Source organism: Pan paniscus, chromosome 20, assembly GCF_029289425.2.
Source record: "Pan paniscus chromosome 20, NHGRI_mPanPan1-v2.0_pri, whole genome shotgun sequence".
Lineage (NCBI taxonomy): Eukaryota > Metazoa > Chordata > Mammalia > Primates > Hominidae > Pan > Pan paniscus.
Genome location: NC_073269.2, coordinates 57,833,303 through 57,955,240, shown reverse-complemented (window position 1 = coordinate 57,955,240; position 121,938 = coordinate 57,833,303). Strand labels below are relative to the sequence as shown.

At 41.9% G+C, this 121,938-nt stretch overlaps 3 protein-coding genes across 7 annotated transcripts; 2 read left to right on the top strand and 1 right to left on the bottom strand.

Moving 5' to 3' along the window:
- The first annotated feature begins 8,240 nt into the window (after window positions 1-8,240).
- On the top strand, window positions 8,241-98,622 carry ZNF649 (zinc finger protein 649). Of its 2 annotated transcripts, XM_063600556.1 has the most exons (12): window positions 8,250-8,455; window positions 9,124-9,236; window positions 13,086-13,287; window positions 16,400-16,526; window positions 16,812-16,907; window positions 21,486-25,488; window positions 32,507-32,705; window positions 32,983-33,061; window positions 70,072-70,197; window positions 70,473-70,565; window positions 73,260-73,484; window positions 97,426-98,622. In XM_063600556.1, exons 3-6 carry the CDS (start codon window positions 13,273-13,275, stop codon window positions 22,763-22,765), a joined length of 1,518 nt encoding a protein of 505 aa, XP_063456626.1. In that variant the 5' UTR covers window positions 8,250-8,455; window positions 9,124-9,236; window positions 13,086-13,272; the 3' UTR covers window positions 22,766-25,488; window positions 32,507-32,705; window positions 32,983-33,061; window positions 70,072-70,197; window positions 70,473-70,565; window positions 73,260-73,484; window positions 97,426-98,622. The 2 variants fall into 2 exon arrangements, with proteins under 2 accessions (XP_063456625.1, XP_063456626.1); XM_063600555.1 differs by lacking the exon at window positions 9,124-9,236 and having other exon boundaries at window positions 8,241-8,455.
- Window positions 32,657-98,622, top strand: ZNF577 (zinc finger protein 577). Of its 4 annotated transcripts, none has more exons than XM_063600557.1 (9): window positions 32,657-32,705; window positions 32,983-33,061; window positions 34,871-34,997; window positions 36,006-36,101; window positions 52,411-52,485; window positions 70,072-70,197; window positions 70,473-70,565; window positions 73,260-73,484; window positions 97,426-98,622. In XM_063600557.1, the coding sequence occupies exons 2-5, from the start codon at window positions 33,002-33,004 to the stop codon at window positions 52,461-52,463; spliced, it is 336 nt and encodes a 111-aa protein (XP_063456627.1). In that variant the 5' UTR covers window positions 32,657-32,705; window positions 32,983-33,001; the 3' UTR covers window positions 52,464-52,485; window positions 70,072-70,197; window positions 70,473-70,565; window positions 73,260-73,484; window positions 97,426-98,622. The 4 variants fall into 4 exon arrangements, with proteins under 4 accessions (XP_063456627.1, XP_054959550.2, XP_063456630.1 ...); XM_055103575.2 differs by having other exon boundaries at window positions 39,667-52,485; XM_063600560.1 differs by lacking the exons at window positions 70,072-70,197; window positions 70,473-70,565; window positions 73,260-73,484; window positions 97,426-98,622 and adding an exon at window positions 65,061-65,136.
- Window positions 87,043-116,513, bottom strand: FPR3 (formyl peptide receptor 3). Its single transcript, XM_003813669.6, has 2 exons — window positions 115,999-116,513; window positions 87,043-89,631 (listed from the first exon to the last, which is right to left on the bottom strand). The coding sequence occupies exon 2, from the start codon at window positions 89,619-89,621 to the stop codon at window positions 88,560-88,562; it is 1,062 nt and encodes a 353-aa protein (XP_003813717.1). The 5' UTR covers window positions 89,622-89,631; window positions 115,999-116,513; the 3' UTR covers window positions 87,043-88,559.
- Window positions 116,514-121,938: the final 5,425 nt, after the last annotated feature.

Below are 121,938 nucleotides of genomic sequence, written 5' to 3'. Positions count from 1 at the left end.
GTTTGCCCACATTCTGCATTCATGATAAACAGTTTGCTGTTTGATCATATAGCCTGCAGTGGAATGCTGAATTGGTCACGACCCTCAGGCTTTCGACTCCCCACAGAACCGCAGTGGTTCATTGTTTCAGTAAAAAACTCAATACAATACTGTTTATCTTTATCTCCGTAGTGTTTGCTAGTATTTGTAAATGGGTCTGGAAGATGTTGTGCCACTCTTGGGTAAAACTTTATCTCATCAATTCTAAGACAGACATTTTTCCAACATATTACCACTGCTAAAATTTAAGTGTGGCATACTTATTTATATATGTGGCTTAACATATTTAAATGGAGAACTTGGTGTGTAAAAGTGTGGTGTGCCATACAACCAAAGGTATCTCAGATTGGATGAAATATAGTAGAAGCCGTCATCTTTATACAGGGTTTTGTTTCTTGTAAACCAACGAAATACTTGGGGATTGAGGAAGATGAGTCTTCACGGGTTTTATGCCACTTCTGAATTCTAAATAGTTTGAGAGATAGTCCCTGATATCAGAGAGATGGAAATTAAATAATTTTTGCAGTCCTGGTTTTATTGCATGAATAGATAATGTGGATTGATCCTATAGTCAAATAAAATAAGCCTCTCTTTCCTTCATAGCCACAAGGTGTGCAAGATGTGTTTCCCTTTGAAACAACATAAGCCAAATGTGAGACATGTTTTTATTAATCCCTCTCTAGAATGTAGCAGCAAAGTCTCCTAAATGGTTTTCTTAAATTGAGAATAAATTATAAAATACACTGAACTTGATATTAATTTTACAAAAATATGTTTCCTTTTCAAGTACAATGTTTTTCCCTAAAATAGGTGACTGCAATTATAGCAGTTACTCAGGGTAAGATGTTGAACAGTCTCACGTGACTCCACAAGTTATACTTACCTAAGACTCCAAGAAAGACAAAGGCTACAGTACAGCATGGAAAATAAAATCCAATGAAATAAAATACATGTAAATATGATGGTGTTCTGAGACACACAGGCACAGATTCCAGGGATCTTTTTCAGTCACACAGGATACTATTTGTCTCCAGATCACCAACCACCAAATATAGGTGAGGTACCTGTTTCAGGCGAACCAAGGCACAAGATTGCTGAGAAGTCTTTTATATACACAAGTTGCAGCCAAAATCAGGCTTTTAAAACAGAGTTAGATCATCCACCTATTTTCAAAAGACAGGCCAGGTGCAGTGGCTCACACCTGTAATCCCAGCACTCTTGGAGGCCGAGGCAAGTGGATCACTTGTGGTCAGGAGTTCGAGACCAGCCTGGCCAACATGGTGAAACCCTGTCTTTAATAAAAATACAAAAATTAGCAGGATGTGGTGATGCACACCTGTAATCCCAGCTACTTGGGAGGCTGAGGCAGGAAAATCACTTGAACCCAGGAGGCAGAGGTTGCAGTGAGCTGACATTGCACCACTACACTCCAGCCTAGGTGACAGCAAGACTGTCTCAAAAAAAAAAAAAAAAAAAAAAGATATTGTAGGCAAGCTGGTATATGCATCTTAAGGGGAGTTTTGGGATTTTTTTTTCTTTTCTTTGAGTTGGAGTCTCACTTTGTTGCCCACGCTGGAGTGCATTGGTGCAGTCTCCACTCACTGCAACCTCTGTCTCCCAGGTTCAAGCAATTCTCCTGCCTCAGCCTCCCAAGTAGCTGGGATTACAGGTGCCACTTCATATCCTACACAAATCAATGTTTCGTGTATTAGACTATAAAAGTCAGCAGACTATTTTGGTGCAAGACCAGATAGTAAGTATTCAGGCTTTGCAGGCTACATATGATCTCTGTTGTATATTCTATTTATTTTACTCTTTAAAAGTATTAAAAGCCAATCTTAGCTCAAGGGCAAAGCAGGCTGTGGACTGGATATGGCTCATGAGCAGCAGTTTGCTAACCCCTGGAACCCTGAATTGAACAGCAAAACTTTAAAGTGTTAGAAGGAAATATAAGATAATGTTTTTATGATCTTGATGTGGGGAAGGATTTCTCTAAAAAGATTTAGCATAAACTATAGTAGAAAATATTAAGGCCAAGCATAGTGGGTCACGAGATTGCAGTGAGCCAAGATCGTCCCATTGCACTCCAGGCAACAAGGTGAGACTCCCCATCTCAGGGGGGGAAAAAAAAGAGAGAAAATGGGGAGTTGTCTGTTTTGAGTTCGCAACATGTACAGAGCACTCTTGACATAACTAACTCCATTTTGCAAAAAGACTTCATCTTACATTTCAAAAGAATTCAGGGGTCCCACAGTGATGTTAGATAGCAACTTTTTTTTTTTTTTGAGATGGAGTCTTACTCTGTCTTCCAGGCTAGAGTGCAGTGGCGCGATCTCAGCTCACTGCAACCTCTGCCTCCCAGGTTCAAGTGATTCTCCTGCCTCAGCCTCCTGCGTAGCTGGGACTACAGGCACGCGCCACCATGCCCAGCTAATTTTTGTATTTTTTAAAAATATACTTTAAGTTCTAGGGCACATGTTCATAACGTGCAGGTTCGTTACATAGGTATACATGTGCCATGTTGGTTTGCTGCACCCATGAGCTCGTCATTTACATTAGGTATTTCTCCCAATGCTATCCCTCCCCTAGTCCCCCACCCCCGACAGGCCCCAACGTGTGATGTTCCCCTCCCTGTGTCCGTGTGTTCTCATTGTTCAACTCCCACTTATGAGTGAGAACATGCGGTGTTTGGTTTTCTATCCTTGTGATACTTTGCTGAGAATGATGGTCTCCAGTCTAATTTTTGTATTTTTAGTAGAGACGGTGATTCACCATATTGGCCAGGCTGGTCTCAAACTCCTGACCTCGTGATCTGCCTGCCTCAGCCTCCCAAATTGTTGGGATTACAGGCATGAACCACTGCACCCAGCCTTGGATAGCAACTTTTATTGAAGTGGCAGTGCACAGCAGCAGCAGAGGTACTACTCCTTGTGGAGCAGTATGCCCAGAGTAGCAGCTCAGAGGCAGCCCTTCAGTCATATTTCTACCCACTTTTAATTATATGCAAAGTAAGGGGTGGATTATGCATAAATTTCTAGAAAAAGGTGGTAACTTTCAGGTCATCAGCTTGTTGTCATGGAAAGCAGCAATAACTCCCAGGTGTTACCATGGAAATGGTAAACGTGACATGGCATACTGGTGGGTAAGTCTTATGAAAAGCTGCTTCTGCCCTGTTGCTGTTTTAGCTAGTCCTTAATTTTGTCTGGTGTTGGAGCCTGGTCTCTTGAGTCAAGTCCCACCTCCTACCTTGATAGTGGCTTTTGTATCCAGTTTTTTCATAGAACACAATTTCAAGTTTCTACGCTTGGTGTTTTCCAAACAGCCTGAAGCAAAAAACAATCTTTAATATGAGTATACATATTGATCCTCACAACTGAAGGGGGCCAGCCCCTCCACACCTGTGGGTGTTTCTCGTCAGGTGGGATGAGAGACTGAGAAAAGAAATAAGACACAGAGACAAAGTATAGAGAAAGAATAGTGGGCCCAGGGACTGGCGCTCAGCATACGGAGGACCCACGCAGGCACTGGTCTCTGAGTTCCCTCAGTATTTATTGATCACTATCTCTACCATCTCAATGAGGGGGATGTGGCAGGACAATAGGGTAATGGTGGGGAGAGGGTCAGCAGGAAAACAAGTGAGCAAAGATCTCTGTGATAAATAAGTTTAAGGAAAGGTGCTGTGCCTCGATGTGCACATAGGCCAGATTTACGTCTGACTTTTCACTAAAATTTTAGTGCAGTAAAGAGCAGTATTGCCGCCAGTATGTCTCACCTCCAGCCATAAGGCAGTTTTCTCGTATCTCAGTAAATAGAACGTATGTTCGAGTTTTACACCGAGACATTCCATTCCCAGGGACAAACAGGAGACAGATGCCTTCCTCTTATCTCAACTGCAAAGAGGCCTCCCTCTTTCACTAATCCTCCTCAGCACAGAACCTTTACGGGTGTTGGGCTGGGGGACAGTCAGGTCTTTCCCTTCCCATGAGGCCATATCTCAGGCTATCACATGGGGAGAAACCTTGGACAATACCTGGCTTTCCTGGGCAGAGGTCCCTGCAGCCTTCTGCAGTGCATTGAGTCCCTGGGTACTAGAGATTAGAGAATGGTGATGACTTTTACCAAACATACTGCCTTCAAGCACTTTTTTAACAAAGCACATCCTGCACAGCCCTAAATCCATTAAACCTTAAGTCAACTGTGGGGAAAAGCAAGAGAGATCAGATTGTTACTGTGTCTGTGTAGAAAGAAGTAGACATAGGAGACTCCATTTTGTTCTGTACTAAGAAAAATTCTTCTGCCATGAGATTCTGTTAATCTATGACCTTACCCCCAACCCCGTGCTCTCGGAAACATGTGCTGTGTCAACTCAGGGTTAAATGGATTACAGGCGGTGCAAGATGTGCTTTGTTAAACAGATGCTTGAAGGCAGCATGCTCCTTAAGAGTCATCACCACTCCCTAATCTCAAGTACCCAGGGACACAAACACTGCGGAAGGCCGCAGGGACCTCTGCCTAGGAAAGCCAGGTATTGTCCAAGGTTTCTCCCCATGTGATAGTCTGAAATATGGCCTCGTGGGAAGGGAAAGACCTGACCGTCCCCCAGCCTGACACCCGTAAAGGGTCTGTGCTGAGGAGGATTTGTATAAGAGGAAGGCATGCCTCTTGCAGTTGAGACAAGAGGAAGGCGTCTGTCTCCTGCTGGTCCCTGGGCAATGGAATGTCCTGGTATAAAACCCGATTGTACGTTCCATCTACTGAGATAGGGAAAAACCGCCTTAGGGCTGGAGGTGGGACATGCAGGCAGCAATACTGCTCTGTAAGGCATTGAGATGTTTATGTGTATGTATATCTAAAGCACAGCACTTGATTCTTTACCTTGTCTATGATGCAAAGACCTTTGTTCACGTGTTTGTCTGCTGACCTTCTCTCCACTATTATCCTATGACCCTGCCACATCCCCCTCTCAGAGAAACACCCACGAATGATCAATAAATACTAAGGGAACTCAGAGGCTGGTGGGATCCTCCATATGCTGAACGCTGGTTCCCTGGGTCCCCTTATTTCTTTCTCTATACTTTGTCTCTGTGTCTTTTCTTTTCCAAGACTCTCGTTCCATCTTACAAGAAACACCCACAGGTGTGGAGGGGCAACCCACCCCTTCATCAACACAGCACATGTCTCTGTGGGCACAGGGTTGGGTCTCAGGTTACAGATTAACAGCATCTCAAGGCAGAATTTCTCTTAGTACAGAACAAAATGGAGTTTCTTATGTCTACTTCTTTCTACATAGACACAGTAACAGTCTGATCTCTCTTTCTTTTCCCCAAACAACTTTTAAAGTCAGTAGCTGAGATGCAGGGACTTGTCATGAGCCTTGTCTACCCAAGCTAAGTGGCCTATTTTTTCCCCCTTTCTCAAGGCATATTCTCTGTTGTAGGGACACCTGAAATTCCTTTAAGATGGCCATGCTCAGTGGGCTGCCTCTTGACAGTTTCCTAGTAGTCAGTCAATAAAGGGTGCAGTCACCTCTCTGCAGCTCACTGAGGTGGACATACTTGGCACTGTGCTGGCCTTGTATCGGGGGACCTGCCCCAATAATCACATAGGTTCTTTTCTATTTTCCTAAGTGTTGACTGGCTTGAGAAATAAAAGGACAGAGTACAAAAGAGAGAAATTTTAAAGCTGGGCATCTGGGGGAGACATCACACATTGGTAGGATCCGTGATGCCCCACAAGCCACAAAAACCAGCAAGTTTTTATTAGGGAGTTTCAAAAGGGGAGGGAGGATACGAATAGGTGTGGGTGTCAGACATCAAGTACTTCACAGGGTAATAGAATATCACAAGGCAAGTGGAGACAGGGCGAGATCACAGGACCACAGGACCGAAGTGAAATTAAAATTGCTAATTAAGTTTTGGTCACCATTGTCATTGATAACATCTTATCGGGAGACAGGGTTTTGAGATCAACCGGTCTGACCAAAGTTTATTAGGCGGGAATTTCCTCTTCCTAATAAGCCTGGGAGCGCTATGGGAGACTGGAGTTTATTTCATCTCTGCAGTCTCGACCATAAGAGACAGGTATGCCCCGGGGGGGCCCGTTCAGTGACCTACCCCTAGGTGCGCATTCTGTTTCTCAGGGACGTTCCATGCTGAGAAAAGGAATTCAGTGATATTTCTCCCATTTGCTTTTGAAAGAAGACAAACATGGCTCTGTTCCGCCCGGCTCACCGGCGGTCAGAGTTTAAGGTTCTCTCTCTTATTCCCTGAACAATTGCTGTTATCCTGTTCTTTTTTCAGGGTGCCCACATTTCATATTGCTCAAACACACATGCTGTACAATTTGTGTAGTTAACGCAATTATTACAGGGTCCTGAGACGATATACATCCTTCTCGGCTGACAGGATTAAGAGATTAAAGCAAAGACAGGCATAGGAAATCACAAGGATATTGATTGGGGAAGTGATAAGTGTCCATGAAATCTTTACGATTTATGTTTACAGATTGCAGTAAAGACAGGCATAAGAAATTACAAAAGTATTAATTTGGGGAACTAATAAATGTCCATAAAATCTTCACAATCCATGTTCTTCTGCCATGGCTTCAGCCGGTCCCTCCGTTTGGGGTCCCTGACTTCCCGCAACAGCCTTGGTTGCATTTGAGCCTCTGAATATCTGTGTGGTTTGTGCAGTGAAGGGGTGGCCTGCCCCTCCACATCTGTGGGTGTTTCTCGTCAGGTGGGACGAGAGACTGAGAAAAGAAAGAGATACAGAGACAAAGTATAGAGAAAGAAAAGTGGGCCCAGGGGACTGGCGCTCAGCATACAGAGGACCCGCGCCGGCACCGGTCTCTGAGTTCCCTCAGTATTTATTGATCATTATCTCTACCATCTTGGAGAGGGGGATGTGGCAGGACAATAGGATAATAGTGGGGAGAGTGTCAGCAGGAAAACATGTGAACAAATGTCTCTGTGTCATAAACAAGCTTAAGAAGAAGGTGCTGTGCTTTGATACGCACATACATAAACGTCTCGGTGCATTAAAGAGCAGTATTGCCGCCAGCTTGTCTCACCTCCAGCCCTAAGGCAATTTTCTCCTATCTCAGTAGATGGAACATACAATCGGGTTTTATACCGAGACATTCCATTGCCCAGGGACGAGCAGGAGACAGATGCCTTCCTCTTTTACTAATCCTCCTCAGCACAGACCCTTTACGGGTGTCGGGCTGAGGGATGGTCAGGTCTTTCCCTTCCCACGAGGCCATATTTCAGACTATCACATGGGGAGAAACCTTGGATAATACCTGGCTTTCCGAGGCAGAGGTCCCTGTGGCCTTCCACAGTGTATTGTGTCCCTGGGTACTTGAGATTAGAGAGTGGTGATGACTTTTAACAAGCATACTGCCTTCAAGCATTTGTTTAACAAAGCACATCCTGCATAGCCCTAAATCCATTAAACCTTGAGTCAACACAGCACAAGTCTCTGTGAGAACAGGGTTGGGGGTAGGGTTACAGATTAACAGCATCTCAAGGCAGAAGAATTTTTCTTAGTACGGAACAAAGTGGAGTCTCTTATGTCTACTTCTTTCTACATAGACACAGTAACAGTCTGATCTCTCTTTCTTTTCCCCACAGTGCACTGTTGTTAGTGCTCCAACCTCACAGGGCAGGGGTTGAGGTGTCAGGAGAGGGAACACATCAGTGCCATTTCACTGTCTCCTGTGTCAAAGCAAAATTAAAATGCAGACCAGACTTCAAAAACTAGTGAGCAAACAAAACCCAGTAGGCCTTAAAAACAGCCTTAACCTTGCTTAACCTGCAAACATAAGCAACAATTCACTTGAGTCATTTCTGGTAAATGCTTGTGTTAGGGAAGGACAAAACTCAATCTCAACCGATCAAAAGTAGGCAACTCACATGCTATTATGTCATTAGGGACTTTCCAAGGCAAATTTAAAAAAATGCATTTTTATAATTGTAACTAATCAAATAATTTCTTTGTTTTACTCCTTCACTCACCCTGTGAATACTTGTGTCTAATGCTTTAAGCATAGAAGCGCGAGACTTCTTTTGGTTTGATGCTTCCTAATTCATGAATTGCTGTTTGTTCAGATAAACTCTAGAAAATGCTCCTGTGCCTCAGATTTTTGCTTTCAGGAGAGTCATCCCGGTTTAATGACACAAGAACAACTGTTTCCCTTCTGTACGGCAGATCTACCAAGATGGCCGCGCCCAGAGAGCCGTGGCTCAGGGCGCGGACATGTTACCTCCTCGAAGAGAAGCCCATGTCCCATCGTCCTAGCGCGGCAGAATTGACTCGCGCCCTCGTCCGCCGCCATAGGCCGGTGCCAGTGCCGGGGTTTAAGGGCCAGGAAAGGAAGCATTCAGGGAATTTAGGTGTAGCCAGAAGAAAATCAGGTGAGTGTTTGGGTCTCTCCGTGGAGTAGGTTAAAGGGGTAGGGAGCTTCTGAGGAGCCTGTGGGGAGAGCTGGCGGCCTGGGCGGTGGAGCCTTCGGGTTGGGGTGCCTTTGCGGTCCGGCGTGGGAGAGTTCTTGTGGTCGGGCGTTAAACGTCTGTCGAGTTCAGCGACTGAGACTCGGCGTCAGAGTTTGGGGTCTCTGAGGGTCACTCTGTTAGTAGGCCTCTGGATCACTGGATGGAGAACTCTAGGGGGACGCTGCCCAGCACGCCGGCTTTATCACCGACGCCATTATTATCACTCCAAACGCTGCAGTTTAAAGTCGGTGATGAAGCCGGGGTGCTGGGCAGCGTACGAGGGTGTGTGGTGTAGGTTTTGGGGTGAATCGGGGATGTGTGTTAAGTGTTTCGGGGAGGCCCAGGCATGTGGGGCTCAGAGGCTTGTAAAATCTGGTATTTTACAAGCCCAGGCCCCTGGCTGGGGTTGAGTTGTGAAACTATAACCGCCCACCCTTGCCGGCTGCCTAGACAGAGCCGACTTGTTAAGACAGGGAAATTGCAATGGAGAAAGAGGAATTCATGCAGAGCCGGCTGTGCGGGGAGACCGGAGTTTTATTATTACTCAAGTCAGTGATAAAAGAAAAATTGAAGCCGAATTAAATTTACAGGAGTTTCATCGAGCAATGAACGATTCGCGAATTGGGCAGCCCCCAGAATCACAGCAGATTAACAGAGACTCCAGGGGTGCCTCGTGGTCAGAACAAATTTATAGACAAAAAAGGTAAAGTGACATACAGGAATCGGAAGCGAGGTCCAGAAACAGTGAGATTGGTTACCATTCGGGGTTTGCCTTATTTGAACGCAGTTGGAACATTCAGCATTCTATGAGTATGGCCGCTGGGATTGGCCACCACTCAGCTATTGTTACAGGTGCATACAATTAAGTTCGGTTTTCAATTTTGTCTGTTAAGCTAGGTTGCAGTTTATCCACAAGGACTCAAATATAGACGTATGGAGTCGTTCTCAGGCAATATTTAGTTTGCTTAAGCATCAGTCTCCTTGAGCATTTGGGGATCAAAGTTTCCTCCCATCCCCCAGACGGAATCTAGCTCTGTTGTCCAGTCTGGAGTGCAGTGGTGCGGTCTCAGCTCACTGCAACCTCCGCCTCCTGGGTTCTAGCGACTGTCCTGCCTCAGCCTCCCGAGTGGCTGGGATTACAGGCGCCCGCCACCACGCCCGGCTAATTTTTGTATTTTTAGTAGAGACAGGCTTTCACCATGTTGGCCAGGCTGGTCTTGAACTCCTGACCTCAGGTGATCTGCCCGCCTCGGCCTTCCAAAGTGCTGGGATTATAGGCATGAGCCATCGCGCCTAGCTATGATTGTTATGATTTATAAGAAATGTATAATTGATCTTTGTCCTGTTTCCTGGCACATGTCTCCCAAAAGCCTTGGAACCTCTTCAGTAAACAGTGCCTTTTTGTGTGGCATTGAGATGGCTGGTGACTGGGGGCTTCTGGCTGGCCTTAGGATGGGGGAGGCTGGTTGCCAGGGCAACTAACCATGTCATTTGAGGGTTGGAAATTTTAGCTCTGCCCGGCGACAGGGAAGTTGAAGGTTGAGTTGATCACCAGTGGTTAGTGTTTTAATCAAGTATGCCCACATAATGAAACCAGCGTAAAAACTCAAAAGGACTGGTGAACTTCTGGGGAACTTACAGATTCTTGAGCATGTGGAGGTGCCTGAGGGGTGGTGAACTGAGTCTCTAATAAGCTTCCTTGGAGGGCATGGAAGTCCCACGCCCCTTGCTACAAACCTTGCTCTGTGGTATCCCTTCCATCTGGCTCTTCATCTGTATCCTTTGTAATATCCTTTATTCCTTTTCCCATTTGCCCTGAGAATACTCACCTTTGGTGCTTGCAGCTGGAGCATTTACCCCGAGATAACTTTGCCATGAACGATCTCACTTTTATTATTTTCACATCGCTCTAGTAGGTCAACTTGGGAAACAAAAGACATCATTCTATTTATAGCATTCTGTTTTTAGTAGTGGTATTTCCATTTACAAAATGTAGTAGTTCTCCATCACTGAAAATGTCAAATCCTAGAAAACGTAGCATTCCTACATGTGATGTTAACATCATTCTCAAACAGTTCTTGGCTGAAGACTCACTGGATGGATCCGATTTTACCAAATCGAGAATTCTGATGATTCCAAATCGAGAATTCTGATGATTCCAAATAGAGAATTCTGATGATTCAGATGATTCTGATGTTAGTTCTGTTTAGAAATAACTCCTAGAACAGCTTTTGTATTTTATTTTCACATTGAAAATCAGATTTACTGCAGCCTCAAAGAGCATGTTTATGTAAAATGAAATAAGCGCTGGCAGCGAGCTGCACTTCGTTTTTCTAGACAGGAAAAGAGTTGAAATAAACCAGTAAATGTTAAGTGCTTTCCTGAGTTCTGTGAGCCATCCAGCAAATTAATCGAACCTGAGGAGGAGGCCGTGTGAATCCTGATTTATAGCTGGTCCATCAGAGGTACAGGTGACAACCTGCTGCTTGCAACTTGCGTCTGAAGTTGGGGGCAGGCTTGAACTGAGCCCTTAATCTGTGGTGTCTGACACTATGTCTAGATACACAGTCTCAGACTGAATTAAATTATAGGATGCTGTCTTAGCCTTGTTGGTGCTGCTATAACAAGATAGCTGAGACTGGATAATTTATAAACAACAGAAATTTATTTGTTATAGTTCTGGAGACTGAGAAGTCTAAGATCGAAGCACCGGCAGGTTTGGTGTCTGGTGAGGGCCTGATTTCTGCTTTCAATATGGTGTTTTGTCGCTATTTCTCTGGAGGTGAAGAATGCGGTGCCCTCACATGGCAGAAGGCAGAAGAGCAAAAAGGGCCGATCTGTGTGTGAAGCCTCTTTTATTTTTATTATTATTTCTTCTTTCTTTAGGTTTTTTTTTTTTTTTTTTGATACAGAGTCTCACTTTGTCACCCAGCCTGCAGTGCAGTGGCACCATCCTAGCTCACTGCAGTCTCAACCTCTCAACCTCCCAGGCTCAAGCAGTCCTCCTGCCGCAGCCATCTGAGTAGCTGGGAATACAGGCATGTGCCACCATGCTTGAATAATTTTTGTACGTTTTATAGAGATGGGGTTTCACCATGTTGCCAAGTCCTGAGCTCAAGTGATCTGCCCACCTTGGCCTCCCAAAGTACTGGGATTACAGGTGTGAGCCAACACGCTTGGCCTTTATTTTTTTTATTTTTAAGAGACAGGGTCTTGCTCTGTTGCCCAGGCTAGAGTGCAGTGGTGCAATCACAACTCACTGCAGCCTCAAACTCCTGGCCTCAAGCGATCCTCCCACCTCAGCCTCCCAAAGTGCTGGGATTACATGCATGAGCCACTGTGCCTGGCCAAAGCCTCTTTTATAAGGGCCTTAATGCCACTCACAAGGGAGGAGCCCTTATGACCTAATCACTTCCTAAAAGCCCACCTCTTGATACCATTGCATTGGAGATTAAGTTTCAACATGAATTTTGGAGGACACAAACATTCAAACCATAGCAGCTGGCATTTGGGAGCTTAGATTTTTGGAGGCAGTCCCACTATTTCCTAATAAGAGTGGCTCACTGTGCCTAAGCTGTTTTTTTCAAACAATGTGATTTATCCTGAACACCTGCTTTCCTCTAGGATTCTGGAGTTTTGGTGAATGTTAGGCAGTGAGCACCTTCATGATCAGCCCCCAATAAAAACCATGGCACACAATCTCTCTCTAATAAACTTCCTTGGTCTATAGCATTTCACGTGTGTTGTCATGACTTGTGGCTTGGGGAATTAAGTGTATCCTGTGTGACTCCAAAGAGACTGAACTTGAAACTTATGTCTGGTTTCCTCCAGACTTTGCCACATGTACCTTTTACCTTTGCTGGTTTTGCTGTGTATGTTTTCACAGTAATAAGTGGTTGCCATGAATATGATTATAGACTGAGTGTTGTGAGTTCACCTAGTGAATCACTGCATCTGGGAGTGGTCTTGAGGGGCTCCGGCACAGCTGCCCACATTCATTCACCTGTCTCCCCTTTTCTAACAGACTCTCAGGTGTCCTTGGCTTGTGGCAGCATCACTCCAGTCTCTGCCTCCATCTTCACATGGCCTTCTCTTTTACCTGTGTGTTTCTTCTCTGTGTGTCTCACGATTGTTGGGAAAAAGGCCTATGGGGTGCTGGCATAAACTGGCCATAAAAATATGGGACAATAAGTTTTGGAAAGTCACAGGAGGCCTCTGAGGAGGAAAGCCTCCTTATTACCATCACGTTCTCATGACCAGAGCGTGACCTGCTCTCTTATTTATAAACACTGTGCTTAAGGAGAAAGACACTCTTTTGAAGCATTGGAAAGTGGCCAGATATGCCGGCTCCTGGTTAAACCCACTCCCATATGACTCCCCACATTCAGAGTGTTATTTTATTGCCCTGGGATGTAAAGACTTGGGGACACCTGACAAAGGGATGCTTAGATATATTGCTTGGCCTTGACTGCAGGAGAGTTTACAGCAGCAGAGACAGCATCTGGGCCCGGAGGGAATGTGTCACCAAATGAACTTGATTTTTACTGCATAGGTCCTGGCTCCCCAGAAGCAAGAGAGTTCAAGTGAAGGAAGGAGGAGGTTCCTGGATGTGGATGTCATCATTTCTGGGAACACTCTTAAATGGAGACTCAGATTTCTTAGCCAAAATTTAGGGAGGATCCAGAAGAAACCAAAGACGAAGCATCCCAGTTCTTGGGTATTTCCTGAAACAGAAGAAAATGACAAAGGCCCAGGTAACTTTTGGATTGTTTTATTCTTAACTCGATTCCCTGATGGATTTGTGGAAGTCTGAAGAAATCAGTTCATTTACATTAAAAGTATAAATTGGAAAAAATGAGCTCTGGGGAGAAACAGACTTAGACTGTACCTTTAATCCAGGGCAAAGTGGGATCACGAATACTTTGTTCACATAGTTCACATGTGACCAGTGTTGGAATATAATGTGTGACTCTGCCAGACCCTGTTGGCTACATTAAGTGTCAACTTGTGTCCAAAATCTTTGGCCACCATCACACCCAGAGAATCATGGTAAGTTACATGATGTGCACTGATTCTGAGGAGAATGCGGGTCCGTTCCTCAGGGGATGTCAGTATTTCATGGCACTTAAATCTTGGGAAATTAGTTTGATGCTTTTTGCTAGAGGTGACAAGATAGACTTTTTGTCCTTAACAGCATTTTTCCAAAAGATACACAAGCAAGTTTTGTGTGACGGTTTCTACATGATTATTCTGAGTCCTCTATGGGACTATACCAAGAAGGGTTTAATGAACACAGTTTTTCCAGAGCTCACAGCACTGCGGCCTATATACCCAACCTTGTTGCAGTCTGTGTTTATCTGTGAGTAAACCTAATTGCCTAAAAAATGCAAGGTTTGCTTTCAAAGGAGCTCCATGAACAGGTCACTAAACTGGCGTTTAAGTACAGATTTGACCAAAGGGAGTTGAAAGTTCTCTTTGGCAATGGCTTGGGTTGTTGAGATCCACAGGGTTTGCTTTAGAATGTCATGTTGTCTCAGAAAATACAGAGCCCTTCCCTGTGTTCAAATCCAGTTATTAACCTCTCACCTCTTTTAATGCCTTAACTTAAAAAATTATGCAAATGACTCATTATGGTTTTACATGTATATATATTTGGTCTCTGTCTCTGGTTCTTGGCACAGAGCTCCTAAAACCTTTGGAATTTCCTGAGTGATAGGAGTGTATTTTGTTCTTTATAACCAGCGCCTTTCAACCACACCTGAGTTTATGGTAATGAGGTGGCTCAGAATGGGCTCCTAGACAACCTCAGGATGGGGCTGGTTGCCAGAAAGACCAAGCCTTGATTACAGAGTTGGGACTTTCAGTCCCACCCCCAACCTCCAGATTCTGTGACCAATGGTTGATGATTTATTTTTTTTATTTTTTATTTTTTAATGAGACGGAGTCTTGCTCTGTCGCCAGGCTGGAGTGCAGTGGTGCAATCTCGGCTCACTGCATCCTCCACCTCCTGGGTTCAAGCAATTCTCCTGCCTCAGCCTCCTGAGTAGCTGGGACCACAGGTACAAACCACCACACCCAGCTAATTTTTTTTTTTTTTTAGTGGAGACAGGGTTTCAATATCTTGGCCAGGATGGTCTCGATCTCTTGACCTCATGATCTGCCCACCTCGGCCTCCCAAAGTGTTGGGATTACAGGTGTGAGCCACCGCACCCAGCCATGGTTGATGATTTAATCATGCCCACGTCGTAGAAGCTCCATAAAAACCCCCATGGGGTTTGGAGATCACATGTGGAAGTGGGGGGTGGGGGAAGGGTGCACTGGAATTCCATGGGATCAGAGGCTCCTGTGCTTGGCACCCTTTGGACCTTGACTTCTGTACCTCTTTACCTGGCTGTCATTTGTATCCTATATAATAAACTGTAATTGTGTGACATTTTCCTGAGTTCTGTGAGTCATTCTAGCAAATTATCGAACCTGAGCAGGGAGGTTGTGGCAACCTCCAGTTGTGGTCAAGTTGGACAGAAGTGTGATAACGTGGGGACCCCAGAGTGGCACATGATGTGAGGGCAGTCTTGTGGGACCGAGCCCTGAAACCTGCAGAGTCTGATGATAACCCTCAGCAGTTAGTGTTAGCATAGCATCGAACTCTAGGATACCCAGCTGGCATCAGAGAAAGTGTTGCTGGAAAAGACACTGTGTATTTGGTGTCAGAAAGAACCACAGATTCATAGTTTTTTTTTTTTTTTTTTGAGACAGTCTTACTTTGTTGCCCAGGCTGGAGTGCAGTGGCGTGATCTTCGCTCACTGCAACCTCTGCATCCTGGGTTCAAGCGATTCTCATGCTTCATCTAGGTGCCACCATGCCCACCTAATTTTTGTATTTTTAGTAGAGACCATGTTTCGCCATGTTGGCCAGGCTGGTCTCAAACTCCTGACCTCGGGTGATCCGCCCACCTTTGCCTCCCAAAGTGCTGGGTTTACAGGCGTGAGACATCATGCCCGGCCTCATGGACAGATTTTCAATGTGAAAGACTCAAGTTAAATAGTACACATAGTGTGAAAACAAAGTTCCCCCTCTGTATACTTTTTTTCCTAATTCCCTAGTATGTCACTAACAAATGCTTGTCTTCCTGTTCTAGGGATTTACCTGTGAGGACATCTATGTCTGCATGCATGTGTATGTGTGTGTATACATGCGTTGTATACATATACATGTATCTATGCATGTCAATGCTTACATGTATGATGGCTTATTTTTTATGGCCACTGCATAGTTTATTTGTTGTTTTGCTAACTATCATGGTATAGTTTACATGAAGGGGGTCATGCTAGATTATTCTGCACGTACTATATGACTGTAGCATATAGTGTAGGGTTGCAAGTAGGTGCTGAAAAACACTGGAGACGTTCTCATGTTAGCAAGAGGATTTAATGGCTGCATATTACAGAAACTTATGATTTGTTGGATTAATGGATGGCTGCATGGTTATTATAAAATATAGAATATTTTACTATGACTTTGCTTCTTTCACAGTATATTTAAAAAAGTAGGAATACAGTTTATTTGTGAACATGAATTTGTACTGCAAGGGTCCACTTATATCCAAACTTGAATCAAAAATATAGTATTCTCAGGTTGTGAAACTCACTTATACAGAGTAACATAAGCAGATTCCACCAGGCCAACTGTAGGTCATGAGTATGCACAATTTCGGTATATGTGGGGCATCCTGAAACCATTCCATTGAGTATACCAAGGGACAACTGTGCAGGTGCAGCTTATGTGGTGAAAATGGGCCGAACAACTTCATATTTCTTCCATGTCAATAAAAGAGAAACATATTAAGCAGGACTGTGTTATTACAGGAATCACTGACCCTGGAGGATGTGGCTGTGGACTTCACCTGGGAGGAGTGGCAGTTCCTGAGCCCTGCTCAGAAGGACCTGTACCGGGATGTGATGTTGGAGAACTACAGCAACCTGGTGGCAGTGGGTGAGGACAGCTGCCCTGTGTCACTCAGAGGGTGCCCAGTCAGTGGCCTTTGCTTTCTCAGCTTCTGGAAGCTTTGGTATGTCTGCTGTGCTCCCACATGGCAGATCCTCAGGCCCGTCTCTGGTCCCACAGGAAGAGGCATAATCTTCCTTCATCTTAGAAAAAAAGCCTTTAATTTGCTAACATGCAAATTATGCAATCCCTAACATGTAACCTTTCTCCTATCATCAGAGCCACGTGGTGCAATTCAGTGAGCCTAAGTCTTCTCCCGTTTCCCACAAACAGGGTATCAAGCCGGCAAACCTGATGCCCTCACCAAGTTGGAACAAGGAGAACCACTATGGACACTAGAAGATGAAATCCACAGTCCAGCCCACCCAGGTAAGTGAGAGAGAACCAGCAAGAGGGGAAGGCAGTGGAAGTCACATTCTGGTCATTTAGAGAAGGCATGACAGTTGTGAAAGTGTCTAGGGAGACAGAAACAGCTGCCACATCTTCTTCTCCCCTAGGATACAAGAGCTCTTTTTCTTATAGGAATTCAGAGAAACATACATACCCCTTTATCTCTTCTTGGAACTGATCCGTATTCATTTCTTCTTAGATGTTGAGTTGCTTCCCCTAAGTTCTTCTTGCTTGGATTTTCACATCTTCCCAGTCTTCTTCATCACTTGTCAGAGGATCATTTTGTGTTTCTGAGGCAAAAACGACAAACTGTTTTTTCCTCTGTCACATAGTCACTCAACACAGCATTTATGCCACTGGATATATAGGGGTTGTTTTCTCACACCCCAGGCAATTCTCCAGCAGACATCAGCTGGGTATCGTCTATTTCAAATCAGCTCTGACCCTATCTACCTGATACAGCATCAGATCCCACCGGTTAAGGGTTCAGTCCAAGACTGTGTCCCACTTCAGATGCCAGTGGCAAGTCCCAGGTTGTCACTTCAGCTTCTGACCAACCAGCTGTAAAGTAGGGGTTCCCAAGACCCTCTCCTCAAGTTTGATTAATTTGCTAGAACAGCATTTATATGTATATGCGTGTGTATATGTGTATATGTGTGTGTATGTGTGTGTATACATTTATATATATACTTTATATATTTATATGTATATATACGTTTATATAAGAGAGAGAGGGAGAAAGAGCGCCATAAGCATTGTCTAGAGTTACTGATTCATCAAGTGAGATAAGAACTGAGGCATAGGAGGCCGGGCATGGTGGCTCACACCTGTAATCCCAGCACTTTGGGAGGCTGAGGCGGGCGGATCACAAAGTCAGGAGTTTGATACCAGCTTTGCCAACATGGTGAAACCCCATCTCTACTAAAAATACAAAAATTAGCCGGGCGTGGTGACATGTGCCTGTAGTCCCAGCTACTCAGGAGGCTGAGGCAGGAGAATTACTTGAACCCAGGAGGCAGGGGTTGCAGTGAGCTGAGATCACGCCATTTCACTCCAGCCTGGGTGACAGAGTGAGACTCTGTTTCAAAAAACAAAAAGAAACAAAAAACAAAAAAACAAAAAAACTGAGGCATAGGTATGTGATTATGGTTTGTTTTTCACATTCTGACACTATGTATTTTTCACCTTGAATTTTCTTTTCATGAAATGGTTTTTGATACACTACAATATAATAATATCTTCCATGTCTAAATTCCCATTCTACTTTGCATCCCAATCACACACAAGCCACTCCCATAGATACCACATCAGTGTGATTTGGTGGTGCTTGAGGTTCCTTTGCTACTCTGGAGTCAAGGGCCTGGTTTTCATTCTTCTTCATGTAAGATTGAAATACATCTTTGTCATTCATGCATTTCTTCATCGAAGGACAGATTAGCCAGGCTGAAGAGAGGTCATACTTTTCCATCTATTAAGCATTTCTTAAAGGCTAGATCTTTATTAAAGGAGTTTTCATGACACTGTCCATACCAAGGCCTCTTGCTCTGTGAGGCTGGTTTTGTTAGAATTGAGTTGGGGGCCTGGGCGTGTCTTTACACGAAGCTCTCTCGGGGGCTGTTTTTATGAGTTGATGAACTGTAGCCATAATACACAGTAGAAGAGACTGAATTTAGTGAGAAACAGAAATGTCTTTCTTGAGCAAAGATTTTGTTAGCAAAAATAGGGCAAATTTTTATGTAATATTTACAAATTAAACTTTTGAACGTGTGAAATGTTTTTGTTACAATTCAGGGCTATACAAAGTTAAAGTGAATAGTAAATGCAGAAAGAATTGTAGGACTTTAGAAGAAATGTAACCTACAGTGGTCTAGACTAGATGGAGAATGACAGACTGATAAAATATCTTATGCAAGAGACATAGCTAGGTATTGAATTAAGATGAAGACATATGACAAGAAGTTGTAGAACTGGAAATGCAAGGCCATGTGGGGACTGTCAGAAGATTAGCCTGAAGGCCGGGTGCGGTGGCTCATGCCTGTAATCCCAGCATTTTGGGAGGCCGAGGTGGGCAGATCACCTGAGGTCAGGAGTTTGAGACCAGTCTGGCCAACGTGGTGAAACCCTGTCTCTACATAAAATACAAAAAATTAGCCAGGCGTGGTGGCACGTGCCTGTCATCCCAGCTGCTTGGGAGACTGAGGCAGGAGAATTGCTTGAACCTGGGAGACGGAGGTTGAAGTGAGCCGAGATCGTGCCACTGTACTCCAGCCTGGGTGACAGAGCAAGACTCCATCTCAAAAAAAAAAGAAAAAGAAAAAAGATTAGCTTGAAACTGGTCACATGGAGGCCACAGTTAGAAGATATTTGCTGGGAAATGGTGAAGTGGGAACTTAAAGTGGATGCGTCATGGTAATGGTAAAACTTTTATTGTTCAGCTCCTGCTGTGAATTTTCTGTGCCAGTAATTCAGGGTAGTGGTGGAGGTAAAGTTTTGTATTTTTCTAGCTCTAGGTAGAGCTTACCTTTCACCTGGTGGCAGTATTGTAGCAATCATACTGTATAGCTGATGTTCTAAGAAAAACTAAAAGTAAAGCTGCCTCAAGTCTTGATTCAGAAGTAGGGAGGTGGTCCTTGAGGGCTCCATTCACTGATGCCAACAGAGACATAAGTACAAAATTCAGAGAGTAGAGGCTGTTAGTGGCAAGGTGAGGGATTAGTATATTAGGGACAGCAAAGTGGAAAAAATATCCAATATGACATCTGTGCAAGTAGGGCATGATGAAGAAGGTGACAGTTTCCATATTTGGTGCAGTGGCAGAGCTGTGTGGAGAGGACCGCGTGTTCTGCTTGCATGTTCTGAAAGTCCATAGGGATCACCCTGTTTCTCTTTCTGTTGGAACATATGAGAATATATCATAGCCAGGTAGATACAAGGTGTTAACCAAAAAATTGAGGAGGCAAAGAGAAACTTTATATTCTAACAAAAGATGATTCGCAGATCTGAGTGGTGTGACTTTGAGGAAGTGGAAAAAACACACATCACTGAAGAGGGGAAACTCTTTTTTTTTTTTTTTGCCTTGCAGGAGGCTTTTTGCCTTGTAGGATTTGCTTTGCATACCTATTCAGTGAGAGATGGGGAGTCTTAATGAATATCTTTATGAGAATCAGCAAACATGTGCATAGCGAGCAAACATATATGTAACATATAATCCACTTTCATTTTGCAGTGGAGTTTTAACATTAAAATGAGGTGGAATCTGACTGTATGCTAGCAGGTCTTTTACAGGATATAAGAAAAGTCTGCACAGACTCCGGCAGCTGACCAAAACAGCTGGTGTTTATCAGGAGAAAGATATTGAGATCAGTCTCCTGTCCAATCATAGCTGCAGTTATGGCCTGTGGAATGCTGTTGGGGGTGAGGGGCATCAGTTAGTCAGCATCTGGTGGTCCAGGAGCTGCAATTGTTTCAATATTGCTTGTCCCAAGGCCAGTGTTTGTTTAGCTGCTACAGAAAAAGAAACAAAACAAAACAAAACAAAAAACACTCGTGGCAGTTAGAACATAGTTTATTCTTTAAATGTAGGGGGTGTGTGACTTAACCCTTACCTGTATGTCCTTAGACCTAGTTGATAGTTTGGTATCTTATTGCTACAAAGAGTCTGTTCCATCAGTCTTGTGATCTCTGTTTTAACAAAGGTTAGAGTATTGACTGCAGTTTTCCTGGAAATATGAGATTGGTGCTCTAGGAAAGTTAGCGTGATGATGGTCTACAGAATGGAGAAGGGCATATTTTAGCACCCAACAGTCTAATAGGATTAGGATGAAGTCAAAGGCTGTGTATCCAACATTCTAACTTGCCTTTCTGGGATATTTATTCTACTACTTATGTCTGCTGTTTCCCTACTCAGGATTATTCTTTTTTAAATTAAAAAAAGTTTTTGTAGAGACAGAGTCTCCCTATTGTAGCCCAGGCCGGTCTCAAGCTCCTGGGCTCAAGCGATCTTCCCACCTCAGCCTCCCAAAGTGCTGGGATTACAGGCATGAGCCACTGTGCCTGGCTGGCAAATTTTTTCTTTTTTTTGAGATGGAGTCTCGCTCTGTTGGCAGGCTAGAGTGCAGTGGAGCGATCTTGGCTTGCTACAACCTCTGTCTCCCAGGTTCAAGCGATTTTCCTGCCTCAACCTCCCGAGTAGCTGGGACTACAGGCACGTGCCACCACGCCCAGCCAATTTTTTTGTATTTTTAGTAGAGACGGGGTTTCACCATGTTGGCCAGGATGGTCTTGATCTCTTGACTTCGTGATCCACCCGCCTTGGCCTCTCAAAGTGCTGGGATTACAGGCATAAGCCACCGCACCCAGCTGGCAAATTTTATCTTATATGTATTTAACTACAATTCTTAAAAGTTTTTTTAACAGATAGGGAACATTTATACTTGGAATTCCTTCCATGTTGGTATTATAGGGGTTCCGGTAAAAAGCCAGCCAACCCCAAGGCATCTTTGAAGCAGTTTTATTCCGTGTGATGATCATGGAAGGATTTATTGTTCTCTCTCTTAGAAATTGAGAAAGCTGATGATCATCTGCAGCAGCCCTTGCAAAACCAAAAAATACTGAAGAGGACGGGACAACGCTATGAACACGGAAGAACTTTGAAATCATATTTAGGTTTAACCAACCAGAGCAGAAGATACAGCAGAAAGGAGCCTGCTGAGTTTAATGGAGATGGAGCTTTTCTCCATGGTAATCATGAACAAATGCCTATGGAAATTGAATTCCCTGAAAGTAGAAAACCCATCAGCACCAAGTCACAATTCCTTAAACATCAGCAAACACACAACATAGAGAAAGCCCATGAATGCACTGACTGTGGGAAAGCTTTCCTCAAGAAGTCTCAGCTCACTGAGCATAAGAGAATTCATACAGGAAAGAAACCCCACGTGTGTAGCTTGTGTGGGAAAGCCTTCTACAAGAAGTACAGGCTCACTGAACACGAGAGAACTCACAAAGGAGAGAAACCCCACGGGTGTAGCTTGTGTGGGAAAGCCTTCTACAAGAGGTACAGGCTCACTGAACACGAGAGAGCTCACAAAGGAGAGAAACCATACGGGTGCAGTGAATGTGGGAAAGCCTTCCCCAGGAAATCTGAGCTTACTGAACATCAAAGGATTCACACGGGAATTAAGCCCCATCAATGCAGCGAATGTGGGAGAGCTTTCTCCAGAAAATCACTACTCGTTGTACATCAGCGAACTCATACAGGAGAGAAGCCTCATACATGCAGTGAATGTGGAAAAGGCTTCATTCAGAAGGGCAATCTCAACATACATCAACGAACTCACACTGGAGAGAAACCTTATGGATGCATTGACTGTGGCAAGGCCTTCAGCCAGAAGTCTTGCCTTGTAGCACATCAGAGATATCATACAGGAAAGACTCCCTTTGTATGTCCTGAATGTGGGCAACCCTGTTCACAGAAGTCAGGACTCATTAGACATCAGAAAATTCACTCAGGAGAGAAACCCTATAAATGCAGTGACTGTGGGAAAGCCTTCCTTACAAAGACAATGCTCATTGTACATCACAGAACTCACACGGGAGAGAGACCCTATGGCTGTGATGAGTGTGAGAAAGCTTACTTCTATATGTCTTGCCTTGTTAAACATAAGAGAATACACTCAAGGGAGAAACAGGGGGATTCAGTGAAGGTGGACAATCCTTCCACAGCAAGTCACAGCTTAAGTCCTAGTGAACATGTGCAGGGGAAAAGCCCTGTTAATATGGTAACTGTGGCAATGGTGGCAGGGCAGTGTGAGTTTGCCCACATCCTGCATTCATGATAAACAGTTTGCTGTTTGATCATATAGCCTCCAGCGGAATGCTGAGTTTGTCATGTCCCATGGGCCTTTGGCTCCCTGCACTAATATGTATAGTGGGGTTTACAAGATATGAAATATATTTTACTTTTTTATATCTTATAAACCTCACTACCCCTCCCACAATATTGTTTTTCATTTACTATCTTGATCATAGAGTTTGGCTGGGGAGGGGGGCAGTTTTAGAGGCTTCCACTTGGTGTTCCTCAGAATGATATCTCTTACTCCGGGGGCCAAGGTAGGGGTTAGCTTTTGTTCTCTTTGTAGTTTAGATTGTATCTCTTGCCTTGTTCAAGTTCACAAATCTTTTTGTGTATACACATATGTACATGAAAATGATGTTCATGCTTTTTATTATTTTACCCTTCATTATTTCATTTTTTATAGTTCTCATAGCTATGTCTTTCAGTTCACTAATCTTTTTTCCACAGTGTTTAATCTGTCATTAATCCCATCCAAAGTATGTTTTCTCTCAGAAATTGTAATTTTTAACCTCTAATAATTTGACATGGGTTTTTCCCTTTTATATCTTTCATATCTTTATTTATCATGGTTTTACTTTTAACCTATTTATGCTTTCATATTTAAAGTGGGTGTTTAGTGGGCAACATACAGTTGGGCCTTCCTTTTTTATCCAGTTAACAATCTCTGTCTTTTTACTGGGGTATTTAGATCATTTACGTTTAATGTATTGATGTGTTTAGATTTAAATTACTAACTTACTATTTGTTGTTTATTCTATGTCTTCTTTGTTCTCCTTTTCTTCTTTTTCTGCTTTCCCTTAGAGTAGCTGAGTGTGTTTATATTACATATTGTCTCCTTTGTTGGCTTATTAACTGTAAATCCTTGTCATTTGATTCCTTGAGATTTTATAGCATACATCATTGTGAGGGATTGCATATTTATGTCCTCTCCAAATTTACATGTTGAAGTCCTAATCCCTAAGGGATGGCATTAGGAAGTGTGACCTTTGGAAGGTAATTACATCTTGAAAGTGGAACCCTCATGATGAGATTATGTGTCTTATGAGACAACACAGAAGAGAGTTTGTTTTCTCTTTCTCTGCTCTTTGCCATGTGAAGACAGAATGAGATGACCATGCATAAACCAGGAAATGGACTCTCACTGGACACTAGACCTGCCAACACCTTGATTGTGTTTTAGAGTCCAGTTCTAGAGACTCCTCAGCCTCTGGAATGTGAGAAATGAATGTTTGTTAAGGCAGTCAGTCAGTCTATGGTATATTTTTTCTAGTAGCCTGAACTGACTGAAAGAAAATCATGAACTTATCATTCTAACTTCAAGGACATTATATCACTTACTGTATAATAAAATAATCTTACAGTAGTATATCTCTATTTCCTGTGACCAGATCAGTGTCAGTGAAGAGATTGTCTTCTAGATGCTACTGGAATACATATTTGAGGTATGGGTAATCTTGATTTTACATGATAAATTCATTCTAGCATTCCTAACTCCATTTATCTTTGGGTACTTTATAATATATGAGGAAATTTCTGGCATTTAAACTTCATTTAGTGTAGGCAAATTTTGAGTCCAAGTTTCAGTCAACCAGCCAAGTCAACAGTTAGCACCACTCAATTTAGCTCACACACTGAAATTGCCAGTAGAATGTAATCTCCATGAATGAGAGTCTTTGTGCCTGAATTTCCAACTGTTGTATTCCCAGCACGCACAACAGTGTTTGACACATTAGGCATTTTATAAACATTCGCTGGATAAATGAGTGAATGATCAATCCCTTTAAAGGTTCTCTGAGGCTGGTTATAAAATTATAGGGAGCAGGTTTGGTGCTAGAATTCATCAGTTAATTGATCAGCTGAGTCTCAGTATTGAACAGAATCATCTCCCCTTCAGAGTTTTGATTTCAAGTAGCTCCCACCTTCCTGGATGTAAAGGCTCGTTCTGCCTTTGGCTTTTCCAGGGTGAGAGAGCCCTGTTTTAGTGTTGGTTCCCCACTTTGTCAGCCGCTGATCAACTGTGTTCTCCATTCTCCACACCAATTATAACCAAAGCTTTAACACGCGGTTGTTTTATCCATTCTGTGACTGACTCCTTCCTCTGAGGCTACATCTGATGTAGATGTAAAGATACTTCTTAGGCAGTTCTCAAAGGCTGCTTTCTCCAGCCAGATGCATCCTCAGGAGTAATAACCCCTCCGATTGTTGCTCAGGTCCCTCCCTCTTGAAATTCCTGTAAGACTGCCGCGCCCACATGGTTTCTTTCCATTCTTCTTAGGATCAAAGTGCCTAAATGTCTGTGACCATCTCTACCCAGCCTGTAGACAGATCAGGGCAGGCTTGAGCCTTTGAGAAACTAAGCAGTTTATGTAGCGCCCCTGGCTAATGTTGCAAAGCCAAGATCTAGCAGTTCACGTGGACTGGAAAAAGGGTGAAATGGGTCGTTTTCAATTGCTGTTCATCGTCAGAGCCTACCTGTCTTAAGGCGCGAAAAGAGGGACTCCGCCTGCTCTACGGCAGTAGGGTTGAAAATGGCTGCTCCCAGCAAGCGTCCCCTGGGCGCAGACATATTGCGTCATAAAGGGACGGCTGGTGCCGTATTCCGCGTCTCTGGGAAGACGCCGTATGGCCCTCGCCGGCCACCATCCCCGAAACTTGCGAGTGTCGCGTCTGCAGTGTGTGGGGTTCCCGGGGCGGCGGGCAGAGGTGAGTGTTTAGAGACTTAGGGTCTCTGACTCGCCTCCAGCAGTGGAGACAGGTCATCGGTCTGGTCTGCGTGGGCTTCTGGGAATGTTTCAGGGGCAGGGAGAGCGCGCTTTTTTTTTTTCTGTTGTTCGCTAGCGCGTGAGGTCGGTGTTGCGGGGAGCTCTCGGGGAGTCCTCGCTCGGAGTTCGTTTCGCAGTCGTGTTGGGGTTCCCAGAGTCTGGGAGCCCATGGTCTCCGCATTGGAACCAGCGCTTGGGAGGTCTTCGTTGCACAGTAGCGCTAGGGCGTCGTGGTGGGGAAGCGAATCGTGTCAGTGTTGGAGACTGCTCTGGGCAGTTCGTGTTCATTGCTTATCACATGCGTACTTAAAAAGGGGCCTGCTGGTCCCCTTGCTTCCCTGCTACTGTATATTCTGTAGAAAATTGGTTTTCAGGTTCATTGCGACCCAAGTAATAACATCCCCATCATTTTAAATACTCCTCCAGAAAATAACTCTGGTTTAGTGTATTTCATGTTTAATGTTGGGATCAGGTGTCTAGGTATTGGTATAATTTTATTCGTCTTTAATAACATCTTGTCAACTTCGTATTCCCATATTACATGCTCTTTGAGAGTTTTTTAAATTGCTGGAGTTTCATCAAGTGGTTGCTTTAATTTGGGTAGAATTGATGTAGATCTAGATACAACACTTTCAGGAACGTGATGGATTTCTATTAACCCAATATTTTTATTTGTTTGACTATCTGTAGTGTTTTTCCATACGTATCTTGCACATTTCTGGTTATGCTTATTTCTACATAGTTAATACTTTTTGTTGTAAATCGTGACTTTTTTTTCGCATAAGACCCCTCCCCCTTTCCTTTTTTGTTCCTAATTTTACTTAGTTGACAAGAACAGAAATTAAAAATATATATGTTTATTCTGTTACTTCATTCTACTCATGTCATTACACATAACTTATAAATTGACGTCTTTTTTCTAGTTGAGCATTTTTGTCATCTGCAAATAATTTTAGCCAGGTGGCAAGTGTATGGACTGTGGAGTAAGAAGTACCTGCCTCTGCCTCTGACTTGGGTACGTTAATCTCTGAGTCAGTTTCCTTATTTGTGGAAAAAAGCTGTCATAGTTTCTTTTTCATGGAATCATTATGAAGATTAAGTGAGCAAATGTTCTTTAAGTATGTTCAAAGTGTAGTACTAGGTACGTAGTATGGTCTGAATAAATAATTACTGTGATTTATCAAGTTTTTATTTCTCTTTCCTAAGGGCTTTTGACCTTTACAATTATTTTCATTTATTTTTTTCTCTTTAAAATTTTCTTTGATTTATGTTGCTCTATTTCCCAATTTCATGTATTCCTGAGGGAAGAAACCATACTTGTCAATAATGGTTTGTTCTTTTAATATGAGACTGGATTTTATTTGCTAAAATTTTATTTAATATTTTTGCATCAAAAAAATGGAAAGATATCTTGGATTAGCTTCAGAATAATCCATAATCCATTGCTGGAGAGGGACTGAATGGTGGTATAGATAAAACAAAATTAGATGTGAGTTCATCATTCTTGAAGTCACATGATGAATATGTGGAATTTGAGTATACTGTTCTTTTGCTTGAAATTTTTCCTAGTAGAAAATTTAAAAAATTTTTTGCCTATACATTTATAAGAGAAATTGGTCTCTTAAGTTTTTTTTCAAGTGATTATACTTGAAAATCACCAGGTTAAAAAAATAGAATAATGTAGCATCCCAGAAGCCCTCACCTTCTCTCTCCTCTCCAAAGGTAATTATTATCCTAAAAACACCACAGATGTGCTTGGTTGTCATCTTTATATAAATGAAATCCTAAGGTACACATTCTTTTGTGGCTGGCTTCTTTTGCTTAATATTTTTGTTGTGAAAATCATCTAAGTTGCTGCATATAGCAGTAGCTCATTTCTTTTTCATTACTGTGTAGTATTCCATTGATGATTATACCCCATATTATCCATTCCACTATCAAGAGACATTGTTATGGCTTATGGGAGTTATGAGAATTGTTGATATGAACGTTTTTCTACATGTCTTTTGGTGCATAAAAGTTCTATTGAGGGTCGGGCGTGAGAGCTCACGCCTGTAATCCCAGCACTTTGGGAGGCTGAGGCGGGTAGATCACCTGAGATCAGGAGTTCGAGACGTCTGGCCAACATGATGAAACCCCATCTCTACTAAATACAAAAATTAGCAGGGCGTGGTAGCGGGTGTCTGTAATCCCAGCTACTCAGGAGGATGAGACAGGAGAATCACTTGAACCCAGGAGACAGAAGTTGCAGTGAGCTGGGATCATGCCATTGCACTCCAGCCTAGGCAACAAGAGTGAAACTCCATCTCAAAAAAAAGTCAATAGAGCATATACTTAGTGTGTTAAGTATAGAGGAATGGAGTATGCTAGACACAAGGAGAAACCGCAAATGCCCAATCATAATGGGAAATTCTTAACATACTTCTCTCAGTAACTGAGAGAACAGGCAGACAAAAAGCTAAAAGGGTATAGATTAACCATTGCTGGCAAACTTTCTGTAAAGGTGCAGACAGACGACAAATATTTTAGTCTCTGCCGGCGAAACGGTCTTGTCTGCATCTACTAGGTTCTGCAATTATAGAATGAAAGTAGCTGTACAGAATGTATAAACAAATGGGTGTGGCTGTGTTCTGATAAAACATTATTTACAAAAACATTCAGCTAACCCACTGTAGTCCCAACCCCTGAAAGGTTAGAATGACATACCTAATTAACAAACTTGACCAATATAAAACACTGCACTCAATAATTTTCCTCAGATGCACATAGGACATTTATAAAAAGTCACCGTATGGTTGGCCATCAGGCAAATCTAAATACATTTCAAAGGATTAAAACCATATAGAATATTTTCTCTAACTATAGTGGAATTAAGCTATAAATCAATATCAAAATGATTTATTCACCGTAGAATAGTCATGTGACTTTTTGGAACTATCAGTTCAGAACATGCTGTTTTCTTGTCAGAATGATTGGCAATTATGCCGTACGCTTCTAAATAATCTGAGTTCAAAAAATCACAGTGGAAATATTTTCAATTGCATTTTAATAAGAATTCTACATGTAAACCCTTGTTGAATTTAACCTAAGCAGTCAGTGGAGGAAATTTATAACCTTGAATGCAAGTATTAGAAAAGAAGGAAGGATGAAAATCAATGGAAAAGCACCTATCTCTATAATTCTTTTTTTTTTTATTCTATTGATTTGTGTTTGGAAATGCTGGTTTTATATAATTGTTAGAGAGGCTTCACTTTTTCTGTGATTTATGAATGTTGCATAATATTGGAGTCATCTCTGTACTGTAAAGATTAGATAGAACTCATCAGGCTCTGATGACTCTAACTTTTTTTCATGGAAATTGAGTATAATATTTACCCATAACTTAGCTTCAGTGGTTATCAATTCATATTCATCTGTCATATCAGTCATATTTATCTGTGCCTCCACTTTTGTTTTAGTCTGGAGACTTTCATAGCAAATCCAAGGCTTCATGCCTTGAAACTTGTAAGTATCCCAGTATGAATCTCTAACCAGTAAGGTCATTAAAAAAATTTATAACCACTAGACCATTTCCTTTTTGTTTTTTCTTTTACAGACAGGATCTTGCTATGTTGCCCAGGCTGGTCTTGAACTCCTGGGCTCAAGCAGTCCTTCTGCCTCGGCTTCCCAAAGTGCTAGGATTACGGGTGTGAGCCACTTCACCCATCCTAGACCATTTTCAGTTTATCCAACTTAATAATAATTTCTTTCCTTATCTTTTTGGGTGAGCGGACTCTCACTCTGTCACCGAGGCTGGACTGCAGTGGCATGATCTTGGCTCACTGCAATTCCCACTTCCCAGGTTGAAGCAGTTCTCCTGCCTCAGCCTCCCGAGTAGCTGGGCTTACAGGCATCTGCCACCACACCAGGCTAATTTTTGTATTTTTTTGTAGAGATGGGGTTTCTTCCTGTTGGCCAGGCTGGTCTTGAACTCTTGACCTCAAGTGATCTGCCCATGTCGGCCTCCCAAAGTACCGGGGTTACAGGCGTGAGCCACTGTGCCCAGCCTATTTCTTTAGTTCATTGAATAGTTAGTCCACATTCAGTTTTTTTCTGATCATCTCATCATTGTCTTTTAACATTGGATTGTTTGAATCATGATCCAAATGATGTGGCTGCATTCGATTTGCTTGTTGTATCTCTTAGATCTCTTTAATTCTATAACAGCTGCCCCCTTTTTTTTCTTTGTTTTTTTTGCCCTCATGCCTCTTCATATGTTGCAGTAGGAAGTACACAGCACCATCCCTGAAGGATTCTTACCTAAAAAAATTGAACATGGGACTAATCAAACCTCTAAGTTGAACTACTCACTTAATTAAAAGGAAAAATTGGGAGTTGGGTAGGTAGAGAACAACAAGTTAAACTATACCATGAGGCTGGGAGCAGTCGCTCATGCCTGTAATCCTAGCACTTTGGGAGGCTGAGGTGGGAGGATTGCTTGAGGCCAAGAGTTCAAGACCAGCCTGGCCAACATAGCGAGACCTTGTCTCTATAAAAAAAAAAATTTGGCCAGGCACAGTAGCTCACACCTGTAATCCCAGCACTTAGGGAGGCTGAGGCAGGTGGATCACGAGGTCAGGAGTTCAAGACCAGCCTGGCAAAGATGGTGAAACCTCGTCTTTACTACAAATACAAAAATTAGCCGGGTGTGGTGGTGGGCACCTGTAATCCCAACTACTCAGGAGGCTGAGGCAGAGAATTGCTTGAACCCGGGAGGTGGAGGTCGCAGTGAGCTGAGATCGCGCTACTGCACTCTAGCCTGGTGACAGATTGAGACTCCTTCTCAAAAAAAAAAAAAAAAAAAATTTTTTTAAAAAGCCCACACAAAATGATACCGTGACACAGCAGTCAGCCATATCCAAAGGTAGGACATCGTATGGGAGAAATCACCTGTTTCCTTCCTCCCTGCTTCATTCCTCCCAAAAGTAGATAAGGCTGAGGGCTTGTAATGGTTTGGAAGCATCTTAACTTTTATTTGAAGTGAAAGCCTTTTTTTTGCCTTTTTTTTTTTTTTGAGACAGGATCTTGCTGTGTTGCCCAGGTTGGGGTGCAGTGATGCGGTCATAAACTCAATTCAGCCTGGAACTCCTGGGCTCAAGCGATCCTCCTGCCTCACCGTCCTAAGTACCTGGGACTACATGCATGCACCACCATGCCTGGCAAATTTTTAAATTTTTTTTGTAGAGACAAGGTCTTGGTATGTTGCCCAGGCTGGTTTCGAACTCCTGGCCTCAAGGAATTCTCCTGCCTTCACCTCCAGAATCGCTGCAATTACAGGCCTGAGCCAACACAGCAGACCCTAGTTGTTTTTTTTTTTTATTGGATACTGTTGGCTGCCAATCTGACAACCAAGCCCCCTTTCTTAAGAAAATTCCTCTTTAATTTAGGTAGTGTCCTCTGGACATTTGACCTGAACCTCAGTTCAGTAGGAAATCTAGATTATTCTTACCAATCAGGGTGGTATCATTGCCCTTCTCGGTTACGTTGCCATGTTCTCCGTGTGAGTATTTGGTGCAATTCTGATGTATTACGTATGAGGGAAAGTCTGCCATGAGCTTCTAGGAGTGGTTGGATCCTGGATTTTTCAACCCTGGAGATCTCAGCTCCAACCCATTCATGCGTAATGGCCTTTTCTACCTCTTAGCTATCCATATGGATTTCTGCATTTGGGTTGGGTACCACTGTTTTTGGACTGGTCCTGTAGGGAGGCTAGACTGAAGGGCTGGGGCTGGGATGAGGCGGTGTCAGGATTGAAGGTGGAGGAGGTTTGCATCTTGACCAGTGTGTTTACCAGTGGGTCAGAAAATGGCTTGGAGATGAGCTCTCTGGGTGTAAAGGATACAGGCTTGCTAGAGAGTCTTGAGAATGACTTGCTGGGATGACAGCAAAATTCAAGTTGTTCTCACAGTGTGGGTGTTCTCAGAGTGTGAGTTTCTAGAGTGGTTCTTGGGGAGACTGATCTCTGAACTGCTGCTTCTGGGGCAAAGATGGGACCGCCTTTGCTTTCCTGTCTGTGTGGAAGGAGCAGGCTGAGCATCCACACTGAATATTGCATTAGGAGATCACAGGCTCTTGTTTGTGTAGCTGTGACTATGTGGCCACCCCGCAGTGTAAAGTGCTGGGAAGTAAAGTTCTAAAAGTGGGTAGGAAAGAGAACAAATTTGCACTGTAAGGCTGTCGTAGGAGGGAAGTATCACAAGGGAGAGACCCCAGATGTAGATTCAAGTTCCCATGCTACTAATTAGGAAGAATGTTAACCTGCACAACACACTTCGTCTCAGCAAGCCTCAGCTCACTCATGTTTAAGATGGAAATAATAATGAGTACCTTATAAAGTAGTATCGAGGGTTTAGTAAGACAGTGCTTATGGTTTGTATGATTAGTAAGACAGTGCAATAAACAAAAAATTTAGGCGCATGTGGCTGCCGGTGGTGATTTTAAGTCAGTTTCTTGAGCCACCACTTCTTTTATGTTTTTATTTTTAGAGACAGAGTCTTGCCATGTGTCCAGGCTGGTCTTGAACTCTGGAGCTCAGGTGAGATCCACCCATCTCAGCCTCTACAATAGCTGGAACTCTAGGGCACATGCCACCATGTCTGGCTTTACCACTTCCTTCATTGTCTTACCTAAAACTGATATATGTGAGAACTTGGCAGTGGACAAGACCATAGGTGGTTTTTGTTTACTTTCTCCTGTTTCACATCCACTCTATTTCTGACATAACCAAAAAAAAAGGCATTCCTCTTGCACATTCCATATCTTCCTCTGGATCACTGCCCCATGATGTAATGGCTTCCAGGGTGTTAAGGAGACAGATGAAATATTGGAACCTGATGTTAATGTGAGTCCAGATGGCAATTGGAGACTTGTGATCCTAGGAGCATGTCTTCTTATCGTTGAATTTGGTCTTGAATCCACAGGTTCTGGCCTATAGGAACAAGACATTTTCAGTAATGGAAGAAGGAGCTTCCAGGCTGGGGAAGATCATCGTTTCCAGTGGTAGCTTGACCTGAGATGATACCTGACCACCACTTCTGGGAAGACCCAGAATAGACAGAAGAGAGAGAACATCCTAGAGTTGCTAGCCCCTAAGAGTTGAACGAAATGGGCAAGGCCCAGGTGAGGTTTGTTTTACCTATTTTGTCCTTTGTTTCCCAATGGGTCTGTGGAAGCTTGTAAAAGGCAGTCTGGTTAAATGAGATAGTGTATGCTGATAAAAATCAGGATCTGTGGGAAAATAAGTTTAAGTTGGAATCTTAAAATCCTGGCAAATTAAGAAACAAGATATATGGATCAGGGGGTTTGCGAAAGTTCTTAATGTCGGAACATAGCTAAGTGACTGTTAAGACCCTGTGGGTTTTCTCTGCTTTAAACTGTGTCTCCTTTTTTTTGGCAGCTGAAATAACAGGAAACACATGAAAAATGCCACGATTGTAATGTCTGTGAGGAGAGAGCAAGGCAGTTCTTCAGGGGAGGTAAATGTGTCATTGCTGTTAGAGCTTGAGAAACTTCTTTCCTTCAGAGAGCTTTTGTGGTTGACAGTATCCTCAAAGTCAGCCTTGTAATAAAGGCATGGGATGTTTTCTATGGCTTTTTCCTATTGTTTAGTGGGGTAAGCTAAGGAGTAATGCCAAAGGAAAACTGGATTGGACAAAATTCTTCGAAAATAGCGTGCCTTGAAAATAGAGGCTTCTGGTCATCTGACTTTGCCCAGTAATAAAGCCTGGAGTATCCAGTAGAATGAATGGGCTGCTTGACTTTTGAATGATCCTCCCTGAAGAAGAATTCTCTCATCCAGATTTTTGTTATTGAGACAGCAGGAGACAACTAACAGCTCCATTCTTTGGTAACAGCTTTGAATGCAGATACTGACAATGCTTCTTTCTTACCTTCTTAACTCCAGGTTCAAAAAACAAAGCACCAGTTCTGCTTGTTTTGCTTTTTCTATGTTTAATTACTGAAATGATACATGGCTACATTTGCACGCAAGAGATTCAAGCAAACAGAAGTATTTGTATCAAAAGACAGTATCTCCTTTCACCCTTTTTCTGCCCAAACTTCAACCCAAAGGATACTAAATAAGTGTTCATAGTTTGGGTCTCTATCTAGTTCCTCCCTGTGATTGACATCTGGTAGAATATATTCATATTTATGTACATTTATGTATACATACATGTGTATACTTATACATATGTAATTGTAAATATTATTACTTTTTTTTTCCCCCCAAGTTGGAGTCTTGCTGTGTCGCCCAGAGCTGGAGTGCAGTGGTGCAATCTTGGCTCACTGCAACCTCTGCCTCCTGGGCTCAAGCAATTCTCCTGCCTCAGCCTCCTGAGTAACTGCGATTACAGGTGTGTGCCACCACACCCTGCTAATTTTTGTATTTTTAGTAGAGATGGGGGTTTCACCATGTTGGCCAGGCTGGTCTCGAACTCCTGACCTCATGAGCCCCCTGCCTCAGCCTCCCAAAGTGCTGGGATTACAGGTGTGAGCCACCATGCCCAGCCATATTATTACTTTTTTTTTTTTTTTTTCCTCTTGAGATGGAGTCTCGCTCTGTCGCCCAGGCTGCAGTGCAGTGGCGCAATCTTGGCTCACTGCAAGCTCCGCCTCCCGGGTTCATGCCATTCTCCTGCCTTAGCCTCCCAAGTAGCTGGGACTACAGGTGCCCACCACCATGCCCAGCTAATTTTTTGTATTTTTAGTGGAGATGGGGTTTCACTGTGTTAGCCAGGATAGTCTTAATCTCCTGACTTTGTGATCTGCCCACCTCGGCCTCCCAAAGTGCTGAGATTACAGGTGTGAGCCACCATGCCCAGCCGTATTATTACATTTTTAAAATATGTCTTAGATCATATATTATTTGGGAGCTTAATTTTTTGCATTTAAGAGACTGCCTTGGAGATCATTGATAATCATGTGGGTATGTATACATCTACCTCATTGATTTTAACATTTTTGCAGTATATTATAGCATGGAGGTGCTGTAATTTAACCCTGTCTGCTTTTGATAGACATTTAGATTATTGGCAAGTTTTTCATTATGAGAAACAAAGGAATAATGAACAGTCTTATTACACGTTGTTTCATATCTATGCTAGTACTGCCTTAGTACTTTTAGGGTAGGCAGAATTGGTGGAATTCCATGGTCCTTTGGTATGTGAAATAGCCATGGTGTGCATACGTTGTCATGGAGAAAAGGATCAAGACATGTCCCCGTCCCTCTTTTCCGCATCATCTATTGTTATCCACCTCAGATTGCATTGGAATTGTTATTATAGGGGTCATTGTCATTCGAAGATGTGGCTGTGGGCTTCACCAGGGAGGAGTGGCAGTTTTTGGACCAGTCTCAGAAGGTCTTGTACAGGGAAGTAATGTTGGAGAACTACAGCAACCTAGTATCAATAGGTAAGGACAGCATTGCCGTCACTTACCTTTTCTTTCTTATTTGGTGACCACTGTACGGTCCCATAAATATTTAATGGTTTAGACTAAAGCATTGTATGTTATAGATTTTTTGTTGTGGTGGTAAAATATATAACATAAAATTTACCGTCTTAACCATAAGCGTGCAGTTTGGTGGGTTAAATGCACTCGTGCTCATAGTGTTTGCAGCCACCAACACTACCTTCTGTCTTCTAAAACTGAAACTCTGTACCCACAAAACAACAACTACTCATTCCCCCACTTCTCCCCAGCTCCCGGCGACCACCATTCACTTTCTGTCTTTAGGATTTTGACTTCTCTAAGTACCTCGTATAAGTGGAATTATATAGTGTCTGTCTTTTTGTGTCTGGCTTATTTCACTTATTATGATGTTCTCAAGGTTTATCCATGTTGTAGCAAGTGCCAGAATTTCCTTTTTAAGGCTGAATAATATTCTTTTGTATGTATATACCACCTTTTGCTTATCCACTTATCTGTTAAGGAACACTGGGTTGCTTCCATGTTTTAGCGCTTGTGAATCATGTTGCTATGAATATGGGTGTACAGATAATCTCTTTGAGACCCTGCTTTCCATTCTTTGGGGTGTATACCCAGAAGTGGAATTGCTGGGTGATATGGTCATTCCATTGTTAATTTTTTGAGGAACAGTTTTCCACAATGTCAGTACCATTTTACATTCCCACCAAGAGTACACAGGGTCCCAGTTTCTCTACATCTTTGCCAACAGTTGTTATTTTCTGTTTTTGTTTGTCTGTTTGTTTTTTTGATAGTAGCCATCCTAATGGGTATGGGTGTGTCACGCAGACTGTTATTTTCCTCCCTGGCACAAAGTGGTTGTGCTCTTTTCCTGAGTGAAAGAGTTTTGCTTTATCAAAGTGCAAATGCTGTGGTTCCTGAGACATAACCCTCTCCATCTTCATCCATTCCCCAAGCACACGTGCCAAGTGTTCAGTGATCTCCCATTTACAGGGTATCAAGGCACCAAGCCAGATTCGCTCTTCAAGTTGGAGCAAGGAGAACCCCCAGGGATAGTAGAAGGAGCAGCCCACAGTCAAATCTGTCCAGGTAAGTGAGTGAAAACTAAGAAAATGGGGAGAAATGGCCTGAAAATCCCAGCTGGTCGGAGAAGGGTTGATGCTTTTAAAGTGTTCTTTAGAGGACTTTACAGTAGTTGGTGGCCCAGAAACCTAATCAGCCTTTCTGCATCTGTGTCCATCCCTAATAGAGCCGGCTCTCAGAGGATAATGTCTTCCTTTCTTCTATTTTCTGGATCTGATTTCAGTCCGTGTCATCGAAGACCTTGAATTCTTACCTGGTTCCATTCTTCCCAGCCTGCTCCTGACTTTTGCCCCTTCCTTACTTGCTTTGAAATTCCCCTCGTAACCCATCTGGATTACGTTGCCTTTTTTTTTTTGAGACGGAGTCTCGCACTGTGGCTGGGCTGGAGTGCAGTGACGTGATCTTGGCTCACTGCAACCTCCACCTCCCAGGTTTAAGTGATTCTCCTGCCTCAGCCTCCCGAGTAGCTGGGATTACAGGTGCCGGCCACCAGGCCTGGCTAATTTTTTTGTATTTTTTGTAGAGACGAGTTTTCACTACATTGGCCAGGCTGGTCTCAAACTCCTGACCTCATGAACCACCCACCTTGGCCTCCCAAAGTGCTGGGATTTCAGGCGTGAGCCACTGCGCCTGGCTGGATTGCATTACTTTTAGCACTTCTGTTGCTTAAAAGCGTATCCCGGCCCCTCTGGAAAGGCCCGATTTCCTTCACTGAAAATCACCTCACCTTAGCTCACGTCAAAGCCCCCACACCATGTCTCTTGGGGCATCTCTGTCGACTTACTCACCCACTGCTCCCCGCCTTTCCAGCTTCTGTTTTTTTTTTTTTTATCTTCTGCTGATTCTCCTGGTAGAAGTTTAATTCACTCTCAGGGCCTGAGCTCTCTGGCCCCTGCTGGAGACTCGCAAATTAACATGTCTGCTACTAATGTCTCATCTGCACTCTAACCCGCTGTGTGTCGCCAGCCACCAGGACAGCTCTCCGAATATTTCCTTCTTCCAGGATGTGAAACCAGAATCCTCCTTTCTCCGAGTTGTTTCTACCATCATGTAGTATACTCATATATACTAAAGATTTCAGCTCTGTCTTCTGACAAATAGCTTCATGCAGATATCTCCTTTTCTGTAATCTCACCTGCCTTCTTATTCTATATTTTGCCAGCACCCCGGACGAGTATTCTGTGAAATTCTTCTTCCCTCAGCTTCAGGGTTAGAAACTGTGATTCTCTTTCCTCCTGGAAAATCCTTTCCCTCCCTGTGCGTTATATTTAGGTTCTGCTGTATTGCTCATCACTCCGGTGCCTGGTCACCTTGGAGTTGCCTTGAGTCTTCTCGGTTTACTCTGTTCTATGTCTGAATGTCTCAGCTGCTCCTGTTAATTTTTATTGTTTTGAACACTCCACTCTGAAGTCCCACTTCACAGTAGGCCATGGTAGTAGAGGTTCTTATCGCCTCCATTGCTGCACGTTTGACTGACTTCTGTTTTTCTGGGAGTTCCATTTGATGTGATGGCTTCATTCCCCTCTGGGCAGGGGCCGTCAAAGCACTGGAACTTGATGAGAAGACATGAGGAGTGAGTGTTGCTTGAAGAAAGAAGAGGTCCACATATATTCAGAGATTCAAAAGAGGAGAACCCAGCCATGTAGAAAAAGTATCAGGGTTGTGGTGGGAGAGTCAGAAGATGTCCATGAAATAAGTGACAAAATTATTCCAAGGAGGAGGAAGACATATATTTTATTGAATGCTGCAGATAATGTCAAATAACATGAGGACTGACATCTGTGCATTTGATCATGTTGCATTTTTACATCCAGATACTGCCCTCTTTCACTGTCGGCTCTTGTTTTACTTCCAAGAACTAGTTTTTGACTATTTCAGGGCACATTTGGAGCTCTCTCTCTTTTTTTTTTTTTTTTTGTGACAGAGTTTTGCTTTTGTTGCCCAGGTTGGAGTGCAGTGGCCCAATCTTGGCTCACTGCAACCTCCGCCACCCAGGTTCAAGGGATTCTCCTGCCTCAGCCTCCCGAGTAGGTGAGATTACAGGCACCTGCCGCCACGCCTGGCTAATCCTTTTTTTTGTATTTTTAGTAGAGACAGGGTTTCAGCATGTTGGCCAGACTGGTCTTGAACTCCTCCCATCCACCTCTACCTCCCAAAGTGCTGGGACTACAGACGTGAGGCACTGCGCCTGGCCACCCTCTTTTCTGACTTTTATCTCCTTTGTGTCTATCCTGCACTAACTTAGTAACGGTCATATATTGTTTTGTGTGTGTGTTTTACTGGTTGGTATGAGGCTTCTTTTACCCTCATTTTATTAAATGGCACCAGCACCTACATAGGTGTTTAAACCACATACTGAGCAGTTATCCTCAATTCTTCGCTTTTCTGCTGGCAACATGTGTTCTAAGAGTGAATCCTATCTTTTCCTCCTCCATACTTATGTTCTTGTTTTTTCACATTTCTCCATCTCCATTGTAATTATTCCTGATCAAGCCATCTGAATTCTGCCATAACCTCCAGCATATTCCCTTCTATAATTTCATCTTTTCAATTCATTCTCCATAGAACAGTCATGTTTTGGAACTGTCAATTCAGAACATGTTTTCTTGGCAAAAAAATGTTTGGTGGCTTACTGCCATTGTTCTTAGCATAAATTCCAGTTTCTAACAAAGTCTTCCTCCAAAATCTTCATGTTTTTAATCCTGCCAGCCTTGCCAAACTTTTGTATTTCTACTTCACTCAAGCTCAGGATATTCCAGGTAAACCAGCTTCTCTTACATTTTTTTTTTTATCACACCTAAGTTTTTTCTGCCTCTGGGTTTTCACACTGGCTGTTCCCTTTTCTTGGAATGTTCTTTATTTTGTTCTTTGCATAACATTGCTTTTTCTTACCCTATGATGTGAGCCACTTCCTTTGTACTGTTCTTCACATTCTGTAATTTTCTTACGTCTTTGCATACCTGTTGATTCTCTGTCTTTACCTGAATGACAGGTTCATGGAGAGAGAGAATAATGATTAGCCACTGTAGTATCCCAAATACCAGTCTATTCAGTGTTTGTTGGGTGAATACATCCATCCCCTCCATCTATTTTTGATTTATTCCAGTTGCAATGTGTTTCTGTTTCTATTCTGTCTCCATTTGCAAGGTCCGATTTGGGAGGCAGCCCAAGTTGTATTGATTCATTATAGAGTATCCATTGTTGTTGCTGAAGTTGCTGTATTTTCCTTTTGCTGTTTTATAGTATCATCCTTTTTCACAGAGTGTGAGGTACATTACTCTGAGACTGAGATCTTATAAAAGCCAGCCAAAACCATGGCATTTTTGCACCTTCTGCCACCTCCACAAAAAATTATCATGGATGTTCATATTGTGCTTTTTCCTAGAAGAAATTTGGGGGGTTTACCATATGCGGTGGTACCCAGAAAACCAAAATGAGCTTAAACATTTTGAAAGATGTCAACAAAGTTATGCCCTTGGAAATAAGTTTGGTTTATGTAAGAGCATTGTTCCTTTAATATAAAGACACAATAAGTTTGGCTCGCATTGTAAAAGTTTGAAATCTTACTTAGGTTTTGTTATCCAGAGTAGAAGATATGCAGGAAAAGATTCTGATGCATTTGGTGGATATGGGAGATCATGCCTCCATATCAAGCGTGACAAAACTCTTACTGGAGTTAAATACCATAGATGTGTTAAACCCAGCAGCCCTAAATCACAGCTCAATGACCTACAAAAAATTTGTGCAGGAGGGAAACCACATGAATGCTGTGTGTGCGGGAGAGCCTTCTCCAGGAAAGCACAGCTTATTCAACATCAGAGAACTGAAAGAGGAGAGAAACCCCATGGATGTGGTGAATGTGGGAAAACATTCATGAGGAAGATTCAGCTCACTGAGCATCAGAGAACTCACACAGGAGAGAAGCCCCATGAATGTAGTGAATGTGGAAAAGCCTTCTCCAGAAAGTCACAGCTCATGGTCCATCAGAGAACCCATACAGGAGAGAAACCCTACAGATGCAGCGAATGCGGAAAAGCCTTCAGCCGGAAGTGCCGGCTCAATAGACATCAGCGATCACATACTGGAGAGAAACTCTATGGGTGCAGTGTGTGTGGGAAAGCCTTTTCTCAGAAGGCATACCTCACTGCACACCAGAGACTTCACACAGGAGATAAGCCTTATAAATGCAGTGATTGTGGAAGAACCTTCTATTTTAAGTCAGACCTGACCAGACATCAGAGGATTCATACAGGAGAGAAACCTTATGAATGTAGTGAGTGTGAAAAAGCCTTTAGAAGCAAGTCGAAGCTCATTCAGCATCAGCGTACTCACACTGGAGAGAGACCATATTCATGCAGTGAATGTGGCAAAGCCTTTGCCCACATGTCAGTCCTCATTAAACATAAGAAAACTCACATAAGAGAGACAGCCATAAATTCACTGACGGTGGAGAAACCTTCCTCAAGGAGTCATACCTCCTTATACATGAGTGAACTCATACAAGAGCAAAAGACTGTGAACACAGTACCTATGGAAATGCCTTCCTCAGGAACCCCACCATTGTTAAACAAGAGTGAGCGCCTAGTGGGCAGAAATGTAGTGATTGTGGAACAACCTTTTCCAAGAAATCAAGCCTTTGTAGTTAATCAGGAATTTGAACAGAGAATAAGCCTCACAAATGAAGTGAATGTGGCCCCATCAGTAATAAATTATATCTTGTATCTTACAGATATTGTATCAGAATAAATCTTCTGATACCAGAAAGGTGGGAAAATCTTTAGTAGGAATCCTCCAGCCATTATATCCCAGAGAGCTCATTTAGGGCTGAAACACTGTGGAGGCAGTGGTTGTGGAGGACATTTCTGTGAGAATTCAAACCTGTTAAACACCATTGAAATCATGTTGGGTAGAAATGCAGCTGTTAGGAGGAAGTCTTTACCTGGAGATGATATCTCAATTGGTATCAAAAGAATTCTTACAGGAATATTTATGAAAGATTGTGATGGTGCTTTTAGCGCTAAATTGTGCCTCGTGTGCCAAAGAAACATAGACAACTGTAGAGGCAATGGATATGGAAAACATTTTTCATAAAATATGGGAGAATTTATAGAAAAGAAAAACTCTTGAAAGTAAGAAATGATGGCAACTCACCAAATTAACTCATGTATCATACTTTTATGTCTTGAGAGTCTTGGAGGGACATGTTTAATGAAATCTTGAACCCCAGGAATGGTATTATGTAATGAAAACCTATGAATATAACAAATATGGAAGTAAAATTGTGTTAGTTTCTTATGAGTGTTGCACCAAACTAACACAAATTTAATGGCTTAAAACAACATAAAATCATTATCTTACAGTTCTGGAGGACTGAAGTCCAAATGCATCTCACGGGGCTACATCAAGCTGTTGACAGGGCTGCTTTTCTTTTTGGAGGCTCTAGGGGAGCGTCTTTCTTTGCCCTTCCAGCTTCTAGAAGCTGCCCAAATTCTGTGGTTTGGGGCCTCCTTTCAAAACCAGCAATGGCCAATCAGTCTTACATCACTCAAACACTTGAGTGTTCTGTCTCCCTCTTCCATGTTTGAGGACCCTTGTGATTACACTGTGAAAACCCAGATAAGCCAGGATAATCTCCCTATCTTATTATGATGCAAGTATGTTAAGATTTTATTCTATAATCAGAGAATCTTATGCTATGATTGTTATATGTGAGCATTATAGATGCTATTGAAATGTTAAAATCACATCAGCACTGGAAAATAACTCCTCGATGTCCAAAAAGAACATGAGATTTATGATGCTTGAAATGTTGCTAAACATAAATTTGTATCTATTCTGAAATTATATAAATTAACCTACCTGGCCAGGCACAGTGGCTCACACCTGTAATCTCAGCACTTTGGGAGGCCAAGGCAGGAAGATCACTTGAGCCCGCAAGTTTGAGACCACCCTGGGCAACATAGCGAGACTACCTCTACAAAAAAAATAAAAAAAAATAATAGCTGGACATGGTGGTGTGTGCCTATAGTCCCAGCTACTTGGGAGGCTGAGGCAAGATGATTGCTTGAGTCCAGGAGTTCTAGGCTGCAGTGACTGCAGTGAGCTATGATCGTGCCACTGCACTACAGCGTGGGTGACAGAAGAAGACTCTGATTCTAAAAAAGGGGGGAAAAAGAAACTAACATACTTTATTATGAGTACGGAATGCATATGACATAATGCACCTGGATATTGACTAACTTTTTCATAGCCAACCCAAACAGTCCCTTTTTCTTTTACAGTAAATGTCTAATGTATATAATTTCCTGCCTTAAATATCTAAAAAAGATGCACAAAATATATGAATGAACTTCATCAGACATTGAGAAGGGCTTAGGACAGCTTTCCATGAGAGAAAGGAAACAATGAAATGAGCGTTATGATTGCCCCAGGTTAGTGCCTGGAGAAAGTTTCCAGTCTGCAGGATTGGGAGGAGAAACCCAAGCAGATCCCAGCCATCTCTCTGAATTGAGACAGAGTTTAGGGTTTGAGGAATTCAAGGTGGCCCAAATTCATGAATTGGATTATTGGAGAAGAGCTGCACTCAAGAATTGAGAGTTCTGTAGAGTTTCCCCCACACGCCTTTTGAGTCATAATCAGCATATGTATGTGAGGAAACCCCCCCTAGGCTGGAGGAAGAACAGGAAGAAATGAACACGCAGAAAAATCCTTGGATTACACACAAGCATTTCCACCAGCTGGAATGGAAACGCCTCCTAACATTTGGAGAATCACAGTGGACCTTAAGTAAGGAGTATTGCCTCTGTGGGTGGCTCAGATTTGCTCTACAGTAAAGGCTGCCTCGAACTCTCCTCACAAAGCATACATGCAAGCCATGAAAAGGCCATACTTTCCAAGTAAGTTAGCAGTTTTCCAAACAGAGACTAATAAAGAAATAGAAAGCAATCTACCAGTCAGTAATTGACCATGTCTGGCATCCAATACAAACTTACCCAGGTGTGCAAAGAAGCAGGAAAATATAACCCCATAACATGAAGAAAACTCAGTAGAGACCCAGAAGTGGCACACTTATAGCAGAAAAGGATGTTAGAAATAGCTGCTATAAATGTCCCATATGAATCAAGTGGATTATAAAAACTATAATTTACTGATGGGTTCCCCCCACCTGAACAAGGGGCAGATGAAGCTCAGTCTACGCACTGGACCCAATGCCCCTAGGATGTTAATCCTCCCAGGGAGGGACCAGAAGGAGGCAATTACCAGCAATCAGCACCAGGTTCCCTGAGAGGGAGAAGCAAGCTCAGCTGAATTTGTGCAGTGTAGTCTACCTGGTGTTTAGCCCCTCTTTGCCTTTTCTGGGAACTGAGGCTTTTGAACAGGGCTGCTGAGCTTCCTAGGAAGTGTAGTTTGGCCATGGGCAGTGCTTGAGACACCTGTGCTGGGCAGTTGAGGTTTATGGGAAGTACAGTTAGGAGGCCTAACAACTTATTCTAGTTAGCGGCTGGTGTGTCTTGACTGTTTAGCCCCTGTAGGGGTTTCTGGCACACATCTGCCTTTGGCCATTTTTCTCCACATTGAAGGGGTCCAGCCCGTCCACACCTGTGGGTGTTTCTCATCGGGGGGGGGCGAGAGACTAAGAAATAAAGACACAGAGACAAAGTATAGAGAAAGAACAGTGGCCCCAGGGGACCGGTGCTCAGCATACGGAGGACCCGCACCGGCCCTGGTCTCTGAGTTCCCTCAGCATTTGTTGATCACTATCTCTACAATCTCGGAGACGGGGATGTGGCAGGACTATAGGGTAATGGTGGGTAGAGGGTCAGCAGGAAACATGAGCGAAGGACTCTGTGTCATAAATAAGTTTAAGGAAAGGTGCTGTGCCTCGATGTGCACATAGGCCAGATTTATGTTTGACTTTACACAAATATCTCAGTGCAGTAAAGAACAGTATCGCTGCCAGCACGTCTCACATCCAGCCATAAGGTGGTTTTCTCCTATCTCAGCAAATAGAATGTACGATTGGGTTTTACACCAAGACATTCCATTCCCAGGGACGAGCAAGAGACAGATGCCTTCCTCTTATCTCAACTGCAAAGAGGCCTTCCTCTTTCACTAATCCTCCTCAGCACAGACCCTTTATGGGTATCGGGCTTGGGGACGGTCAGGTCTTTCCCTTCCCACGAGGCCATATCTCAGGCTGTCTCAGTGGGGAGAAACCTTGGACAATACCCAGGCTTTCTTGGGCAGAGGTCCCTGCGGCCTTCCGCAGTGCATTGTGTCCCTGGGTACTCGAGACTGGAGAATGGTGATGACTTTTACCAAGCATACTGCCTGCAAACACATTTTAACAAAGCACATCCTGCACAGCCCTAAATCTAGTAAACCTTGAGTCAACACAGCACGTGTTTCTGCGAGCACAGGGTTGAGGCTAGGGTTACAGATTAACAGCATCTCAAGGCAGAATAATTTCTCTTAGTACAGATCAAAATAGAGTTTCTTATGTCTTCCTTTTTCTGCATAGACACAGTAGCAGTCTGATCTATCTTTCTTTCCCCCACACACGTGAGTGAATTCTATCTGGGTGTTCAAGGCAGTTGAAGACGGTAGTAGTCAGAACCTTAGCTGGTGCTTGCTGGGGCTTCTGTAGGCAACATTATGAGGGAATTGGCCTTGGGCATATTAATTCTGAGCTCATCTGGCAGTTCTGCTTTGGCTGGGGCAGACTTTGGTGGGTCAGACCCAGTCGGTTCTTGGTGAGTCTGCCCTGCTGTGTGGCTGAGGTGGGAAGCAGCCCTACAGAATCCCATTGTTGTGTGGGACATGTTTGCCCTTGTTCTTCCTGCTCTCATGGGCCAGATGGATCCCATGTTGGAGGCTGGGGAGGGGACTCAGGGCATGGGTCTTACCTAACCTTACTCTGCTGACTTTCTCCTTTTACACCCCAGATGAAACTTTTTTAGGTGTGTAGGTGTCTGTGTCCTATGGAGTGTCCGGAACTGGCCTATTAACAACTGCATCACTGTTAACAGAAAGCTTCTAGAACAGTGTCTACAATGCAGTGCTTTGAGGACTAAGTCAGCAACTTTTAAAAAGAACTTCTATTACAAGTGGGAAGATGATTTATGTATAAAGAAATTTGACACACTTAAAAACCTACAACTGCTGGTGCACAGATTTACAGATTCCATCCACTTTGTCTTGATTCCCAGTTTAGAACTTGGGTCTGTAAATACTAGAACCTGCCAGACCTCAGAGTAGAAATCCAGTGTCAGCTCTCCCACCAGAACTTGCCTGGCTCTGATCCCATGCAAGGGAGAAGACATTCCAGGTTCTCATTGCCTTTCTCTGTATCTGTATTTAGGGGTGGGGGTAGAGGACTGGAAATTCCTCATTGGTGCTGATTAGTCTGACCTCTGAGGGCTTTTTCCAACCCTAGCTTTGTTCTTTTTGTTTGTTTGTTTTTGTTTTTTGTTTATTTGAGATGGAGTTTCACTCTTTTGCCCAGGCTGGAGTGCAGTGGCGTAATCGTGGGTCACTGCAACCTCCACCTTCCGGTTTCAAGTGATTGTCCTGTCTCAGCTTCCTGAGTAGCTGGGATTACAGGCGCCTGCCACCACACCCGGCTAATTTTTTTTTTTTTTTTTTTTGTATTTTTAGTAGAGACGGGGTTTCACCATGTTGGCCAGTCTGGTCTCAAACTCCTGACCTTGTGATCCGCCCACCTCAGCCTCCCAAAGTGCTGGGATTACAGGTGTGAGCCACCGCGCCTGGCCAGCTTTGTGTTTTTAAAAAGTTGTCCTTCATTAAGGGAGGGAAGTTGAGTAATTGTCACAATTCTAAAAGCTGGGCCTCTCTCTGACATGTCTTCTTTTCTCTTGAAAAGAGATCTTTTGTCCGATGTTCAGAATCAGAAAAGACAATATCTAGATCATACCTTAGAAATGATATCCTCTTCCTAAGAACCGAAGAAAAAAACGATAAAAGCCCCGGTGAGGTTTTGCTTCTTACTTTTGCCTTTCTTTCCAATGGCTTTGCAGGCTTAAGACAAATAACTATCAAATGGAAATACATACATTTGTAATTTAAAAATTTAAGGAAAACTAAACAGAAACCATAAAATCAAGATTCAGGTAAAGGTGGAATGAGGAAATGTAGCTTCATACAGAGTGCCTTAAGTGTGAATACAGGTGAATAAATATGTAAGAATGTATGATGTACTTAAGTTGTTTCTGATTCTTTCTTTTCTTTCTTCTTTCTTTCCTTGCTTCCTTCCTTTTCTCTCTCTTTCTTTCTTCTTATCTCACTCTGTCACCCAGGTTCAGTGGCACGATCATGGCTCACTGCAACCTCTGCCTCTTGGGTTCCAGTGATTCTCTTGCCCCAGCCTCCTGAGTAGCTGGGATTAAGGTGTGTGTCACCACGCCTGGCTAATTTTTGTATTTTTAGTAGAGATGGGATTTCACCATTTTGGCCAGGTTGGTCTCAAACTCCTGACCTCAGGTGATTTGCCCACCTCAGCCTCCCAAAGTGCTGGAATTATAGGCATGAGCCACCACAACTGGCCTGTTTCTGATGTTTCTGGTGTCAATAATGTATTAATTTTCTGTTGATGCCAAAACAGATTCTCACAAACATTTAGCAGCTTGAAACAACACAAATTTATTGTCTCACAGTTCTTTAGGTCAGAAGTCTGGATTGGCTTGACTGGTTTCTTTGATCTGGGTTTCAAAGACTGAAGTCAAGGTGTGGGCCAACAGGGCTCTTATTGGAAGAATCTGGGAAGAATCCACTTCCAAGCTTATCCAGGGTATTGGCAGACTAATTCTGAGATTTGTTTCTTTGCTGGCTGTCAGCTGGGGGTGGTTCTCTTATTTATTTATTTTACTTTTTTTTATTTTTAATTTTTATTTGAGACAGGTCTTGCTCTGTCACCCAGGTTGGAGTGCAGTGGTGCAATCTTGGCTCACTGCAACCTCTGTCATAGTGGATGTTGAATCTGCCGAGCTGAAAGTGTGTCAGTTCCAGAAACATTTCTGTGCTGTTCATAGACACCTCCCATCAAGCCCAATTATAAGTGTTCAAGTCTTTGTCATTTCCCATGAACAGGCTCTTAAGCTACCAAACCAGATATCTTTAATTTTTTTTTTTTTGAGTTGGAGTCTCGCTCTGTCGCCAGGCTGGAGTGCAGTGGCGCCATCTCAGCTCACTGCAATCTCTGCCTCCCGAGTTCAAGCAATTCTCCTGCCTCAGCCTTCTGAGTAGCTGGGATTACATGCGTGTGCCACCACACCCAGCTAAGTTTTGTATTTTTAGTAGAGCTGGGGTTTTACCATGTTGGTCAGGATGGTCCCAATCTCCTGACCTCATGATCTGCCCGCCTCAGCCTCCCAAAGTGCTGGGATTACAAGTGTGAGCCACCGCACCCAGCCAATGATATTTAATTTCAAACATGGAGAAGAGTCATGGAGAATAGAGGATAAAATGTGAGGTCAGTGCATTTCAGGTGAGTGAGAACCAACAAGATGGGAGACCTGGAAAGTAAAGGAGCTGGCCATGAGGGATGGACCCCTTCCAAATGTGTTTAACAGGGCAAAGACTTGGAAGGTGACTACAGATACCTAGATCATTGATGAGGCTCTCTTTTGTTTGGCGTTTCAAAGAAAATGTGCCTTTTTCTCTCTTTATATTGACTTAGATTCTCACAATCGACACATCATCACAGCACTGCCTTTTATCCTGGGGTAAGGATATTTGGCCTGATTTTTGTATTTCCTACAGACCTCAGTGAATCATATGAGAATGTATCAAAGCAACCTAGAAGGTGGGAGTGCTCACCACAGTGGTGTTCTGTACATATGGTGTTAGAAATCTTTGGGAAGGCCGGGCATGGTGGCTCACGCGTGTAATCCCAGCACTTTGGGAGGCCAAGGTGGGTGGATCACCTGAGGTCAGAAGTTCCAGACCAGCCTGGCCAACATGGCGAAACCCTGTCTCTACTAAAAATACAAAAATTAGCTGGGCATGGTGGCGAGTGCCCTGTAATCCCAGCTACTCCAGAGGCTGAGGTTGGAGAATCGCTTGAACCCTAGAGGCGAAGGTTGCAGTAAGCTGAGATTGCGCCACTGCACTCCAGCCTGGGTGACAAGAGCGAAACTCCGTTTCAAGAAAAAAAAAATCTTTGGGAAAGTTCATTGACTGTTGCATGCAGAATTAAAGAAGAATGAATCTGAAACAGAGTGACAGCACTTACATTTATGTGAAGAGCTGAGAAGACTTCATTCTATCTTGCTTCCCACAGATGTTGGTTCCTAAGACTTAAGTTGGCCTCTTTTCTGGGTACTTATTGTTTGAGCGTGATGGATGGACTTTTTCCATTCTCTGGGCATCTCCTTCTCCTAAAGCCTTCAGAGTTGGAGGGCGTAAGGGTGCTTCATCACTGGTAATTTCTTTTCTTTGTTCCCAGTGTGACCTCTTCGATTTCATGGACTTAACAATGCTATTTATATGTTGATGACTCACAGATTTCTCTCTACAGGCTAGATATTTCCTTATCCTCCTACATTTGCCTGGGAATTGCTTGGAGATCTAATAGCTAACTCAAACTTCAAGTCATCCTTGCTTCACCGTTTCACTCATCCCACAAATCCAGTCCATTTAGCAAGTTTAGTCTTTACTTTCTCCTTCTATCTCGAGGTCCTCTACTCCTTTCTCTAACAGTTATTTTCACCCAAGCTTCGATGTCCATTATCTCTTGCCAAAATTATGATAGTTTTCTCTAATATACTCTCAGTCCTTTACTCGTTTCTATTCTCCACATAATACCCTTAATGAATTTATTTTACTATTTTCATTTATGAAAATAAATGTGGGAGTCAGGGGCAGGAGTCAGTGTTTCTAGCCCCTCACCTCCAAAATCCCTGAACATTAAAATAAACATCAGAAACATCTTGGTTCTTAAAAGACTTCAGATTTTGACAAAAGTGTTGTGGAAAGTAATTAAAGCTTCATATAAAAAGGTAAACCTTAGTTGGAGGATGGAAAGATCTAAATTATGGTCTAAAAAATGCTGTATGATGTAGCAAATCCGTACTCATTCACAGGGTGCAAGCCTAAAAATATTCATGCCATAATATTTAAGACATGGTCAGTGTTAATTACTGATAAACATACACACAGGATGTTGCTTTTAAATTGGAAATCAGGACATGTCATCCTGCTCCCGCTATCATTGGTAATGGCATCCTGTTACTGTTAGCACAAGATCCAAATTCTTTTCAGGATCCTCCTACAAGGGAGCATTCCCTGATTTCTGCCTAAATGTTTTTGTTTACTTATTAATGAAAAATGTTTTGGTATAACATACATATAATGTAATTCTACAGCTAGGTAACTTTCTAGTCAGCACACTGTGCAACCAGCACCTAGATCAAGAATCTGAGTCCTGTGCAGAATGGCATTGGGTGAATATTACACTGTTTATCTCTTTTAATTATACACTAAGTATAATTATACACTAAGTATAATTCAGGCCATTATACTTAGTGTCCCTATGTATGTTTTCATGAATATCTTTATTTATTTTTATTTTCTCCTTTTGAAAATGCTTGTCTCCAAATGGTCTAGATTTAATGAGATGTTCCAAAATGATACACAAAATTCTTGCACATTCTTTTTGCAAATTTCCCCAAAATATGATTTTACCAATTTGCTTTATTTTATCTGTACACACACACCACACACAGGTACATACGGTTTTTCTGAACTCTACCCTAAAACCCAAGTGTGTATTTCATAGGAAGAAGAGCATTCTTTTGCATAATCAGAATACTGTGATCAAAATCAGAATATTGACATTGATACAGTATTATTATCTAAAATACAGAGCTTACTCAAATTTAACCATCTTACTAATTTTTTTTATGGTAAATGGGAAAAGAAGCCTTTTTCTGGACCTCTTCTTGTTATCTCACTTACTCTGTTGTGCGTACATTAGCTTTCATAACATCCAGAAGTCAGAGCTTGCTAATTATAACCAATTCTTTTTGGAAAGAAATCATATGGATGCAGTGAATGTGCAGTGAATACTTGTAAACTACTCATGACCATGCCTCAGAGAACTCATGCAGGAAACAAATCCCAGGAATCTCATGATTTTAGGAGAGCCCTTCCCAGTGAGTTAAAGCTCATTGCTCATCAGCAAACTCAAACAGGAGTGAGACCCTACTGATGTAATCAATGTCAAAAAGCCTTCATTACAAATTCAGGGCTTGTGTATCATCAGAAAACTCATCATAGAGAAGGGAAAGTCTGTACGTGCAGCAAATGTGGAGAAGTTTTCCCTTGGAAGTCAGAACTCATTTTATGTCCAAGAAATCATTCAGGAGAGAGACCGTTCATTTGCAAAGTATGTGATAAAGGCTTTGTGGTTAGGACACATCTCACTGTACATCAGAGAGCTCACACAGGAGAGAAACCATATGCTTGCTCAGATTGTGAAAAAGCCTTCTCAAAAAAGGCTTTATTCATGATTCATCAGTGAATTCACACAGGAGAGATACCCTATTAATGCATTCAATGTCAAACAGCTTTGAAGACCAGATCTGAGCTCAGTTATCCTCAGAAAGTTCTTCATAGAAAAGGAAAATTCTATGGATGCAGTAAATGTGGGAAAGCTTTTCCTTGGAAGTCAAACCTCATTTTGCATCTCAGAACTCATTCAGGAGAGAGACCTTTCAGGTGCAAAGTCTATCATAAAGCCTTCATGGTTAGAACACAGCTAACTATACATCAGAGAACTCACACAGGAGAGAAACCATATGCTTGCTTGGATTATGAGAAAGCCTTCTTGAAAAAGGCTCAGCTTATGAAGCATCAGTGAATTCATACAGAAGAAAGACCCTATGGATGCAGTGAATGTCAAGAAGCTTTCATCTGGAAGTTGGATCTCAACAATCATAAAAAAACTCATCATGCAGTAAGGAAATCCCATGAATGCAGTGAATGTGGGAAGGTTTTATCCTCCAAAAAATACTTTGTTATACATCAGAGAACCCATACAGGTGAGAAACCCTTCAAATGCAATGTATGTGATAAAGCCTTCACATCAAAGGGAAATCTCATTGTATATCAGAGAACTCATATAGGAAATAAATCATATGAATGCTCAGACTGTGATAGGGCCTTCTCCAGTAAGGTATATCTCATGACTCATCAGCCAATTCACACAGGAGAGAGACCCTATGATGCAATGAAGGTCAACAAGCTTTCACCCAAAAGACAGGTCTCAGTAAGCATCGAAAAACTTGCCATGCAAGAATGAAATCTTATGGATACAGTGGATGTGGGAAGGTTTTGTCCTGTAAGTCAACTCTCATTATATAACAGAGAACCTATACAGGTGAGAAACTCCTCAAATGTAGCATGTGTAATAAAGCCATCATAGTTAAATCCTGTCTCACTGTACATTAGAGAATTCATACAGGAGAGAAACCATATAAATGCAGTGATTGTAAGAAAGCATTCGCTACTTTGTAAACTCTCATTGGTCACCAGAGAACTCACACAGGAAAGAGGCCCTATAGATGCAGTGAATGTCAAAGAGCTTTACTCAGAAATCGGCTATTACTAATCATCAGAAACCCCAGCAGAAAGGAAGAAAGTCCTTCATGCAGTGACTTGGAATATGAGAGAGCATTTTTGATTAGTCACATCAGCTCAGACACAATAGAAGTTCCATGAATACTATGATTGTAATGGGCCCTTTTGGAACTCTTGTGGGAGAGAAACCTTATAGATGCAATGAATATTTTAAGCCTTCTTTTTTGAAGATATCCTTCGTTTACCGTAGAGATCTCACAAGAAGAATCATTGGCCAGGCGCATTGGCCCATGCCTGTTATCTCAGCACTTTGGGAGGCTGAAGCAGGCAGATCACTTGAGGTTGGGAGTTCAAGACCAGCCTGACCAACATGATGAAACCCTGTCTCTACTAAAAATACAAAAAAAAAAAAAAAAAAAAAAAGCCAGGTGTGGTGGTGCACACCTGTAATCCTAACTACTCAGGAGGCTGAGGCAGGAGAATCTCTTGAACCTAGGAGGTGGAGGTTGCAGTAAGCCGAGATTGCACCAGTGCACTCCAGCCTGGGTGACAGAGTGAGACTCTGTCTCAAAAAAAAAAAAAAAAGAGAGTCAATTATGAGTGCAGTGATTGTCAAAAAAGTTTATTAGAAAACTAGAAGCTTTCCATTTAGTAGGCAGCACCAGTGGATGTAATGAAAATGATAAATCATTCTCAAATTATATTTGTTACACATTAGGGTATTCATTCAGGAGAAGGACCCTACAGATGGAGGGAATGCAGGAAAGCTAAGAAGAATCACACCTCATTGCAGGTAAAAATTAAAATCTGAAAGTCAAAACTCTTTGAATATCTTGTTTACGAGAGAAATCTCATAGATACAGTGAATGTGATTGTGATAAAGTCTTCCCAATTAATGTTTATCTTTCTTGTTATAGCAAACTCATACAAGAGGAAACCCCTATAATATAGTAAATGTGGTAAAGCCTTCATGTAGATACCAAAGGTCACTAATTATATCAGCAAACTCATGTGATAGATAGGTCCTTCTGAAACGGAATGTGGAAAGCTTTTGAAAGTGACATATACATCAGATACTTAAATCAGAAGGGAGAACGATAGAGTTAAACTTGGCCATTGGCCACAAAACCCATTGCATAGCAGGAAAGAATTGCAGTGATTGTCTAAAATTCTTTATTTAAAATTCAGAGCTGAATTGCCCCCTAACTCAGTTATCAGAAAGATCCTATTCTCGAAGGCAATAATATTTAGGTTCAATGCAGGTATAAAATCCTAATGGAGCCATATCTATTCTGCTTCAGCAGAGTCATACATTTACCTAAAAGCAATGGTTCTGGCCACAGGAAATAATTTCTGTGGAGGATTAGATAGCATTAAGCATCATAAGCTTTTAAATATAGGAGCAGAATTTGCTCCATACAGAGATTTTATGAATGCAATGAAAGTGGTAAAAGCATCAGTGATAAGTTATTTTTTATTTCATGGATTCACTTCTTCACATCCTACCATGTCTTAAATTGTGAAGCATCTTATGATCTGGAATGTCATAGTAATTGTCAGGGCTTTTAAAATGTGTGATGGCACTTTAGATTTGAGTAATTACCCTTGCCTGTATATATACTTTTATAATGGTTTTGCATAATTATTATAGAAAGGATTCCAGAGAATATTCTATAAATATTAGACATTTCATTGTCAAATATTCCTTTTGAATATATGAAAAATAAGAATATAATAAGGATTAGTCAAATAGTGACAAAGGATCTTAGGGGTTGTGTTGTGGACTGTACTATGTGACATGTACTTTATATATTTATAAACTTCATTGTTTACTTGGAATTACATGAAGAAACAATTTTCAGGGTTAAAGAAATTCTCAACATAAGACAAAATGTTGAATAATTCAATGTAGTGCAAATAAAATGTTTTTTTCTTATGAATCAAAATGTCTTGTAATACATATTTGACTCATTATTAAGGAGTCTAAAGGATTATACCACGTAAGTGTGAATTCCTTATTTTTGCTGTCATTTGTAGTATTTTTGCCAACTGTGATGATCCATCACAAGTAGAAGTTTACATTTTTCTAGAGCCTTATAACTCTGAAACATCCAAAGATTATAAAAGATTTACCTAAAATATTTAAAAACCAGCAACACATTAGAGTAATGGAAGAAAAAAGTGTGAGGTTATATGAGGTGAGTTTATGGCTATATATTTAAAGTTTGTGTCACACAGAAACTTGATTTGTTATGATAATATGCCATTCCTTTGGTGGTTCCTCAAAAAGTTAAATCCAGACTTACCATATGACCCAGGAATTCCATTCCTAAGTAAAATACCCATGAGAATTGAAAACAGGTACTCAACCAAATATTTGTCCATGAATGTTTATAGCACTGTTCACAATAGCCAAAATAGCATTTGGTTGAAAAAACTCAAATGCCTATCAAAGGATGAATCAATAAAATGTGCTACATGCATGTACACATGAATACATAAATGAATAGTCAGTTATACAAATGAATGAAGTACTGATGACATGTTGCATGAATGAGCCCCAAAAAACATACTGAGTGAAAGAAGCCAAATGCAAATTCCACATTTTATACTTTCATTTATATCAAATACTCTGAATAGGTAAATCTATAGAGAAATAAAGCAAATTAGTGGTTATTGGGCACTAGAGGGGAAGGGAGAATGCAATCTATCTGCGTAGTATGTATGGGGTTTTCTTTTAGAATGATGAAAATGTTTTTGAACTAGATAGAGATGGTGGTTGCATAATATTGTGAATGTGCTAAACTTCACTGAATTGTACACTCTAAAATGGTTAATATTTGAATTTTTACATGAAGAAAAATATATTTAAAAAGAAAAATATTGCATGAACTCTGGCACTTCAAATATGGACTTTTTTTTTTTTAACAAAATGAGACTTACTTGACTGAATCTTCTATAAAACTTCTAGTGAGTATTCTAGTTATTAAAAAGCAAGGTTTTTTTTACCTCCATGTGAAATAACTGACTTATTTTGGTTATCAGTGAAACCTATTGTTTTGCAAGGAATTCTGTAAAAATGTACCAGCAAAATCTTGCTTATTTTTTTCTCTAGATTTTTGCCCCTTCCCCATTTTGTTTGACAGTTGTCAAGAAATCTTTTCTTCACCATTTTATTATGAAAATCTTCAGACATAAAGATGTTTAAGGAGTACTAAACACTAATCTGGATTTGACCATTGCAACATTTTTCTGTGTGTGTTTGTGTGTGTCATATGTTCTGACAACCTCCTATTCACCCTGGTGCATGAGGGAGGGACTCCCTACCCTAAGTAGTATGGAATGGCTGAACACAACACCTGACACTGGCTAGATGAAATTGACAGCAGTTTATTAGTCACAGATACAGCCTGAGAGAAATGGTCATTACATATAGGTATTGCACTCAGGAATAGAGTGAACAAGCACGGAGATTGTGGGAAGTAGGCTTTATATAATGAGAGGGTAATGTGCCCATGGTTTCTGTGGAAGAATGCAATTGCTTTGTATAATTCCATGGGCTGAATATAGATTGAGGACCATGTTGGGTGCAGCTTGTTCAGCTGATTGGGGAGTTAGCTGGGTGGGAGCCTTTCCTGTGCAGTGGGAGCATATCTGGTGAGAGTAAGGGAATTCAAAGATAGGCCTTCAGGGCCCTGTAAAGCTCAAAGACTAAAAGCAGGCCAGACACAATGGCCCGCACCTGTAATCCCAGCACTTTGGGATTACAGGTGGATCCTTTGGAGGATCCCTTGAGCCCAGGAGTTTGAGACCAGCCTGGGCAACGTAACGAGACTCCATCTCTACAAAAAATTTTAAAATAATAATCTTAGATTTCAAAGCAGCACATGAGATAATAGGTTCTTAGAGTTTTGTGTGTGTGCGTGTGTGTGTGTATGTGTACAGATATATATGTATCTGTATATTTCTGGTGAGCAGCCTGAAAGCTACAGTCACTTGCCACTTGAGCAGTTCTCAGGCAATCACCCACCCGAAGGCTGGTGGGTGGATGAGGTTCAAAGACAGAGCTTTGAAGAACATCGGTTTCTCCTGCTTTCTGTATTGGTTCTCCAACCTACAATAAAAATCTTTGTTCTTATACATGTAGAGGCCCTTCGGCATATCCCCAATTCTACCAAGATATGAAATTGTGGTCTATGCTCTTCTAAAAATCCTGAAACATCTACTGCAAAATACACATTTCTTCTCCTTCCTTTCTTTGTTTTTTCTTTCCTTTTCTCTTTCTTTCTTTCTTTCTTTCCTTCTTTCTTTCCTTCTTTCTTTCTCTCTCTCATTTCTCCTTTTCTTTTCCTTCCTTTCTTTTCTTTTTTGATGGAGTCTCGCTTTGTCGCCAGGCTGAAGTGCGGTGGCACGATATCGGTTCACTGCAGCCTCCGCCTCCCGGGTTCAAGCGATTCTCCTGCCTCAGCCTCCTGAATAGCTGGGACTACAGGCATGCGCCATCACACCCAGATAATTTTTGTATTTTTAGTAGAGATGGGGTTTCACCATGTTGGCCAGGATAGTCTCGATCTCTTGAGCTCATGTTCCGCCTGCCTCGGCCTCCCAAAGTGCTGAGATTACACAAAGTACACATTTCTATTGACTTTCCCAGATGTTGTCTTCATGGACTCATGGTTGGAGCTAGTGTCTACATGGTACTCCTCCTATATAGACACCACCGGAGAGTGAGGCGTATTTACACCCTCAGCAACTCCTACAGATTCTCCCCTGAGGCAAAAGCCATTCAAATCATGCTGCTTCTAGGAAGTACTTTCATTTCGTTTTACTTTATCAGTTCTATCCTGCTCATTCATAATGCTGTTCTTTTCCAATCAAGCCTCTGGCTGCAATATACTACCACCTTTCATGCAGTATATTATCCCTCCCTCAGCCCCCCGATCTTGATGTTCAAGGTCCCCGAGCACCAAGTTTCTCGTCTTAAATGGTGAAAAAAAATCCAAAATTACTGATGGTCCTGTTCACAACAGTGTCTCTTCTTCAAAGAATCTGGTTATTCACTTAATAAAGCAAGGATATGTGGATGTCTAGAATATGACAGACATACACCCAAAATACGGATAATTAAAGGATTTGTATGACATTGACTTAGCGATGTAGAGGCTTTACTCTTTACTCAGAAGGCAGGCATACAACCAAATAAACACAAAACTGTCTGTTAGCATTATCCTGATGTTCTCTGTATTTTTTCTTTGAGATACTTGATGGAAGCATGGAGGTGAGGTTGGGTAGAAATAATCTGGGGACATATTCGAATTTTTAACAGTTCATTAGCACAATTATTAAATTGGTGCAGTATTATATATTGATAAACAGTAATGGCTTTGTGTATCAACTGTATAACCCATGGTAAACCATTTAATCATTAGAAGACTTAGGGTATTTACTTGTAAAGTTAATAAATTTTTATCCCAGAGATTACTGTGCAAAAAATAAATTATGTGATAAGGCATGATGTCCAGAATAGCAGAGGCAAGGCCTCTGCGTATCCATCCTTTCATTAAAACAACATAAACATCATCACAGTCAATTTTGGAAAATAACCAAAGGCTTACAATATTTTGAACAGCATTTTCTTTTCAAGAAAAAAATTTTGAACCTCATTAAAAATAGTGGGGTATGTGGAATTTTAATTTGGCCTACTTCCATATCCCTTTCCCCAGATCTGCATTACCGTTGGAAAACAGCAGCCTCAGAACCACAGTAGCCATGAAAACCATCAGCCTTCAACCACCACCCTTGTATCAGAGGAGACAAATAAGCTTGGAAATCCTCAAAAAGCCTCATCCTCAGAGCAATGTCATTATATATCTTGTCTTACAGCTCCATGATGTGGTTCCATTCTTTGTCCTAACTCATTCTCTCACCTGACTCAAAGCTCACTTTGAAGGAAAAGTGCGATACTAGGGCACTGGTCAAAAACGATCAGCTTCAATTGTTTAACTTTGTAGTAGCCTCAGCCTGCAGTACCGTTAGGGAGCAAACAAGAGCTCTGAAAAATTGTTAAACGGACATCTGAAGAACAAGATGTTAATAGGGAGCTCTTAAATACTCTGACATATTCCTGAGGATCTAGAAGGCCCAACACATACACAGGGATGTGTGCATGCCCATGAGATACCTGAGGGTACCAGTAGTTCACCTCTAGCTGATCTTGAAGCCCTTGAGAAGAAGGAAGAGAAGGCTAAAGTAGACTTACAAACTGCTTGAGCATTGAAGTAGACACACACACACACACACACACACAAACACACACACACACACAGCACCCTCAGCAAAGAGTGGAAAACTTACTGGCTCAGAGAAATGAAGGAAATCTTGATTAATCATTAGCTAACTAAGAAAAGACTTCAAGTGACTGCACACTTCAGGGAATACATAAATTACTCCAGGAATGCCACTGAACAAACTGCAACAACAATCGCAACAATAAACCCTGGGGAGAGAGGGAATCTGATTTCCAAAGTAACAACTTTATATGATCTAAAATTTCTATATTCAACAAAAATTTGTGACACACAATCAGAAAAGTATAGTCCATATTCAGGAAATGAGGTTGTCAACTGAAACTACCCCTGAGGAGGCTCATATGTCAGACTTAATATGCAAAGATTAAAAGTCAGCTATGTTAACTATGTTCAAGGAACTGAAGTAAACCATGTATAAAGAACTATGAAGTAGCAACAAAGAGAACAGGTCTCAGCAGCAGATTTGAGGTGGCAGAAGACAGAATAAGCAAATATGAAGCTAGGTCAATGGAAATTATCCAGTCTGAGGAACATGAAGAAGTGAAACAAAAAAAGTGAAAAACATAAAGTGAACAGACTCTTAGAAACATATGGTATACTTTCCAGCACACCAACATATATGTAATGAAAGTCTCAGAAAGTAAATAAAGGGGATAAGCAACAGATAGAATATTTGAAGAAATAATGGCCAAAGCTTCCCAAATTTGATGAAAATTACTCCGTCCATCTGAGAAGGTCAATAAATTCCAAATAGGCTGGGCACAGTGGCTCTCACCTGTAAACCCAGTACTTTGGGAAGCTGAGATTGGAGGATTGCTTGAGTCCAGGAGTTCAAGAGAAGCATGGGCAACATAGCGAGACCTCATCTCTAAAAAAAAAAAAAAAAAAAAAAAATTTAGCTGGGCATGATGGTGCATGCCTGTAGTCCCAGCTACTCAGGAGGCAGAGGCAGGAGGATTGCCTGAGCTCAGGAGGTCAAGGCTGCAGTGAGCCATGATCATGGCACTGCACCCCATCTGCAGTGACAAGAGTGAGATCCTGTCTCAAAAAAAAAAAAAAAAAATCCAAATAGCATGAATTCATTACCTTCTCCACAGGCTTTCATCCTGGTAAACTAAACAGAAACCTGGTCCTTCCCAGATGGGTGCAGAATGGTTATTATCAGATGAGCACTGAGAATATTTATGCCAATGATATATGAGAGACAGAACCTCTACTTTATTCGTGGATTTTCTGCTACACAGAAAACAAGCAACCCAAGAATCAATTACATACAATCCAGAATCAGTCACTGGTAGTTTTTCTCAAGGTTTTTATTATAAAAATTTTCAGACATATAGAAAAACTTAAAGAATAGTATAGCAGAGACCCTTACATACATCACAGATTCAATAAATGTTAATTTTTGCCATATTTGCTTTATCTTCCACCTATAATCTATCTTGCTCTTCTATCCAGTTTGCTTCTTTTGACAGAACTATTTGAAGGTAAATAGCAGACATCATAACCCTTCACTCCCAAATACCTCAACTTGGAGCTTATAATAATGTATTGTCCTACAAAGCACAACACCTTCACGATGTCAAACCTTTAGGGGTGTGGTATTTAGGAAAGAAGGGGGCTTACACACTGAAGAAGACTAGCAAGCTGAAAAAGAGAAACTTAGTTTCAATGAAAGTTTCAAGGAAGCCAAGAAGCCCACAAATCTGGGGATACTATAGAAGGTAGCAACAGAGCCTTCATTATCTTTAAAGATCATATGGCCAGGTTCAGAACCAGGCTCTACTACATAGACTCCCGGACAGTTACCTGTTCTTGAAGCTGAACAGCCATTATCCTCTAGATTGGTCCAGTTGACCGAAATCCTCTAATGCATCTGTAAAAAGACCAATACAACGCAGTTCACCCAAGATCCAGCAGGTAAAAGAGAAAGAGAAAAAATGTTAAATCTTAGGATAGTGCCCTTTTTGCATGAGATTACTGGCTCCTGGCTCACTTTTTACTTGGGGCTGGCCAAAACTTGTCCCTATTGGGAAGTTTGAGATAGTGGGTTCTGAGAAGTATCTGTAATTGCTGAGCTGACCACTGAAGACCCAGTGGTGTTGAGTTAGAGAAAGGGAGTAAGGAGTAGGAAGTAAGAAAACTGTCTTTGGGGTCAGGGCCCATCACCTGGCTCATGCCTGTAATCCCAGCACTTTGGGAAGCCAAAACAGGCAGATCATTTGAGCTCAGGAGTTCGAGACCAGTCTGGGCAACATGGTGAAACCTTGTCTTTACAGAAAATACAAAAATTAGCTGGGTGGGGCGGCCTGTGCCTGTCATCCCTGCTACTCTGGAGGCTGAGGCGAGAGAATTGCTTGAGCCCGAAGGCAGAGGCGGAGGTTGCAGTGAGCCAAGATTGTGCCACTGCACTCCAGCCTGGGCAATGGGAGTGAAACCCTGTCTCAAAAAAAGAAAAGAAAACTGTCTTTTAAAGAGCCATTCACCCTACCTGACAGCTAGCCGTGTAAAGACAGGGCATATACAATTATTAAAACATTCATATCATTACAAAAGTATATTAAACACAATTACACACACATGACATTTTAACGTGATGGGAACACCTATATGTGGACAACTGTGTAATACCACTCAGATCAAGCAATGGAGCATTCCAGAAGTCCTATTTATCCATTCCTCATAAACATCCCACCTATCACCTTCTATGGGCAAGATCTCTACACAGAGAAAGCCAGGAGCACTTTCCCTCAGCCAGTTTCACTTCTCTAGCTTACCTCTTTGTTAGAGGTAGACCTAGATTCTGCCCTGTCTGTTCCCTTCTTCCTCGGTGAGGGAATGTATTCTTTGCTCTATGAACCTCAAAATTCCTCCAAAATGGACAAGATTTCAACAGGGCAAAAAGACATCTTCAGTTTAGGTTTGACCTGGTGATTGGTTTTCGCTGTCTGGAGGTTCATGACAGATAGGTGGGATCACGGAAATGCTATTGAGCATGAGCCACACTCCTTGCAACTTTTGGACAGGTGTAAATGCTCGTGCTGACGTGTCTTGGAAAAGGACAGAAAAGGTGGGTTGCAATTGTTTCTTTCCTCTCAGAGGCAGCCCATTAGCCCAAAAGAATGGCCAGCACGCTGTCTGGTGGCACTTCTTTCAAGATGGCTACCTCCTGCAGACTTGATTGAAATGAGCTTTCCAAAGAGCAGGAAGCTAAAGGCTTTAGACATCAGAATCTGGGACTCCTGGTCGTTCCAGTTTCTACTGAGTCTGCGCAATAGCCCTAGAGGCAGGACAGCCAGGCCAGTGAGTGGAAGCGGATGTGCAGTGTAGGAAGCCTTATACTTTCATGGCAGCAGGTCACTGTAGAAGTTAAGGCAAAGTTTCAGTTTCTGTGAACTGCTGGAATGCGCCACTGTAGGGATTCGTGACTTGGGGATGTGGCAGGTGATGCGTGAGGGTATTCATTGGGGTTGGTTAAAGGCAGCTTCTAAAGTGTCTGGGGCGAATGTCCTAAAGACATCATTGTGTTTACAAGAATACCTTGTGGGTGGAAAAGGAATGACAGACGTAAGGGTTGTTTCCTGGGGCAGTGACAGGGCGGCTCCAGATCTTGGCATTGGGAGACCCACTAGCTTTCAGGGAATGGTCATTGAGAGCATAGGCTGCTGGCTTGGTCATCTGGGGCTTCTGTCTGTATTTTGGGTTTGAGGAGTTGAAGAGTCTGTGTTAGGGTCTGTGTGAAATAAGGTGTCTGGGGAGTTGTGAACAGGAGCAAATGTGAGGTGTGGGGATATGGGGGCATTATGGGTGTCAGTGCTAGGAGATGGCTGATGAGCTTAGTAGTTAGGACTCAGGAGAGAAGTTTGGGTGCAATATGAATTTTCAACGTATGGGAAAGTTGAAAGAATAGTAACCCACCACTTACATATTCAACAATTATTTACACTGTTTTATAAATACTTAATGTATATTTGTATGTGTGTATCTGTACTTTTTTTCCTACTGAGCTATTTGAAAGTAAGATTAATTTTTAATCTATTTCTGCTACTCATTGGCTGTGTGAACTTTGGCAAGGTACACAGACTCTTACAAATTTCAGCTTTTCCATTAGGAAAAGAAAAATGATATCTACTTGTCAAGTTTGTTTTGAAAAAGTAATAAGATGGGGTATCTGAAATGCCTGGCAAAATGACTGGCTTATAATTGGTATTTGACCAATGGTAGCTATTTTTCAAATATTTATCCTCATTTCTGATACCTTATAAAGATTGTAATTATGCCATTTCTGATTTAACTTTCTTCTAAATGTATATCCTAAATCTTATATGAATTTGAGTATAGATTTGAGAACTTTCCATAATTTTAAATGGTGATCTCTATTTTTATCACAAAATTATATGCTTATACTAAACAAAAGTAAAAATCACCTTAAACTTACTAACTACACCGTACTATACACAATGCTTTGTATCTTTAAATTTTTTATTTGTTTACTAGTTTACATATAGTAATGCTCACTGATTTGGTCTACAGTTCTATGACTTTTGACAAATAGAATCATGTTACCACCATGATTATGGTGCAAAACAGTTTTGTAATTTGGGAGTCCCCAAGACCATCTTCACTTCTGACACCAGCTGCAAGTTCAGTGTTCCCCAATATCACTTTTTATAATAATACCAACTGTAAATTTGGGGATACCCATGATTACTCTCATTTCTGACACCAACTTCAAAGTTTAAACACTACCCTCAGGTTTAATAATTTACTCACAAGACTCAGAAAAGGCATTATACCCACAGGTACAGTATATTACAGCAGGAGGCTACAGAACAAAGTCAGTAGAGGGATGAACTGCATAGGGTAGGGTCCAGTGGACACCAAGCACAGAGCTCCCAGTTGTCTTCTTTCAGAGAAATCATGCAGGCAGCACCTATTTCTTTCAGAAACAATTTGCGACAATATGCAGAATAATGCCAATAAGGGAAGTTTGCCTAAGCCTTGGTGTCCAGATATTTTACTTGGGTTCAATCACATAGACGTGATTGACTATCCACATGGGTGACCATAGTCTGCACAGGTGGAGTTCATACCGCATGGCCTAAGGGCCCCCATCATAAAACATATTGTTAGCATATCTGGCATGGCCCAAGGCAACCGGGTAAACAAAGATACTCTTCCCAAGCAGGAAATTTCAGAGGTTTAGAGGTCATCTCCCCGGAGTTGAGAGCAAGGGCCAAACCTCTCTTTGGAGAAGATTAGTGCTTTACTTCATAAGTTCCACCACCGCCCAAAAATCCCTCCTTCTGTCCATTTTAGTCAACCCTTCTCTCCCCATCCCCAGAACAGAGAACAAATCAGGCCTCTGTCTAATTTTGTCTTTTCCATAATGTTATTGAAAGAATGATACAGCACATAACATTTTGAGTCTACCTTTTTACACTTAGCATAATAAAATGGAACTTCATTCATGTTGCTGTATATGTCAGTAGTTTGTTCTTTTGTTGACGAATAGTATTCCATTGTATACGTAAACTGGAATAGGTTTATCTGCACCAGTTGATAGGCATCTGGGTTTTTCACTATTTTGAATAATTTCTCATTTCTTTTGGGTAAATGCTTAATAGTTAGGTTGCTTGTTTAACATAAAAAGTGGCCAAACTTTTTCAAAGAAGTACCATTTTTGAATGTTACTAACAGTGTATGAGGGTTCCAGTATCGTTTCCTTAACAGTGTTGTCTTTATTTGTACTGCTATAACAAAATGCTTGAGACTGGATAATTTATGAAGAACAGAAATGTAGTTGCTCACAGTTCTGTAGTGGGCAGGGAGTCTAAGATCAAGGTGCTGACATCTGGTGAAGATTTCTTGCTGTGTCCTCACATGGCAAAAGGCAGAAGGGGGTGAACCTACTCCTGTAAGTCCTTTTACAAGTGGTATGAAAGTAGAATTCTCATGAACTAAACGCCTTCCATTAAGCCTCACTTCCCAACACCATTGCACTGGGAATTAAGGTCTCAACACATGAATTTTAGGGGACACATTCAGAACATAGCAAATGTATTCTGAAGAGCAAATCTTCATCCTGCAGACAGGTTAACCCAAACACAAAGAACATAGAAAAAGGAAGTGTTATAAACCATCCATGCACAACCTGTTTTGTATGCACAACCTATTTTGTTAAACTTACCCTTTTTCCATTGGAGAAGAGTAGGTAATGACACAGAAAGACCTGTGTATAGTTTCCTTCCCCAAACTGTGGAAATAGTTCAAGTTTTTATGTAATAAAAGAGACAGAAAATGTGCACATATTTTAAAAGGGGGTAACAGCTTGGCAATTGTGTTGAATGTGTCAGTGCAGAAAACAGATTCATACAATGGAATATTAAAACAAAAAAATGGTTTAGAACTACATACATCAAAAAGATGATTTTTTTCCAGCTCATTATCTAAAGGCAATATAATCTTGACACCAAAACTAGACAGAGGCATTATTAAAATAAAAGATAATTACAGACCAAATATCCCATGAACTTAGATGTACAATTCCTTACAAAATATTAGCAAATTGGGGAAGAGATCAACTTTAAATAATGTTGTTGGGATAATTATCTAGCCAGGGAAAAAAGAAAGTTGAGTCCTACATCACAGTATTGACAAATGTCTGGGTAGGTTGTGCTCTTCAAGATACACAGGATCCCTGTGAGCTACAAATGCTTTTCTTGTGGCCTGGATTGCGGTTGCCCGTGTCTGCTCCACAGGCATCTTTACAGCAGTTCTTAAGCCCTCACCATCTCTCCCCACAAATCACACATCCAGAGAGCTCTTCCCATACCACCTCTGTTCGTCCAGATCCAGTTCTAGGTCTCCTAATCTCCATCTTTCTCAGTCGTATGGAGAAAGATTCCATATCTTGGGTATTGTGAATAATGCTTCAGTAAATGTGGGAGTACAGATATCTCTTCCACATAGTGATTTCATTTCCTTTGGGTATATTCTCAGCGTCTTCCGCGTCTTAGCTGTACAAGCTTCCTAATTCTCCGTCCCTTCTTTCCTCTAGGGACCCAGGCTTTTCAATACGGCCTCACCTTTCCTGTGGTTTAGAAGAACGAGGCAGCGTGGGCGCAGCCATTTTCTGTTTCGGTGTGTTCTGATTGGTCAGGTCGGAAGACTAGTTGAAAGTGCCGAAATCCTACTAAGCATGCCCTACGCTGACAGGAAAGAAGGTGGAAAGCACAGGATGAGAGGTCTTTAGAAGATTAGAAAGGATCAGTTAGATTTACTCCTTTTCGGCCTGGTCAGCGGAATCCGGTCGCCTAGAATGGCTGTCTCGCAGTGTGTACTGCGTCTTCCAAGATGGTGGCTTCCAACAGAATGTCAGGGCTTGGGCGCGACCATATTGCTGAGCGATCATTCCTGGTGGGACCGGGATCCGCGTCTGTAGATGGATCCTGGCCTTCCAAAGTGCTACTGAGTTTGTATAATAGCTGGAAAGCCTGGCCATCCAGCCCAGTGAGCAGAAGAGGAAATGACGTATGGAAGCTTTGCCTTCCAGGGAGTAAATTCACGGGACTCCTGTGTGAGATTACATTTGACTCTGCCTAAAGCCCTTAGGAATCCCGCAGTGCTGTGGGAATTCCGTGACTTGGGATTGGTTTCTGATGAGTACCATCTGGGGTTGCCGTTTAAGGCCGCTTCGGGGTTGTTGAGGGCTTTTGGGGCCGGCATCAGTGTTTAGAGCTGTGGATTGAGGAAGAAACTAGAGACCATTCTCTCGTTTCTCGTGAAATATCCTCTCCTCATCGTGCTCCCTGCCACAGAGAGAGAGGCCTGGGAGAGCCACCGATGGAGGGGGCCGTCAGGATGTGGTCGGCGAGGACAAGGATTGGCGGTTAGTGATCTGAGGTTTCAGGGGTCCAAGTTTGAGTATTTGGAGGGTCCGTTTTATGCTCCACTTGAAAGTAGGTGTCTGGGGAGGTGTGAGTGAGGCAACAGCAAGATGCTTGGGTGGAGAGCAACACGGACATCGACGGGAGAGGCTGGTGGGGCTGGAACATAAGGAGGCCTTAGCTGTACAGACATTTGGGTGCTGTATTTTACATTGAGGTATTATATTTCCCAATATCTTATGTCGAAGAATTTCAAGTATATAGAAAACTCGAAAGAATAGCAATATGATAACCTGTACAACCAAAATTCATGAGTTGTCAAAATCGTGTCATAAATGCTATGTGTGTGCATGTGTGTGCGTACACGAGTGTTTGTGTACACTTGAAATTAGTACTAGCTTTTTATGTCAATTCTACCCTATTTTGTGTGACTTTGGGCAAGATACCCAACTTCTGTAAGTGTCAGTTTTTCCATTATGACAAATTGAAAATATCTACCTTGCAGATGGGTTTTGAGGATTGAGTGAGGTAGTGCATTTGAAGTCCCTGACAAAGTGCTGGCATGTAATGTATTAGTCAGCTTGGGCTGCCATAACAAAATACCATAGACTGAGTGGCTTAAACAAGAGAAACTTGTTTTCTTATAGTTCTGGAAGCTGGAAGTCCGTGATCACAGTGCCAGTGTGGGATGAGTTTTGGTGAGAGATCTTTTTCTGGTTTGCAGATGGCCATCTGTTTTCATATGGCAGTAGGGGGAGAATGCAAATTCTCTTCTTGTTTTTTTTTTTGAGATGGAGTCTCGCTCTGTGGCCCAGGCTGGAGTGCAGTGGCGCGATCTCGGCTCACTGCAACCTCTGCCTCCCGGGTTCAAGTGATTCTCATTCCTTAGCCTCCCAAGTAGCAGTGATTACAGGCGTTTGCACCACACCTGGCTAATTTTCTGTATTTTTAGTAGAGACACGGTTTTGCTATATTGGCCAGGCTGGTCTCGAACTCCCGGCCTCAAGTGATCCACCGGCCTCGGCCTCCCAAAGAGTTGGCATTACAGGTATTAGCCATGGCACCCAGCCAATATCTCTTCTTTTAAGGTCACTAATTCCATATTGAAGGCCCACCCTCATGACCTCATCTAACCCTAGTTACCTTCAGTGACTCATCTGCAAATACGTATTAATAGATACTTGACAAAAGGTAGCTATTATTATGCAAATGTATACCTTTCATTTCTTACAGAGACAAGAACTCACTATGTTATACAGGCTGGTCTCAAATAAAAATTTATTTGTTTTTAGAAATAAAAAATTAGCTGGGCATGGTGGACTAATTAGCTGGACACACATGTAGTCCCAACTACTCAGGAGGCTGAGGTGGGAGGATTGCTTGAGCTTGGGAGGTTGGGGCTGCAGTCAGCCATGACAGTGCCACTGCACTCCAGCCTGGACAACAGAGCAAGACTCTGTCTCAAAGAAAAAAAAAATAGAACCACCATATAATGCAGCAATCCTACTACTGGGCACATATCGAAAGGAAATGAAATCAGCACTTTGCAGATATAGCTGCACTCCCATGTTCATTGCAGCGTTATTCACAATAGCCAAGAGAGGTAATCAACCTAGGTGTCCAACAACAATGAATGAAGAAAACGTGGCATATATACACAATGGAATACTCTTGAGCCACAAAAAAGAAGGAAATCCTGTCACTTGTGACAACATAGATGAACTTGGGATACATTATGTTAAGTGAAATAAGCCTCACAGAGAAAGACAAATATTGCATGATCTCACTTACATGTGAAATCTAAAATTATTGAATTCATAGAAATGGAGAGTAGAATGGTGGTTACCAAGGCTGGGGGAGGGAGAGGGTTGTGGAAATGTTGGTGAAAGAATAAAAAATTTCAGTTAGATAGGACATGAACTTTTATGTTTAAGAGATCTATTGTACAACATGGTGACTGTAGTAAATAACAAGGTATTGTATTATTTCTTTTTTTTTTTTTTTTTTGAGGCAGAGTTTTGCTCTTGTTGCCCAGGTTGCAGTGCAATGGTGCAATCTTTGCTGACCATAACCTCCACCTCCCGGGTTCAAGCGATTCTCCTGCCTCAGCCTCCCGGGTAGCTGGGATTACAGGCATACACCACCACGGATAATTTGGTATTTTTAGTAGTGACCGGGTTTCTCCATGTTGATCAGGCTGGTCTCAAACTCCGACCTCAGGTGATCCGCCTGCCTCTGCCTCCCAAAGTGCTGGGATTACAAGTGTGAGCCACCGTGCCCGGCCAAGTATTGTATTCTTGAAAATTGCTTAAGAGAATAGATTTTAAGTGTTCACACCCAAAAATATGGCAAGTATGTGAAGTAATACATATGTTAATTAGTTTGATTTAGCCATTCCACAGTATATACTTATTTCAAAACAACGTGTTGTACTGATAAATACATACAATTTTATTTGTTAGGTATAGGAAATGAATTAATTTTAAAAAGAAAAGTCTTTTTATTTACGCGGACTTGCTCTTTATTATTTCTACTTTAAAACACATTTTTGTTTGAATTCATAGATGCTGACTTCTTAGAATGAGGCAGCTCCTGTAAAGGAAAAAAGTATATCTCATGTCCAGAAATTCATCTTTGTTGAGGATACCCTTGATGAGACATTATCAGAATTGCAGGACAAACAGATACTAAAAGTACTGGCCATTTTCTGAAAGCTCTTGAACATGACAAAGTTCCAAGTGAGGTGTTTATTTACTTCCCAGTAGATTTTTAGAAGTTTATAACAATGTATGTAATCAAAGAGAAAAATGAATGTAAGTACACTCTGGCTGGCAGTGATGTGGTTAGACTAGGAGACAGAATAAATGATCAAGAGTAGCCAATTAGGAAGGGAGATCTATCTCCATGTTGTAGGGTCCTGAAAGGTGCTAATAATTAGACAATTGCCATATAAGTAGCAGGATCTAGAATTAAGTTGCAAACATTTTTGTGGCAGTACTGACAACCATCACAAGAGAATTTTTAAAAGTTACAAGATTTACTTTGTCCAGAAGGAGAAAGCACATAAAATCGTTGATATCAGTAAATATTTCCTGGGCATCAAGTGTGAAGAAATGTCTTTGATGGATCTTCCTCTTCCTCTTCAGTTTTTGTGTGCCAGCATATGGACCCAGTGAACAGTAATCTTTAAGGAAATGTGGGAGATATGAAAGGCACAGCTAGGAAACTTAAAATCTCTTCTTTATAAAAAGAACATAATAGTGCTTAAACAAGGTTTATTGTGCAGATTATTATGTTAATATATGTAAAATTTGTAGAATGATACATAGCACATAGTAAGAAGTCTGTGTTTTTCTTTATGAGTATCATCATTTAATTTGTAGCACAATTTCCAAAATGCAATTCTGACCGTAACTTACTTAAGTATGTTAAAAAAAAAAAAAAAAAAATGTAGTGGCTATCGAGTATCTTAAGGAAATGTGTACCCTTTGCTCCAAGACATGTTCCTGCTTTTCAAATGGGCATTTCTTCTCTTCAGCTTCTCCTGTCTTAATGAACTATTTGCATTTCTTTGAACGCAGAATGGTATTTAATACAGATACATATGTTGCCCCCTTCCAAGGAAGCCCCCATTTCTTCCACTTCTTCCTTTAGAACTCACTACTAATCATGCTACCAGCTTGTCTACCTCTTAAGAACAATTATGGCCTTACCTAATTGTGCTCACATATTAGCTTGAGCATACTTCTGTCTTAGTCCTTGCTAATCCATAATACCATGCAATACATAGGCTTTCTGCATGGGACTGTATTTGCTACTCTGTGCAAGATCAGAAACACTTGAAGGAAGGACTAACCTTTATTGTTTTTATTGTAATATGTATAATGAATTACATTAAATGCTCCTAAGGTGGGTTACAGATGGTTTTTAGGTAGTTTAAAGGTTTAAAAGACACTTTACATCGGGCAAATGAATGAAAGAGTAAACAAGTGAATGAAGAATGCACAAAGAAAAGATAGTTTTTAATGTATTCCACTCACAAAGTGCAAACCAAAACTAGGCACAGGAAAATCTTCGTTTGTGAATCTTTGTGGTAAAGATAAAGAGAATAATGTCCTACGAGTCTTATAGACTGAATTTTATTACATTAACTCCAGATTTAAAAGGATTATGTTATTATAGGGTTTATCATCATTCAATGATGTGGCTGTTGACTTCACCTGGGGGAGTGGAAGCTATTAGACCCTGTTCAGAAGAACCTCTACCAGGATGTGATGTTGGAAAATTACAACAACCTAGTGTCACTGGGTAAAGACAACTTTCCTAAATATCTCACTGTAAGCCGATTAATTGCCTTTTTTTCTATTGCCACAATTTGTGGGTACTCTGATATCCTCAATGATTTTGGACTTTGACTTTTAGAACTTTTTTTACTTTATAATCGTACAGTGACCATATGTAATTTCACTTTCCAAATGAAAGGTTTCTGTTCTGCTGAGATGTATACTGTGCATTTCCTGAAACAGAACTTTTTCTCACAAGCTCTAATGCTGCTCAGATTCTCTGTGATTACCTCTTGACAGGTTATCAAGCTACCAAGCCAGAAGCAATATTCCAGTTGGGGAAAGAAGAACAAGGAATAGTAGAGAGAGAATTCCCAAGTTGGTGCAGTCCAGGTGAGTGAAACCAATGCAATGGGAGTTAGTGGAACCAAAGTACTAGTTGGCCATTGATGGGTTGGCACCCTTGTTATTTTAATACATTTTCTCATAGTCTGTGAACCTTTAAGGGTGACTTAGAGTATGAGTGAAAAGAGGTCTTCAATATGAACAATTTCTTCTCCTCTTACTATCTGTCATAGTCCACTTGTGCTGCTATAACAAAATACTTGAGACAGGGTAATTTACAAATAATTGAAATTTATTTCTCACAGTTCTGCAGGCTGGGAAGTCCAAGATCAGGGTACCAGTATCTGGTATCTGCTGAGGGCCTTTTTGCAGCATCCTCACATGGCAGATAATAGAACGGCAAGTAAGGATGAATGTTGGGTTCTCATATGGCAGGAGAGCAAAAAGTAGCAAACGCACTCCCACAAGGCCTTTTTATCATGGCATTAATTTGCTCATGAGGTGGAGCCCTGATGACCTAAACACCTCCCATTAGGCCCCACTTCCCTGTCACTGCTGCACTGAGGATTAACTTTCTAGCAGATGAGTTTTGGGGGACACATCAGACCATAGCACTATATTTCTATATATGACTCATAGGAGATGTGCCTCTTTTTCTCCCTCTGGTTGAGATTCTTGCCTATTTGGCCCTTGCCTTTTTGCTTAGTCACTTTTCTTTTGCAGCCTATTAGATACAACCACCCTTCACCTCCTACCAATATTTATAGACCTCTTCTAGTATGCTTTCAAATATTCCTAGAATCTTTTCCAAGTTTGATGACACCTGTGTCCTTCAAGCCTATTATATATTTCTTTTATTGAATGTCTCTTACACTGTGTATCTGCAGATCACTTTCTGAATTTTTCTTGTATATGAACTTGAGATTCCATCCCTCTCCATTTCATGATAATGGTAGAATTCATTGTTTTTTGTTTGTTTTTCTCTAGAACTAATGTGGCAAGCTTATGATTGGCACCAGAAAGATTCAACTGATTCTCCTGCCTCAGCCTCCCAAGTAGGTGGGATTACAGGTGCCTGCCACCATGCCTGGCTAATTTTTGTATTTTTAGTACAGATGAGGTTTCACCATGTTGGCCAGCCTGGCCTCAAACTCCTGACCCCAGGTGATCCACCCGCCTTGGCCCCCCAAAGTGCTGAGATTACAGGCGTGAGCCACCGCATCGGGCCTAATATTTTCTATCTACAGATTTTTTTTCTTGAGTTTTAGGTGTCCATGTCACTGCCAGTACTGTGGCAGTGCAGTTTCAACAGTAGAACTAGCAAGACCATGCTAGAAAAACTAGAAAAACGGAAAAAATAAAATAGAGATCCCCACAACACACTTTTTGGCTCATGTGGATTCATTTTCTCTGTTTTCTGGCCATTAAGACTGGTTTTTCTTAGTGTCCTTGCTCTTCACCTCAGCAGCGAAATTTCTGTTAGGTTTTGAAGGGAAGGCAAGGGTTAAAGAAAGACATGGAGCGGTGGCTGTACAGCAAATGCAGGCTTTACGTCCAGCATAAGACCTACAGAAGTGAGGAAACAGCCTAATGCCAGTGCCCACTGCTTATAGGTTGGGGCAATTTATAGGCCTGGGTGAGAGGGGCCTGGGGGGACATGTTCCCAGGATGAGGCGGTTCCCGCGGAAAGTGGTGTTGCTTGCACTTTCTCCCAGCAGAATATGATAAGAGGCAGGATGTTTCTCACAGCCCGAACCCCCTGTGGAATGTTTCACTTTGATCAGGTTTTGTGAAATGGTGGGGGGCTTCCAAAATGGTGCAGTTTGGACTAACAATTTCCTAATTTGTCTTACCCTTAAGTCAAAGGCAGGAGATATAGACAGAAAAAAAATGAGGGAACTTACTCTGTGCATTGCTTGGTTTTCAACTCTATACTTTATTCTCCAATCTCTTTGCAATTATTCATTTTAAAAGTTCTCAAGTAGTTTTTATTAGTTTTTTTTCAAAAGTTTTAACTCTAACCAGTGGGAGTGATAAACTAGGGGGCTTACTCAATCATGGCTGGCACCATACATTACATCTATTTATTTTTAAGGGATAAAACATCCTTGTATTCCTGGGAACCTGATCTTGAAGTTCATTCTTTTCATATAATGCTAGATTTGATTGCTAATAATTTCTTCATGACTTTTACATCTATTTCACATGACTGTTCAGAATACACATGATCTTTCTGAAGTACAACTAATATTCTCTTGGAATGGGTTGTGGTTGTCAGTGTCTGCTCCACAACCAGTTTGGCCCAGTTCTTACCCCTCAAGGTCTCTCTCCACAATCCCACACCCAAATGTACCCAGGTGGCTTCCCCCTTACTACCTGAGCTCCTCCAGACCCAATTCTGGTTTCCTAAGACTTCTCTGGACAAACACATTCCCAGAATCCACCCTCTGCCTGCTCCCACTTCCTTGCTCCACTGCCTAGTCTTTGATCAACAGATCCCAAAACTTTTTCAAATATGGCTGCGCCTTACCTGCTGCTTTAAGGGCCTATGGGGCTAAATAGGTGCAGCCATCTTCTGCTCAGGTCTTGTCTGTGATTGGCTTAGGGCTGTTGCTAGATTTGAAGTAGACAGGTGAGAACGCTGAATGTTGTTCCTGAGAATGCACAACGCTGCTGGTAGCAGCTGGGGAGGTGGTGAAAAGGACAGTAGAAGATCAGCTGCATTGCCTCTTTCCTTCCTAGCACGATGGAATTTAGTCGCCAGAAAATGACCATCTCGCTATCTGTAAGAAGCATCTTCCAAGACTGCTGCTTCCATGTGCACGCCTGGTTTCAAAGTCTGTAGACATCTTGTGTTCCGCGAAGGTGCTACTGAGTCTGCACAAGAGCGTGACTACGGCAGTGAGTGAAGAGGCTACGGAAACCTGCTAGTCCTCAAGCGAATGTTTGTGCGACTCCAGCTGTAGGGTGAGTTTCCCGGCACTGTTGGGGTCCTTGACCGGATGCGACCAGCATGGGGTACTTGTGGAGGTTTGCGGTGTAAGAAGGCTTCAGGGAATGGTCAGTGGAATCTGAAGCTGGGGGTTAGCCACTGAGGGCTTCTGTGGTCTGGATTGGAGCATCCTCAGCGTCAAGTGGAAGTCGGTGTCTGGGGAACCAGGAAAAGCGAGCAAGCGATGCGGAGTTGGGGGCCATTATGGCTATCGGTGATGGGAGGGGCTGGGGAAGGAGGTACTTCATTGCTTCAGATGCCAGGGATTTGGGTGCTGTACTAAGTACCCAACCATATTTCCCAACATTTCATACTGAAACCTTTCAAGTACACTGAAGGAATAGCAACACGGTGGTCACCTGTGTACCCATCACCTAGATTCAGCAATTATTAAAATTGTGTCATAAATACTTGGTACATGTGTATGGGTATGTGTGTGTAATTTCTTCTTATTATTATTATGTTTAATCATTAGAGAAAGAGTCTTGCTCTGTCACCCAGGCTGGAGTGCAGAGGGGTGATCATAGCTTACTGCAGCCTCAACCTCCTGGGCTCAAGTGATCCTCTTGTCTCGGCCTCCTGAGTAACTAGAACTAGAGGCATGCTCAACCACGCCTGGCTAACATAATTTATTTCTTGATGAATCCTTTGAAATAACATTTTAGTCCTGATTCTTTATGCCGATTTTGCTATTTACTGTCTGCATGACTTTGGGCAAGGTATTGAAATGCTGTAAGTTTTACTGTTAGGAAAAAATGATGGTATCTCCTTTGCAAATTTCTTTTGAAGATTATTGGAATGGTGTGCCTGAAATGCTAGCAAAGTGCCTGGTTTATAGTAGATAATTGAGAAATGTTCTTTTATTATTATTCAAATATATACCTTTCTGTGGGAATTTTAATTATCTAATTAACTTTTCCTTTTCTGCTTTCATATAGTTCGTTTTCCTATATGAATTTATCTTTGAGTACATATTTGAAAACTTCTGAGGATTTTAAATAAAGATCTCCTTACAACAATTATTTATTACAAAAATTGTTACATGCTTGTAAATAAAAAACCAGGCAGTAATAGTAAAAGCATCTACAATTTACCATCTATACCAAACTTATCTTTTGTACTATGTTATTAAATTGAACTGCATAGTATGGATATTTCATTTTCTTAAATACATAAAGCAGATCAGGTTAAACGCATATTTAAACTTTTAAATTAAATTTAAAATTAAATTCTATTTAATTTAATATAAATTTATATATATTTATGTTTATACTTATATATAAATATTTATATAATTATATAATAAATATAAAAATTTAGTTTCTTTTTTTAACCCTCTTACACCAGGGAGAATGGCTATTTTTAAAAAAATTTTTTTATTATACTTCTAGGGTACATGTGCACAACGAATAATTTAGTTTCTAATTAAACATTTAAATGCATATTTAACCATTGGCTTTTTTTGCTTAATAAAGGTAATGTTTGATAATATGCAAATGACAAAGTCTTTCATTTCTGTCCCATCTTTGCATCAATCGTGTATTTGCCTAATCATTCCAATACTCCCACCCCGCTAAAAATTTGCATCTAGAATTGTGTATGTGATTTCCTTGATTTTTAGAAATATGCACTTATATGTGGATACCTAAAGAACTCAATATTTAGATTTTTAAGTTTTATAAATAGTATTATAATATTTGTATTTGTTCTCTGTTGCTATGTAGAAATGACTACAAATTTAGCAGTGTGAAACAACACTCATGTTTTAGCTCATAGCTCTGTAGGTCAGGCATCTGAATGCGTTTGGCTGAATGTTCTGCATAGGATCTCAAGGTCAAAATCAAACCAAGGTGTCATCTGGGCTGGGCTTTTATCTGAAGACGGGGGAAGAAGCTGGCTCCAAGCTCAGTCAGGTGGTTGGCATAAATCAGTTCCTTTGCAGTTCTGTAATAAATGCAACTTAGTCATAGTACAATATTTTTCTATATATTTTGGGATATGGTTTGCTAATATTTTATTTAGGATTTTTGTAGCTATACTTATAAATGAAAATGGGCCTATAAATATTATCATGTAACCATCATCTGAAAATAGATATTTATATTGACTCCAAAGTTTTTTGTGCCCCTTTGCAATTATTGATCCCCTTTCCCCACCTCCTGTTCCCTGACAGCCACTCACCTCATTTCTGTTACTATAGTTATTTGTAATCTAGAACGTCACACATATGGAATTATATAAGAGATAGTTTTTTGTGTCTGACTTTGTGCACTTAGCATAATGCTTTTGAGATGCATTCATGTTGTGAACAAATGTGAATTTGAAAGAGCCAATCTTTTGGGATGGATCCTGTGTGGTTACTTGGGCTTAAATTTAAAATAGAACCTACCAGCCATTTGCTGTCTAGAGGTCATACATGTACTCTAAGTCCCCTCAAAACTCACACCTTTTAATTTTGGGGCTTGGAAACTAACCAATCAGAGCTCTCCTGAAGCAACCAATCAGAGTTCACCTTCCCTGGCCAATCAGGGCTCAGCTGTATCAACCAATCAGAACTGAGCTGTGTTAACCAATAAGAACTAAGTAAGTTTAACTCTTTCTTGGCATCAACATAGGTGATAGGGAACCTGGGCAGAAACTTTTGCTTTAAAACCGGAGCCTTCCCTCTGTTCCCTGGAACACACCTTCATTTTACAGCAAAGATTGTGTTTCTGTAGTTTGCAGCTGTTTGCTGGAATAAAGTCTGTTTCCTTCACATTCCTTTTCAGATAATTTTTTCTTTTTCTTTTTCTTTTTTTTTTTTTTGAGACAGAGTCTCACTCTGTCACCCAGGCTGGGGTGCAGTGGCGCCCTCTGGGCTCACTGCAACCTCTGCCTCCTGGGTTCAGGCAGTTCTCCTGCCTCTGCCTCCCAAGTAGCTGGGATTACAGGTGTGTGCCACCATGCCCGTATAATTTTTGTATTTTTAGTAGAGACTGGGTTTCACCATGTTGCCTATGCTGGTCTTGAACTCCTGACCTCAGGTGATCCACCCGCCTCAGCCTCCCAAAGTGCTGGTATTACAGGTGTGAGCTACCGCACCCAGCCCTTTTCAGGAACTTTTGTTCACAGTGTTGTTGCATTTATTAGCAATTCCTTTTTAACTCTAACATTCCATCATACAGATATGCTATAGTGTATCCATTCACCAGTTGACAGACATCTGAGTTGCTTCCAGGTTTGGCTTTTATGAATAAAATCTCAATGAATGTTCATCTGAAAATGTTTGTGTGGAAACAACAACAGAACTGGTAATTCCATTAAAACGTAAGCAAAGGACATGAACAGACGTTTTTCAGAAGAAGACATAGAAATGGCCAACAGGTACATTAAAAAAGCCAAACATCACAAATCGTCACAGAAATGCAAATCAAAACCACAATGAGATATTATCTTACCCCCGTCAGAATATCTGTTTCAAAAAGTGTAAAACATAAGTACAATTTATTTGAATGGTAAGATTTTATGATGATTTCACACTGTTTTTACCACCTTAAGATTTAATGAAGTGTCTGACAATAAAGCCAAAAAAACCTTATTATACTAGTCAGATACTCCAGAAATACTGCATACAGAGATTTTTGAAGAGTAGAAATTAAATTACTTGGCTTCATTTTGGTTTCACTGCAAATTTCCACATGATGAGTAATCACTAGAAACAAAGGTTTTTATTGTTTTCAAGAACTAGGTATTTTTTTCTTCCATTTATTGCCGTGACATCAATGTGAGAAAAACTTTTTAAAACCACTAATGTGTAAAGTATGTGTCACTTTAAAATTGCATGACCCAAACATTACTTAAGATATTGATTTCAAGGTCGGGTGCGGTGGCTCACGCCTGTAATCCCAGCACTTTGGGAGGCCAAGGCAGGTGGGTCACCTGAGGTCAGTAGTTCAAGACCAGCCTGACCAACATGGTGAAACCCCATCTCTACTAAAAATACAAAAATTAGCTGGGCGTGGTGGCGGGCATCTGTGATTCGAGCTACTCAGGAGGCTGAGACAGGAGAATTGCTTGAACCAGGGAGGCGGAGGTTGCAGTGAGCCGAGATCGTGCCATTGCACTCCAGCCTGGGGAACAGAGCAAGACTCTGTCTCAAAAAAAAAGATACTGATTTCAGTTATGTCTGGCCATGTCAGTGAAAACACAACTTTTCTGAAATATTGGTTAAAATAAAAAATGAATTAATATTAATTTTAACTTCAGTTCATAAAAATCACTTTATTCTTCAAGCACAATTTTTGTATTGAACAGATGTATTTAAAAGTAAACTAGTAAGTGTTCCTTTTTTCCCTGTCTTTTGGAGGTGTTTCTTGTAAGACTGATGTTACTTCTTTCTTAAATATTCAGTAGAATTCACAGGTGAAACAATGCAGGCCTGAAGTTTTGTTTTTTTTTTTAATGGGTATTGATTAGAAATTCAATTTCTTTACTAGGTATTGGACTATTTAGATTTTCTAATTCTTTTTATGACAGTTTCATATGTGTGCTTTTCAAGGAATTTGTCCATTTCATCTAAATTGTCAAATATAATGTTATAAAGTGATTTGTAATATCATTTTAGTGTGTTTAGTCTCTGTAATAATGTTCCTTTTTTCATTCCTAAGATTGGTCATTTGTATTTTCTCTTTTTTCTTGATTAGTATTGCTAGAAACATATCCATTTTATTGATATCTTAACATAACTTTAATATTTCCTCTTCTATTGACCTCTATTTCATTTATTTCCACTTTTAAAGTTATTTTCTTGCATTTTCTTTAGATTTAATTTGATATTTTTCTAGCTTCTTGAAGTGTAAACTTAGATCATTGAGTTCACACACTTATTCTCTAATAAAAACACTTAAGGTAAAAATTCCCCTGTAAGGGAGGCTCAGGTTGGATGATTGCTTGAGGCCAGGGGTTCAAGAGCAGTCTGGACAACATAGCAAGACCCCACCTCTACAAAAAAATTTAAAAATTAGCCAGATATGGTGGTGAGTGCCTATAATCTCAGCCATTAAGGAGGCTGAGGCAGGAGGATTGCTTGAGCCCAAGAGGTTGAAGCTGCAGTGAGCCGTGATTCTGCCACTTCACTGCAGCTTGAGTGACAGAACAAGACCCTGTCTTAAAAAAAAAAATCCTATGCACACTGTCTTTAGCTTTAAATCACAAAATTTGAAATGTACTCCTCTTATCCTTCAGTTAAAAATATTTTCTAATCTTCATTAAGATTTATTTGGCCCATGGGTTATTTACATATATGTTGTTTAGTTTCCAAAGATTTGGGCATTTGCTAGTTATGTTATTATTGCTGGTTTTTAATTTGATAGATTATGGTCATGGAATATACTTAGTATAATTTAAAGCCTTAGATTTTTATTGAAACTTATTTTATAACCCAGCACTTGAAAAGAATTATATTGGGTATTATGTGAAATATCCTACTCTTAGGTGTAAGAAATGGTTTATAAATGTCAGTTAGGTTACTTGATTGTGCTTTTTAATTCTCTGTATCTTGAGGCCAGGAGTTTGCCTGGGCAACATAGTGTGACCTTGTTTCCACAAAATAAATAAATAAATAAAAGGAGTGTGGCTGCACATGCCTCAGCTACTCCAGAGACTGAGGTGGAGGATCACTTGAGCCCAGGGTTTTAAGGCTGCAGTGAGCTATGATTGTGCCACTGCACTCCAGCCTGGGTGACAGAGCAAGACCCTGCCCCTACTCCAGTACTATTTTTGTAGCTACGTAAGTGGCTAGAAAAAAAAAATCTATTGTGTGTTTTTGAAAAGCTAGAGGAGAGGATTTTGAATCTTCACCACACAAAGAAATGATAAATGTTTTAGGTGATGGATATGCTAATTACCCTGATTTGACTATTATACACATTGTATGCATGTATCAACATATCACTCTGTATCCCTTAAATATGTACAATTATGATGTGAACTAAAACTAAAAGAAAAAAATATATTGTACCCCTAACTGTTAATCTAAACCATCAGCCCTGACCACTTCCCAAAATTCCAGCCTCATAAAATCAGTCGACTTCTTGGAATTTCTGTGAACACAAGCAGTAGGCATGACAAACTAAACATTCTGAAAACAGTATCCCCAGTTCTCCTATTCCCTGACCTGCCCCTTCCTCAGTTTTCTTTCTTTTAGGAATCAGAGGCATTGTCCTCTCAGTAGATTAAGTGCCAAGTCTAAAATTTATTATTGATTTTTCTCTCATTTGGTAAGCAAAATCCAAGTGCTGCTGATTTTATGCACCCCAAGAATCACCTACAGGCTCATGCCATCTCTTGTCTGGATGCCTGAACTAGCTTTTGCAAACAGCTCTCTCTCTCCATGAACAGAAGCAAAAAATGACTTTTTAAAACACAATCAACATAACTACTTCCAGCGGTGATGGCATAAGAGAGACCAGATTTATGCTCCTACCTTAAACAACTAAAAATCTAGGGAAAATGGGAAAGAATGGCTTTCTGACACTGGACAACAGGTAGTATAGCATTGTAATCTCCAAAAAAGGGGAAACAAGATGATTCCTGTGATTGCCTTGATTACTGACTTGAGAGAGTTCCCAGGCCACAGAGTAGGAGGGGAAACACTGGTAGAGCCCGGTAGACTCTTTGAAATGAGTTTGAAATAAGAAGATAAAGTTGGGAGTTGGGAAGAACAAGGCAGATAGAGTTGAAAGATTAGTACTGAATAAGAGAGTACTGCAGACAGAATATGATTAAGACATCAATTCTTCTTCAAGCAAATCCATAGATTCAATGTGATTCAAGTTAAAAAAACATTAACCTAATTCTAAAAATTTATATGGAAAGGCAAAGGAACTAAAATAGCCAAATTACTTTTGTAAAGGAACAACATTGGAGTATGTCAAGACTTGCTATTAAGCTACAATTATCAAGACAGTGTGATATTGGCTAAACGGTAGACAGACCAATGGAACACAATAGAGTCCAGAAATAGATCCACACACAATATTGACTTTTGACATACGTAAAAAATTCAATGAAGAAAGAATATTATTTTCAACAAATGATATTGGCGTAATTGGACATTAAAAATATTAACAAAGAAGAAACTCAACCTAAGCCTCACATTCTTTGCAAAAGATAATTAAAGATGGATTATAGATTTAAATATTAAATGTAGAACTACTACATTTTTAGGAGAAAACATTAAAAAATGTCCAGGACCAAGAGCTAACCAAAGAATTCTTTGACATGACACCAAAAGCACAATCTGTAAAAAAGGAATAAGTTGGACTTCATAAAAATGAAAAATTTTTATGGTTGATTAGCCAGGCATGGTGGTTTGCACCTCCAGTCCCAGCTACTTGGGAGGCTGAGGCAGGAGGATCACTTGAGCCCGGGGGGCAGAGGCTGCAGTGAGCTGAGATTGCACCACTGCACTCTAGCCTAGGAAACAGAGTAAGACCTTGTCTCAAAAAAAAAAAAAAAAAAAAAAAAAAAAAAAAATTATGGTTAAGCTTTAGACTCAATACAAATTAAAAAAAAATAGAGCAGATCATCACATTGCTCTGCATCTTTTAATGGCTACCAGGTGTCTACCTCAGGCTTAACAAACTCTGCTGTTGTATATGGTTCAGACCTCATTTTCTGGATACCCACTCTCTTTCTCACTGAAAAATGACAGATGAATGTGGAGGCTGCTACAATAGATGAAGAAAAACAGAGGCATCAAAGGCTCTCAGACCAGCAAAGAATGAGAGAAGGGAGGTGATTTTGTGATTGACAGAAAGCTACAACAAGTGCTATGAAAAGAACTAAAATATTTGCTGAACTAGACTGGAGAGAGCCTGAGAGGCTACGTTATCTTAGGGACTCAGAAAAAAATATTCTGAGGAGGTTATGTTTAAGCTGAGATTAGAATTACATGAACTGGTCACATGAAAGTTCAAGAGGAAGAATATTCCAAGCAGGACAACAGTTACTACAAAGATTCTGAGACAAGAATGATTTGGTATGTTTGAGAAATAAAGATATTACTAGTGTAATTACTAACATCATAATCGATGAAAGAAAAACTGTTGAGGAAGACCATCAGAAGGACAGGCAAAAGCCAGATAATATGAGGCTTTGGGAGTCAGATAGCGGATTCAGATGTTTTTATTATTAGCATGATGGGAAGCTATTGGAGGGTGTTAATCAAGAGATGGGCACGATCATGTTTATATTAGAAAAAAAAACTTTGGCTGCTGTGTAAATAACTGATTGCTGTAGAGCAAGAGTGAATGCAGAAAGATTAGGAAACTATTGTAGTGGTCCGGATGGTGATGGTTTGAAGTCAGGTGGTAGTGGACAGGAAAGAAACACACAGATTTGGTCCACGTTTTTGACAGAGTCAATGGGATATGGTGATGGATTAGATTAAAAGAATCAATAGGCCAGGTGCAGTGGCTCATTGTAATCCTTGCACTTTGGGAGGCCAAGGCAGGTGGATCACTTGAGATCAGGAGTTTGAGACCAGCCTGGCCAATATGGTGAAACCCCATCTCTACTAAAAATACAAATATTAGCCAGGCGGGGTGGCATGAACCTTGTAACCCCAACTGCTTAGGAGACTGAGGCAGGATAATTGCTTGAACCTGGGAGGCAGAGGTTGCGGTGAGTGAAGATCGCACCGCAGCACTCCAGCCTGGACAACAGAGTGAGACTCCATCTCATAAAAAATAAATAAATAAAATAAAGAATCAATAATTACTTATATTTGGGACTTAAGACATTTGGTAGAGTGTGATGACTTTTCCTAAATTTGGAAGAAATGTAGAAGATTTGGCAAGCAACTGTTTTAGGGGGAATCAAATTGATAGTTTTACTTTGATGATGTCCCATAGGTTTTCAAGTGGAAATGCAGAGGAGGGAGGTAGATACCAGTCTGGAGTCCTGAAGAGAAGTTGTGGATTATGATGGATGTTTAGGGGGAGTCATTTATGTACAGATGGGATTTCAAGTTATAGGAACACATTACCTAGGATGACTGCATTGATGCAAATAGATGAGGGGGGTCTAGAATTGAGCCCTTGGGTACACCAACATTTAAAAGTCAGAAAAGAGCCAGTCAAGGAGATTGAGAAAGATAAATCACTGAGGTAGGAAGAAAACCAAACAAGCGTGATGTCACCAAGAGAATTATATATTTTAAAATAAAAGGGTGTGGACAACTGAGTCATATATGCTTAGGGGCCTAAGATTCCCATCATTATCAGATAAGCATATATGACTTAGATTTACTCCACTGGATTCATAGGCAAGCACCAAATGTCTGAACCTGCAGTGCAGTAACATGGCAATGGATGTCACTGTTGTCCTTGATAAGAGTAGTCCCACTGCAGTAATCAGGACATGAACCCATTTAGAATGAGTTCTGGAGAAAATGTGAAATGAGGAAGTAGAGAAAGAAACTGGAAGTGACCCTTGAGTTTGCTGTCAAGGAGAGCAGAGAAATTGGTTGTAAAGTTCAGGAGGACGTGTGTGGTACAAAAGCTTTTTATGTTTTCAGTTAGTAGATTAGAGAACAGATGTATATGCTGATGGCAAAAACACAAAAAGAAAATGGCATGATAAAGTAGACAGAGAGAGAGACTATTTTCATTTCTTCCACTCAATTTCTACTAATTTATATTAGTTAATGCTTCATCTTTCCTCTGTTTTTTTTTTTTTTTAACACTAGAAGCATATGCTATGTCAGTCAGGTTTCCACCAGATAAATAGGACTCAAAATGGATCACAGACCTACATGTAAAAGACAAAATTATAAAACTCCTAGAAGATAACAGGAGAAAATCTAGATGACCTTGGGTTTGGCACCCTGTTGTTTTGACTTTACAAATTGTTACTAAAAACATCTGGGGGTGAGCTCCATTTGCACTGGCCTTGTGGGCAGTTGTTTCCCTTTTGAAGGTACCCCACTTGACCTCTGAGTGGCTAGTGGGGACAAGGAGTGATAGCAGGAAGGAATGCAGCAACCAAGGAGGCACTGGCCTCAGCAGCACTTGCTCTTGAAAATTGCCAAGGGGACTCGTGCAGTTGTCATATTACAGGTTAGGCTTAGGTGACTTGATCCTTTCATCCTGGCTCTCCTTTATCCACACACTGAAGCCCAGCATTTTATCATCTTTTCTGACTTCACTATGAGGGAATTGCTGCTACCCAGGAGCCTGGTATCCTGTGGCTCTCTCATCAGTGAGATGTGTAGGAGATCGGTCAGGATGGTGGGAAAAATTGTAAGATAAATTATAGGAAAAGGACGCAAACCTTCTTGGAAGGCCTGGGATTTGCATAGCTTCAGAAGGGGATTTGGCTGAAGGCAGCTGAATTTTCTCAGAATGGATAACAAGGAAGTGTAAAGGAATTGATCTAGATAAGTTAGTTTACTTAGGCCTCGGAACCTGGTCTTTAATCATCTGTGCACAGGACTGCTGTCTTGGGGGGTGGGGGGTGACGATGTTAATTACCCACAAGATGTGTTGACTCCAGGCCTTTGTCATTAAATCTGTACTGAATAAATGCCCACAGTGCCAGCTTGTCGGGGCCGTGGCTACTGACTCTTTACAGCTCCCTCCTCGGTGTCTGTGAGTTGCCCAGTCCCCTAGCCTGCTTTTTCACTGGATATCAGTCTCAGAGTGCATTTTTCATCTGTCATTCGGCCAGGTTGGACCCTGGCAGAGATGGACGTAGAGTTTCACCATACTGGCCAGCTCACTCTGGCTGGAGACCAGGACTTTGCAACTTATACCCAGTACAGGCCAGACTACTACCAAGACCCCATGTAACAAGAGCAGCATATATAGCTCAAGGGACAACGTGCCCTCAAGTAGTGGCCTGTCACCAGGGGCCTGATTGGAGAAAGAGTGACTACTGTTCATAGCGAAACATCCTCATTACAATGAAACCTGCCCTCCAGGAGCTGCAGGGGAGCCTGAAGGCTCAGAGAGCTGTCTATATTCACCAGAGTTTCTGGAGAGTCCCCAAGGCAACACCTGACAACAGCAGTACTAAGTTGCACAAAGCAACAAAAAATCTAAAACCAGGAAGCAGTAGTGCTGTCCCAGACCGACCAGGCCTGATACAGGAAGTTAGTGAGCCATCCACATGGACATACATTGGGAAGTATTTCTTTGTGGTAACTGTCCCATAACTTTTAAAAAAAAAATCTCAGTTTCCTGAACCCACAATATATCATAATGCAATGGGAATTGAGACTCCACAATGAAAACTCCTAAAGAGGAAAAGAAAAATGGAGAGGATGTAGCAGACACTGTTTTACTGCAATTAACCAAGGCCAGTGGGAAGGAATAGTAAGAATCCCCTGTCCTGGCAGTGGAGGAAGTCTCTTAATTAGCCCATCTGGAAGCCCTGGCTCTCCTATCTAGGTTTTGTCCTTGTGCCTTTTTATTTTCTTTTTCTTTTTCTTTTCCTTTTTTTTTTTGAGATGGAATCTTTCTCTGTCTCCCAGGCTAGAGTGCAGTGGCACATTCTCAGCTCATTGCAACCTTCGCCTCCCAGGTTCAAACAATTCTCCTTCCTCAGTCTTCCAAGTAGCTGGGATTATAGGTGCACACCACCATGCCCAGATAATTTTTGTATTTTTAGTACAGACAGCGTTTCAACATGTTGGCCAGGCTGGTCTAGAACTCTTGACCTCAAATGATCCACTCACCTCGGCCTCCCAAAGTGCTGGGATTACTGGAGTCAGCCATCATGCCCAGCCTTGTTCCTTATTTTCTATGGCTACACCTTGGCTGGGCATTTAAGAATAAACACCTCCTGGGAACTCTAAAGCATTTATAGGAGTCAAACGTGCAAATGAAATGCGCAGAGTGCTCTGCCTTGGAAATGCAAATAACTTTAGGAGAGACAGAAGGGAAGAGGAGAAGAAAATTAACTGAGTAAAGCAGTGGGGTGAGTGAGAACATTGATAACAGGATTGCCTGATATTCATGTTGAGTGGTGTCTTTTGCCAGTGCATCAGGAAAGTATGTTCACAATACAGAATTGACAATTTCTGAGTGTTTATGTGCAGAAAGCAAGGTAAAGGGCTGAGTTATGAGTTATTTATTTAAATATGAAGTCTTTAGGCAATGGTTAACTGGAGTAGTTTACTTAAGCGGAAACTCAAAATCAGAAATGTTCATGAAAATGTAAGCCAGCTGGGAATTTACAAATACTGTGGACATGAGGATGGGAATTTACTAGACCTGACCTGATTCATATTATGAGGGCTGGAGATAATTTTGACTGGACATTAAGTGATATTATTGTTTATCAATGCCATAAACATTTATTGAGTGCCTATCACATATCAGACACTATCTTATTTGCAGGGGATTGGGATCCATCAGCAAACAATATAGACCAAAATACCTGCCCTCAGATAGCTTACATTCTCATTACTTGAAAGAAACATATCAAGTACCATACAGTTATTATACTGTCTCATGCCAATAAGTGAAACCACATTTGCAAAAATTTTGACAGTGAGAGAAATCTAACGTGGCTGACTCCTTCCTGCCTCTAGCCTCAAAGGTTATCTGTCTTTGTTCACTCCTGGTTGTAGGCTAAGATAACCGGGGAAGAATTTAGTTTATAGTTTAACATGGAAGCAAGGATGATAGTAGGCCTTCCCTAACTAACACCCTTCTTGCTCTGAGACTGAAAAGTAATGAAAGGCCCTAAGATTAGGATTATTCAAGGAGTCTGAATTCTGCTAAAATGTAGGATTATAGTTTCTATAATCCTTTATTGCCAGACGTCATGTGGCCAGAGACACCTGGGCAGTAAAGACCAAGATTTGTGACTTCCCCAATCACTTCTATAGGTAACACCTCTATTGTAGAACCTAGGATTAGTCTTTTGAGATGTTTTTCAGACTTGCATTCTAGCAACTGACTGACCTTACCAGGGCTCATGACTTATGACTCAAGTGGTCCTGTGACCCCCTCACTCCAAGGCAGACTCAGTGCTTGAGGACCACTTTCCACTCTCCTATGATTGCCTTCCCAACCAGTCAGCAGCACCCATTCCCTAGTCTCCTGCCCACCAAACTATCTTTGAAAAACCATAACCTCTCAGCCTTGAGGGAAACTGATTTGACTGATAACTCCAGTTCATCCATGTGGCCAGCATCATGTTTACTGCAATACTGCATCTTTCTTTACTGCAATACTACAGTCTCAGTAAACTGGTTTTGTCTGTGCAGCAGGCAGGAAGAACCCACTGGGTGATTACATAAGTTTGGTAATTGGGATGAAATGGCCAAATTCCTTGAATTTGAAAATCACAGTTTACCAAAAGTGAACAATGTGAAAAAGAAAACTGCCAGGTCTAATAATTGTTAAAGAAATCGAACCTATATTTAAAAGCCTTCCCAAAAAGCAAACCCAAGATCCAGTTGGCTTCACTAGCAAATTTTTCTAAATGTTTGACAAAGATATAATACCCGAGGATAGAATCAGAAAATCACTTCCAAACTCCTTTCAGGAAAACGTAAGTTTTATGTAAAAGTTAACAAGGACAGTAGAGAAAAGTGAAATAACAGAGCCATCTCTACATAAACATAAATACAGAAATTCTAAACAAATCTGTGAGACAGATTATAAATGTTCAAAAACCATCATGAGCAAGCGTGGTTTATTTCATAAATGCAAGGGTAGCTTAACATTGAAAACTTAATCTAATTTATAATTATGTAAATGAAAGAATAAAAATAATATGATCACGTTAATATTTACAGAAACTGCATTTAATAAAATTCAACATTCATTCATGATTTAAACAATAAAAGAAAACTCTTAACAAATAAGAATAGAAGAAGCCTTCAACAGTCTGACTTTAAAAAGAGAAAGCCCCAGAAAGCCTATGGCAAACATTTTACTTAATGGTAAGATAAAGTTTTTTTCTAAAAGAACACTATCTCATCTAAGCCTTACAAATATCCCCACTTTGTCTCTTGTACTCTTTTCCCACTTCCACTTAGTCTCAGGATATAGGCTGAGGTCCAGACATGAAAAAATAACACCCACAGTGGCCTCATTATCTACTTCTTACCCTCAAATCAGGGGGCACAGAAGTATTTTCCCTGAGGAAACACTTGAGCCACTCATCCTGGAATGACTCAATGTGACCAAGGTTAAATGAAGTTAGGACTGGGATTAGGGTATCTGGTATTAAGATGTATGTTGGTTTTAGCCCATGGTTTCTGCTTCAGAACTCCCATAGCCCTTGCTACAGTCCTTTGTTATAATGTTGGGTGTATTAAGCCTCAGGAAACAGAATCTCTCTCCTTTCCTTTCATCTACCCCAAAGCAGGACTCTAATCTTCCCTCGCCTTTCTAATTGTGGGTCTTAAGACCCTCCCCAGAGAGGGTCCCATCCTATACACTGGAGGAAAGAATGCTGACATCATGAAGCTTCCATAAAAACCCAAGAGGACTGGATTTGGAGAGCTTCATGAGACGTGAACACACGGAGGTTCCCAGAGGGTGATGCACTCAGGGAGGGCATGGAACCCTGTACCTTGCCCTATGTGCCTCTTCATCTGTATCCTTTGTAGTATCTTTTATAATAAACCTTGCTTTTATAATAAACCAGCAAGCCAAAATAAATGTTTCTCTGAGTTCCATGAGCCACTCTACCCCCAAAGAGGGGGTAGTGGGAACCCTGATTGAAGCTGGTTGGTCCGAAGTTTCAGAAGCCTGGATTTGTGACTTGTGTCTCAACTGGAGGAGCAGACTTGGGGAATGAGCCCTTAAACCTGTGGGATCTGACAGTAGCTCCAGGTAGATAGTGTTGGAATTTAATTGTAGGACACCCAGCTGGTGTCTATTGCTTGGTTGTGGGGAAAACCCCCTACAGATTTGGTACAGACTTCCTTTATGTTGATGATTGTGGTGGTGGTGGTGGTATGAAAGAGGAAGAAAAACACTGTCAGAATTTTTTTTTTCCGCTTAACGCAGGGTAGAAAAAGACAGAGCCCAAAAATATCCCCGACCTCACATTGCTTGTAACTCCGTCTCCTCGGGAGGTGAAGCAGAAGTGGTGTCTGTGTTGCTGGTCTGGGCTGAGTCAGGGACCTCAGTCAGGGCCCTCTCCAAACTAGTGGGCAAAGAGCGAATCAGTCTTTCTTGGAAGTTACGACCCATAAAGACGTAGAGAATTGGGTTGAGGCAGCTGTTAAAAAAGGCCAAGGAGCTTGTTGGGTTAATCAGGACAAGAATGATTTTGTATTTGCCATTTAACAACATCTCTTTGAGCCAGACTGCCATTAGAATGCCAATTAGTTCATAAGGGAACCAACAGATGAAGAAAGAAGCCACCACAGCAGCGAAGACACGTAAGGGACGGCTGGATTTAATCATGTGGTTTCTGTGAATTTTGGCAGCGATGATCCCATAGCAGACTGTGATGATGGACATAGGCACGCTGAAGCCAATAATGAAGTGGAGGATCAGAAAGACCTTGGCCATGGTAATGAACACGTTCAACCTCTCTACAGCAGTGTCACCCCAGAATGCAAAGTTGAAAATACAGTATGTGTCCCCATTCGTAGTCCTTATTGTAGTCCAGAAGATGAAATTTGGTAAGGTAAGGACTATGGTGAGAATCCAGAGTCCCGTCATCACCCTCTTGGCCAGACTCATGGTGCGATGGTTCTGGGCCCAGGCTGGATGCAGGACACAAATACAGCGGTCCAGAGCAATGATGGTGATCAGGTAGACACTGACAAACAGGTTGATGTCTATCATAACATGAACTAACTTACATAGGAATGAGCCAAAAGGCCATTTTTCTCTCATGGCGACTGAGACCATTCGGAATGGTAGGATGGCACTGAAAGAGAAGTCAGCTAGGGCCAGGTTCAGGTAACAGATGGTGTTGACTGTGCGTGTCATCCGGAATCCGGCCACCCAGATCACAAGCCCATTGCCCAGGACCCCGAAGACAAAGGTGACTCCGTGGACTAGCAATGAGAAGATCCACAGAACGGTGTGGCCAGCAGGCTCAGGGAGCACCTCCTCAGTTTCATTCAGAGGAATGGAGAAGTTGGTTTCCATCTTCCCACACCTGAAACATTTCAGCAATGGCCATTTCTCAGCTGTGACACCATCTTACAATACAACTATTCATTAACTTCCACTATAGCTCCTCCTCCTACCAGCAGACCCGCCCCAGTGAGCCTTGTGAATGGTTATAACGTAAAATTGGCACTCTCTCGGAGTTCCTTTGGGAAACAATAGTTCTCTATATTCCCATCATTATTAATATGCATGCCACCTATCAAGCTGATTACCAAGAGGATTAAAGGGCTCTGTCCACTAGCGGAAATACTGAACTGAGAGTGTATGGACAATGGAAAATTGAGCATAGGCAGCTTCAGCTTCGTGAGGAAGGCACAAGACTCAGAGTCAGAAGGTTCACATCTGTGGCCTCCATCACTCAATGCAAACATGCTGGCAAGCTCTGCAACTTCTTTCGGCCCCATGCTCTCCCAGTCTCCCAGCTCCTGTCCCTCCCACTGTGAGGACCCTTGACCTATTTTTTAGTTGATACTTAATTTGAAGTTTTAGGGTTTGGATTGAGTTAGCTGAAGAGGATTTTGAACCATTACTTGTAATATGTAGACATATATTACATGCTATAGGCCGGGCGTGGTGACTCATGCCTGTAACCCCAGCACTTTAGGAGGTTGAGGAGAGTGGATCACTTGAGATCAGGAGTTGGAGACTGGCCTGGCCAACATGGTGAAACTCCATCTCTACTAAAAATGCAAAAATTAGCCAGGTGTGGTGGCAAGAGCCCGTAACTCCAGCTACTTAGGAGGCTGAGGCAGGAGAATTGCTTGAACCCGGGAGGCAGAGGTTGCAGTGAGCCAAGATCGTGCCACTGCACTTCAGTCTGGGTGTCAGAGTAGATTCCATTTCCCCCCCCACAAAAAAAGAGCAGAAATATATTACATCCTATAGATTCTGTGCTAGATGAAGTCAACAAAGAGGGCCCTATATTTACTTTCTCCCGTCTGCTTTTCATTGTCCCTACTTGATATAAAGTTCTCTGTTTGGGATGCAGTGAATTAGCATCCATTGTATATCTTCAAGGTCTGTGGGATAAACGGAATGAGCATGAATATTTAGCTAGTATTTGTAGGGTTCTTATCAGAGACTATTCACTGTGTTAATTGCTACATATGGGTTGTAGTTTGGTCTACATAGTAGCTCCGTAATATTCATTGTTTGTAGTTTCCACAAGAATGACTCAATGTTGAGAGCAATTGTGAAATCTGCTGGTCACTTAAGTAGGAAACAGTAGACAAAGATCTTTAATCTAGCTTAGTCTGACTTCTAAACCCTTTCTCTATGCAACAATTCTGACAGATATTGCTGGTGATGCCCCCTGCCCCCACAAATAACTGTTCTTCATTTCTTCTCTGCAAATCAAATTGCAATTTTGTTCAGTTACTCACTCTTTTGGGGGAAGGTATCCCTCCTCCATCTTTGCGGGCATATCTTGATTTTCTAATTTGTTCTAACTAGAATTCCTTTTGCTTTGCAAGGGATTGCTTTATTGGTGGAAACATGACTAAATTCTGGGCAATAACACTATGGGAAGATATCCTGGCATCTTTCTGGGATCTATTTCCTTGCTTTTAAGAAACAGAATCACAAAATTACAGTCCCTGCCTCTGCACCAGGTCACATGGGAAGCTGTTGCATCCAACTCAACCCAAAGGTCTCTGTGTCCCTTGTGTCTTTGCCACTTGACCAAATTTGCTTATACTGTGGTCTGTGGGCTGTATCAGAAACATCCAAGGTATTTGTTAAAATGCATATTCATGAACCCAACTCTAGAACCTCTCTGTGTAAAAGCTACAGTGATTTTTATGGCCAGGAAAATTAGAGACTCTTCCTACCTTGGGATATCCAGCCTCTCTAAAAGTAACAGCAATTATCCAGCACTTGTTCACAAATAATACTCATAATAACATTGTGGGCAGCCATCATTACCCCTTTTTGTACCAGAGGGAATTCATGGCCTTGGGGTTTTTGTAGGTTTTTTTTTCAGCATCATGTCCAGCCGGTCAGTGGAGGCAGCAAGATTTGAAATTCAGGATGAGCAACTTTAGAGCCACTACCGTTGCAACTCTAAAACGCTGCATTTGAAAGGAGTTCCCCAGATATTTCCAGCATGTGGTCATACCCTAGTATCATGGTTTTTTCCTCCTTTCCCTTTCTCTCTTCCTTCTTTTCTTCCTGTCATTACCAGTCGCTTTCACTGAGGTCTTTCATGGGACATTGTTTAATGTAGCTCAAGGTTTCTCAACGTTGGCACTACAGACAATTGGGGCTGCATAATTCTTTGTTGTGGGGGACTGTTCTGTGCACAGTAGGATATTTAGCAGCGACCCTGGCCTCTATCCACCGATGCTAGTAGCAACTCCCCCTTCAGGAGTGACAACTGAAAGTGTCTATAGACATTGTCAAAGGTCCCGTGGGAGGCAAAATTCCCCCCAGTTGAGCATCACTGTTACAGAGTAAAGAGCACTGGGCTTTGGGGTCAGTTAGATCGCTACTCTTATCGTTGGCACCTTGCCCAACTAAACATTGCCCAAACTAAACTGTTGCTTGTCCCTTCCTCCCAAACCTGCCGTTCTTCCAATATTCTGTATCTATTTGGAGTTTAAATATTCAGTTATTAAAGCTCTAAATGTAGAACTCACCTTTCATTTTCCTTACCACCCAATACAATCCAAGTCCTATTGATTATATCTACAGAACATGCTGAATGCACAGCCAGAGCCATCTCCATCTCCACTACCCATGTCCATGGCCCTGCCAGGCTTGGATATTTGTACAAACTTTGCAGATAGCTTGTTCCTGGTCCTGCTATTCCCTCTGCTAAAATCCAGACACAGACAAATTATATTTCAAAAGGAAAAATAAGACAATGATGTTATTCTTCTCAGCACTCTTCTATGGCTTCCACATTTCTAACTCACACTTCTCAAGCACCCTGAGATTTGTCTTGTGTATCCCCAGACCTCATCTCTGCACTCTCACCTGACACACTGTGCTGGACCCATGGTGGACTCCTTGATTCCTTGACCATGCCAGCTTCTTGCCATTTCAGGGCTTTGCTTTCTCTCTTCCTTCTGCCTACTATGATCTTCCTCTGGAGTTTTCCACACCTGGCTCTTTCTGAATATTTATATTTTAGCTTAAATATCTTGTCCTCAGAGAGATATTCTCTTAACCCATTTGCAAAACAGCTGCCCCAGGTCCAGCCTATCTCACCAGATGCTTTTCTTATTTGTTTGTTCATTTATTTTCTGTCATAAATACTTTCTGCACTGATATACAAACTCCACAAGTAGCACCTTCTTTCAGTGCTATGTCTCTAGCATAGCACTGTCCAATAGAAACATAATGTGATCTGTAAACACGGGCCATATTTGTGTCTTATAGTTTTCAAGTAGCCACGTGTAAACAGAGTAGGAAACATTTGGGAAATTAACACCAATAATATATTTTCTTGAATCCTACATATCAAAAAGGGTATCATTGGAACATTTAATCAGAATAAAAATTATTAATGAGATAAATAGCGTTCTTTTTTCATACTAAGTCTTAGAAGACATGAGATGCATTTTATATTTATAGCACACTGAAGGTTAAATGAGAAAAATAGCAAGCACTCAAAAGCTGTATTTGTCCTTGCGATAGTTTGCTGAGAATGATGGTTTCCAGCTTCGTCCATGTCCCTACAAAGGACATGAACTCATCATTTCCTAAAACTTAAAGTATAATAAAATAAAAGAAAAGAAAAGAAAAAAGAAAAAAAACAAGACTGAAAAAACAAAACAAAACAAAAAAGCTGTATTTGGCAAGTAGATACTTCATTGTACAGCCCTGCTCCAGAGTTTAGGAAATGTCTGTCATACAGCAGGGATTCCAACAATAATTTTTAAATTGCCAGACCCCAACTTACCACTAGCTGAGTTCCTTTTCTTGTGGCCAGTCCCTGGCTTCCTGTTGAGCAACACAAGCTCCAAGGATTTGTCAAAAGACAAAATTACAACTAATTTAGTGTAAAGTTTTTATTGGCTTTATTCATAATTCTAGAATCAGACAACACCTCATCCCTCAAAACAGAATGCCTGTATTGATGAGTAGAACAGAGAAGTTTGATTTTATAGGGAGAGGAGGGCTAAAGAAAGCAGAAACAAAGAAAAAAAAGCTGAATGGTCATTTCAAAGTTGCTTTTTCCATACAGTGGGAATAGGGAAACAATAATTAAAAAAAACAAAAACAAAACAGATTGACTGACATGGTTACTTATGTTACTTCTTTTGTAAGGATTAAAGCAGAGGCATTTTCATGGCTACTGAAAGTGACCTGTTTGGGAATTTGGCTATTTTCTCTCTCTCTCTCTCTCTTTATGATTTCTTGGAAAGCCAGATAAACAACTTAGTTTTTGGTTTGGTGACATAGAACTTTAGTATGAGTGACTCTATTTTGGTTTTGTTTGTTGAGTGTAGTACAGTAGCTCAGTTTAAACCAATGGTGTCCTGTGATTTTTACATAATAGGCTTCAGCAGAGACTTTGCTGAAGGACAAGGGAACAATGGAGCTGGAATCAATCCAGTGACAGAAACTCAGGGTTTCTTACCATTCCCAGAAGACACCTTGGAGATGTCATCAAACTACTCATCTTAGAAACCTATGTGTCTGAATGTTCCTTCACCTCTAACCTTCTGTGGGAGACTGGAGTTCATCCCTCCAAATAACAAGGGTCAAAGAATATGAGAGTCCAGGCCCTTTCTTCTTCAGAGATTCAGGGAAATGAAACAAAAAATTACCAAGGTGAAAAAATGAGAGGAAAACAATAAACAACAAAGATGCATGATTAAGCAAAAACTCACTTCTCTATTTACACACATACTTCTAACAGCATTTGTGTGGGCTTTTTTCCAAACAGAGCAAGTCTCCAATTCTCTGGAGACACCACTGTCTATCCTACAATGAAATTCAGTTCTGATGCTGTCTAACTGGAGATAGCATCAGATCGCACAAGTTAAAGGTCTCACTCCAACAAGACTGTCTTCACTTCAGACACCAATGCAAGTCCCATGTGGCCACCTGTACTTCTGACTGATGGGCTATAAATCAGGGGTTCCTGTGCCCCCCTCATCAGCTTTGTAATTTGCTGGAATGGCACACAGAACACAATAAATCACTTTGCTTTCATTTATTGGTTTATTCTAAAGAGTACATCTTAGGCCAGGCATGGTGGTTCACGCCAGTAATCCCAGCACTTTGAGAGTCTGAGGCTGGTGGATCACTTGAGGCCAGGATTTGGAGACCAGTCTGGCCAATGTGGCAAAACCTTGTCTCTACTAAAAACACAAAAATTAACCGGGTGTAGTGGCACATGCCAGTAGTTCCAGCTACTGAGGAGGCTGAGGCACGAGAATCATTTGAACCCAGGAAGAAGAGGTTGTAGTCAGCCGAGATCATGCCACTGTACTCCAAGCCTGGGCAATAGAGTGAGACTCTGTCTCAAAAAAAAGGAGAAAAGAATACAGCTCAAAAACAGTCAAAATAGATGCATAGGGCAAGTATATAGCAAGGGAGAGGTTGAGGTGGTACATGGAGCTTCCATGCTCTCTCTTCAGGCACTCAACCTTCCGGCACCTCTATGTGTTCACCAACTCAAGAAGCTCATCTAATCTCATTTCTCAAGGGTTTTTTTTTTTTTTTAATAGGATCTCACTCTCTTCCCCAGTCTGGGGTGTAGTGGTGCAGTCACAGCTCACTGCAGCCTCAAACTCCTGGGCTCAAGTGATCCTCCCACCTCAGCCTCCTGAGTTGCTGGGACTGTAGGTACCTGGAACCATGCCTGGCTAATTTCTTTTCTTTTCTTTTCTTTTTCTTTTTCTTTTTTCTTTTTTCTTTTTTTTCTTTTTCTTTTTTTTTTTGAGACAGGGTCTCATTCTATCACCCAGGCTGGAGTCTAGTGGCATGATCGCTGCTCACTGTAACCTCCACTTCCCTGGGTTCAAGGGATTCTCCAGCCTCAGCCTCCTAAGTAGTGGGGACTACAGGCGTGAGATACCATGCCCGACTAATGTTTTGTACAAACAGGGTTTCGCCATGTATCCTAGACTGGTTTCAAATTCCTGGGCTTAAAGCGATCTGCCCACCTTGGCCTCACAAAGTGCTGGGATGACAAGTGTGAGCCACCGTGCCTGGTGTCTAACTTTTTTTTTTTTTAGACAGAGTCACCCTGTCCCTCAGGCTGGAGTGCAGTGGCGTGATCTTGGCTCACTGCAACCTCCACCTCCCAGGTTCAAGCAGTTCAAGCAATTCTCCTGCCTCAGTCTCCTGAGTAGCTGGGGCTACAGGCGCACATCACCATGCCTGGCTAATTTTTGTATTTTCAGTAGAGATAGAGTTTCACCATGTTGGCCAGGCTGGTCTCGAATTCCTGACTTTGAGATCCACCCACCTTGGCCTTCGAGAGTGCTGGGATTACAGGCATAAGCCACTGCACCCAGCCAACATTTTTTTATAGAGCTCAATCTCCAGTCCCCACTTCCCCTTCCTGAAAGTCAATGGGTGGGGCTGAAAGCTCCAACCCTCTAGTCACTTGATTTTTGTGGTGGTCAGCCCTAACCTGAGCCTATCAAGGGACCTCGCCCTAAATAACCTCACTAACATAAAATGAGATGTGATAAAAGGTGGCTTGCGCCTGCAATCCCAGCAATTTGGGAGGCCGAGGTGGGTGGATCATTTGAGGTCGGGAGTTCAGGACCAGCCTGGGCAACAAGGTGAAACCCCGCCTCTACTAAAAATACGAAAATTAGCCAGACGTGGTGGCAGGCGGCTGTAGTCCCAGCTACTTTGGAGGCTGGGGCAGGAGAATCTCTTGAACCCAGGAGGTGGAGGTTGCAGTGAGCTGAGATGGCGCCACTGCACTCCAGCCTGTGGGACAGAGTGAGACTGTGTCTCAAACCAAACCAAACAAACAAAAAAAGTGGTTTTTAGGCCGAGTGCAGTGGCTCATGCCTGTAATCCCTGCACTTTGGGAGGCCGAGGTGGGCAGATCACCTGAGTCAGGAGTTCAAGACCAGCCTGGCCAACATGGTGAAAACCCATCTTTACTAAAAATACAAAAATTAGCCCAGCAGGATGGCACATGCCTGTAGTCCCAGCTGCTCAGGAGACTGCGGCAGGAGAATCACTTGAACCCAGCAGATGGAGGTTGCAGTGAGCCGAGATCACACCACTGCATTTCATCCTGGGTGACAGAGCTAGACTGTCTCAAAACAAAAAAACAAAACAAACAAACAAAAAACAAAAACCTTGAGAGGTCAGGCAGATGCATGAGAGAGTACCCGTTATCCAATATCATTACCAAGATTAACCCCTTAACCTTCTGCTCCAGAGGGAGATAATTTGTGGGACCTGCAATGCAGCTCTAAGGATTAGTTAATAGACAAAATTACAACAAATTTAGTTCAAATATCTTAATCTGAGAAGAGTTAAAGGTCTAAATCGGAGGAGATGGGCCCTTTCTGAGATTTTAAGCAACATTGGAACATTGTCCTCTGGCTGAAGCAACACAACCATGAAGACAAGTGGAGAGGCAGAAAACAGGAGTCAACTATTTTCTCTTTTCTCCCCGAATCACTATACCAAAAGGATGTTTTCAGTGATAAAGTATAGTAAACATATGAAGCTCATAAACCAAGAAGGAATTTACTATTACAAAAAGTTTTGCAAGGAGATAGAATCTGAGTCTAAATAAAAATTGGTTTTCATTTAAGCCCTTTGCTTCACCATCCTATTGGCTTTCTTCCAGGGGCTTCTTGAAAATGACCACAGAATGGCTGCCACTGTTCTGGACATCACATCAACGGGCCCTCCAGAGCCAGAAGGATGAAGATAAACAAAAAAACTGGCTTCATTCACATGCTTGTCTCATTTTATAAAGGAGGAAAACATCGGCCAGCTGCGGTGGCTCATGCTTGTAATCCCAGCACTTTGGGAGGCCAAGGTGGGCAGATCACGAGGTCAGGAGATCGAGTCCATCCTGGCTAACACGGTGAAACCCCATCTCTACTAAAAATACAAAAGCAAAATTAGCCGGGCGTGGTGGCAGGCACCTCTAGTCCCAGATATTCGGGAGGCTGAGGTGGGAAAATGGCGTGAACCCGGGAGGTGGAGCTTGCAGTGAGCCGAGATCACGCCACTGCACTCCAGCCTGGGTGACAGAGTGAGACTCTGTCTCAAAAAAAAGGAAAACATCCCATCCTCCTTTATAAAGACTCCTTCAGAGTCTCTTCAGGACCTGTCCTTATCTTTCACCACTGAAACATGACATCCTTAGATCATTCCCTGGGCCAAAAATAAAAATAAAAATATAAATATAAATGAGGTTGCTCATACCAAGTTGATGGTATTAAAAGGTGGAGGTTTTCAATTATGATTGTTCTGCCCTCATAGGTAGGATGAGTGCCTTATAAGAGTCCTATAGGCACTTGTCTTTCCCTTTTACCATGTGAGGACTCATAGAAAGCGCTGTCTGTGAGTAATGGCCCTCACCAGATACTGCATCTGCTAGCACCTTGATCTTGGACTTTACAGCCCCCAGAACTGTGATCAATAAATTTATGGTGTGTGTGTGTGTGTGTGTGTGTGTGTGTGTGTGTGTGTGTGTTGAGACAGAGCATCACTCTGTCACCCATGCTGGAGTGCAGTGGCGTGATCTCGGCCCATTGCAACCTCCATCTCCAGAGTTCAACCAATTCCCTTACCTCAGCCTCCCCAGTAGCTAGAACTACAGCTGCACCACCATGCCTGCTAATTTTTGTATTTTTGGGTAGAGACAGAGTTTCACCATGTTGGCCAGGCTGGTCTCAAACTTGTAACCTCAGGTGATTCACCCACCTCAGACTCTCAAAGTGCTGAGATTACAGGCATGAGCCCCCAGGTCTGGCCTAAATTTATGTTGTTTACAAATTATCCAGCGTAATAAATTTTGTTATAGTACCTTGAATGGACTGAGAGACGAATCAAATGACTGTAATGTGTGTCTCAAGTGAATCTTCTTGGAGGAGGTTGTCCTCAATGTAATGCTGCACCTGTGCTTATGGAGACTGTGGATGTCATTAAGCTCCTGTCTGCAAGGCTTGTGTGTGATGCCAAAGCTATGAGGGTACCCCTAGGTAGCCTGGAAAGGTGTATTGTGTTTCTTCAGAGGTGGAGGCAACTGTAGCTGAGGGTCTGTAGAAATAAGCACTTAACAGAACATGCTAGCCAAATGAATGAGAGCAAAATGTTTACCAGTTCTTGATTGAATAGTATTAGCAATTTTAAATAATATTAGATGTTAGATATGGGGGCCCTGATAGATGGGACTACAGCCTTAGTGCTGTAGTCATCCATCATAAGACATTCTTTATGATATTTTTTATTTTCAGATGCGGGAACAAGAAGCACTTTGGGCTGTTAAGTGGAGATGCAATGTGGATAGTCACCCTTTTATTAATCACGTTTTGTTTAACAAATTTTAATTATTGAAGGCCATTATTTCACCCTACATTGGGCCATATTAACTATCTTAACTGGGGGACTAAGTGATCCCATTTTATCAAGCCAATCTCTAAGTGCAAACAATTTACTTTAATTTTAATGTATTATTTATTATGTCTACCTCCAACATATTCTGTTTTAGAGCAACCTACCTCCAACATAGGCTATTTTAGAACAATAGGTATGACTATGGGTAATTTAGGCAAGGCTGTAGTTAAAGCGAGGTATACTCATTTTTCAAAATTTTATATGTAGTTGCCTTCTCAAGACAATATGGGCAAAGTGAGTACATTTAGTGGGATCCTTGCAGGGAGCCGAAGACCCCATGGGATATGACCAACTCAGCATTCCACTGGAGGCTATATGATCAAACAGCAAACTGTTTATCATGAATGCAGGATGTGGGCAAACTCACGACTACTCCCACTGCCAGAAGGTTTGCTGAGGGCCATCGCTTCCTGGTGCCGAGCTCCTTGTCCACTAGAGGCAAGGTGCCCCCTAACTCCTTCTTCCAGATATACTCTTTTGTCTCTTGTCTTTTATTCCCGTGTTCATCCCCCTTTGTTCAGTCCACCAGGGATCGTGGCACGTTACATAGTGGTGCCCCGAACAGCGACAGAATCAGGTGCTCTACAAGTGGCACTCAAACAGGCGACAGTCTGAACACAGGACTATGAGGATGTGAATGAAGAAGATTTCCTGGAACAGAGGAACTGAAATTGACAACGCAAATGGGGACCCTGGGATGAGTCAGCTGGCAGCGCACGTGAGGTCAGTGCCTAAAGAGGTACTGGGATCAGTTCCTTAAAGAAGTACTGGGAATGGGAAGTTTTCTGAATCAGGGTAACATGGGGCAGAATTTGTCTGATGAAAAAAAAAAATTATGTGCAGTTGCTTAGAGTTTTGTTGAAACAAACTGGTGCTCAGGTTAGTTCTCAGACATTAACTTAGCTGCTGCAGGAGGTTATTACACATAACCCATGGTTTCCACAGGCAGCACCCTTGATGTGGAAAATTGGGACAGAGCAGAAGGATTAAAATGGGCTCATCAAAAAGGTCTTAAAATTGATCCTTCTGTTTTCTCCACTTGGAGTTTAGTTCGTACTGTACTTCTGCCATTATCTCCTTATTATTCTGTGAGACAACAGGCTGAATCTAAAAATCTGAAAGAATCTGTTGTCCCACTCACAGCTCCAAATGGAAATAAAAAACAGGAGAGGGAGGATAAAAATTGGCCTATACAGCCTCCTCCAGTTGCAGAAACATCTGTACTGCCTCCTTTGGTAGCAGAACTAGAGACCCCAATACAAAGAATTTTATGCTCTGCTGCCATAGCTGGAGAGCCCCTAGGACCTTGCACTTTTCCTATTTCCATAAGGCCTGATCCAAACAATCCACAGCAGGTTATTCATGAACACACCCCACTAGAGTAAGTTGTTGAAGGAATTAAAAGCGAGAGTGGTAAATCATGGCATACAGAGCCGATTGACCTTAGGATTGCTAGAATCTGTGTTTGGTGCTATGCGTTTTTTACCCTTTGATGTGAGACACTTGATGCGAACTTGCTTGTCCACTAGTGCATATCTGACATGGAATTTAAATTGGCAAGAAATGTGTGCAGACCAGGCTAAACAGAACCATGTTGCTGGACACGGAGACATTACAGAGGGTATGCTATTAGGTCATGGCCCTTATTCAGACCTGGAAAGTCAAATGGCACTCCCAGACGCTGCTTATCAGCAGTGTGCACAGGCTGTTAAATGCACCTGGGCCACAGTTCCTGAAGAGGGAGTCCCAGTACAATCCTTTTTAAATATGCAAGGGTCACAGGGACCCTATGTGCAATTTCTTACAAGATCACAAGAAGCAGTGAAGCGTCAGATTCCTCATACCACGGCTGCAGAAATGCTAACCTTAACTCTAGCTTTTGAGGATGCAAACGCGGATTGTAAACATGCACTGGCACTGGTGAGGTGTATAAAAAACTTGGGAAATTTTCTCAGAGCTTGTCAAGATGTAGGAACTGAGCTTCATCACTTTGCAATATTAGCGCAAGCAGTGGCTAATTTAGCAGTTGACAAATCTAAAAGGAGCCAAGGGTCAAACCCTAAAGTGGGAAAATGTTATAATTGTGGAAAACCTGGACATTTTAAAAAGGAATACCGCCAGATCTCAGGACAGAAAGGACCTTACAATGCAGTGCCCCACCCAGTGGAAAAAATGCCAGGACTTTGTCCTTGCGTAACAGAGGAAATAACCGGGCTAATCAGTGCCGCTCAAAATTTCATCAGAATGGCACCCCCCTGCTGGGAAATGAGATGGGGGCCTGGACCCAGGCCCCACAAACAATGAGGGCATTCCCAGTCCAGACCTCAACCCCGTTCCAGGCATGGGTTCCCAGAGGCACATTGATTCCCTCACCCCAGGAACACAAGGAGTGCAGGATTAGATCTCCCAGTCAAAGAATGGGTAATGTTAGTTGGGGCAGACAAACCCATCAAAGTTCCCACTGATATTTGGGGACCTTTATCAGCAGGATATGTGGAACTAATTTTAGGCAAAATCTGCCTTAACTTACAGGGCATTACTGTAGTCCCAGAAGTTGTTGACTGATTATGAAGGAGAAATTCAAGTAGTTTTAATGTCACAAGATCTTTTGGGTTTTGAGCTGGGACAATATACTGCTCAATTATTGCTTATTCCCTGCAAATCACACCCTTCTCCATGAAAGGAGAAATGAGAAAATAAAGAGGTTGGGAGCACAACTACATGGGAAATCTATCTATCCCAACCCATAGCCTCGAATAGACCTACCTGTGTAGTACACATTAAAGGAAAGAAATTTTATGGGCTTATGGATATGGGAGCTGATGTGTCAGTCATATCTAAAGACAGTTGGCCCCCATCCTGGCCCTTGCAATTAACTTCTACATCCCTAGTGGGAGTAGGAACAGCTCAAAGTGTTCAACAGAGCGCTGAGATTTTACCTTGTCTTGGTCCAAATGGACAGTCATGTACTTTTCAGTCTTATGTTGAAAATATAGCTATCAATTTATGGGGTTGAGACTTACTTATAACATGGAATATGAGACTTACAAATGAAAACTTTGATAACCCAGGATTTAAAATGTTGAAGAACATGGGATATCAGAGGGGAAAATGTTTAGGAAAATTTCTTCAAGGAAATCCTAACCCAATATCAGTAACTGGAAAAACAGATAGAAAAGGGCTAGGACGTCAGGATTTCTGATGAGGGTCATTGATATTTCTCCTCTGCCCGCTGCCTCACTATTAGAATGGCTCAGTGACAAACCCGTGTGGGTGGATCAATGGCCCCTATCTCAGGAGAACCTGATGCAACTTCAGCAGCTAGTAAAAGAACAATGGGATGCCAGACACATAAGCCTGGAATTCTCCAGTGTTTGTTTTTCCAAAAAAGTCCGGAAGATGGCGACTACTACATGATTTAAGAGCTATTCATGTACACATAAAACTGATGGGTGCCTTACAAAAACTGTCACCATCTCCAGCGGCTATTCCAAGAGACTGGCCTCTTGTAGTAATAGATCTTAAGGATTGTTTCTTTACTACACCCTTACACGAGAACGATAAGCCTTGATTTGCATTCTCTGTGCCTTCTATTAATCAAAGAGAACCTGTTTCTCATTATCAATGGAGAGTTTTACCCCAAGGCATGCTTAACAGTCCTACGCTATGTCAGCATTTTGTAGGACAGGCATTAAAGAAGCCTCGGAATATGTTTCCTACTGCTTACATCATTCATTATATGGATGATATTCTTTTGGCTGCTCCTACAGATCAAAACCTACATCAGCTATTCAGAGAAACAAAGCAGGCTTTGACTAAATGGAATCTCAAAATAGCTCTAGAAAAGGTACAAACAACTTCCCCATACCAATACTTAGGAACTGTTGTTACAGAGAGAAGTGTATGGACTCAGAAAGTAGTTCTCCATAAAGACAGGTTATAGACTTTAAATGATTTTCAGCAGTTATTAGGAGATATTAATTGGCCATGACCGATGTTAGGTATTGCTACCTATCAACTTACACATATTTACCAAACCCTGCACGGAGATTCTTTAAATTCCCTGCGGCAACTAACTAAAGAGGCAGAAGCCAAATTACAGCTTGTAGAGCAAATGTTACAGCAGAGACATGCCTCATGGCTACAACCACAAAAACCTTTGCTTTTGTTTATTCTTCCTACCCCCTACTCTCCAACAGGACTTTTGGGCCAGTTTATAGACTAGTCTGTAACAGTAATAGAATGGTTCTTTCTATCTAATCAAACAGTCAAAACCTTGCAAGTTTATCTTTCTTTAATTACACAAATTGTGACTATGGGCAGGCACAGGTCACAAATGCTTACAGGATATGATCCTGACAAAATTATTGTTCCTTTAGACTCTCAGCAACAAGCTGCAGCTTGGGAAATGTCAACTGCCTGGCAAACTGCTTTCGCAGACTTCATGGGCGCGATAGATAACCACTACTCTCAGACAACATTTTACAGTTTTATAAAATCCATTCTTTCATTCTTCCTGTGATTACTCATCACCGACCTATTCCAGGTGGACAGACTTATTTTACTGATGGCTCTTCCGAAGGTCATGCCGCCATCTATGGACCAAAACATACTCAAACCATAAGGATCTCTGGGGTTTCAGGTCAATGCTCAGAGCTAGTTGCAGTCAGCTGTGAGGTTTTACAGCTCACAGCTTCAGATCCTATCAACTGCAGGGAGCCGAAGGCCCATGGGACGGGACCAACTCAGCATTCCACTGGAGGCTATATGATCAAACAGCAAACTGTTTATCATGAATGCAGGATGTGGGCAAACTCACACTGCCCTGCCACCAAAAGGTTTGTGGAGGGCCTCACTCCCTGGCTCCTTGAAGTTATCTATCGAGAGTTATCTATTGAGAAATCTAGCGCCTACTGTTTTAAGAATGCAGTCTTGCAAGCCTGCTGTGAATCAGGCTGCTAGCCAGCAACCACCCCCCCACTTCCTGCTATCTCTTTTGCCTGATAAATACGGAGGGCTGTGTAAAGCTCAGGGCCATTGTCCACTAGAGGCGAGCTGCCCCCTGACCGCTTCTTCCAAATATACTCTTTTATCTCTTGTCTTTTATTCCCACGCTCGTCCCCTTTGTTCAGTCCATCAGGGATCGTGGCAGGCTACAATCAACATTGTCAACCATAAAGACAGGTTACAGACTTTAAATGATTTTCAGCAATTATTAGGAGATATTAATTGGCTACGCCCGATGTTAGGTATTGCTACCTATCAACTTACACATCTTTACCAAACCCTGCAAGGAGATTCTTCTTGTTCAGCTTATGTTGTAAATTTAGCCATTCGCACAGAAACTGCTACAGTTAAAAGTACACTAGACCCAGAACTGCTTAATTTGTTTCACTTATTCTCATATGCTGCATGGTACATGCCAAACAGGTGAGACAGCTGGTCATGTACAGCGACATTGTCTGTCATCATTTGCTCATATGGGAATACCTAAACAATTAAAAATTGACAATGGATCCGCTTATACTAGTCATGCTTTTCAAAATTTCCTACAGCTTTGGGCTATAACCCATAAAACAGGAATTCCTTATAATCCTAGAGGACAAGGCATTATAGAATGGGCACATCAAACATTACAACGAATGTTGAAAAGACAAAAAGGGGGTATAGGAGGCCAACTACCACCTCAATCAAAACTACATTTAGCCTTATTTACTTTAAAATTTTTGACTCCTGGTACGGATGGTAAGACTCCAGCAGAAAGACATTGGCAAGTGTTAGAGGAAAAGAGGAAAGTTTATCTGAAAGTGTTATGGAAATCCCCAGAAGAAGGACAATGGAAAGGCCCGGTGGATTTACTGACATGGGGAAGAGGGTATGCTTGTGTGTTTACAGGAGATGGACAAGCCATGTGGGTGCCCTCAAGGTGCTTGCAACCCTGGAATGGGAGACTGGAGAAACACGGGGTGGCCAACCATGGGCCCGGTCCCTCCGGTATGAGCCATGAGTCAGCTGAGCCTGAGTGCAAAGATGGAGAGAAGGCCGACTGGACTCACGACACAGTCTTAATGTTACATTTGTAAAGAATATCACCACTCAATTTGTGGTTTGTGTTTTTAATCCTTATGTCTTTTTGGCTGCTCAGAAGGACCAGCTCCGGGTAAACAATACCCAATTGACCTGTAAATCTTGCCAGTTATATCACTGCATTAATCATAGCACATTGCGAACACATAATATCTCGACTTTGATGATTTTAGGTTGCATCCCTGGGCTAGGGATTCCTGTTAATCTGTCCGAGGCTTGGGCTCCACACCTGCTTTGCATTTTGTGAAACTTCTTCTACCTCAGGTTACTCATTGTGCCCGTAGAGCCTTAGGCATGATAATTTTTGCTATCGTTTCCTTGGTCACACTAATAACTTCTGTTGTGATGTCCTCTGTAACTTTGCATAGTTCTGTTCAAACGGCTCAGTACGTAGAGAATTGGACACGTACAGCCAACCAAGCGAGGCTACTTCAGAATAAAATTAACACTGAGCTACAAACTGAAGTGGCAATGTTGAAATCCATGGTTCTGTGGTTAGGGGAACAAGTATAAAGCTTGCAGTTGCAGTGGCAATTGCACTGTCATTTTAATCACACTCGTATTTGTGCAACCAACTTAGAATATAACGAAAGTGAGTATCTGTGGGACCTTGTGAAAGCCCATTTGCAAGGAGCTTTCACATCCAACACCACCTTTGATATTAGTGAATTACAAAACAAAATTCTTGATTTAAATAGGCAAACTCAAGAATTTCAGCCTTCTTTAGAAGACTGGACTGAATTCCAGGAAGGCCTGGAGAGCCTCAACCCTTGGACCTATCTAAGGCACCACATTAACATCTTATATGTAGTTCTTGGAGTAATGTTGTTTTGTCTCTGTCTTCTGTTTATAGTCTGTAAAATCGGATGGACCGCCAATCGGAGAATGAGAGCTGCCCAGCCTGGTCTTACATTCTTTCAATTAATTCATAAACAGGGGGATATGCAGGGAGCCGAAGGCCCATGGGACGTGACCAACTCAGCATTCCACTGGAGGCTATATGATCAAACAGCAAACTGTTGATCATGAATACAGGATGTGAGCAAACTCACGACTGTGCCTGCCGCCAGAAGGTTTGCTGAGGGCAATCGCTTCCTGACGCCGAGCTCTTTGAAGTTATCTACTGGAACATCTAGAGAATGCAGTCTTGCAAGCCTACTCTGGACCAACCAACTGACCTCTTCTTCCACCCCTCTTCTCACTATCGCTTTTGTCTAATAAATACAGAGGGCCGTGTAAAGCTCAGGGCCTTGTCCACTAGAGGCAAGGTGCCCCCGGACCCCTTCTTCTCTTGTCTTTTATTCCCGCGTTCACCCCCCTTTGTTCAGTCCACCAGGGATCATGGCAGGTTACATAGTGGCGCCCCGAACAGCGACAGAATCGGGTGCTCAATAGATCCTCATATATAACTATAATTTGAGCCCCAATGTAAAGTCCATAAATTTTTGTCAATTTGAGCATTTTTGCTGTTGTTGAAGTTAAGTTAGTACCTATGTTGTAAAGGCACAAAACCAAATCAGTGCCTTTTTATCCTTTCGTTACATAAATTTTTTGCTATAAAAATTAATATATGAATTTTGAATTCCCAATCAAATCAAATTGTAAAACTTTGTTTTGATGCAGTTATATATTAAATGTACATAATTCACCTATTTGTCATATGTTTACATTAAAATATTATATACATATATACATATGATGTATTTAATTTCCTTTTTGTCACCCTCCCATTAGAAGTTTGTTCATAAATCAGTAAGTATTCTAGGGCTAGGATTATGTTTCCTAGACCTGGATTCTGCTCAGTACTTAAAGTTCCTCTTTTTTTTTTCTTGGACTTGTGACTGTGGTGTAGAACTGGAAACTGTATCAAGGGTGACTGAGCCCTGAGCCTCGTATGAGAAAATTAAGCTTGTATTTAGACTGGATGCCGAGGCAACAGACCCTTATAAGCATTCACTGCAGTGAAGAAGGGTGATGAATGTTGGTTAGGCAGCTGTCAGTCTTGGCCAGAATTATGCCTTCGGGTACTCAAGATCCCTTTACACTCTTCTTCCAAATAGAAGAAGTAGAGCCATCCTTCCCAAGGACGAGATCCCCAACGTTTTATGTTGAAGTTTCTTTGTGATAAGTGTCCCATAACTTAAAAGAATACTTAGCTTCAAAGCCCCAATATACCACGATGCAATGAGAATTGGGAATCCACAGTGGAAACTCCTAATGAGGAAAAGAAAAAAGGGAGATGTAGCGGACACTGTTCTACTGCAATTAACCAAGGCCAGTGGGAAGGAAAGGTAAGAATCCCCTGTCCTGGCAGTAGAGGGAGTCTATTAATTAGCCCATCTGGAAGCCCTGGCTCTCCTATCTAGAGGTCTCACGCTGTCCTTCGTGGCTCCTGACTTTCTGTCTTGCATTTTTTTCATTGTTCCTCATTTTCTATGGCCACAACTTAGTTGGGCATTAAAGAATATACATTTTTTTTTTTTTGAAATTGAAAGCATTTATAGGAGTCAAAAGTGTGAACGAAATGGTCAAACTGCTCTGCCTTGGAAATGCACAGAACTCTAGAGAAGACGAGAAGAATGAGTAAAGCAGTGGAGTGAGAGAGGACATTGATAACAGGATTCCTTGGTATTCATGTTGAGTGGTGTCTTTTGCCAGTGCATCAGGAAAGTATGTTACACAATACAAAATTGACAATTTCTGAGTGTTTATGTGGAGAAAGCAAGGTAAAGGGCTGAGTTATGAGTTTATTTATTTAAATACAAAGTCATTAGGCAGTTGTTAGAGTACTCTATTGAAGTGGAAACTCAAAATTTAAGGTGTTCATGAAAATGGAAGCCACCTGGGAATTTATAAATACTGTGCACATGAGGATGAGAATTTACTAGACATGACTTGGTTCACGTTATTTTAATTTTAATTAAATTAATTTAATTTAATAAAATAATTTGTAACAGATAATTTTAATTAGACATCAAATGTTTCACTTAAATATCTAGGTGACACTATTTATTGATTCATTAATTCAGTATTTATTGAGTGCCTACCACATGTCAGACACTATTTTACACATAGAGGGTGAGGATTCATCTGTAAGCAATACAGACCACAATCCCTGCCCTCAGATAGCTTACATACTTATTATATGAAAGGAACCATATGAAGTTTGTATACAGTTGTATACAATAAAATAATTGTAATGATGTAAATGAAAGAATAAAAATAATCATGTTAATATTGGCAGATATTACATTTGAAAACATTTAACATCCATTCATAATTTAAGCAATAGAAGAAGAAAACTCTTAATAAAAGTAAGAATAGAAGACACCTTCAACAGTCTGATTAAAAAGAGAAAGATAAAAAAGGTGACAGCAAACATTACACTTAAGGGTAAAGTAATTAAGTTTTCCCTTTGATATATACTATCTCATCCAAGCCTTACAAATCCCCACCACTCTTTCTGTTTTCTTGTAGTTTTTTTCCACTTCCACTTACCCCAGGGTACAGGCTGAGGTCCAGAAATTAGAAATGACACCCACAATAGCCTCATTTTCTATTTCTTACTCTCAAATTGGGGGCCATGGAAGTATTTTTTCCTGATTAGAAACTTGATCCACTCATCCTTGAATGGCTTAATATGACTCAAGGGTAGATAAAGCTGGGACTGGCATGAGGGTAGGATGAGAAAGAGCTAAAAAATATCCCTGACCCCCTCCTCACATTGCCTGTACCTCTACCTCTGCAGGAGGTGAAGCAGTGTTGGTAGCTCTGTCACTGGTCTGGGCTGAAGGGCTGAGGCAGCCCTCAACAGCCCATCTGCTGTAGTCATCCATCGTAAGGCATTTTTACGAATTTTTTTTTTTTCCAGATTTGGGAACAGGAAGAACTTTTGGGTTGCTAAATGGAGATGTGGTGTCGATAATCACGCTTTTATTAATTCGGTTTTATATAATAAATTTTAATCCTTGAAGGTGCTGTTTCAACTTCTATTGGGCCATAATAAATTATCTTAACTGGGGGACTAAGGGGCCTCATTTGATCAAGCCAATTTGTAAGTGCCAAAAGCTTACTTTAATTTTAATTTGTTATTAATTGTGTCACAGAATCTATGTCCAACATAGAATATTTTAGAGCAATGACTGTATGACTATGGGAAATTTAGGCGACGCTACAGATAAAGTGAGGTCTACTCATTTTTCAAAATTTTAGTTAGCTTCTCAAGATTATGGGGGTAGAGTAAGTAAATTTAATGAGATCCCTATGTATAACTATAATTTGAATCCCACTATGAAGTCCATAAATTTTTGTCAATTCGTGCAGCTGGAGTGCAGTAGCACAATCTCGGCTCACTGCAACCTCCACCTCCCAGGTTCAAGCAATTGTCCTGCCTCAGCCTCCTGAGTAGCTGGGATTACAGGCACCCAGCATCACGCCCGGCTAATTTCTGTACTTTTAGTAGAGATGGGGTTTCACCATGTTGGCCAGGCTGATCTCGAACTCTTGACCTCAGGTGATCTGCCCACCTCGGCCTCCTAAAGTGCTGGGATTACGGGCGTGAGCCACCGCGTCCGGCCACTAATGTTAGAAGTTAAGTTAGAACCTATATTGTAGAGGAACAAAAGCCAATCAGTGTCCTTTTTGTCTTTTTTTACATGAACTTTTACTACAAAAATTAATATATGGATTTTGAATTTCCAGTCAAACCAAATTGTAAAACTGTTTCAATTTGGTTATATATTATGCATACATAATTTATCTATTATATATTTACATTAAAATATATGCATATATAATGGATTTAATTTCCTTTTGTCACCCCCATATCTAGAAGTTTCTTCATAAATTAATAAATAATCTAGGGCCAGCATTATGTTTGCTAGACCTGGTTTTGGCTCAATACTTAAAGTTAAAAGTTTCTGTCTTTTTTCTTGGACTTGTAACTGCCTAGAGCGTCAGTCTCTCTGTTATTTTTTTCTATTTTCTTTTTCCCCCCATCAGTCTTTTAGCCACTTGAAGCCAAAATTCTTAGTTTCTGTCCTAGTTGATAAGAGTAAAAGGGGAAGGAGGAAAAGGGCCCGGTGCCACTGGACAGTCACCTCTCTCTGGGAAGGACCCATTACAAGACAATGAGTCCCTCTCCTCTCTTTTTTTTCTATTTCACATAAAATCTTTAAAGTGACTTGCATTTCTAGGCATCTAATATTTATATACTTTTTATTTCCTATCCTCACACTCTGGATGTTTACCGGACAAGGTCCCAGTGGTATGGAGTAGCACTCTGCTGTTTTCACTTTACACATTGTTACCAAAAAAGAAAAAAAAATGGTATTGAGAGTTAGTCCAAACTGCACCACTTTGTAAGCCCCCCACCGTTTTGCAGACATTGGTCAAAGTGAAACATTCCATGGGGTTTCGGGCCATGAGAAACATCCTGCCCAACCACCTGACCACAAGGCACACGAACATCCTTATCACACTCTGCCGGGCAAAGGCCCAAGGAACATCACTATCACATTCTGCAGGAACAAGTGCCAAACCGCCTCATCATGGGAACATGTTATCAACATTTTCCCAGGCAATGGGCCATGCTCCACTTCCAGACTTCTCCCACCCAGGCCTGTAATTGCCCCAGCCTGTAAGCAGTGGTGGGCACTGGCACCTCTGCAGGTTTATACTGGACATAAATGCCTGCATTTGCTGTTGAGACACTCTGTCTTTGTGTGTCTTTCTTTAATCTCACTTTCTCTTCAAAACTGAACAATGAGCTCCACTTGCACTGGCCTTGTAGGCAGCCGCTTTTCTCTCCAGGGTGACCCGATCGACCTCTGAGGGGCTGGGAGAACGAGAAGTGATAGCACCAAGGAATGCAGCAACTAAGGAGGCGCTGGCCTCAGCAGCACCTGCTCTTGCAAGGTGCCCTGGGGACTCAGGTGCAGTTGCCGTGTCACAGGTTAGAGTTAGGCGACTGGATCCTTTCACCCAGCTCCCCTTCACTGACCCTGAAGCCAGCATTCTGTCATCCTCTTCAACTTCACTTATGGGGGAATCGCTGCTCCCCAGGAGCCTGGTGGCCCATGGCCCTATCATCAGCAAGATGGAGGTAGAGCTGAGGATCAAGCCATGGGCTACCGGGTGGCCAGCTCAGCATCCTGGCCAGCTCTCTCTGGCTGGAGGCCAGTACTTTGCTACTTAGAGCCAATACAGGCCGGACCACTACCGAGGCCCTAGGTCACCAGAGAAGCATGTATGGCTCAAGGGGCAACATGCCCTTTAGTAGTGGCCCCCTGTCAGGGGCCTGATCCCAGAAAGGGTTTCTGATGTCCCACAGGGAAACACCCTCATTACAATAGGATCTGCCCTCCTGCAGCTGCTGGGGAGCCTGGAGCCTCAAAGAGCCGTCCACGGTCACTGGAATTTCTGGAGAATCTCCAAGTTAACTGCTGAGGACAGCAGTACTAAGCTGCACGAAGCAGCAAAATCGAGCACCAGCAAGCAGTAGTGCCGTCTGGGCCAGACCAACTGGGCTGTCTGATGCAGGAAGTGCGTGAGTCATCCACACACACAGACATTGGGATTGTGTCCAAGACAGCCAAAAGCCTGCCTGCTATGCCAGTGGTATTAAATGAAGCTCTTCAAGTTTCTCTATCAACTCAGCTGCTAGTGACCATCCTCAGCAGCCACCAGAGGTCAGGACAAAAGAACATCAAGAGGGGATCCAACTGCCCAGGTCGCTTTCGGGCAGCCTCGCATCGTGGGTTGGATTGTGGGTGCGGCTTCAATGAGGCGACGACAGTGTTTAAAGTTCGAGAGGTTTTAGTATTCACAGACCCCGGGAGGTACATGAGACATCTGGAGGCCACACTCAGAGGAGCAAGAGGACAGGCAGAAAGAGAGCTGACGGGGGTGGCAACTGGCAGTGGGAGTGGGGTGTGGCGCACTTCAAGTTCAGGGGCAAATGTCCGAATGTTTCCCTTTTTTCCTGTCACCCAGCTGGACTGCAGCGGTGTGATCTCGGCTCACTGCAACCTTCGCCTCCTGGGTTCAAGTAATTCTTCTGCCTCAGCCTCCCCAGTAGCTGGGCACCACCACCACGCCCGGCTAATTTTTTGTATTTTGAGTAGAGATGGGGTTTCACCATGTTGGCCAGGCTGTCTCGAACTCCTCGGCCTCCCAAAGTGCTGGGATTACAGGTGTGAGCCACCACGCCCAGCCAAGCTACAGCAATTTTCTATGATCATGAAAATCTGAGAATCTTCCCACCCTGGGCTATTTAGCCTCTTGAAGAATGATAGCAATTATGTAGCACTTGTTTACATCTAATACTCATAATAACACTGTGAGGCAGCCATCATCATCCCTTTTTTACTAGGGAGAATCCATGGCCCAGGGACTCCTGTAGTTTTTTCAGCATCATGCCTAGCCAGTCAGTGGAGACAGCAATATTTGTAAACCAGACCGAACAGAGTCACTACCTTTGCACGCTCAAGTGCTGCCATTGAAAGGCGTTCTTCCAAAATTACCAGGATAGGGTCCTGCCCTCATATAATAAATTTTTTCTCCTATTTCTTTTACTCATTTCCTCCTTTTTTCCTATCATTATCAGTCACTTTCACTGAGGTCTTCCCAGGGACATTGTTTAGTGTAGCTCAGGGTTTCTCAGCCTTGACACCAATGGCATTTAGGGCTGGTTAATTCTTTGTTGTGGTGGACTGTTCTGTACACAGTAGGATGTTTAGCGGCACCCCGGCCTCTATCCAGAGATGCCAGTAGCAACTCCCCATTCAGGAGTGACAACCAAAAGACATTGTCAAAGATCCCCTGGGAGGCAAAATACCTCCCACCCCCTCCCCCTGCCAGTTGGGTGTCACTGTAACAGTGTAAAGAGTACCAGGCTTTGGAGTCAGATCTCTACTCTGATCTTATCTCTGACACCTCGATGGTGTAAATTCTTGATCAGAGACATCTCTTTGAGCCCCCATTTTCCCCTCTGCAGAACTGAAATGGTTTTTTGATAAAGACTGATTTTCAGGGGAGGATTAAATAGAATAGACATGGACTGGAGGCTGAGGTGGGGGAATCGCTTGAACCCAGGAGGCAGAGGTTGCAGTGAGCTGAGATTGCACCACTACACTCCAGCTTGGCAACAGCGCGAGACTCCGTCTCAAAAACAAAACAAAACAAAAGAATAGACATGGAAATCATCTAGGATAGGTCAGTAAATCTGTAACAAATTAGAACTCTTAGCCCTCACCAGGCTGTGTGTTGTGTTGTGGGGTACAATCCCGAACCCTGCACTATGAAGCTCAGGGTCAGGACAAGAACGATGCTTATAGCAATAGTAGCTTCTACTTATGAACATTATCCACACACCAAGAGCTTCTCCCTTAACCCTCACAACTCCTCTCGTAGGCTCTGCGGATGGGATGTGTTAATATGTGTAAGCACTGAACATACCGTGAGACACGGTGAATATTGATTAACGTTAGTTTTAATTTGTATAACCATCGTACAGATGAGAAAGTTAAGACTTAGATTGAGGTGGGATGTGGTGAGGGATAAAAGGCCATTTTTTATACCAAAAAAAAATTGAGAATTGTATTTCTACTAGATCATTCTATCACATAATCACGCCCCCTCTCTTTCAAGAGAAACCTCCTTTGAACCATATTTCTTTCCAGCTTCAACCCTATCTAGCCAAGTGACCTCTCTGTAAGGGGAATTTCCAGCCAAACATCCAAAGAGAATGTCTCTAATTCTTCCTTTTCCTTCCTCGCCTCAGCTGTTCTCCTTAATCCACTCCACATTGACTTCTGTCCTTAGCCCTCCACCTAATGCATTTTCCCAAGGATGCTTATGACCCCCAGGCTGCCAACTCCAGTGAGTCCTTCTCAGTTTTTAAGACCTGATATCCCAATGACACAGGACCCATTGGATCACTTTCTCTGTTTTCAAACACATTTTTCCTATGCCATGAGATATATCCAAGAGATATGTACACACAATACACTCTTGGTCGTCTCTACAGCTCGATTCTCTTCCTCTTTTTAGTCCAATGTATGGTGTTTTCTATTCTAAATTTGACTCTAAATGTTGGGGTATCTCACATTCTATAAATGATATCATCCAGTCTCTGGGATTAAACCATTATGCTGTCTTTTCATCTAAATTATCAGCCGTGGCCTCTCCCTGGCACTCAAGTCTGATAAAACCTCTCCCCATGGGAGTCCCATAGACTCCAAACCTCACATGGTTTTACCAAACTGTTGATGTTCTCTGCCTCCCAAACCTGCCACTCTTCGAATATTCTGTATCTATTTGGAGATTAAATATTCAGTTGTTAAAGCTCCAGATCTAGAACTCACCTTTCATTTCTCTTTTCCTCACCACCCAGCGCCATCCACGTCTTACTCATTCTATCTACAGAACATGCTGAATGCACAGCCAGAGCCATTGCCATCTCCACGACCGGTGTCCATGGCCCTGTCAGGCTTGGATATTTGCACAAGCCTTGCAAATAGCTTTTTCCTGGTCCTGCTGCCCCCTCCCCTAAGATCCATTCTCCAGACAGAAATCAAATGAGCTTTAAAAAGGTCCAATAAGATGGTGATGTTATTCTCAATACCTTCCGATGGCTTCCAGACTTCTAAGTTACCCTTATCTTAGGTTCCCTTATCCTAGGTTCCCTTATCCATGGCCACATGTGCCCTGTGCATCCCTCAGACCTCATCTCTGCACTCTCATCAGACACGCTGGGCTCCACCCACTGGGCTCTAATTCCTTGAACTTGCAGCTCATTGTCATCTCAGGGCTTCTGCTTTCTCTATTCCTTCTGCCTACCGTGCTCTTCGTCTTGAGCTTCCTGCACCTGGCTCATTCTGAATATTCATATTTCAGGTCAAATATTATTTCAGAGAGATCCCACCTGACCCACTCTGCAAAGAAGAATGCCCAGGTACAGCCTATTTCACCAGATACTTTTCTCCTTTATTTGTTTGTTCATTTATCTTCTCTCTTAAATACCCTCCACACTAGTACGTAAGCTCCACAGGACTATCAAGATCCTTCAATGCTACATCTCTACAATGCTACATGTCCAGTAGAAATATAATGTGTTAACTTTAGCTACATATGGGACTCAAAATTTTTTTGTAGCCACTTTTTAAAAAAGTAAAACACCTTTGGGGAAATTATTTTAGTAATAAATTTTATCTAATTACATATATGATAAATAATTGGCCAGTCACATTGACTCACGCCTGTAATCCCAGCACTTTGGGAGGCCGAGGTGGGCAGATCACGAGGTCAGGAGTTGAAGACCAGCCTGGCCAACATATTGAAACCCCGTCTCTACTAAAAATACAAAAAATTAGCCAGGCGTGGTGGCAGGTGCCTGTAATCCCAGCTACTCAGGAGGCTGAGGCAGGAGAATCGCTTGAACCTGGGAGGCAGAGGTTGCAGTGGGCTGAGATTGTGCCACTGCACTCCAGCCTGGGTGACAGCGCAAGACTCCATCCAAAAAAAAAAAAAAAAAATGTTACTGGAACATGTAACCAAATTAAACGTTGTTAATGAAATAGTTAACATTGTTTTCATACTAACGAAGTGGATTCTTCACTGGACTACGCTACTCCAGAGTTAGAAGGGCTCTGTCATATAGCAGGCATTTCAACAATAACTTTTGAATTTTCAGACCCCAACTTACCACCAGCTGAGATCCTTTTCCTGTGCCCAGTTCCTGGATTCCTGTGGAGCAACTCAGGCTCTAAGTACTTGTCAAAAGATGAAGTTATATGTTTAGTTTTAAGATCTTAATTGGCTTTGGTTATAAAGATGGAATCAGACAGCCTGTCATGCTATAAAACAAAATGAGTGTTTTGATAGTTAGAGCCAAGGAAGTTGGTTTTACAGGGATAGGAGGGCTAAAGAAAGCAGAAACAGAGAACAAAAACCTGATTGGTCATTTGGACGTTGCATTTTTTTGTGCAGCAGGAATAGAGAGACAGCAATAAGGAACAACTGATTGATTGAAGTCAAGTTACCACAGATTGCTTTTTTTTTTTGTAAAGATGAAAGCAGACAGAACTTCATGTGCATGCCCACTGAAACTGGCCTGTTTTAGGAATTTGTCCATTTTCTCTCTCTCCTGATTTCTCAAAAGTTCAGATAAATTAGTTTTGGTTTGGTGATGTGGAGTTTTAGTATGACTGACTCCATTTGGTTTGCTTTGTTGAACCTAGTACAATAGGTCAGTCCAAACCACTTACTTCCTGTTTTTATAGAACAGGCTTCAGCAGAGACTTAGTTGAAGGACACGGGGACAATGGAGCTGGAATCAACCCTGACACAAACTCAGGGTTTCTTACCATTACCAGAAGACACCTTGGAGATGTTCTCAGACGATTTATCTTAGAAACTTACGTGTCTGAATGTTCCTTCACGTCCAGCCTTCTGTGGGAGACTGGAGTTCATCCTTCCAAATATCAAAGGCCAAGAAATCTGAGAGTCCAGGCCCTTTCTTTTCAGAGATTCAGGAAAATGAAAGAAACAATTACCAAGGTGAGAAGAATGAGAAGAAAAACAGTAAAAAAACAAAGATGCACGGTGAAACAAAAACTCGATTCTCTACTTTCACAATCCTTCTGACCAAATGTAGTTTTTCTCCACACCAAGAAATTCTCCAATTCTCTGGGGACACCACCTGAGCCACCTGCAATTAAAAATTCAGTTATGATGCTGTCTACCTGGATTCAGCGTCAGATCCGAAAAGCTAAAGGGCTCACTCCCACAAACTGTTCTCAGATCAGATCAGACATCTGTTGCAAGTCTCAGGTGGCTACTTGTACTTCTGACTGACAGGCTATAAACTGGGTGTTCCAATGACACCAATAAATTGCTAGAATGGCACACAGAACTCAGGAAAGCACTTTGTTTACATCTGTTGCTTTATATAAGGAATATACCTCAGGAATAGTCCATTGGAAAGAGGCATGTGGCAGGTATGTGGCAGGGAAGGGGTTGGGTGGTGCGTGAAGCTTCCATGCTCTCTTCAGGCAGCCACTCTCCCAGCACTCCTGAGTGTTCACCAATGTGGAAGCTCATCAAATCTCATTGTTCAAGAGTTTTTATGGAACTCAATCTCCAGTCCCTGCCTCCCCTTCCTGGAGATCAGTAGGTGGGGCTGACAGCTCCAACCCTCTAATCCCTTGGTCTTTCTGGTGACCAGTCCCATCCTAAGGCCATGATCTCCTTAGCATAAACTCAGGTATGATCAAAAGGGGCTGTTTATGAATAACAAATAATACTCCTATCACTCAGGAAATTCCAAGGGTTTTAAGAGTCCTGTGCCAGAAATCTGTGACAAAATCAAATATGCTTTGAGGTATTTCATACCTCAGAGTTACAAAAAGAAGCAGTAACTAGGAGCATGGAGAGAGGTAAAGAAGGTAAATGAGAGACACTTTTCACTTCACACCATTGCCGAGATTAACCCCCTAACCTTCTGCCCCTAGGGAGATGCTCTATGGACTACTGATCTAAGGAGATGGGCTCTTTCTGAGTTTTTAAACACCATCAGAATGTTGCTCTCAAGCCCAAGGAATAGAACCATGAAAAACAGTGGAGAGCCACAAAACAAGAGTCAACTATTTTCTATTTTCTCTCTGATTCACTGGATGTTTTCAGTGATAAGGTAGAGTAAACCAATGAAGCACATAAGCCATGGAGAAATTTATTATTAAAAAAAGTTTTGGAAGGGGATAGATCTGGAATTTGAACAAAAATTGAGTTTAATGTCACCCTTCCACTCCATCATCATATTGGTTTTCTTCTAGGGCCTTCTTGAAAGTGACCACAGAATGGCTGCCACTGTTCTGGACATTGCATCAACAGGCTCTCCCGAGCCAGAATCATGAGACAGGCAGAAAATGTGACTCATTCACATGCCTCTTTCATTTTATTGCAGAGGGAAACCTTGTCCAGAGTCTCTTCAGGACCTCTCCTTGTCTTTCATTGCCAAAGCATGCCATCTCTAGACCAATCAATGGCCAAGAAATAACAAAAATACCAATACATAAAAATAAAGGTCAGGGACAGTGGCTCATGCCTGTAATGCCAGAATTTGGGGAGGCCAAGACAGGAGGATTGCTTGAGCTCAGGAGTTCAAGACCAGCCTGGGCAACATAGTGAGACCCCATCTCTAAAAACAAAAAAAGATTAGCTGGGTATGGTGGTGTGGACCTGTAGTTCCAGCTACTCAGGAGGTGAAGTCGGAGGACTGCTTTGTCAGGGAGGTTGAGGCTGCAGTGAGCCATGATGATGCCACTGCCCTTGAGCCTGGGCAACGAGCAATACCTTACCTCAAAAAAAAAAAAAAAAAAAAAAAAAAAAGACAAGTTGCTCATATTGGCTTAGGCCAATCATGATTGATTTCCTAGGACAGTGGCACATTGCTACCTGCCACCTGATTAAAATGGAATTTACTTATCAGCATAATAAAGGGTGGTGGGTATTGCATGAGGCCTCTGAAGATGTGCTCCCTTGCTGGCTCCTGCAGACATAGAGCTTAAACAGACATGTGCTTTACCCTGGAGATGCCGACTACCCAGGTAAAGAGGTGACAGCGTCACTCTACTGTGACTAAGCATAGTCTTATGCACCCTTTGTGCACAATGGTGTCCTCTGCCATTTCCCTAAGCAGTCACAGTAGAGTGGGGGTATATAGTGATAGACAGATGCCTGGTTCATTATGAGATTTCCCAAAAGGAACAACTAACTGAGACTGACAGGGTCCAGGGTCACTTCCAAGTGCAATGCAGATAACATCCGGGATGAATCTTAAAGACTCAGATAAAGAAGAAAAAAAAATACATTCCAGGCAGAGGAGAGTGAAAGCATGCAGGAAAGGGTCAAAAAATAGCAGGTTACCTGTGGTTATTGGAGCATAGATGGTGAGGCAGACAGCAATAAACACTGAGTGTGTAGCAAGTGGCAGAAGCCATCTGTTGGAGGGTCCTGAATGCTACAAGAAGGACTTGGAATTTCTTCATAATAACATGAATAACCATTTAAGCAGGACAGTGACTTGTCAGGTGTGTGCTTCTGAAAAATATTGTTCTGTAGTCCCGCAAAGGGATGCCTTTGAGAATGTTTCTAATTGGAGACAGAGATATTAGAATGGAGAATGTTGCCAGAAATCAAGGTAAGGTTCTTGAAGAGCTACCCAGGGCAGGAATAGTGTGATCAAGAAGAGGCGTAGCTTAGAGACAGATTGTCCAGGCTGAGTAGACCAGCCTTGGAGACTGGATGGCTGTGGGGAATGGGGAAGAATGAGTGCTCTTTATAAATTCCACATTCCTAAAGTTACTATTGCTGCATCTGCTACAGTCTGAATGTTTGTTTCTCCCCTCCCCAGATTTGTATGGGAAATCCTAATCCCCCAGGTTATGGTATTAAAAGGCGGGACCATAGGGAGGAGATTAGAGCGTGATGGTTGCACCCTCATAAATAGGATTAGTGCCTTTGTAAGAAAGCCTTGAGGGAGCTTGTCTGTCTTCCACCATGTGAGGACATATGGAAAGCGCTGTCTATGAGTAGTGGGCCCTCATCAGACATGGAATCTGTTGGCACCCTAACCTTGGTTTTTCTTTTTTTATTCTTTCCTTTTTTTTTTTTTTTGAGAGAAAGTCTTGCTTTGTCACCCAGGCTGGAGTGCAGCAGTGCAATCTCGTCTCACTGCAACCTCCACCTCCTGAGTTCAAGGGATTCTCGTGCCTCAGCCTCTCAAGCAGCTGGGATTACAGGAGTGTGCCACCATGCCCGGCTAATTTTTTTTTTTTTTCTGGTAAAGATGGGATTTTGCCATGTTGCCCAGGCTGTTCTCAAACTCCTGGCCTCAAGCAATCCCAAACTGCTGAGATTATGGTGGCATGAGCCACTGTGCCCAGCCTTAATGTTGGTTTTTCTATCCTCCAGTACTGTGAGTAATAAATTTATGTGGATCATAACTTACTCTAATAGATTTTGTTATAGCAGCTCAAATGGGCTAAAAGACTAATTTGTACCAAGAAGTAGAGGTATTATAATTAGAAATACCTAAAAATGTGGAAATGGCTTTGGAACTGGGTAATGTGAGAAGCTAGAAGAGTTTGTACGTGAGTGCTAGAAAAAACTCTACATTTCCATGAATGTAACGTTGAGGGTGATTCTGCTACAGGCTCAGAAGAAGATTGCAATAATGATCAGAGTATTGGTAGAAATGTAGAAGTAGGTCATTCTGATGAGATCTCAGATGAAAATGAGAAATATTATTGGAAACTGTAGGAAAGGACAGCCTCATTATAAAGTGGCAAAGAACTTGGCTGAATTGTGTCTGTGTCCTTGTGCTTTGTGGAAGGTAGAACTTCTGAGTGATGGAATAAGATGTTTGGTGGAAGTTACATCTAAGCAAAGCATTGAGGGTGTGGCATGGCTTCTCTTGATTGCTTATAGTAAAATGCAGGAAAAGAGTTACATAAAAAATGGCAATTATAGGCCAGGCACGGTGGCTCACTCCTGTAATCCCAGCACTTTGGGAGACCGAGGCAGGTGGATCATAAGGTCAGGAGATCGAGACCAGCCTGGCCAACATAGTGAAACTCTGTCTCTACTAAAAATACAAAAATGAGCCGGGTGTGGTGGTGAACACCTGTAATCCCAGTTACTCAGAGGCTGAGGCAAGAGAATTGCTTGAACCTGGGAGGCAGAGGTTGCAGTGGGCCGAGATCGCGCCACTGCACACCCCAGCCTGGGCGATAGAGTAAGACTCCATCTCAAAAAAAAAAAAAATGGCAATTATAATCAAAAAGGAAGTAGAACCTAAAGATTTGGAAAATTCTCAGCCTGTAAAAAGTGCAAAAGTATGTTCAGGGGAGAACACCAATGGTGTGGGTAAGTGAACATTTGATACGGAGATTAGCATGGATAGAAGCCAGATAGTATTCATCAAGACAATGGAAGAATGACTCTGAAGGCATCTCACAGATCTTCACATCTTCCCTGCCCATCACAGGCACAGAATGCAAACAATTTCAAGGTTTTGGCAGCACACAATTTCAAGATTGTATTCCCCATATTCCAGTATAGCACTCCTTGGCCTTCCAAGCTTTGGCTCAAGCACGCCAGACTGCGGCTCAGGCCACTTCTCTGGATGGCACAGGCTGTAAGCCAAGGCTACATCTGTGTGGTGTCATCTCCACCAGGGCACAGAGTGCATGAGCTGCGGGGTTGTGGCTGCCTCCCCTTAGATTCTGAAGGAAGGCGCTACCTGGAGTCGCAGGCATGCAACTCAGGGAGAGGGCTGTCTCCAGAGACTCTCTGTCTCTCCACAGAGAGTCCCTCCCCCAATATGATGGCATTAAGAGAATGCCCAGTACGGCAGCGGGGATGGGGCCACCACAGAGTGCCTCCACTAGGGCAATGTCCAGTGGAACCCTGGGGGTAAGGCTGCCCCTGAGACCTCAGAATGGTGTAGCCACCTGTGTGCAATACCACCCTTGGGGAGCTACAGCACCTGACTTCAGCCCCTGAGAGCTGCTGCATCAGCTACACCCAGCAAAGCCATGATGGTGGTTCTGCCCAGAGCTGTGGTGGCCCAACCCCAGCTCCA

Bases quoted from the DNA above. Each gene is read 5' to 3' on its own strand.
- ZNF649 (XM_063600555.1), top strand. The intron at 16,527-16,811 runs GTGAGGACAGCT...TCCCACAAACAG, and splicing joins CAGCAACCTGGTGGCAGTGG to GGTATCAAGCCGGCAAACCT. The intron at 16,908-21,485 runs GTAAGTGAGAGA...TCTCTCTCTTAG, and splicing joins CCACAGTCCAGCCCACCCAG to AAATTGAGAAAGCTGATGAT.
- ZNF577 (XM_055103575.2), top strand. From the start codon at position 33,002: ATGAAAAATGCCACGATTGTAATGTCTGTGAGGAGAGAGCAAGGCAGT. The intron at 33,062-34,870 runs GTAAATGTGTCA...TTGTTATTATAG, and splicing joins AAGGCAGTTCTTCAGGGGAG to GGGTCATTGTCATTCGAAGA. The intron at 34,998-36,005 runs GTAAGGACAGCA...TCCCATTTACAG, and splicing joins CAGCAACCTAGTATCAATAG to GGTATCAAGGCACCAAGCCA.
- FPR3 (XM_003813669.6), bottom strand. From the start codon at position 89,621: ATGGAAACCAACTTCTCCATTCCTCTGAATGAAACTGAGGAGGTGCTC.